Below are 144,179 nucleotides of genomic sequence, written 5' to 3'. Positions count from 1 at the left end.
GAAAGTGCTGGCTTCTAAAAAATTGATGCCGCTTTCTGCAGGTGTTCCCTTTTTTTAAGTGTAGCAATGGAGAAGTTGACAATTGAAAGTGCCAGAGGAATTCCACTGCATGGTGGCTTCACTGTCTGTCTTTCTGGGTGGAATACTCAAGACTAGAGATGTGATATGTACCAGAAGACTTCAAGGGAATTCTTGCATTGCGTACAGCTAGACTGAGATAATAGCAAAGCCTGTAAGCATAAGCTACACGAGCATGATTATCCCCTTCTCACAAAGTTTTCCATGGTTATACTACTTAGCTACGATTCACATAAACATTGTCTTGCTATAGCAACATGACTCATTTGTTCTTTTTAAGATACTTTTATTACATCAGGGGGATCGTTTTTGGAAATTGGATAATTTTCACTGAGTCAGTTAACTGTCGTTCCATATGTGCTTGGTTATCTTCTGAGTAAGCTCGGAGAATGTGAGGCTGAATGACTGTTGGTGGGGTCTGTCTGTCTACAAGTAAAAAATGCCCTGCATGGCTTCTGTGTCATGCCAGTATTACTCACACACATGCTATCTCTAAGAAAGAGCAATTTGGCTAACCTGTAGGGTTTTTTTTAAGATAGGAAATTGAAGAATGTGCTCTAAGGGAGAGAGAACTCCTGTTTCTTAGAGGACTTTCTCAGTTGTTTTGTCTTGCAAAAATAAATCTGAAGTTGTTACAGAATAGCTCCATAAACAAAACCCAAATCCTTCTTTGTATTATACAAACTACACTTTAATGAAAAAGCAGCTTTGTAACACAGTTATTAAATCACAAGTAGTAAGATTTTAAAGGACTTTTAATGTTGATATAATAAAAATATGGTGTTGTCTATTGTCATGTTTTCTATTTCAAAATTATTTTTGTTTAGACTATATGGTCCAAAGTATTTTCACTGTATTTCAGGAAACTTCTTAACTGCAGACTTTCATCTAAAGTGATACAAAGAAATCAGGATTATACCCCCTTCTATTTATGTATAATTATATTGGACAAGCTTATAATAGAAAGGTGTGTCTGTGTAAGAGCATATTGATGTGTATGCTACTTAATAGAAGGAACAGAATTTCTTGTTTATGAAGACATCGAGTCTGCTGTATTCATTTGGTATAAACCAAAAGGAAGAAAAACCCTGCTGGGTAAGTTGAAAAAAAATCCTGCCTGCATACTGTCTGTATGATTTGGTTGTAGATGTACAATGATATGCCCTTGTCTGCTGAAAATATGAAAATTAGAGTGAGGCAGAGGTAGGTTTATAAAAACATAAAACTTTTCTTGAAATGGCTGTAAGGAGAACATAGTCATTACTTTTTAAATCCTGACATGTTTTTGCTATTTTATTGACAAAACTATGCTGAAAAAATGAATCTGTTTACTACAGACTTAGTGTGCTCAAGAAGAATACAGACAGTGCTTGTTCTCTCTCTCAGATTTGGGTAGATCTCAGCCTAAGTACTTGTGAAATGGCCCAAGTGTCTTGAAGCTAGTGAGAGTTACTGGATGGAAACCGAACAGCAGGGATTCCCCAGGCTTGGTGCTTGTTAACTTAGAAACGCTGAATTCCTTCGTTTAATTTGCTTAAAAAAACATCTCCCCCATCTCTGGAAAACTGAGTTGCGCAAACTGGAAGGCTGGCAGACCACCAATGCCTTTACCTGTAGTCTGATCTGCTGCCAGCCCCGTGAACATTCCTGTGACATGGGTGGAGAGGTACACACTAGGAGTTATGCTCAGCATCACAGCAGGCAGAGGCAGCCCAATTAGGAACTTCTTGATTATTAATTCTACTCTTACAGGATCACCATAACCAACTTGTAAGAAATAACAAGCCTCAGCTCGATGTGTTGCCTTTTGTTTTACTTCCTGCTTGTACGGGCAGCTCTTGCTGCAGCCAACGGGAGCATTCTGGGCTTTTGATTCATCATAAAGTACTCATAAATTTTGTAATGAAATGATTCTGGAGGCATCAACATAGAGACTTTCAGTCTTTACAGAACTTACTCTATTCTAGGACACTTTCATATTTTTATTAACCCCATACTTTGCTTGCTTTTAGGCAAAACGAGACAAACCGAACACCTGTGCAGACTGGAACAGAAATTGCAACAGGACACAGTTATCTGATATGTACCTGGCATTGCACTGCAAGTATGTCAAGAGGTCCTAATTAACACATGTACACTGTTTTGGCAACCAGCAGCTTTTGCAATACAAATTCACTTGATCACTTTCAAATCTTGTCTCCACTGTACTCGAACTGTATATGAAACACATTTGCAATTTGTTTTCTGCATTTATTCACTTTCTTTTAACATGTAATATATCTGTTCTCTCCAGAAAAGTTTGCATGCAAGTCATAATCTAAGATTCTATTTTTCTAGGCACTGATTGATTACTTTTGGCTGGTGTCTGAACAAAGAGCAATTGAAAGAGCAAAGCAAGAGTTACATCACCCTGAGTTTTATTCCGAGCAACGCACCACATGCTTTAACCCTGCTGATGCAAGCCAAAAAACAATGTACAAGCCTACAGAAACAACCTTGAAAAAAATAGAATAGGAGCTGCAGGTACAAAAATGTCTATGTATATGCTGGGGGATTGGGTTTGTATTTTTGCAAAGCAAACTTGACTTTAAGGTTTCCTGCAGCAGGAAAAGACCAATTATGTTCTTCAGCACTTGAGGAAATAACCACTTGCTTCCTACATACTTTGTCTGGTTTACCCCCTCAATGCATCATAAACTTGTTAAAAGGCTAACGGAAAAATTACGGGAACAGCCAGAAACTAGCAATAATGATAGTAATGTATTACAAAATAAGGTAATGTTGGAACCAGAAAAGCAACAAAGCAACCTGCTTGTTTCTTGTTCCCTGGGTGAGAGAAACAGCTCAGGGTGTGACTGGGAAGAGGTGGTTTATGCCATGGAAATGTAGTAATTGCCACCCATGAATTGGTTGACTAATAAGCAGTAAATTTTTGGGATGCAGTTGACTAACCAGGGACCTACTTTCATTCTCTGCATCCTGCCATGATTCTGAGAAAGGCTCTCCATCTTTATGGTCCACCTGGCTGTGCATTTGGCTTTAGTCAGTATTAAATCAACTGCATACAGGTAGAGTGCTGACTACCTTGCTGTAACTATGACTATGAACATTGCTTTGCATTTGGAACAGGACCCAGAATTCTGGTTAGATGCCAAGTCATTCCAAGGTTTCTTCCTCCTTAAATTCCTGCATATATTCATTTGAAAGAAACAACTGTCAAAACATTATGCTCTTAATCAACTGCTGTATTGCAGTGACAGAGAGTTTTTTCGTTAAATGTAGCCTGCAGTTGGAGTCAAGGATGATGGACTGCTAAATAAACAGTCATTGTTGCCCATTATAAGTACCCATATAATAACCATCAACTAGATATTGCTGGAGATGGTGGATTGGTAGTTGGACAAAATGAAATTGATGGGCTTCATGTTTTACTTGGCAGTTTTAAAGTTGAGATGTAAATTATACAGTATATCTGACACAAAAGCCAGACAGCATCATAAGATCATTGGTTTCATACCAGTCAAAAGATAACAGCAAAATCATATGAATCAGACACAAAGGGTACCAAAATAGAGTTCTTGTCTCTTAAAGAGGCAAAACTGTCAGTGCTGGGAACATCACGATCAGGAAATAAAAAATAAACTGTTGTGAGAATGGAAAGTACACTTAACAGAGAAGTGAACTTCACTACTAGAGGCTACTATGTTAATTAAGTTTCTGTTGAATAATGCTGGATTGGCAGCTTGGAATACTAAGTCCTTTTAAATAATAACAATAATAAAAAAATCACACTCACTTGAAAAGTATTTTAGAAATGTCATTAGCTGAGTTGTCTTGCGTTCTTTAAGTAGAACAGTTAATTAGCTTAATTCCTGGTATTTGAAAGATGTGGCTATACATGTGGCCAGGATTTTGTCTTTTGACTCTTAAAGTGTCACAACTTGCTCACTTGAGGAAATGATATTACACTGGATGGTCCTCTAGCCTAATTCCTTAATTCCTTTGCAGCTTCCAATTCCTATATCCCCTTTAGGATATTATTTGAAAGCCCATGTGTGTCTGAATCAGGAAATTTTATTAGTTCATGTTTTTTGTGGGTTATATATAACATGATTGCTCTGCCTTTAGTGGATGCTAATTAAGGGAAAAAACATTTAAAGCACCTTCAGAAGCTAAGATTTTCCTAGTAGGGTGTAATTTCCTGTTCTCACCTTAAGAGAATGCTGGTTACAGTCTGACACGGTTTAGTAACTACTGGCTGGATCTGCACTCAGATGAAATTGTTGTGTTAATAACAGTCTGCAGAGCCTGCTTTAGTTTCTCTCTTTCTCTCTTAACCCATGTGATCTGCTGGTTCAGAAGTTGTGACTTCCCACTAATTGTTTCAGGGCATTCCCCAGTTGATATGGGAACTGAAAATGTCCTCTGTGGGACAAGAGTGGAAAATCTCTCAGTGAGCTCCAGGAGATTTAAAACACAGGTGTTTTTCTTTGGCAAGGATTTCATCATACCAAACATTACAGGAGGAATATTTTTACTGGATTTACATTTTAAAGAGCCCAGATATTGTCTAAAGAAAAGCTGTAGCTGAGATATTAAAGCTGTAGCTGAGATATTAAAGTTGCATTTTAATTTGAAAGGGTCCCTGTTGCTCTGCCCATCAGTGGTGCCTTAGAATGAAATTGGTCTTTGGAGGAGAAAATCACAGCAGAATTTCCTAAGATTGCTTGGAGATGGGTGAGTGCAGGCAGAAGAGTTTTAGCCCTTTAACAAGAGGCCATACTGTAATCAGGAGGGGGAAGATAAGAGGTTTGTTGGTGAGAGATGCTCCAAAGAATGAAAGTAGTGTCTGTTCAGAGGTTCCAGAGGTCAGCCACTGTAGCAGGTATGGATTGTTTTGCTCAAATGTGAAGTTGGTAAATAATCAGGAAATTCCTGGGGAAATGGGGCCAAATTGGGGTGTTTGCTTTCCCTTTCCTTACCCTAGGTCATCTGTGAATGTGATCATCTCTGAATATGCTCATCTCAATAGCTTAAGACTCAGTGCTCTGTCTCCCTGCTGCTTATTTGCCGACTTCCCCAACAGAGCCTTTAACCCACTGATAGATATCTGTAGGTGCTCCACTAAGTATCATAAGAAACAATTTGATCAAACTATTTGAAATTAACTAAGAAAGGAAAAAACCTGATAATGGCACAGATACGCAGTTTGAAGAGAACAGTCTGACAGTCCTGAAGTCCTACTTTCAAAAGGTACAAAATAGCAAAAGCAGATGTGTCTGCATTTCCTCAGTTTTGTCTTCTTTATATATCTGATTACAACGCTTTCTTCAGTGCATGGTCACATGCTTCCTCCCCTCCTCACCCTCCCAGGACCTCAGCCTCACGTAGTGCATGACACAGTGCTCACTTAAAAAGCATCTACCCAGTTTTTGTTTATGCCTCATTGGCATTTAGGCCCTGCCTGATGACCAAGAAGCCACATGCTTTGAGATCACTCATGCTTTGCTATAGTGCTTGAATGCTTTAAAAGCATTTGTTTGTCTTTACAAAGGCCCCTGAAACAAGCAAATCTTGTCACCTCCAGGAGGTTTTGTGATTAAAAGAAACAATTAGCTTGATTTGAGACAGTACAGTCCTATTTATTAATGCCATGTGCAGTTCTGACAAAACTGAGACATGCCATAAATCATGTTCTAGAATATGTAGGAGCAACCTGAACTTCCTAACTTCAAAGTGCAGGTTTCTCTAGCTTCACTTACAGCTATGCATCAATGAAATTTCTTCTACTGGAGCTGGAGCTGAATCTTCAGTTCAGACACCCAGAAGCTAACATGCGTCCTTCACTTGATTTAAAAAAATTGTATTAGTTCAAGCGACCTCTCCAGTTTCAGGTAGAAAATAGGTGGCAGATACAGGAATTCAGTTTAGCCTTTAACCTCAGCCCTGACCACACCTTTTTCTCCTACAGTCTCTTATTCTAACTGCTATACATCTGCCAGTCTCTATGAGGATTGTGGGTGCTAGCAACAATTACCATTTTACTTCAGAGCATTCCTGCCTTCTCAGTGTTTCATAGCATGCATGCTGAATAAGGTATTGCAAAGGAGGAAAATATATGATTGTGAAATTGTAAAGTTGTCTTCCTTATGCATCTAGCAGGACTGAATTGATTATGCACTGATGAGTGCTGATATTTCCTCATTTTGGAACCTTAACCTTGCAACCAAACAAAAGAGATGTTCTATGCAACCTGCTTGGTTTTCAAGAACCAAAATCAAAAAAAGGCTCTGGAAGTGCTGCCTTGTGGAGAACTATCTTGAGCTGTAATCACAGTCTTTGCATCAGTTAACAGTGATGTTTATCTTGCAGGTTGATGCTTACAACTGGACCATCACTGGAGAAAAAGTGAGGGAGTGGTAGATGACAGCTCCCACATAGAGTGACCATGTTTCTGGGATTGTATTTACTGTACATCTAGTTGGACAATGCTTCTGGTAGGAGAAAACAATATGTCTTGAGAGAAACAGTATGAGTGTGAACACAGCTGCCATTTTTATTTCTTTCAACACAAAGCTGAGCTTTTCTATTGCTTCTATTCTACGCTGCAATTTCTCTCTTGCTTTCTGGCCTATATACTTACTGAGTCAGGCCAGGTCTTCTCTCCCTGCCAGGCCTTTCAACAGTCATCTTTCTGCAGTCCACTTGTATATAGGTCAAGTCTTGTCTTTTCCTCAACTCTGACAGCTTCTTTATTTCTCTGAGTTTGTGTGGCTACATGGAATTTGGCAGATTCAGCTTAGTCCTGTGCTTGGGCATGCCCTGTGGAGGTGGAATATTTGATAATCATAGCTGCAAAGAGCCACTGGGTGTACATGAGAAGCAGTTACACTTAGAATGTTAGCAGCACTCATAGGATTGGAATATGGCATGCTCTTGATGCAGCAACCACTCCCATGCAAAACTGTAAAATATGTGGGTGTTAGAAGGGTTGAAAGAAAAAAGTGTCAGAAGTATGGATATTTAAAGGAAACAATATATTATTAATTTTATGTTTTGAAAAGACCAAACTATTCTGGTTGAAATTTTCAGAAAACCCTAGATTTACCTTAACAGAGTAGACACCCAGAAAAATTTTGTTTCAAATTTAGCAGACCTTTAAAATATGATTTTTTAAACAGATATTTTTACATAGCTTTAATAGGTAGAGGAGCCAGTAATAGTACTAAGCCACCATCAAGTGGAAATATTTTTCTATCTATATAAGACTGACCTGGAACCCAAGCAACAATCTAAAATTATAGGACTTTGTGTTTTATTTCCAATCTCAGAGCCTTAAACTTATTTATTGAAGGATTTTCTTTCTTCACTAGAAGGCATTTCTCCACATAGTCTCTTGTTCCTTTTTTCTCCTTTTCTTGAATGTAATAAAATGTTTTTCTTGATTTAAAATATTGAAATGAAATGGAGCCCCATCTGTCATCCTTTCAAAAAGACAGAGAAGTAGGGAGAATATTTGAGCTATTAGCTAAACCTTATATATAAAATTTTCCATTCTCTTTTAATAATGCTTTGGCATTCTCTTACTGCTTTTCATTCTTCATAAAAAACATGACCTAAAAATACTTCATGAAAACCTGAACTAGGTCCTTGAATGGAGGAAGAAAAAGGAAAGATTCTTGCAGGGCTCTGGAAGAGACAGGGAGGGAAATGAGCCAATTTCACTCCCCTTCAGTAGATTTTGTTTCAAAATGGCTGGCAAAGACAAAAAAAAAAAGTTAAAAATCCTGTGATTTCTGTGAGTAGCCAGTGTTTCACTTGAATTGCCTGAAGTAATGTCAAGGGGGAGCTGTACACTCTTGCAACAAAAACCGTCAATTTTACCACAGTGCTCAAAGTGCTAGTGCTCAGGTATCTCCTGCACAGTTATTTGTACGTACATGTACTCCAGTATCAGAACTCACCAAGAAGACTTAATAACCCACTCTTTCTCCCCTTCATTTCCTCCCTCCCCCCAGCCTTGTTTTATGTTTATTCTTTTTAATTTTCTCTCTCTCTTTCCCACAAATCTTCAGTTCCTCTCTACAACTCATTTTTATTACTCGTATTGAAGCACAGGCTAGGTTGCTAAATTCCTATGTCATTATTTGCAAGGCAAAGATGGCCTCTGTTGAAAAAGAAAAAAGAAGAGGGAAGGAACCCCCAGCTCTCCACCCGATGAAAATTCCATGTAGAGCTCTTGAAGGATTTATATTCTTCCATCACATTCACATAGAAGCACATGCCAAATCTGTTTTCATGTCCATGAAGGAAAACTTGGACTTGTTTGGAAGAAAAATATTAACAATGCTACATTTGTATTTCCACAGCTTATGACCACACATGTCATGGTGAGTATGTTAGGTTCTGCCTTTCCAGGTCTGGGTGCATGGTAATAAAACTCCAAAGAAATTCATAACATCAAATGCTGTGTGAGAAAAGGACAGAGACCCTTTCTAATACTCTCCTTCTTCCATGCCTCTGCAAAGGAAAATTAACTGCAATCTGTAGTCTGCTTTCTGAGACTAAGAAACTTGGAATGTTTCCTCTGTAAATCAACACTGCAATTGGATGTTAATGCAAGCCCATAGGACCTATTTTTCTAAGCCAAATGGTCTTCATCAAACACTGCTGAAAGCAATTTTCTCACACAGTGGTGACTTTTCATTCAGATACCTAGTATTTGTGCTTGAGCCTTCATGCTGATAATTATTCAGAACTTCATGATAAGAACAAGTTTAGGATCAAGTTTCTTTGCTTCAGAATGCACATTTATGCAGTTGTAGTTAATCTGTGATTTGAAGGGCAAATTCAGAAACTTTGGATAATTGCACAGTAACAAACTGTTCAAGATTGATTGTACTTGCTCGATTTCTGCAGATACCTTCGCTGCCTTTTTCCATGTCAAAGAGTTGAAAAGAAAAAGAAAAAGCAAACCCAAGAACAAAATAGAGTATTTGATTTTCTACTTTCACACAAGATGATGGTCATTGTATGTTCTTTTGTGGTTAATGCTTGTGATCTTCATCATGTAGCAAGGCATCAGTTTATGATGTGCTGCACAGAGACACCATAGAAAAAAATGTTTCCTCATCCTCGAAAAGGTGTACTATACAATAAAAGAAAAAGTAAGACTAAAGCCAGAGGAACAATCAATGTGATTAAGTTAGTTGTCAGCATGAAAATTATTATAATATTATTACTTCATTCAATAATGAGGTTGTAAATCAGAGATATGATAGTGGAAAAAAAATCAGTTCTATTTTTAGATAGCGCCTGTTAAGTAATGCAGAATGAATATTATGTGTAAGTTGAGGGCTCACATAAAAAAGCTGCTGATAAACTGCAAAACTTCTAGAGCAAGGCATAGCAACAAGATTATTATGGTTTGGGTAGGATGACTTGGGAGGAAAATGTGAAATGATAACTCAGAGGGAATCATGGTAACAGTCTGCAAAAGCTGGAGTGTGTGAATGCCAAAGGAGGAGAGGAATTTACTGTGGTGCAAAGGAAATACTACAAGAATTAATGAGCGCAAAAATTTTGAGGAAGTATGACTGTAAGACTGAAAAATGCCTTAAAGTAGGCTTAAAAAATAACACTGGACAAATATCTAAAAATTATTGTGCAGGAACCAGCTCGAATGTTGGAACTGGGTAACCTACTGTAATATCCGAGACTTACAGGCTTCCCTCTAACACAATGTTTTTCTGCCAGTAACCTCAACACTTCCTTGGAGTGATATGTTGCACCTCTGCCTGTTATATTACTGCTTATGAACTGTGCTCTAACAGACCACGTAAAGAAAGGTAAAGACCTACTTCAAATAATCTTTTATCCAATTACCTGGAGAAATCTCTGCAATGATAATGAGATATATGGATTTTAAATTTAAGAATAAGGGAAGAAGGTAGAGAGAGACTTCTGTGATTTCAAGGCTTAGTATTTGCTACCAAGAGAATAAATCAGATAAGTAAATATACAACAAAACACAAAGGAATATGATCAGTGGACAGAAAGTCAGCAAAGGGAATCATGTAGATTAAAAGAGGGAACAGTAGAGACAACTGAAGGAACTACACCTCATCTCAGAGACTGGGTGTGGCCAATGGGAAACCAAATATTTATATACTAATATGCAGCCTGGTAACACAATGGAGGAAGTTAAGTTGGTAGGGGAAATGAAACTAGACGGGGTGGGGATAAGAGGAATGAGGTGGAATAAGAATTGTGACTGGGCTGTAGGTACTGAGAGGTATGCCATATACAAAACCACTGTTGATACATCTAGCTGGTATTAAGGAAGATGGATAATGCAACACACTCCAGACATAAACAAGCAAACAAAATCCAAACAAGAAAGAGCTAGGATAGCTTACTGAGTATAGGTTAGGAAGTCTAGTTAAGAATAATAAAATAAGTTATGGTAGGACAATCCTGAAACCTGTATAGATGTTTTCAGATTCCTAATGGTGTTTAGAAATACTTTCAGAAATCATCATCATCATAGAATGGTTTGGGTTGGAAAAGCCCTTAAAGCTCATATAGTTCCAACCCCCTGCCATGGTCAGGGACACCTCCCCCTAGACCAGGTTGCTCCAAGCTCTATTCAGTCTGGTCTTAAACACTGCCAGGGATGAGGCAGCCACATCTCCACTGGGCAACCTGTGCCAGTGCCTCATCACCACAAAACTCTTCCATTTTTAAATTCAGAGTTGCATGACTGTGAGATTTCTAGCTTTCTTGATAAGAGTTAGAAAATAAATGCCATTTACAGTGATGAGCCTTAGATAATTAATATGTTCATTACCGGATTTGATAATTAACATATTTCTTCATGGATTGTTCCCTGAACTAGAAAGGGATGATGTTATTTAGCTTGGTTTGGGTGTGTAATAAAACATGCTACAAAGATGATATGGAAGGGTTAGCCACAGAAAATAGTTATGACTTGAATGGTACTGGTTTGATCCACTATAAATGAAGGGAAGGATAATCATAAGCAAATATGTCAATAAGGCCTTCAGTTTTGAGAGAGGAAACCAAGGAATTTTCTCATGTAAAGGACAGGGTTTAATTAGTGAAGTCACTTGAGCAGGAAAGCTGAGAAGCTTGCATGTAGACAGTACTGGCACTTGCTTAATCAGAATGTTGTGGAGCTATCAGGAATCTCATGGAAGGGAAAATTTATTCAAGGCACTCTATGCCTAAACAGATAATAGATACCTCCAAAGTACTATTACCATAAGTAGAGAGCTGGGAATGAATGGAATATGGTCTGCTTACCAAAAATACCCCATGTCTTGGACATGAAATATATGGCTACAGTAAGAATTGACAGAAACCTAGTTCAGACAGACCTTGTTAGGGACATAAAAAGCAGATTTCAAGAAGTCCATTAACCGTATGAACTGAAATGTTTATAAGGAAAAATGTTCAGTGCAGTAAGGATGTGATTTGGAGTAAAGACATTTATTTACTATGATTCAGAACCTTAATCAGTGTCAACCTCTTTCCCAGGTTTCCAAGTTAGCTGGCATGCAAAAATTTGCAAGGACAAGTTTTGTCTATTTATTATACAAATTTATTTATTATACAATGCTCAGATTAACGTTGAAGCAAAGCAAGTATTTTATCAACACTTACAGAGGAAGGGATACAGTTGCATACCTGTAGGAGCATTAGATCAACCTGAAGAAGAAAGAAGCCTTCAGACCAAATTGGAAGGACAGGATTACTCAAAGAGTGAAACAGGGATGCATTCAAACCATGATTTTGCAGACTGAAGGTTGTGCCACTCAAATCTTTTATCTCTTTTTTAGAAAATCAGGGAATTGTCTGGTAGTGGGGGAGAATCTTATGAATTTGAATTAAATGCATCGTCTATATCACATTAGAAATTATTGTGTAAGAATGGAAGGAGTGCAAGAATTGTGGAGTGGAGCAGAAGTTCATAAAGGAGAAGAGAGGTAAAGAGGCTCCTTGGGAGTGGAGTGTTGGACTGGTGATGACAAAGGTGAAGATACATTGTCATTGCATGGTAGAACTGGATCATCACACACGAAGGTTTAAATGTATGGAGGACTGGAATAGTAGAAATGAGATGAAATTCAGCAGTACAGTAGAGAAAATCACTCAATGGAGAGACTAACCATGAAATTTTGGATTGGGACTACCAGAGGGGAAGGCAGCTTGGAAAGGAGGTGAATTTGGGTGACAGAATGGACAACTATCAGTTGCAAACAAGATATATATCCATGGGAAAAGACAAAGAAGGACAAGTAGGATAGGGAATGGAGACACTCAGGAGAAATTTGTATTCTTGGCTTAGAAAAGCAGATGGAATAGGTGATATTACTCTCTGCTCATGAACAAGGAGAACCACTAGCAAGAGATATTAAACCAGAGAATAGAAGATCAAAGAGATAGATGTGCTTTGACTATATAGTCTGAAAATGACAGCAAGAAGGCTTTGGAGAAGCCCTCCATTAGAAACAGTCCATAATATGCATGGGACTTTAAAGATAGAGATCAGAATAACACAAAAAGTCACTTTTGTGACTAGATGGTTATTTGAACAGGGAATTGCTGTGGGTGATCTTGGGAAATATCTCTAAATTTACAGTCTAAATGTAATAATTTCAGTCTTCGTGAACCGTTAGTCCCTGGTTTCTCTCCATTTCCCTTGATCTACAGTGCAGGAACTATTTAGCTCTTCCATATAAACACACTTCTAGTAAACATTTCCCAAGACTCATGTGTCTGAACACAGCAGTGAACTTAATCACAAGCTGGGTAGGTTAAGTAGCATTTCCAGTAGTGGCCAAGGAGAAAAACTACTCTTTTTTCATTTCTATCACTTCTATGGAAAAGCCTGCAGGTAAAATAAGTCTTTAATTTACCTTCTTTGGAAGGTAAGATTAAAACGGCCTGTCATCATTTTACATGGCATAAACCACCACAATACTGGCTATACAGAGAACTCCTTGCCAGCTGTATCTGAGGAACTGCACAGATGGAAGTTTGAGAAAGGGAACGTAACATGAAAATGTCATACTGTTGAGCTTATTTAAATTGCAAAGAGGAAAATGTCCATCCTCAGACTAAGTATTTAATTTTACAGCACTCTATTGTTGTTCTCCTCCTCCCCCCATCTCCCAACTGGAAATACTGTTTAATAGAATCATAGAATAGTTACAGTTGGAAAGGACCTTGCGATCATGTAGTTCTTCCCCCCTGCCATGTCACTCAAAGCTCTGTCCAACCTGGCCTTGAACACTGCCAGGGATGGCGTGTTTGTCACTTCTTTGGACAACCTGTTCCAGTGTCTCACCACCCTCACAGTAAAGAACTTTACTCCTACAAAAAGTCACTACGTGGCACGAGAAGACACCACGTGGCACCCAAGCAGAAATTGCACAGATGATGAAATAGCTGAGTTTTCTACACCAGCATATCTGTTTTGAGTGGCTGAAGTATGCAGAAATTCTATTCTAAACACTTCCCTCCAGAAACCAAACTCTGTCACCTCTTTGATGTACTTATCTTGCCTAGTGTAGGTATTTACATTATCACTTGGAGACAGTTTGCCAGTCTTAGCGTCTGAGTTAATGACTTCTTTGGAGTGGCTAAGTCTGCCTGGAATTTTGATATGTAAATAGTGTATACAAAGATACATCATACAGATAGCCACAGCTGAATTTTGCTGTGGGGAATGCTTAATAGGGAAGAGAATTGTGTGTGAGGGTGCTGAATTGTGTGTGACGTAAAATGAGAAAGTGGTAGAATTGCATGGTACTGTGTAATCCCTTCAACGTAGGAAAAAATAATCAAAGGGAAACCATCTAGGATGGTTGTGAGAAGGCTTGAAATAAGCCTGTATAAGTTCTGTAATCTCCCCATACACTGCACTCAGGCTCGCCTGCTCTGAATTTTCCCTCAATGTATCCTAGTATGTTGAGAGATTGTTCCAACTCACTGCTGATGTTTTCAGCTCAGGGTTCAAATTCCAGGTTAGTAAAATAAAAGAGAGGAAGTAGCTTCATTGTCATAAGGCATTGTACTTCTGCAAGTGTTAACAACAGAATATATCTTGCAAGAGGTTTTGCAGTTTCACTTTCTGACCATTTCATAAAGATTATGAATTGTCACAAAACTTGCTTTTTCTCCATTAAAGTGAAAACCCTGAGATTCATCAGGTTTCAATGTAAAAAATTTCATACAGGTGGACAAACTATATTTTATGTTTGAAAAAAGAAAAGCTATGTTGAAAATTCAGTTATTTTTTCATGTAGCTACTGAAAATTTTTGGGAAAATGCTGGAGACCATTCGCAAAATGTGAGAGTTTGAGATGCTTGGAAATCTAAGCCATCAGCTTTCTGCACATGGGAAGCTTTTCCATAGGAAGTATATATCATACCAGCTAAAATAATACAATTCTTGTCTGGAAGGAACATATCCAGATCAGTATGTAAAGCCCAGAAAGTACTTTATTGCATGCAGCTTTGCTTTGGTAGATATGAAGAATGATACAAGGGTATTCCTAGGGGACCAGTGATGAATAAACTTAAGTGGAAGAACAAAAGTAACAGTTCAGGCAGTGACAAAACCCAGTGTTTCCTTATTTTTTTGTCTCTGATTACCATTCTAGTAAGTAGTCCAGTGGCAGGACCAGATGGTGATTCTATGTAGGTGTGGCAACAAGTTGGGGAATGGAAAATGAAGTACTTGCAGATGTATACATCTGATGCTCTCAGATTTCCTAAGTGGAGAGGGTTTGATGTAGTAAGAAAAATTTCAAGTCTGTTCATTTTATATTCCTCTTCATTAAAAGTTTCAGCTCCTTTTCTGGAAAACCTCCTGAAATCTGTTGCTTTTAGTACTTATGCAAGTTGGTTTCATTGAGAGCAAGAAGTTGGACTGTATTTAGTGAGAGGAATGCAAAAACAAATGTAATGTTCTTTGCGTGACTTGCTACAATGGAAATTTCAGTGGGTTATATTTATAAATAGTGCTTAAATTCTTTTCATGAATCTGCATAGCAGGAGGGTTTGATCATACTTACGGCTGCTGCATTCAGACCAGAAAATGTTTATTGGTTTTGTTTTGAAAGCAATTGCTTTAGTTCTCCGAAGTACAAGTGAAAAGTTCTGTTTTAAGTCTGAACTTCAGTAACTTTCTTAGGTCCAGGAAAAGAGTTGATAGATTTTTTTTGTATTGTTATATATTTTTGACAGAATTCACCCATATTCTTTCTGGCCTTGTTATGTCACATGAACTTGTTTCTAAATCCAGGTTTAAACTTGCCTTGATTGCATGCTATCTGATCAAGGAAGGGGATTCTCCCCCTCTATGCTGCATTTGTGAGAACCCCCCTGCAGTCCTGTGTCCAGCTCTGGGGGAACAACACAAGAGGGACATGGTTCTGTTGGAGCAAGGCCAGAGGAGACCACAAAGATGCTCTGAGGGCTGGAGCAGCTCTGCTCTTGAGACAGGCTGAGAGAACTGGGCTTGTTCAGCCTGGAGATGAGAAGGATCCGGGGAGAATCTTAGAGCAGCTTCCAGTGCCTGAAGGGGCTGACAAGAACTCTGGAGAGGGGCTTTGACAAGGACACGCAGTGGCAGGACAAGGGGGAATGGCTTTAACCTGACAGAGGGGAGATTGAGATATCAGGAAGAAGTTCTTCCCTGTGAGAGAGGTGAGGTGCTGGCACAGGTTGCCCAGAGAAGCTGTGGCTGCACCATTCCTGGCGGTGTTCAAAGCCAGGTTGGATGGGGCTTGGAGCAACCTGGTCTAGTGGAAGCTGTCCCTATTCATGGCAAGGGGTTAGAACCGAATGAACTTTAAGGTCCCTTCCAACCCAAGCCAGTCTAGGATTCTAGGATCAATGATTGTGTCTGTGTACTTTTGGACTGCTCTTTGCGCAGTGCCTGTTCTCCAGAAAGACATCGCATAAGTGATGGAACATAAATGCAGTTTGGAAGACAAAGGCAACAGGATCCTTGAAAGAAACTGGCAGTGTAGATATCCCCAAAATACAACAAAAGAGACTGAGTAAAATGTTAAAGCTAGTGCTACCTTCTGCTGCTTACCACTGAGAGCAGCCAGAATTTAAGCCAGAAGTGAGAGTGGTTTCTAGTTTTCAGACTATGGTACTGTGTAGCTGTTAAAGAAGAGTTTTCAGACAACATCTAGTCTTGATATCCACCCAATTTTTAATATAATTTATTTGAAGGAGTTTTACATTCAAAATTTTTTTTTAGTAGTTGCAATAGTTTTTAAAAGAACGTTTGGGATACTATTTAATGCTATTTGGAATACTATTAATTGGAGTTCAAAGCATATTTAATTTTGGGAAATTTCCCCACTTGTCTAACAGATTTGGTAAACAATTATTACATGCTAACAATTCTGCACTTAACCCTCTGCTGCTTTTGGGGTGGGTGTATTTCTTTGTTTTAATGTGACTGTGGCAAAGAACTTCTGATCTGTTGCCTGAATATTACAGTGTGTTCCTCTTTGGGATAGTAATTCTTTAGTTTATGTAGCTGGTTATATTTTTGGATAAACAATTCATTGTTTAATTAATTCATTGCAGAAATGCACAAGCGTAGCCATTAAAATCTGGCTAATACAGAGCAATTTAAGCGTGAGGCTAAACCAGCTTGTGGTCACAGAAGATAACACAGATTGTACTGTAGAAATGAAAATGCAGCATAAAGCTTTTTTTTTTTCATTGGTCAGCTTCCTAGTAACCTAGTCCCATTTAATGAGACCAAATAGAAACAGTAACACTTTTCACTAGCTACTTCTAACTAGGAACAACTTCTATAGTATACATAAGCATTATGGTCCCGAACCACTGAAGGTCAAAGACATATATTCCTTTCTTCCTTGGCACAGCACTTGATACAATGAACAGCTCTTTCACGCATTTGCAGAGTGAAAACAGAAAGACTACTGAGAGAATGGTGAAATATGGTCTGTCTTCCTTTGGATCATTGGCTGCCATTATTTAAATCTCAGCTGCATCTTTGTACCCCAGCTAGTGCTTAGTGGAAAAAGGACTTAGTTCTCGGAATGGGAAAGACTGCAGTGACATAGTCTTGACTACTACATATCTACTGCCTTTCTACATGGAAATCTGGCAGAAAGTTGCCATTCAGGTGTGTCAGTACTGTTCTGCCTACTTCAAGCATTTGTAAGTTGCTGCTAAGCATTTAAATCAAATAGAAATATGAATTCTAGACCTGCTTTGGTGTATAGGCATGAGAGGGGTGAGAGTAACTAAACTCCAAATTTCAACAGTCAGGGATTATTGACCTTTTCATCTGTTAGCTCTAAAGAGCGTTTGGCTGGTATGGCAAGGTAGATTCTTTGAGGAAACCTCGTGTGGGGTTTTTTCCCTCCCTTTCTTTATAGTGGAAGCAAATGGCCTTTATGTAATTTAACTTCCTTTTTCTTGGTACTTTCTGTCCAGCCTTCCACAGCACAGAAGTCTTCAGCTGAACAAATTGGAAGTCCAAAATCTAAAAGCTCTTTGTTCAAGATAAGAGGGTTCTTTGTGAGATCATATTAAATTTTGTAAATAATACACATTGTAAAGCAAACCATCTGAATTACCTCCTCAAATGCATAACATTAAGTTTGACATTTCTTGAAAGAAATTTTCAGTGGATTGAACAATTTAAGAGAACAAATAAGAAAAGGGAAGGAAAGGGTGGGGAACTGAAACATGAGAATCAGTCAAAGAGGAAAAGGTTTAGTTAAATCATCTCTGTTGTAGTTTAATAGATGAGTTGCATGAATGAAGGAGCTTGCTTTAATAGTGGGAGGGGAAAAGTTGGTCTGCATCACTTTCACATAAACAGTATTTAAGGGCAATTTAATTGAGAACTTGCTGAAGGTCTGGAAGCATTAAAAAAAGTCAAAAATAGTTTGAAAATGTTTTTAATCTATGCTATCACAATGTTTTGATAAAATGCCACTGTCGATTTTCAGATTGATTTCTCAATTCCTTTGATTAAATTTGAATACAATCTTTGTTAACCTTTTTCCATTGACTTTTAGAGTGAAAGAATCTGCTACATCTTCCATGGATATTTGCTGAGTTTTCTGGAAGAGAGCAGGGTCTGTACTGCACTTATGTTAGCAGCTGGTAATGAGTCTTGAAAATAACAAAACCAGCATAAAAGCATATAAAGTTGAGAATCTGTAGGAATCACTTCAGCAAAAGTTGGAAACAGAAAGGAGAAAATGAATAGAAGGGATTTTTGCATTTAGATGCAGCTCATGCGTGTTTATTGTATACATGTGTATTCTAACTGAAATTGTGCGTATTCAGTCAGTGTTACATCAGAAAATGAAACAAAATCTGGCTAATTGAGAGATTAGAAAAAAGTAGCAGTAATAAGGGAATCATTTGGAACATGGAGACGTTTCTAGAGGAGCCTCTTTTCTTGGCTTAATTGTTATTTAATATTTTTCTCTTTAACATGTAAGAGAATATGAAGTCATTTCCAATAATGTTTATGTAAAACATGGTGCAGTAAAAAAGTGCTCAGACAGATCAGTTATGCACAGCAGCATAGTTGACATGTTTGGCCTGCGTCTTGTATTTTAGTACAGCTGCCTGTAATATTTCACAACTGTGAACAGTTCATTAGGCAGGAAACTGAATCCCGCAAAGAGCAACTGGCATGTGCATTTCTTTTTTTATGATTGATAACTAACTGGAAATGAGATTGTGGTACACACGTGGTATTATTTATGTCTTAGACACATCTATATATGAACTATTCTTTTTTCTGTTTTTTGCTCCTGTTGCTTTGATAATAGGATCTTCCAAACAAAAAAATTATGCTATCACATTTGTGTTCTGTTTCTTCCCTCCAAATGTAAATATTCTCATTTTTCCCATCCTATTTCAACCGATACATTGATCCAGACTGATTCAACTGTTCCAATTTACTCAGTGTCTAGCTCAGTTAAGGATTAGTTTTGCTTCCAAGGCAAAATCAGCACTTTGTTAGAAGTGAGTCCCGATCTTTTCATTATTAGAGTTGAACCATTAAGATTTTTTTTCCTGATCACCTGCATAGAAGCAAGACCAAAATCTTGGTAGCTTTTGAAGGCCCTCTGATATAAATTCTTGTAGTTGCTTGATGCACTGTTTGACAATCTAGAAGGGATTAAGCCAATCTTTGTCTTTTGTTGTATTTTCTCTGGTAATCACAACAGAAAAGAAAGACTGAAAATGCTGAGTGGACAGGTCAATGAAAGGATGTCTCTATCCTAACTTCAAAATAAGAAAAACATTATTTTCAGAGACATATTCAGGGCTAAATTCAAGGCTCCTGGAAAGCCACTTGGAATCTCCATTTGAAAGTTATTTTGTTTACTGGAAAGTATTGTCAAGCTTACACTCACCAGCTGCTGCACTTTATAACTACAGTAGTGAAATATGATCTAGCTGAGTACATCAGACACTGAGTTAGGCATTGTGAACCTCCAGTGCAAGGAGTCTACATCTCTTCATTGCTGCTAAGTTACGAGTTTTCTTCCAAAATTGTGCAATAACTATGCAGTGCAATGGAAAAGCCCATGATTATGCTATTATAAAATTAACAGCTAAAAAGGCTGTGCAGATGTTCCAAAGTTAGATGTAATATATTTATATGCTGGGGGCTACCCAACTGGAAAGCAGCTTGGCAGAAAAGGAGGACCTGGAGGGGCCTGGTGGACACCAAGTTGAGCATGAGCCAGTAATGTGCCTTTGCTCCACAAAAGGCTAGTGGTATCCTAGGCTGCAAAGTATTGCCAGCAAGTCAAGGGAGGTGATCCTTCCCCTCTGCTCAGCATAAGAAAACAGTTTATCACTATGTGGGTGACCAAGCGCTGGCACAGGTTGCCCACGGCAGTTGTGGGGTCTCCGGGGATATTTAAAGCTTTCTGGACATAATCCTGTGTAACTGGCTTTAGATGGCCCTACTTGGACAGGGAGTTCAGACCAGATTACTCCAGAGGTCCCTTCCAGCCTCAGCCATTCTGTGATTCTGTGATTGAGTTTGGGGAATGATGGCAGTTCAGTCATGACAGAGTAGATTGAAAGAAATGGCTAAACAAACACACCTGAACCTTTACCCAGCCTGCTGGTATTACTGCCATGGCCAAGCTATTTCAATAGCTGTAGAACTATTGAACCATGGGGGTCATGTACCATACAACTGAATAAGGCTCATGTAGGTGGACCTCTCACAATGCATCTTTATTTCTTTATTTGCTTTCTTTGTTTTCTTCTTCAGATCAAGTGGCCTTCAGCAAACTCTTTGCTGCTTTTGATTTCCCACTTTATTCACTCAAGCTGGTTAAACAGAGGCTTCGAATATGACTTTATTTCCTCATGTAGCTTGCTGAAAGTAATTAACAGTGTTGATGTGTGCTTTTTGCACCCTGTGCTCCCAGAACCAATGGACTGAATCTTTTTTTCATCAATTAAACTGACTGGTCTTGCAGTAAGGCTCAGTAATATACAATAATCTCTTATTCAGTGCTTTTCTCCTCAGGCTCATCTGAGAGGCCACCATGCCTGGCTTACTTCCATCCTCACTGCTGTTGGTGATATCATCAGTGTGAATTCCAGTTAAGTTCATAATGAGTACCACACTCAGTGTATGCATTAAACATGTATCACATCCCTAACAGAGCCTGTCTATTTTGTATGCAAAATGAAGAATTTGTAACCACGGCAGATAACAACTTCTAAATATCGGACATCAGAAGGTGTCCTGGGAGAAAACAAAACAAAACAACTTTTCTTTTCATGGTTGCTTCTGGTTATTTGCTTTTTGCATTTGACTTAGTGAAGAATGAAAATACCCTGGATTAATTTTTGCATTTACTGTGTTTAAGCCAATTTAATTTTCAGTTGAGTCTACAACGTTTTCTTTGTAAACATCAGAAGAGGCTCTTTAAGTGCTTTTACAAAAAAGTTTTCTTCTTGTCACATGAAAAGACAATTAGAGCAGCTCCTAGTAATGTCCTTGCTTTTATGAAAAATTATTCCCTTGCCCCAATATTTAATTCAGTGTCAATTAAAGCTGACAAAATTTGTAAGGTAATGTTTTCCCAGACTGACAGATACAATTAATGAGGTTCAGAAAATCAACATCTATATATCAAAACCAAGGAGCAATACATTATACATTCAGTTTGTAGCAAGTGATATGAAAATAAATAAACTGGCATAATTAATCTAAAGAAGAAATACAGAAACCCTGAAATCAAGCATGTAAGTAGAGATCATTTTCATCCATACTATTTTTAAGTTAAGTAGATAGATCCTGATAGTCCTTTGAGATCTGCTACTAGAATGACCAAATAAAACTTTAAGAGTTATCTCTTGTTTTATTGTTGCTAATATGTTCTGGGAAATTACTTTACTGAAAGCAAGGATGGTGCAATTACTGCAGTTGGTTAAACTTCAATAATTCCCTGGGAAAATGAATGCATCGATATCCCGCACAAGTATTATTTAGCCAAACACAAGAGTGCTAAATCAAAAAGCAAAAATATAGCATTATAGGTTATGAGAGCTACTTTGAGGCAGTAATTCTGCTGCTCCTCCCCTTCTGGATGACTTAGCATCTTTTTACTAAAATCAAAAGCTTCGATTCTGGAATTCAAGAGCCCAGATGGATGTATATTAAAAAAGACTTGTTCTGGACAGCAACAATTTTACTTCTGAGATCAGAAAAGTGTGATGGAATTGATGCAAACATCAGGTTTCCCTGTGAAACCTGCTTATTCTTGACTTATGCAAGTTTTTGTGAAGTTGTTTGTTGTTTTTCATTAAATGAACAAAAGAAAGGTTATCAAGGGCATTAGTGCACAACATACTGAAGGTGTGAATCATTACTGATTGTTGTTATTTAGAAAAAATACCAGCTAACTCCAAAGACATCTCACTGTGGAAATACCAGTTTTGTTCCTGAGACTTTCTTTCTAAATAATGGCTGCATTCTTGGTCTCTAAAATAATTTAGGGTTTTACTTACTGTAGGCTGGCAGAAAAAGTGCATGAAGATTGTCAAAGTGGTCTTGCATTAGTATTTATGTAGGTAGTATTGTCTGTTTATAACCTTCTGATCTTCTCTGTCCCTGTAGAAGTATTTTTTTTTTTATTGCCATGGAGGTAATTATGCACAAACCTTGCAAAATTCCTATGAGCACTCCAATGCATCTTCAACTCCTCCCAGCACAGTACTGTAACTATTTAAGCTCATTTCTGAATTTAGCGAATCTGTGTACGTTCAAGGCGATGTGGCTTGAATATACAAATTAGTCTGTTGGTCCTGGCAAAAAAAATATTTTCAGTATTCTGTGTTACCCACTGCTTTGTTGTATTGTTGTTGTCATTCCCTTTAGGAGTAATTGCATAGGAAAACAAGCCTCATTTCTCACAGGCTGTAAAATTTTGATCACTATGCACACTCCCTTCTCAAGCTGCTGGGACCACATATATCAGTATAGAGCACTGAGTTATCTAGTTATATCTAATTGCAGTAGAACATAAGTTACTTTCTCTGGCCAACATAGTAAGAGAGAAAGGATGAATGAGTATTTTAATTTCATTTCATCAAATGAGAAAATACATTTTTAAGGAATTGTTTTGTTTGAATTACACAGATGGATATCCATTCCGACCCTTTGAAGGAGAAACTATTAGGCTCAACACAAACATTTATGCTGTGATTAGCACAGCTTCACTTTCTTGCTTATCTAATAATTTCTTCATTAAGATCTGAATGTGCTTAAATGAGAACATAAATGTGAACACATATTCTTATAAACATGCAATCAATTAAATTTCTCAGAATTGCAAAGTTCTTTAAAATACAGAGTTCTAATCTGAGAGCTGGGGAGATGATAACCACTTAGCTTGAAATGCTGAGGGAAATAGATAGTTTATGATCAGGTTTTGTGTTTTAGGCCAGAAGGATTGGAGAAAAAAAGACAATAAAAAGAAGAACATCATATGCAATGGAGGAGAAAATTCTTTAATTCTAGTTGTGATCTCATTAAAGGTGGAAAAACTGCAGTCGTTGCTGCTTTGGGAGCACACATCTTGCAATCTGCTAAGCATGTGGGGAAAAAAAATGTCACCAGCATCAATAACTCTCTCTGCCCGTGTATTCTACACAAATATAGTGAATATGTATGCTCTGAAGTGCAATGGGGAAAAAAACTGTCTTTCTAAAAAACTATTCTGAACATGGTGTTAAAGTAGGGATCCAATCCCATACTATGCAGTACATAAATAAATACAGTAAATACAAGAGTCAGGAGTCATAAAGACATACTCTTATGTATATCTTTAAAGAAAAGTGGCAGCATTTACGAACATTCTTCATTTTAATTTTTATTTAACCAAAAAAATAGAAGGGCAACAGACTAGGCAGAAATTTTCCCTGAACTGACATGTTCATTCAACCTCTTTTTTGTTGTCTTTTGGCATAATTCTCATTAGTCAAATGAGTAGAACAGAATAAAAAGAAAATGTTCCTTTGTTTAATGAGTGGATGTACAGGCGAACACATCTTGTACTAGGTGGTGTTATGAAAGATGGTAGGGTTGTGTTTCAGAGGTTCTGTAGCAAGTAAACATTTTTCTTTCTCTTTGGGAATTTGTTTTGGGCACTCTTTTTTGAACAAAATGAGCAGTCATTGATAGTTTCTGAGCAGCAGTTAGGAACAATTGAAGTAGCCTGGAGTATGAAATAGACACTTGATGAGCCAGTAGCATGAGCCACTGATGACTGTACGTGACAGGGGAACTTACATTTAAGAGGGAATGTGATAGAACATGTCTCTGTATCCAGTATCCTCAACCATGTGCTGTCAGCCATTACAGATTTTCTGAGAATTACTGCATGCTTCTTACTGTGTGAATACAGCAGAGAATATGAGTAGCTTACTGTCAAACACACCTATTTAATGTTTTAAAGAATCTTTCAAAAGGAACTTATAGGGACTCAGTTTTTTACTTATCCTACCAGATAAAAATTGATTTAACAAGAGTTTTGTAAAACTTAATTAGAGACTGAAAAAATGTGGAATACCTTCTTCTTAAAATTAGGTAAGAGTGTTGGGAAATAATTGTGATTGAAGAGGTGAGATTACTCATAGCAGGGGGAAAACAGGGCCTTTTGATGACTGTAGAGAGTTCAAATATTAAAATAGTGAGATGTCAGAAGTTTCTTCAGTGAATTTTTAATAGGAGACACCGCACAAAGATGCAGGTTTTAGATCTTACACAAAAGGAAAAATACAACCCAACAAACACGTGTTAATATTCTTACTGTGGCATTATAGATTCTAGTGAGACAGATATAAAATCTTGAGACACCTGAATCGCTTTCACAAATTCAACTCTCTTACTTCCTGGTAAGTGGGCAGGTAAATCTATCTTTTGAAATGCTCACCTGGAATCAGATTTTAAGTTTACATTCCTTATTTACAGTTTCTTTTCCTGTTTCATTTAATTGCCAGTTTATTTTGCTCCCTCCAAGCTCAGCTCCCCATCTCTTTGTTCTTACAGTCTATCTGATATTTCCTAAGCAAAACAGGGTGTACTCCACACCTCCCACAGTGCTAAACACTTTCTGACTGCAGGGAAATGCAATAATGTGGTGTTATAGAGGAAAACTTATTTTACTGTATTCTGAGGCATTGGCAGAAATAAAGACTGTTGTTTGTTCTGGTTTCAGCTGGGATATAGTTAGTTTTCTTGCTATTAGCTGGTGAAGTGCTGTGTTTTGGCTTCAGGCTGAGAACAATGCTGGTAACACACCAATGTTTTAGTTGTTGCTCAGTAACACTCTGATCAAGGACTTTTCAGTCTCTCACGCTCTGCCAGTGAGGAGGGGCATGAGAAGCTGGGAGGGAGCAGACCTGACCCAAACTAGTCAAAGGGGTATTCCATACCAGAGCACATCATGCCCAGTATATAAGCTGAGGGGAGTTACCCGGAAGGGACTGATCACTGCTCGGGTCTGGCTATTGGTCAGCAGGTGGTGAGCAATTGTATTGTGTATCACTTGTTTATTCCTTTCTCTATATATTTGTAATAATAATAGTAATAATAACAAAAAAATGACTTTTGTTTCAATTATTAAAAATGTTCTTATCTCAACCCATGGGTTTTTACATGTTTTCCCAAATTTCCTCCCCATTCCACTGTGGAGTGGGGTGGGGAGAAAGAGCAAGCGACTGTGTGGTGCTTAGTTGCTGGCTGGGATTAAATCACAACACAGTTATAAATACTTGTCTACACTTTTGAGCTATACAGATCTGAACTAAGCTGAAAACACGAACTTTTCATTCTATTTACAAGATGTGAGTAATCAAAGAATATTTATCTGATTTGGTCAATTAAGTCTGCATTTCAAATCATACTCCTGGTCCCCTAAGGATAATTTAGAATTATTTAAATCAATCGCAATACATATTATAATTTCATTTTTTCATGCCTTAAACATGTAGGATCAATGCCTTTTTGCTTGTTCTTCCTTGCAACAAACATGCATGTTTTTATTAGAGTTGTTTGGAAAAAAATTGAAGCTGATCCTGAAAAACATCAAAGAAATCTTCTCTTAATTCATAATTTCCTATCTTACATATCAGTCTTCCATATCTTATTAGTTAAAGGTGTGATTTGCCTGGGCAGAATTTAGATTACAAAGTTCAGGGAAAAAACACAGAAAACTTGTTTTGCCATTGCCTCACATCCTAAGTAGGTAATTTGGGGGATTTAAAGCAGTGTACAGTAATCAACAAATAAAATGGCAGCAGTTCAAATTAATTTTGCCCAGTTACAAATAACAGAAACAGAAGAAACTTGGTGTATGATAATGTCTCTGTGGTAATCAGGGATCGGTTAGCGACATGAACTCTCATTCAGCAGAAGTCCCATTGAAACCAGTCAGAACCACTGACATAATTTCCAAGGAATGTACTTTTTTAGATTAAATCCAGTGAAGCACTTGAATACCTAATAATTAGGTGTGTCAGCCCTGTGGCTGCTCAAATAGAAGCCAGAACCTCACCCAGAATTCCCTATAGAGTGGACAAGCCAAGTCAAGTATCTCTAAATGGGATCTATAAAGGGCATTTCCTATAGCTATGGCAGGAAATGTTGAGAGGAATAGGGCTGTTTCTAAAATCTCACGTTCATCTGTTCTCAGTTTTCTAAGGAAATATTTCTATTCACACAGCATCACAGCTCTGAACAACTACTTGAATGTAGGTAACTAATATCAAAAGTATACAGGCAGCTGCCTATGTAAAGCAGTACCTAAAAGAATAAATTCCTACTCTCCCACACCAAACTGGGACATTCAGGACAAGAGAGCAAACTGGGTAGTTCTCTTTTAAAGTATGCTCAGTAGTAGCAGTAGTGACCTTGCACTGGAATTTCCTTTCTCTCTAAAGAGCTGATCAATTTTAGTACCTACCTTATTTAAACGTGATCAGGATTAAGAATCTCAAGGAAATCACAAAAAATCAGAACCAAATTATCATGGAGAGATACTGAGAAGTGGTTCCTTGATTTGGGTTAATGCCAGACTTGAATTCTGCTGAAGTCCTTCAGGAATTCCCTTTTCATGTAGTCTTGTAGTTTTGTTCCTTAAGTCTGTGATGGGTGATTCATAAAGTTTCTTGTGTTACTCACACGCACACATATAATAAGTACATACATATATATATTCACACACACAAGTGTCTTTGGTTGACTATGTGCTACTGTGGAGGTTTCAGCCTTCATTTTTATGTTAAAATAAAAAGAGATACAAAGAAGTCTGATATCACAACCGTATTTGTTTCCTTCTTTTTAAAAGCATACTTAAGAGAGCCGAATGTGCTGGACATTTACAACCAAATCAGAAATTATATTTCTGCTACAGTTCCTCTCCTTAAAAGAAAGTATTTCCACAAAAGCCAACACCATTATTAGTTGCATGGGAATCCAAACAGCAGGGCAACTGTGCAGAAATACAAAGGAATATTTAAACCAAGCAATCCTTGAATGCTGGTTTGGTATTTTCTATAATCTACTTGCATAGCTGAGACATTTATTTCTCTTAAGAGGATGTTTAGGATTTTTGCAAGTTTAAAATAAATTGTAACTAAAAAAAAAACAACCAAAAAACCCCAAACAAAACCAAAACCACCAAACACACACACACAAAAAAAGCCCACTGTAACAAACTGTAACTGTGTTTCCTTTTAATTAAGTTCTGCAGCTTTTCATCTGATGTGGAATTTCTTGACTATTATAGAGAGTTCATTGCCAAATACTTGACATGGTTATTTATATCTTCGCTCCTCATGTAGCCACATGCAGAGGAAAGAAATGATTGGGCTAAGGTGGATATTGAGAAATATGTGTTTGTTCATTTGGAAAGTGGCGTTTATTTATAAACCCCCACAGACGGCTTCTGATTCCATTTCAAAAGCTCTTGAAATTAATTAAACAAATGTGTTTGATGCTGAATTAAAAAAGGAATTTAAGAATGAATTTCTGTTTATTCAGGCTGTGTGTGAGTGGGTGGTGATTACGTGCAAATGATTACTGATTGAGACAACGTGGTCTTAATTGCTGGATGGAAATGACTGCTAAACCAGGAGAGTTCTCTGTCATGGCTCATGCATCCTTTCTCAAGCTTGTATTTGTTTTGAGATTATAGCTTAAAGTAGGTTTCTGAATTCTCTCAAGGCTCACTTTTTTCTATGCTATTTACACCTCTTTTCACCTCATAGCAATCATCAGGGACGCAAATTCTGGTGTGGTTTTGATTCAATAGAGAAGGCAAGCTGGGGTTTATAAAAATTCTTGAGACTTTGGTGTTTCCTTTCCCCTCTAAAATCTATTGGGTTTTAGGGTATGCATGGGGAGAGAAGTCAACATAGTATTTGGCCTAGTGAGGCATATGGGTTTCCTGGAAATAGTCCTACATCTGTAACTGTTCAGACTTAGAAATAGGTTTTGATTCCTAACCAAAGCTAAACTTTATAACCCAAGTGGGGAAATCAAAGCTTCTTGTATTTTAATTCTTAAAGCATGGAACAGACCAGATTTCTAAGACTTTATTATTTTCCTGTTCTTGTACTGTGAAGTTTGATGTCACTGAGAGATATACCTGAGTGCCATTTGGGTTGTATGTTAATTCTTCCGCAGATGGGCTGAACATCTGAATGCACACTGCTTTCCACGCAAACTTGCAGACTGGCTGATAGATAGTACTTAGACCTCAAACTGTCAATTGTGCTTGTGTTCAGAAAAGGTATTTTTACACTTATATGGAAAAGGAATTTCTACTCAGATCAAGAAATTATTTTTCTATGTCTAAAAAGATAACTCCATCTTAGATTTTCTACAGTCAGGACACGGGGTCAAAACCTATGTATCAAATCGTGGCTCATGATCTTTGCAGAGCTTCATTCTGGGACTACTTATCAATGGGGAAGACTCGGCTTGGACCAAAGCTTCTGGTGAATTTGAGTCGCTGCCTGTAGGAAGGAATGGCTGAAGTCAATGTTGCTGGATTGCCCTGTGTGTCCATCTCAACTCTTTTCCAGACAGGAAAAGGAGCCATCATCTTGTGAACCTCTCCTAGAACTCCCCTCTTTTCCCCCAGCTTTCTATAACTTGTCTTGTGTCTCTCAGAATTATAAAGATTTTTTAGTGTTGCTTGTATGGCCAGTTTTGCATGACTGAAACCTTGCACATGAATGACCACTGTGAAGAGTCTTCTAAAGGACAATATGTAAATACATTTTTCTTGAGATCTCTGACTCTCGAGAGTTGACATTTTCAGAGACAAAGAACATATCTCCTGACAGATCTTAAACTTATTCCTTACTCTACTACCATATTTATAGGAAAGAGGGCATTATATCTTTCGTGTTTCTGAGCTGCAGCTTAAAAATGATTAATTGACCACATTAAAATAATGCCAACCAGAAAAGAAAGTGTACTTGTGAAAAGTGTAAAAGAGAGTGTACTTGACCTAGAAGAACACTGTATGTCTCTTTAGGGGAACTCTTTAGGTATCAAACCATATGTTTTCTTTTGTTCAATTAAAGCAATTACTAAACCTGTGAGGCAGTAGAAATTATTTTAAGATTTTGATCCTGTGAGGCTCTAATTGCATAGCACAATCCCAAACGTGGTGCCATCTTTCCATGACAAAAGAACTGAGTGGAGGAAAGTATAAGTTGGTGTTTCTTTTGGACACAAAGTAAAAACTATTAAGAATGAATCTCATAAATTCATGCTTGGACTGTTCCCCAGTTTTCACCTAGTAATTGTCTATCTACTGATAATCTTTAATCTGTCAGGGATGGTAAAATGGACACTTGAGGAATGTAAAATCCAGGATATCTGTGAGATGGTCAGTAACATGAATAGAGATGAGACAGGTTAAATCACAAAAGTTCTTTCCCTTAAAATAATTAACCTGTGTTCAAAGAAACAGAGGAAGTTACAAGCCGAGTTTCAGCCTGAAAGCTGTGTGACTGAAGGCATCCCTAGTCTGCAGCAAAGACTCTGAGGAGTGGAAAATCCCGCTATGATGTGATTACTTCTTAATGTTTGTTTCAATGAGTGTTCAGACATTTCAAGCATAGTACTTGAAGCGTGGGATCCTCTTAAGTGAATCACAGACTCTTAGTTAAAAAAAGTCTAGTCATCTTATCCATCATTCAGCAAGGATGAGCATGTTCTCAGAAGCTATTCCACTATGTATCTGCTATCATAGCAGAACCTTCCTAACACTGAGCTTACTGTTTTTCCTGTCTCAATTTTATTGCTTACTCCAGTTCAGTCTCAGGAGGAATTTTTCCTAGTCTTACTTGGCCAGACTTCCTGCTTGGCAAAGAACTTCTTATTTGGCAAGGCCAAAATCTGTTACTGAATAGGCTATTGCTTCAGCCTAAATTCATACCAGCAAAATCTGAAATTCTGCAGAGCCTTGTGAAAGAAAGAAGGGAGGTGAGGAAAGGACAGGCTGCCCCAGCCTTCAGTGGGAAGATATCCCCTTTCTTAGCTGAAAGGCCACAAACAGTGTCACTGGTGACTTATAACTAAATCCCACGATGTGCTATGTTTTATAGGTAAGCATACCTCAAGGGACTAGGGACATGATGTCAGCATACAGAAGGTAGGAGAGGACAAAGCGATGTATCCAGCTCGTTATTTCCACATGATGTAATGCCAAGCTATGTACAGGCATAGAATCACAGAACAATTTGCACTGGAAGAGACCTTAAAGCTCATGTAGTTCCAACCCCCTGCCACAGGTAGGGACACCTCCCACTAGAGCAGGTTGCTCCAAGCCCCGTCCAGCGTGGCCTTGAGCACTGCCAGGGATGGGGCAGCCACAGTTTCTCTGGGCAACCTGTGCCAGGGCTTCACCACCCTCACAGGGAAGAACTTCCTAACATCTCATCTCAATCTCCCCTCTGTCAGGTTAAATCCATTCCCCCTTGCCCTGTCACTACAGACCCTTGTCAAAAGCCCCTCTCCAGATTTCTTGTAGGCCCCCTTAAAATATTGAAAGGTAAAGTACTAGGGCATGAGTTCCTGACAGCCCTAGATCACTACCAGAATGCAGATGGTCCTAGCTAGTTAGGTTTATCTGCAATGCTAATTAGCACAATGAATGCAATGCCACCTAACTGTGGCTGCAGTGTTTTCAGCTCTGAAGCAACCTCAGCTGACAGCAGGCTAGATTTTTTCTTAGCTATGCAGGTGTGCAAATACATGCTAAACTGCCTTCTCCCCGAGGAAATAAAAGGACCTCGATTCACCCAAGGGAGCATCAAGCAAAGCTATTGAGGCATAGGTTTGGCTTCTGTCTTGTGCCTGGTATTTCAGTAGCTGACTAAGCAAAATAAAGCAACTTCAACAGTAATGCTTGAGATACACCCGTATCAAGAGGACCAAATTGTCTAGTAGGCAGTGCACACTCTTGGGAGAGCAGCTGTGTTTGAAATGGTTATATCAAGTAAAGGACTGAAATCTGTCTTCCACATCTCAAGCAAAGAGCCAGTGCAATCAAATACTCTGGTGTTACTGTCTTACAGATGTGTGTTTAGTGTTACAGCCTTGGTTGCATTCTAATTTAAATAATCATAATATCAATAATCAAGGCTGTAAATTGTATTTGTAGTTAGAGAAAAAGTTTATTTCTATTCTCTGAATTATATTTCCGTTCCCTGAAATTATCATACTTAACAATACTGTGCGAAAGATCTGCTGTGCCCTGTACAAAATGAACCTACTTTTTGGACAAAAATGAGTAATCACTTGAGAGATGAAATCTGAACCAACTCAGACGTTCAGTAAGAGTTTGTGGCTGCATGTGTCTAGCAGCATATGGTGTATTTTTACCTTTTTACTTCTTAGTTTTCTATGAGTGCTTCAATTCTCTAATGGGCTAAGCTAGAAAAAGTGCAAAGTATTCTGGAACTGTGAAGTTCATCAAGGAGTGGGCCATGTGAACTGGGTTTCAGATATCTGTCTGTGGAGAAATTTGTGATTAAGAAGAGAGGAAAAACTAGCTAGGCTGGGATTGAATAACTGAATTTAAATATGGGAGGGAGAAGTTAAAAAGGAATCTTTAAATGGTTGAGATAAGCTTTAGTATCCTTATATCTTTATTTGAACTACACTGTTGAACATTCATAGCCTGTCTATCTCACATCTATGCCCCTTAAGATATGCCTTGTATAATATATCACTTGGGGAGTAATGCATTTATAAGAGTCAATGCTGATGTAGATCTACCCCTCCTGGGCTAGCTGATACCAAGCAGTGACTTTCCTCCTGTATAAGAGAAAGAAAGTTTACAGAAGTGCGCTCAACACATTCCATTTTGTCCCAAGACACTCAAAAACCTGTTTAGTATGATACTCTTTTTATGATATTGGCTTGCTAGATAGTGGCGTGCAGTCTATCAGACTAACAGGACAGTTTTTTCTTCTTTTATCTGTCTTTCCTACCCATTCCCCTAGGGAAACCTTTAATTACCTTCTTGTAACAATTAAGGAAGGTTTGGTTATAGAAAGCAAACTGGGTGGAGTATGAATCCCAGCTAAATCTTTATGTGTATAAACGTCTTTATCTTAATGTATCTTGCAAAAGATAGGAAGAAAGGCTTTCTACTGACGGGACTTCCAGGCGCAATGGACAGCAGATAACTGCAGACTCTCTTGCTAGTTCTTATATCCATTTGTATAACACTGAATTTGATCTTGTATCATATCTTTGAAATCTCAGATGACTCAGACATAGAACATTTCAGCCAACTTGCACTGAATTTACAAGAAATGTTAACATCTCAAGGAGTCTTAATAGCTTTCCAGATCTGACTTGTTCGAAGTGCTGTTCAGACATGACCTGCTTAATTCTTCCAACGTTTCAGTAAAATGTTTGTTGTATACAAGTAATGTCTTAGAGGTGAAAAAATAACTCCTAATACTTTATTTACTGCAAGTTGTGCATTTCTGCAAACTAAAAGTTTGTGAACAAATTGAAAATATTGTAGACATGCATTATTCAGAAGAATCTGGTAAGTTCCTGAACAAATATTTTCTTTACCAATGAATCACAAATGACTGAAAAATTAGTATGCCAGCACCAAAAAAATGATATGGGGTTGATTAGCAATGATGATCATAAAGTACTGTGTCATTCACAGCACACAAATCACTCACATACTGCAAATTTAGTAATTTACAATTGCATGAAATGCTGAATTTCTTTTTTTCTGTGCAGAATTTCTGTCCATGTAATATCTCTTGCTGGTAAATCCTGTTACCTCAAACATCCCCCTGAAACCTGAAAGGACTGCAACTGAATGCAAGCATGTTTTCAAAATCAGAACTAAGATAATGTTTTTGTCCTTAACTTCAATAAGTTATTGTCTCTCAATATTTCTAAACAAATGACAAAGCAAATAAATGACAAGTAATCTCAGCTTTTGGTCAGTAAGAAACATACATTCTCAAAGGCAGCTGTGTTATTCTGTGTAATTAAAGAAACTTCAATACACAGTTGAACTCTTACCAACTATGTAATAATATCCCAAATGAGTGTTTATCTTTCATTTCTAAAATATTGGCTTTCATTGTTACTGTTTCAGTTTTACATTGTTACTTCCAAGTTATTGAATAGGCAACAGATGTGCTGTCTAGTGTGACAGTTTCCAGTTCTAAGACAAGCTCATTGTGTTGCAATAGCATTCCCCTCCTCTTATCTATTTCTCTACCAGAAATTTAGGAACATGGAAATGTGCAAAACCAGAGCTTCTGTCTCACTAATTTTATGAAATCTATTGCTTTGCCTCTGTTCAAGCCTCCTGCACAGTCACCCAGATTTACCTTCTTTTGCTTACTTATACAGAAAAAGCAATTTCCCTCAGAAGGCATAGTTAAACTTATTATGGTTTATCATGAGGGTGGTGAGGTGCTGGCACAGGTTGCCCAGAGAAGCTGTGACTGCCCCATCCCTGGCAGTGTTCAAGGCCAGGTTGGATGGGGCTTGGAGCAACCTGGTCTAGTGGAACGTGTCCCTGCCTGTGGCAGGGGGTTGGAACTGGACGAGTTTAAGATCCTGTCCAACCCAAACTGTTCCTTGATTTTATGATTCCTGACTATGTTTAACCTGCAGAAGTAACAGGGTTTAAAAATATTTGGGGAGGTACGGGTAGAGGGAAATGATATTGGCTGATAATTTCTGTGCACCCAATAAGGCAAAAGGACTGCCCATTTGAAGAAGATGCTACTGCTGTAGCAATGTATGACCCAAAGTCGTGTAAGAGGGGCGGACTGCTTGGTGTGTAATTTACCCAGTAAGTTTAGCAGTCCAAAACCTAGCCTTTCAGCCTCCTCACCCTCTTTGTTGCACGATATGCATGCACCTGCACCTTCCCTCCAGACTGGAACCAGCTATTATCTTTGTCTCTGAAAACAAACATGCCTATTATGGTCTAAAATTAGGATACTTTTCCTTCCCTTCCACCTTTCACAGGGTTCATAAACTGACTAACAGAGACTGCTCAAATTCTGTAAGTTTCTGTTTATATACAGACCAGGTCTGGGTTTAGTGCTCTTTTAACTGGAAAAAGCAGGCTTAACAATTCATTCCCACACAGCTATGTTTAGGGCACAGCCTAAATGTAGTTGTGTTATATATGGCTATGGCAAGACTGGCACAAACAGACCTGGTGTGAACAGAAATTGTTCAATGAATGAATTCAACTACAATTTGGTTTTCACTTTATTTAGATAGGAAAATACTTTGTCAGTGGCTATAAATCTGATACAACCCCTCTGTCCTCTCAGATTATATACATATATACCTACATATATATACACATGGGGCAAAGTGTAACGCAGTAGGGAGTGTTATCATAACACAGACACTGGGACTAAACAAAATACTATTCACAGCTGAATTGACTCAAAATTCCTCAAAATTAATAGAAAACTTCCCTTGACTCTGAACAGTTCTGATCAGGTCCATAATAAGCATAAGAGCCCCTAAGGATTTATCTATAGGTACAGTTAACAGTTTGCTTATGCAAATATCAAGTGTTTCCTGAGTTGTATGAATGTTTGCATTTTATAAAGCTCCCTGCTCTTCTGGAACTTTAAATGTTTGATTTAATTATTCCAACATGCTGCATAAACAGGAAAGTGGATGAGAAAGGAGGGGGACTAAGAAAAAGAAGAAATGAGTGGAGATGAGAGAAGTTGAGGTAGAAGTCAAGAAGCAAAATCAAATAGATGAGAATAGAAATAGTTCTGTGGTTGAATGGAAAGACAGTGGGGAGGAGAGTGAGGGAGACAAGAGAGCACATCCTGGAGATAGCCTGCTGCAAGCTTGATTTACCTATTGGTTAACTGCAAACGAAAGAGAAAAGTGTGAATACAGAATGCTTCACGTGAAGATGCTCTGGTAGATCAGTTCCCAGGTTCTTGTTGTGTGGGCTGTGCTGGGAGGACCAACCAGGGGCAGGGATGGGCTGAAAACTACAGAGCAAATGTCTCGCCTTCTCTCCTCAGTTCCCCTTGTACTCCCCCCACCCCTCAGCCCTCTCTACACAGCTGCTTGTGGTGCAATTAGTCACTAACGTGTTCAATATGTCTGTGCTGCATGCTTGGACATCTGGTGGCAGCTGCTGTGTGCAGGTTTCCTGCCCCATCTCTGACAGCCATGTAATAACTGACTGAGTACAGCGGTGTGAAAGTTGTCAGTGGGGACCAGTACTGATTTCCTGCCTGTGCTCTGGTGGAAGCCCCAGGAGTCAGCTGAGTACTGAGTAGTTTGGGAAGGTGCTGGGAATAAGAAAGTTGATGAGGCCACATGGTCTGCTGCAGGAGAAACTGCTAAGGGTTTCTTGTGGTCTACTTGAGCTATTCTGGCTGTTAAGATTCTTGCCTGTATTGGATTAGTGAGTTGTTTAGGGATCTGGGGCAAACCAGTAAAACAGGCTGATGAATCCACATGGTAGGTGCCAATCTGGGTTGCTGCTTTTTTCAGGAGTAAACAACTAAGAGCCATTGTTCATCTTCCTAACTCTCTGCGGGACGCAGGCTGTAAATTAGATCTAAGAACAAAAGGTTGATGGGAGAAGAACCGGGTGCCCAACTTCCCAAGGGAGTGCTTTGCCCTCCAGCCAAAAGAGTAGCTTTTCTGGCTTAAACCAGCACGGGCTCTTCTTATGCCTTCCCACTAGCACTCAGCGCCCAAGAAAAGTGTGTAGCACAGGATTTGCTACACTGATTTACTACAGCTGTTTCCATTACAAAACCTGGTTTCAGGGTTAATCATGGAAATTAAATCTGGTCTGAAATGCAGGAAACAAGATTGTGGTCTAGGGACACAGGAGGAAATCTTATTAAAAATACTATATCTTAGTGAGATTACAGTTAAATGGGTATAAAATCCTCTCTCCTCCCCCAAATCTGACTCCCATCCAGTCTCACAGACCAGCTGTAGACTATGCGGAATGCATGCTGCCATGACCAGCATATTTGTGCTTTTTATATTAACCAAGACTATTTTCTTCAACTCCCCATAACAAGCTTGAAATTTTCACCAAAATATGTTCAGAAAAGGATTTTTTATATATATATATATATATATATATATATGGCTTTCTGCTGATAATAGGGGGTGGAAACTTTTCAAATTAAGAGCTTCTTTTTTAAAGTTTCTGTGTTTTGTTTTTTGTTTGTTTGTTTATTTGGGTTTTTTACAATAGAAATGCCAGCTAATTTGACAGAAACAAAATTTCATTCTTCCACCTTTTCAGTTGTTCGCAATTGATAGTGAAACCAATCTCGATTGGTGTCATTTTTTTCATCATATGTTCAGGTATGCTCACCTTCTGGTCTGTCCACATAACAAATCAAAATACATAAACATCACAGGGAGAGGCAGTTCCAGTGAATTTAGTGGCATTTTGGCCTTTGACTTCATCTAGGCCAGAATTTCATCCTCTATGAGGATTTCCCCCAAAACATCTCTTTATATTGCTGTAAGCCATTCATGTTCCTTTTCTAGGGCTCCAAAATGTGTACTCCTAATAGGATTTTTATCAGAATTAATTGGTGCTGGTTACAGCTCATGTATGTGATAAAATCACAAATGAGTTATTTTGGTGTTCCTGTATTATGTTGCACCATCATAGTTTCAGTATCCGCTATGTCAAAGGCTTCACAGAAATTTAAATGTTGGAGGTTTATCATTTTTAGTTGGTTTTCTTGTTGTCTTTTGAAAGTTTAATTTATTTGGTGCCTTTTATTATTTTACAAATTCCTAGTGCCAGTAATGTAACTGCTTGTTGCCAAGGGAGTAAGCAAAGTACAAACTCTCAAACATTTAACTATGTGATTTGTGTTGTTAACAATCATGTCATGGAAACAAATACATAATGGGAATAAATGGATAGGCTCAATCTAAAATATTGCTCTGCTGCATTTCCTCAGTTGAAGATTTGCTTTAGGATTTTTCTGTTCCTATAGACTAAGATTATCCCAAATTAAAGGAAAAGTTATGTATTTCTCACAAGGAAACCTCCAAAACAAACAAAAAATCTTTTCTCAGAGCTGTACATCTCCTGTGAATAGTTTCCTGGGTAGAATCAGGTCTTGCACCCAGACTAAATTTTGACTGCTCTCTACCTCAGGCCAACATCTTTTAGGGGAGAAATTCCATGTCTGGGTGGGAAAGAAGGAAATACTTTTGTCAGCTTTTTTTATTTATTAATGCCAGCTCTTTGAAGTACTCCGTGTGTTGGAATGTAAGTGTGCGTCTGTCCTTGTTTCGGCTGGGATATAGTTAATTTTCTCCTAGTAGCTGTTGCAGTGCTGTGTTTTGGCTTTAGAATAATGCTGATAACACATTGATGTTTTAGTTGTTGCTCAGTAGCACTTACCCTAATCAAGGACTTTCCAGTCTCTCACACTCTGCCAGTGAGGAGGGGCTTAAGAAGCCGGGAGGGAGCAGGGACAGGACACCTGACTCAAACTAGCCAAAGGGGTATTCCATACCACAGCACATTATACCCAGTATACAAACTGGGGGGAGTTGGCCAGGATGGCAGATTCCTGCTTGGGGATGAGCTGGGCATGGTCAGTGGGTAGTGAGCAGTTGTACTGTGCATCACTTGTTTCTTGAGGTTTATTCCTCTCTCTTCCGCACTGTCACCCTCTCTTTCACTCCTGTTGTTGTTATAGTTTATTTCAAATATTAAACTGTTCTTATCTCAACCCATGGGTTTTACCTTTTTCCAGTTCTCCTCCCATCCCACTGCTGGTGGCAACAGAGCTGCTGCGTGGTGTTTAGTAGCTTGCTGGGGTTAAGCCATGACAGAATCCTAGGCTGGTGTGTAAGCAGGCAGGTGGTATGTGAAATGGACAAACTTACATGTTATATGCATACATTTCACTAATTACTTCCATATTTTATCCCAGGAAATGACCTACTGTGATGAACTATTTTTCTTGTATACATCTGTCTTCCTTTTATATTAGGTACTAGCAATTCCATGCACCTGGTCTAAATATACCTAATCTTAACCCATGTTTACAGGGCAACAAGCAAGAGAGTCTTTCCAAAGTGGAATGCCACCCACCCCCACCAAGCATATGCAGAAGTACTGAGAAGTATATCAAATAATATTCAGTACTGGGAAAACAGCCTGCTCATAAGCTGGTGTCAGAAGGGCTAGAATTTGAAACTTCAGACCATGAAAAGACTAGGACTTTCCACTCCTGGTAAAATCAGACTTTTGCCTCTGTCATACTTGCCCACATCCCAGGAATGGACATTATCCTTCATTTACCTGTGCCAAAGAAAACATATTTCCACATTTTCATTCCATATAATTCAGAATTCAGGACATTAATAGAGAGGGATTTTATGTTCGTTAAGGAAATAAGACTCAAATTTTAATGAAATATTCCATTCTTTTGTTTCATCCATAGAGGTGAATTTCATAAGTAATTTAGCAATTGAAGAAAAGGTTATGATTATTAAACTTAAAACATGCATTAACTGCACCAGCATTTTAAATCTCACTATATTTCATTCATGTATTTCAATGCCAAAATATCTCTAGCTATAAGCATATGGGTACTGGCAGAACTATTTCATTTTCACTACTACTAATGTCAAGATGTATAGGAGATGTTTTTTTCCTTTCTTTTAAAGCTATTTGTTTCAAAAGAAAAACTAGCGTATTCACTAAATAAAACATGTTTTATCTGTAACTTCAAAGGTGCTAGCTTCTTCATAAAAAGGAAATATTTTCACTTTAACCTTGTCCCATCAGATATCCTAGACCTGTAGGAAAAGCCTGTTGGAACCTGTTGGTAAAAATTTGGCTGGTTGTGGAAAGGATAGCCAGCCATCTGTAAGCCAAGAGTCAAAGAAAAGGCAAAGTCCTGAAAACCTCTTTGTGTAAAGTTCTTGTGCTGGTGACTGGAAAGACCTGTCTGTATTTTTCCATTGTTTGTGTTAACAGAGATTAAAAATTAATGAGAAAATTCTTTCAAGTGGGAGGATCAACAAAATGGTAATCTGATATAGAACTATTCATTTCAAATTTGCCGAGGGAAACTGAAATCAGGCCATTACTGGCTGCCAGTCATCACCACATGCTGGTTGTTAAAGGTGAGATGTACTGGTTTTGGTGATCCTTGACCATTCCGGGGCACGCAAACCACTATCACAACTCTGCAGCTCTGTAGAGAGGCCTGAGTGTGGAGACACCACGAGAAATGGCTTAAGGTACCCAACAGGCGTGACTTTTGCTTACCCAAACAGGCTTTGAGGTTTTCACTATGGATTTCATGTGGCATCTAGAGTCACACAAAGCCCCGTACAACAATGAATATATGTCCCTTGGGAACGGACATGTTGTTTGAATGTCAGACTGCTCTACGTTCTCATCCTGTTTCTCTGCTTTGTGAATTGGGAATCAGAGGAGTAATTCCTTCAGCACCTTATACCATCAATACAATAAAATACCAGCCTTAGTTGTCATTGTCACTGCTGACACTGACATTAGTTACCACTTTTGTTGGAGCACCCTGTGCAGAGAAGCCAAGGGCAGAATGTGCTGTGGGAGACTGAACTGCCTTGATTTACCTTCTGCAGTTTATCCTCCAGGGAAGGAGGATATACATTTTAAAAAGGTTCATTGCAGAGCAAGCATTTTACTTGCTCTAAATTAAACAGCAAAAAAGAGAAAATAGTGAGATGGGACAAAATAAGCAATATTTTGGGGAAACATCTAGTCAGTTTTAGATGCCTTGTTGGGCTTTAGAAACTCTAGTGCTTTATATTCACCTAGTTTGCAACAATGAGGAGATTTTAAGATTCAAGAGGGGAAGCTTCTAAGAAGTAGTGCCTTTCTGAGCTAAGTCACAAGAGATTACACAAACTTTCCTGCAAGTGCAGTAAGTATAACTTCTGACTCTACTTGTGTAAGACGAGGAGGCTTAGTGCCTCTTTAAAACTCCAGTGTGGCTGCTTAGTCAGTACTGGCTCCCCTCCTACACCCCCTTCTTCCACTGCTGGGTTGAAGTCACACCCATTTTTTTTGCAATATGGGTGTGACTTTTGATGGAGCTCCCCCTCCCAGTTATGTCATTACTTCAGTTCCTTTGAATCAGAATAAAAAGTGCAGCAAACTTCAGACTCATTGACTGCAGGCTCAGTGAGTGTCGGGGCTTTTCTTTTTTTGTGCAACTTGCAAGGATCTCTGGTTTTTGGAAAGCAGCTCTGAGAAAACAATGGCCGGTTTCTCCTTATGGGCAACTTTTGGATTATGTTTGCTGAAGCTTTGTCTGACAGAAACACGTAAGTTTTTTATGAATTAAAACACTTACGGTTGCTAACAAGTTTATGTTTCTGACAGCAAGAGTTCTGCTAGGTAGCTAACAGCTTTCTTGTGCCTGTATAAAGTTTTATTATTTGTAAGAGTTATGAGAGATGTTTTAGAACTATAACCTCAGCTGTGCTGGTCTGTAACAACCTCAGACCTCAGTTAGTTACATATTGCTTGTAAAGGGTAATTCCAGATCTATAAAGAGTGAATTTTAGATCGTTAAGTTTAAGCTAAGCACAGAAGTACATCAGTTGATTTAGACCAGCTCTGGTAAACCTCAGTTCGACAGCGTGACTGCTGTTACACACTTAGTTTGCTCTCCCAGCTCCATCTCAGGCAGTAGAGAAAAGGGGGGCTGGTGGGATTGTGATGAATGGGGTTGGACATACAGCCCCCGCTTCTCCCCCCCAGCATACAAGAAGTGCATTCGTCAGTTTACATGGGCTGAACCAACAGTTAATCTGTACTGCATTTGGGCATAGCCTTGCTGAACAGAAGCAAAACTGCAGTGATCTGTGACCGAAATTTGAAGAGCTTTTATGCCAAGGATGCTTGCTTCTGACTTCCTACAGTTTTGTTGGGGTTGACTGATGAGATTTTGGAACAAAGAGGGTTAGAAGTGAATGAAAAATTCAGTTGTTTGTCAATTAACTCTCTGTGGCTTGGTTATCTGCTTCAAATACTTGTACTTGGAAATGAAATATTAATGGGGGTTTGGGGGGAGAAGGGGATGTACGTCCAAAACGACAAAATGCTTTTGAAATTTTACATGGTGCAGTCTCAACCATGCTTGAGGGAAATGGCCATGCTTTTAACAGAATCTCCCTGTGACAGCAACCGCCTTGAGGCATTTTGTGGTTAGGGATAACAATTACCCTTCTACATTATTTTTCTACTCATCGGTGCCAGAAGTCTAACAAAATACATTTTTCATGGCCATTGTCACCCAAGGGCTCTGTGTGTGTGTGTGTACAGTAAATATATTTGAACAGCATTTGTTTGAGCAGCAGTGGATGCTTCTGGAATGGTTGCAGCACTGACGGGCTGTGAATGGGTGTGTTGAGCAGTTCCCAGCGCATCAGTGGTAGCTGAAGCACTCTCGTTGCTTTTCTTTCGAAAATTATCTGTCTGTTGTACCAAAATACTCTTGCTAAAATCAGGTATATGCATAAAGCCTTACAGAAAGGGCAGGGGTACTGTGGGCTAATAAAATAAGTCTGAGATGTGTTTAAAACCTTGGCTTGGTCCAAGTCTGTATGCTGTATGAGTATTATAATTATTTGGTTACTGCCTGCTCAACTGATTTCTCCTTTCATGAGCTGCCAGAAGCATCCTAAAGAAGCAGGGTCTACCCTGACTCTGGGAGTAATGCATTTTTACAGTGAGGCAGAGCAGAAAACCCCATCATCTACTCTTCAGCATAGTTACAAAAAGTATGTCAAACTTCACATATGCCCCACAGGGAAGTTTCTTTAGTGGCTTAGCAAGGTATTAGACTATAGCTACAATATGTTTTGGTTGGTATGCAGTACATTCCAGCATGACTTTGTAGTCAGTAATGACTTCAGAAGAGCATTTTATAGTGGTTTTATTTTCTTTCTTAAGCCAGTGACTTTGCTGTGGAGTAGTGGCTATTGCTGTCGGGAGTCAGCTGGCTTGAAGACAAAATTCAGATCTGGTCCTGAATTGGAATTTTGATTCTTTTAGTACAGAATGTTGTAAAATTAGAAAGGACCTGGAATTGCTGATAATGTTATTATTAAAGATGAGATATAGACTGCAGTTGAAAAACTTGTTCATTGTGAGTTCTGTACTGTTGTGACCATACTGTCACTGACACGTGAGTGATGTCTACTCATGCTATTGATGTGACTTTCGTTGTCTAGGGAGTGTAGATCCAGGAGGATATAAATGCTGACATCTTGGTTAATGATGATTCTGGGGGAGATTTTCTCCTGTGAGCATTATGAGTGGTAAAAATATTTCTCTCAAAGTTTTCCTTGATTGACTAAAAGTGAATCATAAAATTCTGACCCCCAAACTGGAGAAGCTGGAATAGAAATAGTAGTAAAGATGAAATGAAAAGAGGGAGAATGAGTCCACCAGTGGGAGGGAGGAGCTTAGGTATTAGCACTGGAAAGGTTGCCAGAGTCTTGGCACGAGGTAAGACTTTTAAGACAGAGCTACTATAGCTATCAGTAAGTCACAAAGGAAGGGACCTGCCTACCTCTTGGCTTATATATTCGTCATGAAAATTGGTAAATAAAGCAGTTTGAAGGAGTTTTTTGTTAGTTTATTTTCACTCAGTCTTTACAGTGTGTATCTTGGCTATTTTCCCAAAGCTGCAAAGTAACTAGACTTTATTAAAGTTCACCTGAACTTCCGTCATTGTTTAATTGAAAGGTTATGTGCCTGCCCTTGAAGTACCTTGAATACACGAAGAACCAACAAACCATGGCAGAGGGTTGTCTTGCAATCTTTGGAGAAATGTGTGTTGATTCTTCAGCTACTGGTGTTCACCACAATTTAGAACGATTACCTTGAAAACAGGAAGTCAGAGAAAGGCTTAGATACCATCAAACAATTGAGGAAGAACTTTAAAAACTAAATGCTTTTGAAACCACTGGCAGCTCTAGCCAACGTTAAATGAAATGTTCCCTCACATCTGGTGTGTTTCTCTTTCCAGAACATGGAAAGAAAGACATATGACTTTTATAGGCCAGGACTTGAAGCATTAATTTTGCAGTTATTCACGCAAGACCTAACCATGCATGAGGTTCTACTGTAGCCAGAATGTTCCTGCAAGATAAAATTTCCTGAGATGCTCGTAGGCAGGTATGAACAGCAAAGAGAATTATGAGCTAAGTACTGCTAAAATAGATGTAGAAAAGATTGGTTCTCAATTTCATGAAGGGCTAATTAAAATGCTTTCAGTGAAGGACAACAGCCATTTCAAATTAAAGAACTTACAGAAGAGAACAGGAAAATACAGTGAAGAAAAATACAGATCTCAAAGGGATGTTTGGTGTATGGCAGGGAGCATGGTGAATTGCAAGAAGCAATTAAATTATTTATATAGACAGCATGAAGTCTAGAAGAATTTAAGTTAGAGAAGAAATCTGAAATGTATCCAAGCAAGAAAGTAGTGTAAACCTCTGCAGACGTTTCCACTAATTTGGATAGCAACTCTCCAGAACAGGGGAAAATAAATAAGGAATAAATAAAATTAAAAAAGATAGTAACAATCAAATCAATGTATAACAATAGTGGAGCCTACACATGCGTAAAAAATTAGAAAAATTAAAAACTACATTGCTGACATGACAGAGGAAGAAACTCTGGTGAGCTCTGTGGGATATGGGTTAATTAAAAAGCAAAGGGCAAACAATGCAAGGTGGCAATGTTTTTGCCAGAGAGGAGATGGCATTCAGAGGGAGTGGCTAGACAGCAGCAGTAATTAGGTTTGAAAATAGGTTGCTAACAGACACTGTTTTTTAAGGACAGATTAGATAAGGACAGACTAGATGAACATCTTTAAAGGACAGTTTAGGTATTAGTGATTATGTTACGATCAGGTTATCAGACTGAGTAGAAGGCCTTTGTTAACTCTGCATTTTCTTTGATAAAAGGATAATTTTAGTTCTGATTCTACTAGTAGAGAAGAAGGAAAAAAATTATGTAGAACTTCTCATATGACAAGAAGAGGATAAGTTAGCCCAAGAATTTTTTTCATAATTCCAGAGATGCTGTAAGAAAGTGTCTCCATTTGCACTCTGGTTATCTTGCCTCACATTTCTGTTCCTGCATTAATGGATAAGTGTTTGAAAATACAGACAACATAGATGATAATTCTCAACATCACATGACATGTATTCCATTATTTACAAAACATTGATAGTTTTTTTGAAAGAGAGCTTTATGTGAGAAAGCGAGGGAGAATGTTCTGTCAAACTGTCCTCTTAAGCTGCTTTTTGCAGGAACAAGATTAAACGTACGTAGTTACCTGTGAACTGAAACCTCACAGGATAATTGTGAAACAAACATGACCCACCACAGAAATCCTGTCTACGTTGAAAACAATGCAACACTGTACTGGAACAATTCATAGTGTTCAAAGCACACGATATTTTAGCATCAGCTGGTAACTGAGAGCATGCTTTATCAAATTTCATATTTCACCACTAAATCGAATTCTTAGACTAGAGAAGTTCAAACTTCCAACTGAAGGCCAGTAGAGTGAGAGGAGCAATGCAGAGGCTGAGTTTCATAGAATAACAGAATGGTTTGGGTTGGAAGGGACCTTAAAGGTTATCCTGTTCCAACCTCTTGCCAAGGGCAGGAACACTTTCCAGTAGACAAGGTTGCTCTAAGCCCCATCCAACCTGGCCTTGAGCACTGCCAGGTATGGGGCAGCCACAGCTTCTGTGAGCAACTTGTTCCAATGTCATGTCTCTGATACTTATGGTTACTACCAAGCTAAACCCAGATCCACAGTCTATTTTGTTCTCTGCCTTTACCTGCAAAGGTTTCATTGTGATATGTGTGGTGGTTTGGACTGTTCTCTGTGGGTTATCAACAACTGTTGGTGTGAAGCCAGTTTGGAGTAGCTGCTAGTCATTCTCCAGACTAGATCAGAAGTTCATCAGCTGTTAACATGCAGTTATTTCTCACTCCCCGGGAGGTAATAATCATTTCGAAGCCATCAGACACTGTAATTATCAGTGACCATTATGGTTGCTGCTAATAGTGGTGGCAGAGAAGATTGTTTCAGTTCTGAATGTTTATCAGTTTCCTCCCTGCCAAATCACAGGCCTCCCTACAGTTGCATCAGCAGCAATATCAGTAGCAGCTGGCTGTGATTTTCCTCCCTTGCACAGAGCTCGTCCAGCCCAAGAGACGACAGAGCAGCTTGTCATATGAATGAGTTTGCAGGCAGTAATGTGAATGGCAGCTGAAAGAGGGGTTTTCCTTGGAGCATCTTTTCAGCCAGCCTGAAAGTTCAGCTAATTAAGATTTAAAGTTCAAACCTCTGTGACTGTTTCCTGACTAACGAAACCTGCAGTCATATTAGGAGTCTGTGCCTCCAATTAAGAACATAATTGAATTCTCTTTTGTACACGCTGGCTTTGGGACTTTCCAGTTCCTCTGCATGACAGCACTGGCTGCATTATATAATACAGCAATCTTATTTCAGTACAATAACCGTCAACCCTCATACTGTGAAACATTAAAAAAAGGGAAAAAAGCCCAAAAACAACAGAAAGGATTTGAAGAATAATCCACAATTTTTGCAATTGGTAACATGGAAAATCAAGCAACCATGCCAATTCAAAGTAAAAATCACAGAGGAGACTTGAATTTTACTTACGTTTGCAGTCTGAAAAATACATGGCTTCACTTTTTTCTTTTCTTCTGTCGATGGCTGAGCCCGGCTCAGTAGCTGGAAATCCCAAGAGACTCTGTTGTGTCTTTGCAAAGGAAAAAAAAAAAAAAAAAAAGAGAGAAAAAATCAGACACGCAGCAGCTGTGTAAAACTTCTGTCTCTGTTTCTGCTAATAAATCTGTTCCAAAAGCAATGTGAGATTGTTATAAAAGAGGTTGCCAGGGTACAGGCTGACAGCTGCCTAGGAAGATGGCATTAGCCAGCGATCATGTACTGCGCAGTTAATGTCTGTTTTATTAAATACCTGCTTTTGTAAATAAGAAGGTGTCCTAGACAGAACATATAATAGTAAAAAAATTCTGTTGTGACATAGCCCTTGTTGATTATATATGTCTCACAGTGGCAGTGTGTCAGCAAAACAGGTTCTCAGAAGCGTATTTCCCTAGGGGGCTTTTTTATTGTTATTTTTGTTAATGGATATGTGTCTGTAAAGAAGCAGGGTGTGGTATGTGTGGGTAGATGTAAAGAATAGTTTCTAGCAGTGTTCCCATACAGAAGAGAAAGGCTAACTAGAACTCAGCATATGGTCTATGGCCACCCAGGGCAGATGTGAATGAGCTCTGTCCAGGCAGTAAACAAGCTACTATCCAAATTTGGGTCTGAAAGTCAAGCGCCAGTCTTAAATTGGAAGCCTCTCTGAGAAAAAGTATCTTGACATCTTATCAGGGAGGCTTATCAGCAAGGGATTGCTATCACACTTGCTAGAGCAGCATGACTGCTCTATGCATAACTGCCCCCATGCCCACTTAAAACAGACTAAGCAAGCCGGCAGCTGCTCTTTCCATCAGATGTAAATGCAATAGTCTGGTGATTGTGATGGTAGTGATTAGTTGTTTACCTACCTACTCTTTGCCATCAGCCAACTCATATCTTATAGATAAAATGGAGTATCCCTATCACAGAATAAGGAGAGTAAAGTGCTGAGAGATACAGTACAGTGCTGCTAGGGAAAGCCAGGTCTTCCTAACTCTATCACGGTGCTCTGGTGATGCTTCTGCGTGAGGAATAGTTAACTGAGCAGGTTCAAGGGAAAGTAGTATTGCCAATTATAAAGATGCATGATTCATTAATAATGAAGACACCAAGGGTGAGGCCTGAACTCATCTTAATGTTTTGCTTTCACTCACTTCCTTATTCTTCCTCCTACTGCTTGATTAGATGTCCTCCAATCAAAAATGTAGAAAAAACCCACTGTAAATGTAGAAAAAAACCACTTGTGCTATCACGTCTTTATGTTTATAAATGTAGGGTTTTGTTCTCCTTTCCTATGCTTATGCATAAGTTAGACATATAGGAACATTTAGAATATTTAAGTGAAATATTATGTATTCTGTGCAAATCAATTTCTCCAGTAACAGCAGTATAAAAATCAGATGAAACTTTTCTCGGTTGCTCTGGCCATTTTATCCTTTTTCCTTGTGTGTGTGCTGTTTATACATGCACTGAAGACTGTCATCTATATTCAGTTCAATAGTGCATGGCTCCTGTTAAACAACAGCAAATATGAAGTAAAGCTTTTTTAAAAAGTTCTTGTTCAGGACTTAGCTTTTTATGATGTTTGAAGCTGTTTGGCAAATGAGAACTGACTTAAATCTTTTGTTCTACTGTCAGACTTCAAGAACTTAAAAATTAATGTAATTATCTACTGAAGAATATTGTCTTACGTTTAGTCAAGTTTCTCCTCTGTTTGAAGCAATACTTTCTAGTGATAATTATCAGCTATCTTCTTGAGATCTTGGAGGTATTTGTAGATAAAGGCTTTATACTCTGAGAAAGCGGAGTGCTAAGAGACATACATTGACCAAGCAAGTCAGAGGGCTATCGTCTCCATCCTAAAGGTGGTACACTTGATCATGATGCCAGAAGGCCAATGGCCAGAACGTTACAAGTCCAGACAAGTTTGAGTGTCAATGAACCAACTATGTGTAATCAGGTGGTACCCAGAAATATCTTTTAAAAGGCCATGCCTTCTTTTGAACAACTTTGTTTCTCTCACTCACTCATTGTTTTCATAGAATCATAGAATGGATTGGGTTGGGAGGGGAGCTAAAGCTCATCCAGTTGCACCCCCCTGCCACAGGCAGGGACGCCTTCCACTAGACCAGGTTGCTCCAAGCCCTGTCCAACCTGGCCTTGAACACTGCCAGGGATGGGGCAGCCACAGCTTCTCTGGGCAACCTGTGTCAGGGCCTCACCACCCTCACAGCGAATGAGCATCTGCCTAAGATCTCATCTCAATCTCCCCTCTGTCAGGTTACTGCCATTCCCCCTTGTCCTGTCACTACAGGCACTTGTCAAAAGCACCACTTCAAGTATCTTGTCAGCCCCTTTAGGCACTGGAAGCTGCTCTAAGGTCTCCCCAGAGCCTTCTCTTCTCCAGGCTGAACAAGCCCAGCTCTCTCAGCCTGTCTCCAGAGCAGAGCTGCTCCAGCCCTCATAGCATCTCCATGGCCTCTACTGGACTCGCTTCAGTAGCTCCATATCCCTCTCGTGTTGGGGGCTCCAGAGCTGGATGCAGCACTACAGGGAGAAGTCTCTCTGGGACATCTGGCCAAAGCTGTCCAATAAATCTGATAGACTCTTGTCAGCCTTTGTCTGATAGAAGGTTATATTTTATCCAGTAAAACTTCTGCTCACCAGCCTAGTCATTCTTAGACAAAATGAAATGTAGAGACCAAGTTCTTCCAAGAGACAGGCCTCAGAAGATTCTAATGACAAGAAAATTCTCATTAATATTTGTAATGATTTGGTTTTGATTTCAGCCTACTGTGTTGGCAGCTGACTTATTGTCACTGTGCTCAACATCAGGCAAATAGGGCAGGAGCATCCAGTGACTTCAGAAGATTGGTGTTAAGAAAATACCATTCTTATATTGCGCTCGCAAGAGTCACTTTGTGTTCTTGGGAGGAGCAAAAAGCACAGAAAGTAAAAATACTTTTCTTGAAATCTCATACTAAGGTCTAAACTTTTAAACTCTTCTTTTCCACAGTGTAACAAAATCATTCTACAGCCTACAGGGAGTGGATACTTGGTGGTTTGAGTTCATCACTGAATGGGCACAGTATGTTTTAGACATGCAGCTATCCAATTCACAATACTTGTATTAAGAAAGAATAACAGGCAGACATTGTGACCAAGTGAAACAGCTTCCTACAGTGACTGCCTAGAGAGAAGTCTCTTTCCTCTTTTTGTGGCTTGCCTCAGAAAACATTTAAAGATGTTTGAAGATATAAAAATGATTCCAGCTAGTGAGAAAGAAGTGAACTGACAAATATGCTCATAGCAGGTTGTTTTTGTAGTCCTTTGGAATTCAGTGATTTTTAGCCCCACCTCACAGGTAGGGAAACTGAGAGAAAGCAAAAAAGTCACCCAACACCGTAGCTGTAAAAAGAACATGTTCTCCTAAGCCCTAGCCCAGTCTAATCAACAGGATTAGTGCCTCTTTCAGTTCAGTTTCAGAAAGCAGCTATGATTTCACATACGGGGCTATTTCAACTGAAATAAGCATTATTATTATTATTCATAAGAAAAAAAGAAATTCTTGTGCCAGAACTGGTGCAGAAGTGAACAAAAGTATAGAGGACTGGGAAGTGACAGAAAACTCAGGAAACTCTCTTCAGTTGCTAAGTGTTTGGTAATCCATCACAGACCCTGGCTGTACAGTCTTTCAGCTGGAAAATCCATATAAGAAAATCCATGTAAGAAAGTTTCCTAATTTTTGAAACACCCTTACAAACCATTGTTTGCAGACCTGCACTGAATTTATTAAGTGTTGGTCAAACACCTTATCTGACTATTACTCATAGTGCTCAGGTCATTTCCCTTTATCAACACCAGTCACAGTCATATTACTGCTGACTCACAGCAATTGTTAGGCAACATATTAACACCTTTTTTCCACCCTTGACGTGGTACAAATATATATCCATAATGCTAGTCATAGCAACATGTCAGAATCCTAACACAAGTCTTTCTTCTGCTTTTTAACTTAGTGGTTTGGTCAACAGATTGCTATACTAGGATATACCTCAGTATCTCCCACCCTTCCAAAGCAAACAGTTTTAAGAGTCAGATGAATTATCAGTGTTTCAGGAATTGATATAGTAATGACTGGTAGCAGATCATCTGGAAAAGTGATTCCACTCTGTGTAAGCTACTTCTGATGTTCCTAAGAGAAATCTCTGCTTTCTTTAAAGAACTTTCCACTTTTACTTTTTTACAAGCACGTTATGAGATCTTACTTCTGATTTCAGAGTTCTTTACTATCTTGCTTTCTTTTTCAGCTCTGACACAAGCTTACTGATCTCAGTCAGTGTTGTGTATACATGGTAATAATGGGACACACAAGACCAACTTTTGCTTTGTCTGGTGTACTTGACAAGACAACTCCATGAGTTTTGCTTCAAGAATGTAAATAATTTCTTTGGGGGGTGTTTGGGGAGGAATCTTGTGGTGCCTTATTAATGATAAGTTATCACCTGTTTAGGATTTTCTTTTTGTTAAGATGGCTGAGTCCTGATTTGCTATTTGAATTGACCCTCGCTCAGAGTGAATCTGACGTGATTCTTTCCAATGTCATGAAACTCAAAATTGAAACAATTTGATTTGTTCATGTCAAACATTTGACATGAAACAACTTCATTGGGGTCTGTCACTGTGTGATCTGCCAAACACCAATTTAGTTCTGGATCTTTTTATAAATCTAGTTTTATCTCATTAAAATAGAAGATTACTAGAACCAACGATCATCACAGCAAAATCACTGATTTCACAATGATTCCAGCACTTTTGGGAAACAAAGCTGCTTCCCTAATTGAGGATTACATGCAAACAGTCATGCGTTGCTCTTACATATCTCCAACACCTAAATATATGTAGGATTTAATACAGTATTTAAATTCACAGACTATTGAGGCCACACTGTCAATGCTTCTTACCCATTCTTCCCTCATGCAAATGAATCTTCACTACCTCTTGGGAACTGTTCACTTTAAATAAACTTTTTTTTTTTTTTAATAGGAAAAAATATAATAAACCCAAGACATGTAATTATTCTCAATACAGTTGAGATAGCAACAGTACTGTGTACTTACTAATGTTAACTGCAAACTCTAGTTATTAAACATGTCTTTTTACTAAGCCAATTGGAAAATACTGGAAACTAAGACTGTAAGAATTATTCAACAAATTTAAGTGAACATCTAGCTTGGGATACAACAAATAAAAAAGAAATGTTCATTTCATGAGTTCAATTTTTTTCAGTAGTGTGGAGTATGATTCCCGGTTTGCTCTTAAGAGCACAAAGATTGCCAATCCCTCTGTTGAAAATATACTTGTGTCTGGATACCTCTTTGATTCTTATGGAAAGGAACACATTGAGATTAACCCACTTTCCATATCTCAAACTGCAGTAGTTTCTACACACAGCTGAATAAGCAACTTTCATCTTTCACTATTGCCTGTGAATTAAGCCCTTCAGACACCTTCCATGATCTGTTCTTCAGAGAATGCTTTCTTCCAAGATTTTTTCCTTACTTTCTCTATCATATCCAGCATTTCTGATCTCTTCAAAACGCACTATTTGTACGGTGTTGTGGATAACAATGACCAGACAGTACTGCTAACAGAAGTTGCTTAAAATTCGTTACTCAAAAACAGGATTTCAGTGTAACATCACAGGGAGAGTCAGCTGCTTTTTGCTTAACCATTGATTCCAGTAAGTAACTTTCTTCAGTTTTTGTTTTTGGTTTGATTATTCACTGAGCAATTTTTAGGGCTTAGGACTCTTCCATATAACTCTTCATAATGCAGATGATAATATACCTTATTCTGCTTTTTTGTGAAAAACACAAATATTCAAAAGTAGCGTTTTATCCATGTTTAAAGCTGCAAAGTTATGTAAAAAGGTTACAGCTATTTTCTTAATCTAAGAAATGTGGATTTAGTATAAGCCATTAAGTCATGCATTACATTGGAGGTTTCAGTTCTCCAGTCTGATTTGTAGCAGGCCAAATTCAATAGATTATTGGATAATATTTTGATCAATATGCAATTAACAATGATGATCCCTAATTTAAGTGTGAATGGTGTGCTACATTCTATGTTTCTGTAGGTTCCTCTGTGTAAACTTGTACATATAGCTTCTACAAGAAGCTTGGCTTTCATCTCAATTTTTGCAAACAATGGAGAGAGGTTATGAAAGAAACTGCAAATGAGTTCTTCTGCATTCTGGGGGAAGCTGAGTTTGGAATAAGTACTGATATGTCTTCTGTTTGGGGAGTCCTCTCCTGCCATTATTTGTTACTGGGAAGTCCGCAGGGGTCATTTGTCCTTTGACATGTCCTGCATTGTGAGGCCTATTCTAAGCAGCCTTCTTTTTAGTCTGTCTGCCATACTAATGTTACCTTTGTTTTAACTGGCTGGGGTTTAGAGCTCTTAAAAAGATTCTGGGGGTTCCTTTCTCTATTGTTTTCTTGTAAAGTGGCCTTTTTAAAGTCAATAGATGTTCTACTTATTCAGAGTCTTTTTTTTCTCTTTTTCACTTTTGATCCTTGCTTGCTTTTCCTTGATGAATTTACTATACAAAATGAGTTTTAAATCAAAATACCTTAAAAAAAGTTTAAAATTAAAAAACCTTATTAGAGATTTTCCTGTATAACTCGGAGGAAAAGAAGAAATATTAAAAGCATACATTTCAGTCTAGAAATTGTTTACGAAAAGAAAAAATCAGTATCATGTGAAAAACAGAATCAAATCAGACATGGTATTATTATTGAGTAGCAAATTAAAATTAAAAATCTGTCATTTAATTGGACTTAATCATAGTTCTGATTTTATATTAGTTTCTTATCTACATAACCATAGCACTTAAATCAGGCTTCATATGACTTGTCAAACTTAGGTGGAAGCTGAATATAAAGTCTGTAAGAACACAATAAAATAACAATGTAATAGTTCTTTGTTCTTTCAGTATTCTTTAGCAGTAAATCTAAAATTGCTTTATTAAGGTGGGTAGTTGCAGACTAAGGAGATAGAGAGAGATGACTTGGCTTATCCAGGTTACATCAGTGGGTAAATGACAGAGGAGGGAATAGGCGTAAGGCCCTTGGAGCTTCAGGCTGGGGTCTGCCTGCTGAGCAACACTGTGTCTCACCTGATTTTATCCCAAGTGACTAAACGATTTGGTTTCAGTGAATGAAAATCAGCTTCCAAGTATTATTCACTAGCTTTGTTTCATGTGTGTTTCTTCACCTGGTTTGCATGGAACTGATCCGAACTGATTTACTTCACAGTCCCTGTTACTCAGCCTTTGGGGTTAGAATACTCATTGTACAGTCTGAAGCTTTCCTGGTATCGACAATGATGATTATGTTTTCATCATCTTGAGGAGTACATATCTGATAACTGTCTAATTCCACGTCTATGATTTCACTGCCTGCAGTTTTTCCGTTGAGATGCTGCACAGCTGTACCATGTTCTAGTGCAGCCTGAAAACTTTCAGCTCACTTATGGGTGAAACTATTAGAAAAAGAATAATATTAATGTCAGCAAAAAGGAAGTTTATCATATGTGATGACACTGTATGGGCTCACTCAGGATGTTTACCAGAGTAACAGTTGCCAAGTAGATAAACTAGGTTTGGAAGATGCATTAGCACTTTTTTTTCCTTGCTGCAGCAGCTGCTGAGGAATGAAACATATTTCTTGTACTTACTTGCATTTCAAGTGAGTCTGTGAATGCTTGATTCATTAATGGTGCTACCCTCTCTCTTTTCCCCCTACTTTTTAAAATTAGCAGCCAGTAAAGCTACCAGATTAAGAGACTGAACATTTTTGCCCGTTGTTAAACAGACACAGAGACAATGGCTTCCATGACCAGTAGCCAGATTTGTTAAGAAGAAAAATTTAGAAGGAAGTCAGCAGCTTGAGCTTTGTCCTGCATCCCATTTCCAATGTGCACTTACTGAAATAACACAGAAATATGAGGAATACTTGTTAACATTTGGTGGAGGAAGGACATCCTACTGCAGTGTATCCCTCTCTGGCTGCTGTGTATCCTCTTTCCTTTTCATTTCAGAGACTCATTTAAGCCCACTTGAATCACAGGGTTAGCATGGCTATGCCATGACTTTTTTTGTAGTTAAGAGCTTACAGGAGAGTGAGGAAGCTACTCTCTTACTTGCCTTTTCAGCCCAAATTACTAGGTACACAAATATAACTGGGTAGTCGGAACAGCTTTGGCACAACTTCCAAGAAAGGTCTGATTTTATACCTTTGGATCTTTGGAAAGACATCTTCACTTTCTTGTCACCACATCCAACTCCTGAGAATATGTTGTCTCTGTTTATAGCAGGCAATCCTTGCAGCAAGCAGGTAAATTCCTTTTAAATTTTTTTCCTATATTTTAAAAAGCTAGGTGTGCAGAGATTTCTCCTATTGCCCCTCCTCCTACCCTCCCGCCACCCCGAATATCAGTAATCTAATATGGATATACCTACTGGGCTTTTTCTCTCCCAAGAATATTTTCAAGACTTAGACCATCTTCCTATGCCAAACTGAAATGAAAATATGAAAACAAAAAAAAATCTACAGAGAAATTCTGGACTGGGTTTTTAAACAACCTAATTGTTTTGCAACCATGTGAACACTTAACACTTAACTTTCTGAAACTGATTTATTTTACTTTGTGCAAACTAATTTTCAAAATGAAAGACAGTTACAAATTGACAAACAAACCCCTTATTTTACTTAAGTATCCACAGGGGATAATTTGAAAGCCAAAAAAAAATGCACTTTATTCCCACTAAATCTGGAAATTTATTTCCTAACAATAATTTCGGATTTCACAACTTGGCAATAGCCCAAGCTTGATCCTTGGTGCTTTTTTGTTGTGATGGTAAAGGACTGCAGCCTCATAGGCACATGCTTGCTTAACTCATGTGGATCCTGCAAAATTTGACTTCTAAATTTTGATCAGTGTGTAGTCATCCCTGTTTAAAGTCCAATTTTCCTTTCCCCATCAAGCCCTGAGGGATTCAGGTATAGGTGTGTTTTAATGATGTCGACACGTGTCTATTAGTGACTGTGGCTGGGATTAATGAATCATTTTACATAACCTAGAAAACAGCTACCCAGTGGTTTTTCATCACGGCTGACCTGGGCTTTTGTCCAACACCTGACATAAAAGTGGAAGCCTTTGTATCCTATTACAGTTGTCTAAGCTGTAAATTGCTTTAGTGACTGGTTCTACTAATAGCCTCTAAAGAAATGGTGATCAGCAAACAGTAATGCCATCCTGTCCCCTGTGTGTTGTAGGTTATCAGCTTATTACTGAATGATATTTTTGTACATTCGAGTTCTCCCACATGTCAAAATGGTGGAAATTGGGCTATCTTAGTACATCTGTTGACAAAAAATGTCTTGGATCCTGAAACGTTTCATGAATCCATCCCATATGAAATTTTGTATGCAGAGGGCATTTCCTTTAGTCAGCAGTAAAATATGCACTCTTATTTAGCCTTGAAGTTGTTTTCCTGAGGAACATTTAAGAAAACACACATCAACAGGAGATAGGCCTGAACTGAGAGTTGGGATCTGACCTGTCCAGACTTCCTCAGACCTTAGGGCTCATATGGCCCAAATTCTAGATTTGCCTGGAGAGGAACCATAGTTACTAGGAGTCTCTTTAAATGGGTGTTAATCCGTTTCAATGTACAACTTTTCTCTATTCTATTACTAGCATGCTGTAAAGCAGATGCTAATATTAACAATGTAGATATGGGTGCTCAGATAATGGTTGCTCCTGTTTAGAAGTGTCAGTACAAGATCATTTTATCTGCGATTACAAAGAAACATTTGCCTATGTATATCTGTCTACAGCTTGAGATCTGTTTAATAAATTTAGAAAAAAGTTCTTCCAATAAATGTAATAACTATATTCTATTAACACAAACAGAGAAAAAAACTGTCTGCACTGTCAAACCCCTAGTTCTGTCCCTGTTTCAGCCCCAGTTTATTAGATCCTGGTGGCCTATCAATCATCTTGAACCACAAACCGAAAAAGAAAATCCCCATGTTAACAGCACACCAACATTTCCTGTTGCCATGCTGTGGTTTTACCAAGAAGTCTGTTAGCAGCCTTGAGTCTAAGTATTCTTCTACAGTTTTGTTGTTTAAGGAGGCAGGATTTTGTAAATCTTTCACTTCCTTTGATGTGTCTCTGCAGTTTTTAAACTAACAGAGTTTTTTTTAATATAAGACAACATCCACCTTGAAAACAAAACCACCAGGTATTGTCTTGAAAAGCAGGGAGCAGTGCATGAAACATCCATATAGTGGATCAAATATCTTTATGGAAAATCGACTCTGATGGGAAGAGTTAGTGTGAGTCAGTGTTACTCATGTGTATGGGTTGCAGAACTAGGGTGGAAATAGAAATTGCAAATGGTTTCTTACTGTGACAGCTTCTAACAAGCCTCTAGTATTAATAATCAGGGTGTAACTCACACTTTCATGAAAGGACAATTCTCTATAGTCCGTTTCAGCTGATTCTATCACACCAGTGTGCTCTAGTTTGCAAATTGCTGTGGCGCTGGAGTTTGTGATTTTGACTGAAAAGTATTAATTGAGCCTGGTTAAGATCCATGAATGGCAATAGCAGGGAAAGGCTTACATGCAGTTGATTGAGACAGAGCACCAGAAATCCCAGGACAGAGAGGGAGAAATCACCAGTGTAAATGTTAATGTTCTCCATGCTCATAAAACTCAGCGCAGGCTTAGGGACATTCCGTGGCTTTGGGTTGAGTCACCCAAATCTCATGGTCTGGATGAGAATAATGATGACAGCGCAGGCATGTCTGGTGCTTCTTGCCTTCCTTGAGAGCTATTATTAAACAAGTTTGTCTTACAGCTCCAGTGAATGATGTGGGTGTCAGAGAAAGATCACAGCTTGTCAGCCCCCTAAAGCCTGACGGCTGTAAGAGGGGGGAGAAGGGAAGGTTTGAGTGCTGTTTATGAGTTCACTCTGAATCAGCTCCTCTGAAACTTCAGGAGGGTTGAAAGGACCTGTACTAGTTTGGCATATAGCGTGAGTTTTGCATTGCCTTGTCTCTTGAAACAAACTAAAAAATCAGTCTTTTGCATAACTGTGTTAAAGTCGGCTAAATAACATGAATATTAAATTAATGGATTTGACCTTCCTGCACAAAGGGAAAAGGTGGAATATGTATTTAGATTTGGATTTGGCAATCATGCTTATTCCTTAACTCAAAATTAGTCTATAAACCTCAGCATAGAAAAAAAGAATTTAAGGTGTTAATTTAGACTTCATCTTTTATTTTTATAAGCTTTGTATTGATATGACTGGAAATATTTTAATTCAGTTAAAGGTCCTCGTTGTCTGGATGTTAAAATATGAGACCATAAAGTAAAAACTCCTGGTTCCCTGGCAGATCTGTGCAGTAGGCTCTGCATCTGTATTTCGCCATTTTTAAAATGTGTTGATTGTCTTCAGAGGCAATGCTGGGTTTATGCAATTTGCTTAGACTGTGAAATGTCATGTGAGTTTTAGGTGCTGCTATAGTTCTTTTTCCACACTCACTGCTTCACGATCAGCATGTCTGTACTGCAGCAATGATACAAGCATTTTAGTAGTAGAAGATATAATCAAAGTAAAAACAAAGCATGCTGTCTCAGTTTTAATTTAAGGCAAAGGGCCAACTAATTGGATGGCCTCAAACCCAGTTTTAAGAATTGAATTGCCACATTTTTGCCCAGGGTTTCCTGGACACACATGTGCATAAGCAAAGCTTCCTGTGTATGCACACAGTGCAGTTGGTCAGCGTATGTGCAATAAGCCTGGTACTTCCCAGTTCACCCCTGTGCTGGTGTACAGTATGTATGCTGTACAGCCAGGCTGAGCATTTCCATAGAAAATATACGTGTGTAACTGTAGTCCACAAGTAGTTCCATGAAGTCTATTTGTATAAATAAGCCTATTTATTTTCAACAATTGGAGTGTAAAGAATTAGGTGCCTAACAAGTGGGATTTGGACTATGACTGGATCTCTGGATGGTCATGTAGAAATGTTGTAGCTTTTAAAACCATGAGTAGGCTGAGGTTTGATGACAGCTACATCAAATTCACTCTAAAAAGTTAACTTCACTTAATACTTCAGTGTATCTGGAATGAGCTGTGAGATTCGGCTGCAACCCAAAACAAGTGGATGTTGCATTTTCTTCAGAAATTAGCCTAAATTTATTGGAAGAGATGTTGATGTGCCAAACAAATCTAGTCCCAAAAGTCACTGAGCTTGTTACTTTTCAATTATCAAACAGATCTTTGTGCTCTGATCCCAAATTTAATATTAAGTCTTGGGCTTCACGAGGTATGTTTAACTTTTAACATATTTAGGTCTGCCTAGTTCTACAGGGAAGAGAGAATCAAGAAGGGAAAACAAAAGAGAAGCCTTTTTTCCTGTCTAGGTCATTTATGTTTAATACAGCTACTGACTGGACACCTTCCGAATAATGTCAGGCTTTGAATATGGAACATTTGGAACCAAAGTAGAAGTCACTCCCACGGCAACTGTAAGAACAGCTCTATTCCACAGCACTAGTTGTGGGCCATATCCTTCTATGCAGAGTAGCGGTTTGTTGTGTTGTCTCAAGAAAACACCTATAGGGATCTGCAACCTGAATGTCTGTTGACTGTATTTGTGACACTGTGTACACATGGCAATGTTTTTTGGGTATGTGGTGCTGTTCAGTGAGGAGTGTGGCTGTGGAAGGTCTCTAGTCCTTCAGCTGTACCCAGGACCAGTGCTGTGCACATCTGTGCCTGACACTTGTGGAAACAGCGTGACTATTACAGAATCGTGTGTGGGAACTTGCTGAGACTGTCATTCTGTGTTAATCCACCAGCTTCTCCTCAGACCGTGAAACTCAGACTTGTTGCAAGACGTTAAGTCTTCCAGGAAAGAAAAATGTATTTGTTAGCGTCCTCTTGCTTATGAGGACGCTAACAAATGAGATTCCTCGTTCTTGCCTTCAAAGCCTCTCATGACATTTCAGAGAAATTTTAATAGAATTATTTTTCCCTGGAAGAGAAGAGCCTTTTCAAAATAAGGGCATTTTGAGAAAACATGTTAGTCTTGCATAAATTTTATAAAGCTAAAATTTATGTCCTCTTGACATTTTTTCATACCATGATAATAAAAATACTAAGAACCTTAATCAAGACGGTTAATCAGCTATGAGATGTACATCAATTTTGTCTATATTTAATGTTTTTGTCACCCTAAATAATTGGGGGGCAGGTGGGAGAAGAGGTGTTTTTTCAGATTCTTTTTGTGGAAAGGCAATCCAAGTAACCATAATGATCGATTCTGTTGCCTATGATAAAAGTATTTAAGATTGGATGCACAGCTTTTGAGCTCCTTTGGACAAGCAATCATCAATGCTATCAGACTGCTTGCTATGCTGCAAATAATGGTTGTCTTCTCACACACCATACAGTCTGGATCCAGTCTGGTATTATATGTCCTTGATCATTTCCTGTTACCTGTAGAAAGGCACGTTCCTTGCAGTTTACACTGAGCAGATACACTGTAGACAGTATAACCTCAGTTTACCAAAGAACAAAGACAACTGAAGGAAGAGTGTGCACCTTGATTACTGTTATGTGCTTTTATATCTATACTGTAGAAGAAAGTAGACCATCAAGCAAAAATGGCATTAGCAGAGTTGCTTGTTATTTATACAGAATGTGTCAATGCAGATGTGCATGAATTGTGTTTCAAGTCTTTTAGGAAAACAATTATTATTTGGTATCTTTTATTTCAAATAGATGATATAGACATTCCTTTTTAATATTTGGAGAAGACTGGTCCATTTTTTCCCTTTTTTGCACATGGAACTTCCATGAAAATTAAGATAAAATTGAGTCATGTTCCTCTTCCCTGGTTATAACAGGCTACTGCAAGTAAGTGTGCTTTGCACTTGTAATTCTAGTCTGGAGCTGCAACCACTTTTTTCTCTTGAGGGAAAGGTGGGGCAGGAGCAAAATTAATTCACATTGCTTTGAAGACTCCTGATCTTTCCCTGTTTTCTCCACACACAATTGTTATTTTTATTATTCTTCACTCTTTCTTAGCTGTTCTTGTTAAAAAAATTATAAACAAATGTGGTTTTTTTGTCTCATTTTACTTAGTTACAGGCTTTCCTTGCATTATGTTGTTTTCCCACAGTTGCATTCTGCAGGCAGTATCTTTCCAACATAAAGATTAACGGAGTGTGATCTCTTCAGAGCTTCTAGCCCTTATGCCTTTCATTCAGTGTCTGTAGTGAATCATATGAGGTACTCCCCTCCTGTAGGCGTTGCAGGTACTGCTTGTTAAGGGTTCCCAGGCTGAAGGCCAGAAAACAAATTGCACAATGTAACTATGGAACCTAAAATTTTTCTTTATTCAATAATTTTATCCTCATCCTGCTTACCATTGAAAGTTACTTCCACGTGCAAACCTTTAGAGTATTACTAAATTAAAATCCATCTAAGACATCCATCTACTTCAGAATATCTTTGCAGCTTACTTAGTTTTTGTCTCAGGTAGATCATACAACATCAAACCAATGCAAGCTGTCTGCTTTTGTCTAGCTAGTAATGTTACGTAAACTGGTTCTGAAACTGGGGATTGACATATATATTTATTTGAAAAGATTCATTGTGAAGGGATCATAATAAGATAATTAAAGAACCTTATGAACATAAAGGCTCTGATTATACACCATTTAATCTTTAAAAAATTCTGTAATGAATAAAATATTTTGTTTTCAAATACATTTAAATATTCAGTTAGTTTTGCAGCAATGTAGCTGCCAAGACTTTCACGTGTCATTACATCTTCCGCGCGTTATTGTTATTGATATGTTAAAAGTGCTAGATACCTAGCAAAAACATGTTGTGTTGCTATTTTTGGAAAGGCTGAAGATTTGGCTTGTTTCTCAGCCCAAAGAAGGGAAGCATGAGGAAGTTTGAAGGTGCTAGTGCTCTTTCTGAACAAATCAGTAGCTGCTACTTGTTGCTGGTCTGCATTGAAAACACTATACTTGAAAATAAATAGTTTCCAGGTCTTTAGTAAAGTATTAAGTCCAACAATTTGTAATTACTTTTTTCCTTTTCTTTTGATAACAGAATTCAACATTAGTTGCAGATATGGAGGAGTTTTTCATGTTGAGAAAAACAGTCGTTACAGTCTCACACGATCTGAAGCAGTTGAACTCTGCAGAGCTCTCAACAGTACCTTATCAACACTAGAGCAGTTGAAGAAAGCTCATGAACTTGGATTTGAAACTTGCAGGTAAAGAAATTCTTGAAAAAATATTTTGTCATCTCAAGTCCCTCTATCCGTGCTATTGTGTAATAGTTACAGTAGTCTTTATATAGATGTTAGTTAATGGCTGTATCAGTCCTCAAGTGAATTATATTCTGTGATGAACAAAACACTTTTGTGCATGAGTATGTTTGCTCTGGGTCCAGTAATAAATATGTCCTTTACTGCATATACGTTTTACCGGTTGTCTTTAAAAACTCATTTAGATTTTATATGTAAGAGGTTAATAGAACAAAAGATTGACAGTATAAAACTAGTTAGGAAATGTTCAGATCATGCCGTATTGCTGCATAATTGATAAGATAAACATATAGAAAGTATTTATGTTTTTAATGATCCGAAATAAGGTCAAAGACTGAAGGTGGCATATGCAGTATAGGGAAATCTGTCTGTCAAGGAACAGTAAAAAGCAGCAAGTGACAATGTGAGGGGTAAGCTGTGGACATGACAGTGAAAAAATGGTCACAGTATTAGTGCATTCTTATAATCCGTGAATGGAGAAGTTTTAGAAGACAGCAATAAAAACCCCAAAACCATGTTATGAAGTGACTTGCCCTCTGTAATTAATGATGTATAGGCCAAAAAATATGCATAATACAGACTTTTCAGTTTGGCAAAAAATAACTCCAAGAGGCTGGAAGCTACAGAAAATGTTGTGTTCCAAAAATTCTGTATGAATACAACAAAATATGTAAGGATAATAATTATTGGCTGAAACCATTTAAAAGGGCTGTAGCAGAATTCTTTGTCACACCAGATTTCATCAAGATGAAATATTTTCCTCAAGGATGCCCTCTGTTCAAGCATTAATCAGGTCAGGACAGTCCTATAGTCTGTAAATATGTCAGAATAGATAATTATGTGATCTTGCTTTACAAAATACATAGCACATTTATTATGCAAATCATCTTAAACATTCATATGCAGCAATGAGGTTGATCTCAGCTGCCAATTTAAAGTTTTGTTTTTTATTTGTGTTTTGTTGTTTGGGGATTTTTTTGTTGTTTTGTTTGGTTTTTTTAATCAATAATGAAGATTCATGTTGGCAAACCATTAGAGTTGAAAGAAATTTCAGTAGATTTTCAACTTTATTACAGTCTAAAATAAGCAGGAAATATAGAGAAATGGAATTTATCTTCTAACTGGAGTGGAAAAGTTCAGTGGACATTTCTCCAAGACCTCAAGGCTTCCATTCTAGCACCATAAGAAATAGGGCTAGCATTAATACAACTTTTAACCATTTCCCATGAATCATTTCATTCCAGTTCTTTTGCATGAATGCTCTCTCCCACTGGCTTACAAGCCCTTGAGAATAGAATAAAGCTCCTTTCAGATTAATAGTATCTATACAAAGTAATTTTAATCATGGAAAAATGCATGTGCAGTGCCTTGAAATAATTTTAATATGTTTAAATATCATACACATAGCACGTTCATTTTCACAAGCATTATGCCCTGCACAGTAGTGAAAGAGGTAGACAAAAGTGCCAAGGAAGAATGGACAGAAAATTATTTGAAGAGTCTTCCATGAGAAATGGGAATGATATTTAAAATAGTACTATATACAAACTAGAGATGATTCTTTACTCTGAGGGAAAATTGCTGCCTAACACAGCAAGCACGTTCTATCTCTAACATTAACATATGAACATCTAGAATTGTTCAGCGCTACAAAACATGGATAGAATCATAGAATGGTTTGGGTTAGAAGGGACCTTCAAGCTCATCCAGTTCCAAACCCCTGCCACGGGCAGGGACACCTTCCACCCAGTTGCAGACCAGGTTACTCCAAGCCCCATCCAACCTGGCCTTGAACACTGCCAGGGATGGGGCAGCCACAGCTTCTCTGGGCAACCTGTGCCAGGGCCTCACCACCCTCACAGGGAAGAACTTCTTCCTAAGATCTCATCTCAATCTCCCCTCTGTCAGGTTAAAGCCATTCCCCCTTGTCCTGTCACTACAGGCCCTTGTCAAAAGCACCTCTCCAGATTTCCTGATGGTCCCTTTAGGCACTGGAAGCTGCTCTAAGGTCTCCCCAGAGCCTTCTCTTCTCCAAGGTGAACAAGCCCAAATCTCTTAGTTTGTCTCCAGCCCTCAGAGCATCTCCATGGCCTCCACTGGACTCGCTTCAACAGCTCCATATCCCTCTCGTGTTGCTGCCCTGGAGCTGCATACAGGACTGCAGGGAGGGGGTGTTTCACCAGAGCAGAGTGGAGGGAGAAAATCTCCTCCCTTGATCTGCTGGTAATGCTTCTTTTGACGAAGAGAGTAAGGATCAAATCCTTACTAGCCTAGAGGTAGGGATTCCTAGTGCTAGCAGTTATAAGTATTCTGCAATGTGGAAAGCCTTTTCTGAAGTTAAAATATAAAGACATTTGAAAGAAGGAGTACAGGGAACTGTTTTTTTCAGTGAGGAACTGTAGTTTTTATTAACATTGCAATTCTCCCTAATTCACAGTTTAGCAGAGGACAGATTTGGACATGTAAGGCATGGAGATAGGATTTCTTCCTCCCTTCCTTCTGGCCAGCCCTCCCATGCTCTTACTTTCATTTGTTGATCCTGTGCTAGAAGTCCTTGTCAGTAAGGCTAGGCTCGTATCAAGCTTGAGTAGGTGAGAAAAAATATACTGCATGTAATCATCAAAATACATGTGGAATGGTGAGTGAATAAGATGAATCAACTGACTATAGCACATGTAGGCAATTAATGGATTATAAAGTGTCAACATCATAGTCTTACTTGCAAGTGTAAAGCAGTTTACAATTCCACCCACAAGAGTTTTAGAGTTGCATGTATTAGACATGTCACTGGAACAGGGCTCACAGATAGAAAACCTGCAAAGCTATGAAATTTGCTCCTCCCTGATAAATTATACCACTCAAAAAGTCAAACAAAACCCAAAGCAAACTCCAGTTCTTGTTACCATTCTATCACATCTCCCAGCTAAATACATTGGAATTAATCAGGTGTTACAGGATTGCGAAATAGTAATAACGCATTGTGCATTACGTATCTGTGTTAACCACGGTCTTCACTGAAATATATCAGTTCTGTACACAATAGCTGCATTGTTTGACTGAAAGATACAGTGGCTGAATGAGTGTTGTATCTGAATATTTTACTAAGCTGTCAGCTTTTGCAGAAAGTGATGTGTCTTGCAAACAATCTCTAAATTTGCTCAGGTAGAATAAATCAAGCCCCCAACATTTCTGCGTGACATGTCACTGAGCAGTACGTTATGCTCAAAGCAATGAAAATGTGACTCCCTGAAAAAATGACAAAGCCAGTCTTTAGTGTCTGGTAATACAGTTTCAAGTTGTATAAAAAATACACTTGCTTTCCAGTCCCTCACTTTCAGTGCCTTGCTCTGGAACTGGTCATCCTAGCTAATAAAATGCTCACTCAGTTAAAGTGGGTTTAGCTCTAGAAAGCACATGCAAAATGGTGTTGACTGGCTGGAAACTAGTGTAACTACATGTGAGAAAGGAACACCCTTCGTACATAAAAAGTACACATAAATACATGCACTTCTAAAAAAAATAATGTAAGATAAAATAATGGCTTCTTCTTCATGTTCAAGATATGTAAAGCACTTATGCCATCTACTATAACATGTAATATGGTGTATTTTCCTCTGTTTTTCACAGGTATGGTTTTGTAGTGGGGTATGTTGTTATCCCACGAATCAATCCCTATCATCTTTGTGCAGCGAATCATACTGGCATTTACAAACTTTCAGCAAACACAAGTGATCGATATGATGCATACTGTTACAATGCGACAGGTATGTATATGTTTTTTATGACATATTAACAAAAACATATAATCTCCTACTTAAGGTCCTGCAATGAGAGCTTCTAGGTTAAATATCATCTGGGTTTCAGCTGAGAAGAAATACATTTTGTCAGCCTTTTGAAGAGTGATCTATAATGCCAGCAATGCATTTGACCAATTTTGTCTTAGAATGTTTTGAACTAAACTATTTTCTACCCCTAGGACTTAACTTAGTAGCTTCAGAACAGTTTGTCATAATGGCTTCATGCAGTGAACCTCTGCAACAGTGAGTCTTAAAGACAAAACTGTTGTAGGCAGTGGTGCTCAGCTCTTATGTTCATTCACATCGGAGCTTCTATAGCGACCAAGTTATTCATGGTAAGGGGTGCTAGGAGTGGCTGCCACCTGCAGTAGGTTCCTTCAGTATTTGCTTTCAGGCAAATATACGTTCAGATATTAGGCAGCTAGATAGTGATGTGGGTCAGAAGTAGACCACTTTCATTTAAGGTTTTGAACTTTTTAATAGTTGGGAATATTTCACTGTCCTATTAGGAAAATATAGCTAACCTTGTGACAGCTTCTGAACACTTCAAATATGTGCTCATATTTGAAGATAAAGTATGGACTAATGTAAAATGTCTTGAATTTTAGTAGATTATTACATTCACTGTGGAAACATCTTACAGAAAGCTGTAGGCAGATTTCATTGATGATTTGGATGGCAGTGACACTTTTAATTTTCATCTTGGTGGTCATATAACTAAAAATAAATTTTGCATTGGCATAACATCAGGTGAGCTGCATCCTCTGTCACCCATGGATGATGCTTTTGCTACAGCGATGTCCATGCCCACCAAAGCTTTATAACTTCTCCAAGTCTTAAAGACCTTCATGGAGGGCTTTTAGCTCTCTGGCTAAAAAGGATTAGATTAGAGCTGCCACTGATGCCAAGACATTGGAGCTGTCTGTGTAGAAACTGGGTAATAAGGCTATTTTATGTTGATGGCAATAATTTTCTGGAATGGTTATGGAAAGGGAAAACCTTGTTGTTAGCTGACAAAACTATCTTAAAGTGCTCCACCTGGGAAGGGACAAAAAGGGAATGTAGGTAGATCAGTGAATAACGTTTGATTTGGAAATTTGTTTTCAATTTTCTACATCTGAAGGTGATGTCTTGTAATTCTATACAATTAATATGGGTATACACATGACTTTTTTCTCAATTTTCTCAAAATAATGTTTTCTATTTTCCTTCCTTTACAGAAACAAGGGAGAAAACATGTGAACCAATTGAAGGACTAGATACTTCTGTCCTTGATAATCAGGGTGAAATAGGTACTGTATCGATTAGAAAGACCTACCACATGTTTCATTTTTAGGATCTGTGTATCTTTTTCTACATAAACAATTGAAACTATTAAAAATCAAGCCAAACATAAGAAAAAAAGTTTAGAGATGTTCAAAGCAATTAGTAATTTGTCTTCCCCTAAATCCTGTGAAGCTTGGTTTGTCTTTAGGTGCTACCAAGCATTTTTACATAGGTATTTGACATTAATTGACACCTCAGAGCTATAGTATTTCTTTGACGTATAAGACTTTGCTTAAGAAGGAACCTTTCTACATCTCATGTGAGCTGCTGGTTAGAAAAGCAGCTGGAAGTGGAAGAAAACTCTCATAACAAATTATTCCTCCCAATTTTAAAACTCTGATTGACATTGCAGAGGACAAGGTTTTGTGTTTGAAATTAACCCTCTGATCAATATATTTGATGCAGAATAGGCCCTATATGTTGGACTAATATATATATTTGCATATATACAGTAGACATAATTTAACAATTATCTAGACAGATTAGATAGGATGGCAAAAATGGAAGAACTGATATTAATCCACAACTGTTTCTCTTTGTTTTGTTTTGTTATAGGACTTAAACTGTTTAGCATTACTGAAATATAGCTTTGTAACTCCTTGATACTATTAGCTGCTTCATTTCTTCTTTCCTACAGTCATTGACAATGCAGATGGCTCCCATTATAATGCAGATGGCACGCGTCTTAGTGGAGAGTCCTCAACCTCAGGTGCAGATGATGAAAATGTAGGTAGTGGATCAACACACGACACAACTCCCACAGATACCTCCACCAAGAGATCCAGCCCCTCATATTATGGAAGTGCTACTTCAGTCTCATATCTGCCAGATCATTCTTCTGGAGGTGGTGAAAAAGAAAGTCCTAAGAAGGATTCTGGTAAGGATAGTATGTTGCCACTATTATCTTCTTTAAAATAACTGTGTGAAAGATTACGTTGCTAGTTAAGGGATTTACTGAGGGAATGAAAAGCACTGTCGCTAATTTGTATCCTGAAGAAGCAGAAAGAGAATGTGTGTCTTTGAAAGAAAACAGAAGCATTCTGATTTTCTAAGGATTTCTTTTTTTTATTGCGTGAGAATACGAAACAGCCACACATCAACATAGTTTCACATAAACTTTCCCTGGATGTTGAGAATAGATGGCCCTAAGAATCTGGTCTTGTTCTTATTGAAAATATTTAGTTTGTAAAGTCTCAAAAACATTTCTTGAAGTGAATGCAGAGGTTTGTGAGACTGAAGTTAGGGGTATATAGGGATAAGGATAACATTCTTATCTCTTCTCTAAAAGGATGAATTGACTTTTCAACCATAACTATTCTATGGCAAGAAGGAGTTTGGAGTACAAGTGATTTCTCTTCATACAAATATGGGTCGGGGGATTACGACATCTTCAACATATTACAGAATGCACAGAGACTTAAGAATGTCAGATTAAAATGTTATTAATATCTTCCTTTTGGTGGTAAAACCAAATTCTATTTTTATGGAGCCTTACCAAATACAAATGCCATAGGGTGTCCTGCAGAGTAGCAAATTTTATGAATTAGAGTGCCTTGCCTGTATCTTGATTTCTTGTGAGTGGGGCATGTATTTTATTTCATTTCATTTCATCTTTCATGTTGCTTGTGCAGCTGAAATTATCAGAGGTCTAAAAGATTACCTCTAACTACAGGCTTTTTCTTAAATAGCCAGTAATTTACTAGTCAAGGATACCAGTAGTTTACATCATTATCTTCAATAAATACTGGAATTTAAAACAAAAACAAATTGATCAGAAGCGTTAGGATTGTAAAACTATTTTTCACTGGTATGCTCTTGACGTGTTATGCTTGTTTTTCCATATAGTTAGTGTAGAATCACAGAATGGTTTGGGTTGGAAGCGACCTTAATGTCCATCTAGTTCCAATTGCTGTTATGGGCAGGGACACCTTCCACTAGACCAGGTTGAATCATGAAAGGTAAATCCTAATGTTCTCCTCCTAATGAACCAAAATCAGGGCCTTTCCCTATGGTATATGCCATGTATTTCAATTGCTTGTCATGACAACTGTTGTCAATTCTGCTTGCATGCAGAGTTAAGGTTTTTGGACTAAATCTCAGAATACACCTGAGTAAAGAGTGCAATACAAATAACTTCACTTACTGCTCTAGGATCCCTGTCCCTGGTATTCAAGTACTGTCAGAGCTTGTATCACATGAGCAGATCATTGTCGGAATATTTGTTATCACTCTAATGCATATTCATCTTGAAATAATGTTTTGTGATATACTTACTATGGGGTTGAATTATATGAAGAATCTAGTTTATATCTTTCTTCTGTCTTGGACCAATAAATGAAGGGATGAAGCTTGCAGTAGAGAACAATTGAAGTAGTTGTGAGTTGCAACTTAGCTAAAGAAATATTAATGATTCATCCATCACCATACAGATAATGAAGTTTCTTCTGTATCACCTGACATCTCTTTGGTGACAACAGCTGATGATTTCCCTGAAAAAGATGGTGGACACTATCCTGCGAGTACTAGTAAGATTTATGCATTATAATAACTACATAAACTATAGATTACATTAAAAAGGTTTTCTTTTTCCAGAAGGGCGTTCTGGTAAGTGGTGAAGTATACATCGTCTCCAGTTTTGGAAAGACATTGAAAGAAAGTACTTTCCAAACTGGTTAAATCAGAAACAAACTTCACTCTTTGTGAAAAAAGGAGCAAAAATATTTACTGTATATTTACATCGGTGCTTATACATGAGATCAGAATGATTGTTGTATGTTTCCTACTGTTCTTTTTATCATATGTGTTTACTCTCTGAGGCACAAATTAGTGCAACTGGTTATTACTTGAAGTTAATTTATTTCTGAGGTGGAAAAAGACATTTTTGTTAATTTGTGATGAAAGGGTCTGTATATTATTTTAATATGCTTATGGTTGTGAATGTGGGTAATCCATGTCAAAATCATAGCCTTGCTCGTCAAAGTAGTGCTTTAACTGGCAGTTCCAATTGCCAAAGCACTTGTGCACTGCAAAAACTAATTTTGGCCTTGTTGGCAATATGCATGAGAAAAAAAATGGGGCTTGTGGTGACTCCACAGGCTCTGAGGGCTCAAAAGAATGGGAGCCATTTTCTCTGCTTTGTTGTTAAGTAGCTGTACTCAGTTGGAAAAAGTTTCTTCCTGCTGACTTTTTTTTTCCCTAACATGGAAGCCTGTGATAGTGAGGAATTTGCTTAATTGTTTGTTGATTGCTGATAGATGGTCAAATGGTTTATGTGACTTGAAGGGACTGTGCGCTTATTACTCTAGAAATCACAGGATGAAGTAAGAATGATTGTATGTCTTTCACAGTTAGAAAATGCTTTTCTGAAAGACAGAACTCATTCAGCCAAGCATCTTTTCTCAGGGGATGTGAAGATTAGTAGCACCTTATAAATATATGCCCATGGCAGGGGGGTTGGAACTAGATGATCTTAAGGTCATTTCCAACCCTAACTATTCTATGATTCTATGTGGATGGAAAAAAAGAAGTATCGGGTTGATTTTCCCTGAGACTTTGAAAGCAAGTGGAGAATTTTCTGGTGCTTGTTTCAGGTGAAAGGTTTTGCTACAAAGCATTGCCTGTAAGGGATAGGGGGGAAATCCCACCCAGTAACAATGGGAACTTTGGTTGACTATGGTAGTGATTTTTCCTTCATATTTATCTACTTTTGTATTCATGTGTGACTCAGTGCTTCTATGTACAGATGTTTCTGTTCCCATTGCAAAAATCTGTGAGTTGTTTCTAGGCAGGAAAGCTTTGAGGTTTTATTTTGCTACTTGATGATCAAATGTATTGAAAGTCAATAGGTATGTCCCTTCCTATTGCTAACAGTTCTTTCTCATGGGCATGACTATTTTGCAGAGGGAAATCTAGAGGTATTTAAGATTTTAAAAGATCAAAATTACTATAAAGCTATGTAATAAAAGATGTCAATACTGATAGATGTGTATCACAGAAGTGATAGCATAGATATGATTGCTTATTGGCTTAGGGTTCATAAATTGATTCTCTGGAAAAAGGGATTATGAAGGTACTGCACCTGGGCTTTTCTGAAAGCTTTAGTTGTTACTCAGCAACAGCACTTTAAAGCCAATCAGACCCACTTCATCTAATTTTATTCCATTAGAAATTAATCAATAATTTAGCATTCCTATCAGAAGTTAAATATAAGCTATGAATCTCCATGAGAAGTAATCAAATATTCAGTAGCATAGGAGAAAGTTGAATGGAGAACAAACAAAAAAGAAGGTAAAGCTGTACCCCAATGTCTGCTATTTACATTGAGCAACAGTGCAGGCTCATTGAAATATCCTGGCCACAATTTAATTTGCCAGATAAAAGTTACAGACAGGAACATAGAAAATTAAGAATCAAGTAAAGAAAACTCTTAGGCACGTATTTCCAGATAGAGGCCTAAAAATATATCTATCTAATTCTATGCTGTATGAAGATGAGAAACAAAACCAGTGGCTGTCCATCTATGCTACACACCATTTGTAAATTTAAATTTGGTGAAAAGTTCTCTAGCTTGGTCAAATCTCTTCTTTGCTGTGGGTTTGAAGTGGGCAATTACTACAGCTCCTTGTTCTACAGACGATCCCCTTTCATTATTAGTCTGGCTTTGGATGTTATTGTTGATGTTCTCCACCAAGTTCATGGTCCGGATTAATACATTGCCAGCACTTTGCCATTGACTTTCTCTCCTGGCTGTAACAAGTTTTTCTCTTTGTTATTAAGAAGTTATGATTCCTCTGTAGATGTGCCATAGATCAAATGTCATAAAATTCTGTTGCTGATCGATGAGATACTTTCCTAAGTTATTAGAGGTAGTTACTCAAACATTAACTGTGACTGTGATGAATTGCATTCATCCATATATATACATATTTTGATACTCCAAAAGGACTTTCCTTTTACTTGGTCCAGAACATTCCTTGAAAAATGTCTCATCAATGAAAAATGTCTTATGTCCATACTTTGGCTGGCCTGATGGGAAAGTATTTGTATTGGTATTTTTTACATGCAAGGAAGTTATGAATGCATATTCATCACTTAAGAAAATGAGCTCCTAAGGCTTACTGTGGAAAGCAGGAAGAGGTGAGAATTTTGCTGTGATTACAGCAAGTCAGATGTCAATTATTTACTTATTCAGTTATTCTCTTATTAATAATTTTTTTAGGCATTATCATTTTGTTCACAGTTCCATCCTAAAGCTCCAAATCTGAGACCACCTGGGTTTTGATAGTCTGTCACTCAGATCAGATTTTGAATGTCCAGATTTCTCATTTTCTGACACCAGTGACAAATAGTACAAGTAGTACTAAGTTTAGGAGCAATTAGTGACTATGAGAAAAGACAGTATTTATTCGGGCAATGACAGCTTTTCAGAAAGACAAAATCGGTTAGGTTTTGCTGCCAAAATAGCTACACCTTAAAGTTCTGTTCTGATTTCCATTCCATACACCATGTACAGTTTGTATGCTTTGCACACTTTGCACACTTTGCAGTTTACAGATAAGTGGAACATGACTACTGAAGACTGAAGAACATCAGTTTATCATCTGATCATTTTGTTCCTAAGTCTTTCATTTTCCAGTGCTTTCGTATATTTCATGAAAAATAATCAAAACTAGTGTCCTTCATGTGAGTTAAGGAATATTTCTAAATTAATTATTTAAAAGGCTCTATTTGGAATTTAAAGAGTACACTATATATTTTCTTCCTCTTCAAGGTATAGAGGTATGATATTCTAAATGCTATTTCAAAATATTGCTTGTGAGGAATTCCATAAAAACATTTCCAGAGAAACATTTTTAAGTAAATTATGCTGGCAATTGGTGAATATCTGTAGGATTTGAAGGGCAGTTTTCTTCCAAACTCTGCTTCTGAATAACTTAGCAGAGAGAAAGTTTAAAATATCATCTGGCTTGCCTGAGGGATTTCTAAGGTGTGCATGCTTGTATTACATTAGAATGCTTTTTGTCAAATTACTGGAGTGTATTTCATGGACAGTATATATTTTGATTGTCAATTTAAAAATGCTTTGCAGAATTCACTTTACTGGACTTTCCAAGTTCCCTTACAATAAAGCATTGGATATACTTGCTGCTGGATGAATGCATTGATACCATGGGTTCATTCATTCACCTTGCATGTGTATCCAGCTAAGTGGGATGAACATGCTTAGGGTGCTGGTGCCAGTGGACTTGACTTTGCTGGATGAAAAGTGTTTTTCAAGAAGTAATAACAAGATCCTGGTTGAATGAACCATGTCCTAACAGCTCCAGGGCCTCATCGTGACAACCTGGAGAAAGCCACCACCCAAGCTCAGTGGAATCCATTCTCAAACCACTGGTGGTGGTGGTCAAATCCTGGAGAGAAGTCACAAGAACCCACACAAGCAACCAAGGGTAAAGAACATTGCGCGAAGAGAGTGCTTTGAGTAGGGCCTGAATAACCAGAGCACAAGGGCAGCAAGCTCTGGAGGAGTTAAGTGGAGGGGTGTTGAATGTGCGCTCTATGTCACCGCTTTTCATTATCGCATATTTGAAGTGGGAAAGGCAAAGTACTGGGATTTGTCTCACTGATTGTACATTTGGTAGTGAGCAAGCAGTTGTCCACTTTGTTCATGTACTGTGGAGGTAATTCTGCATGTCTGAAAGGGATGAGTGTGTGAGTCATTTTACAAGGGATATAGATGGGTTTTCTCTCTTTCCTGATTGGAAGCAATTTAGAAGTTGACTCTTCCAATGAGAGGGACGTGTGGGAGAAAGGAAGGAAATATTTTCAAGCCAATACACTATGCTCTCTCTGCTAGCAGATGGCAGGGTTTGGTTAGTGCTGCGACCATGCACAGGGCACCGAAAAATAGTCATGAGCCACTCTGGGGCAGGTTTGGTGGGAGAATTGAGAGGAGATCTGGACCATGGGAAATATGGTGTTGGTCACTCTCCTCTGTGATTGTAAGGACTGCATGTAGGGTGCAGATGGGAAAGCATAGCTGTGATCAGCAGAAGACCTTGTGGGTTAGGGCTTCATGGCAGATTTAACATCATCACAGCAGATGTGACCTCAAGTGGCAACGGTTCAGATGACGAAGACTCTTCAGAGATGAGTTACCCAACAGTGTTTCCAGGCTGGGACAGGAGTGTGGCCAAGGACGAGTATGCTCCAAGTATTAGTAAGGAAATAGCTTTCACTTGGGATGCTTTCTTTCTTCTTTTATGTCCCCTACACGATATTTCTCCTCCTTTTTGCACACATATATTATGTGGGAATTGGATGCTTTCCCCATCAGCTCTTGTTTCAAAGACCTCTCCCATGTCTCATGAAAAAACTTTTTTAGATCTTGTGACATTGGTACCCTTAGGAGCACCTTCTTCCAGTGCTTCTAGAACTAATGTGTCATATTGATTCATATTGGATCTGTGGGTTCCCTCATGGCATTTTTTGTCTAATGGGATAATTCCTCTTTGGAGAGGTTTTTCAGCCACTATGTGAGTGTCACAATTAATACTGTTTTCATGCCAATAACTATTTGGCTTGCCTGGCACTGCATACAAAAGAGCTGTAAATTCCTGTAACTTTTCCCTAATGAAAAAAATCTCGCTGTCCATCCTTAAATGCCTGTCACAAACCTACAGGAACATTACTGTTTGAGATGCAATGTTTATAGTAGATATTGTGGGTTCATATTAGGATAGGGGAAAACTTCCACCTCTCTCTGTGTGTACACTGACGCCTCACTGGGAAGTGTTTCTGGTGCAGACTTTGCTGACGGCATTAGGTCAATGGGAGCGTGTGTGTCTTTTGCATGGAATGGCCATAGTTCTGAGCCCAGGTCCTTGGCAGCATTGGCTTCCTGGGGTTGACAGTGGAAGAGAAGGCTTAACTAATGGGTGTGCTTATCTCTGGGTGTTCTTTTTACCTGTCATGGATACTTCTTTCACCTTTTTTGCATCATGGTATGATGTCTTGGCGGACGTTCCATATTCTGGAATCTATCTCAGTCTCTCTGCTGTCTGCTGTTGGCAACGCCTGTGAGGAACATATTAACCTTGTACAATGTGAAGTGCTAGCAAAGATCCACAGGGCTCTCTAATGTTTCCTCTCAAGGAAGTATGTTCTTTCTTGGGACTGCCACTAGTGCTTGCATGTGGCTAGGTGTCTGAGGAATGTAATAATACCATGGGTTCATTCATTCTCCTTGCACTCACATCAGTCTCAGTGGGATGAGCATGCTCAAGGTGCTGGTGGACTTGACTTTGCTGGATGAAAAGTGCTTCTCAAGAAGTAATAACAAGATCCTGATTGAATGAACCATGTCCTAACAGCTCCAGGGCCTCATCGTGACAACCTGGAGAAAGCCACCACCCAAGCTCAGTGGAATCCATTCTCAAACCACTGGTGGTGGTGGTCAAATCCTGGAGAGAAGTCACAAGAACCCACACAAGCAACCAAGGGTAAAGAACATTGCGCGAAGAGAGTGCTTTGAGTAGGGCCTGAATAACCAGAGCACAAGGGCAGCAAGCTCTGGAGGAGTTAAGTGGAGGGGTGTTGAATGTGCGCTCTATGTCACCGCTTTTCATTATCGCATATTTGAAGTGGGAAAGGCAAAGTACTGGGATTTGTCTCACTGATTGTACATTTGGTAGTGAGCAAGCAGTTGTCCACTTTGTTCATGTACTGTGGAGGTAATTCTGCATGTCTGAAAGGGATGAGTGTGTGAGTCATTTTACAAGGGATATAGATGGGTTTTCTCTCTTTCCTGATTGGAAGCAATTTAGAAGTTGACTCTTCCAATGAGAGGGACGTGTGGGAGAAAGGAAGGAAATATTTTCAAGCCAATACACTATGCTCTCTCTGCTAGCAGATGGCAGGGTTTGGTTAGTGCTGCGACCATGCACAGGGCACCGAAAAATAGTCATGAGCCACTCTGGGGCAGGTTTGGTGGGAGAATTGAGAGGAGATCTGGACCATGGGAAATATGGTGTTGGTCACTCTCCTCTGTGATTGTAAGGACTGCATGTAGGGTGCAGATGGGAAAGCATAGCTGTGATCAGCAGAAGACCTTGTGGGTTAGGGCTTCATGGCAGATTTAACATCATCACAGCAGATGTGACCTCAAGTGGCAACGGTTCAGATGACGAAGACTCTTCAGAGATGAGTTACCCAACAGTGTTTCCAGGCTGGGACAGGAGTGTGGCCAAGGACGAGTATGCTCCAAGTACTAGTAAGGAAATAGCTTTCACTTGGGATGCTTTCTTTCTTTTCTTTTTCCTTCTTTTTTCATGATGTTCCTCCTCTTTTTCCACATATGCATTGTGTAAAAATTGGATGCCCTTCTTATTTCCTTTAGAAATATCTTTGTAATTGGAAGATTTTGATTTTCCATCACAGGAATTTTTTCCCCAATTTTTTTTTTTTTTGTTTGTACATAAAGTGCGAAAACAATTCCAGTATGTTTTATAATCTATGTTAATGCACTTGTAACTTTCTGTCTGTGGAAGATGATATTCAGGCATGATTTGAGGCGGCTAAACCCCAAGTGTCCTTTTCATTGGGGAATGTCAACAAAACTGTCTTGTAGCTGTTACCTTCCATTTTTACCGTGCATTGTTCTAACACAGAGTCATCTGTTTTGTGACCTCAGATGTTTAGGCACGATTCAATAACAAAAGTCCGATATTTTAACACTTAGTCTGATTTTCCTGATTTGAATAGTTGCACTGTGATCATCCAATAGGTCTTTTTTAACTAAAAAGCTATCCTTATCTTAAATGATTTTATCTTGAAACCTGAAAACCGCCATGTATGAGGATCAAATCCAAATGCTGTGTTTCATTGAAGCACACAGTCTGCTACTTGGTCTTATGATCAGGGAATGGCATCCAGCCCTGGGTTGGTTTTATTTTCAGTAAAGGTCTTGCCATTACTGACTATACTCTAACACTCTAATTTGTAACAATCTGTTCCTTTTTTATAATTTAATTTGACTTAATTTGAGCGTATCTTTGTGTCTTTTGCCTTTGCACTTATTTACTCAGTAGTGTTTATAAATCAGTGTTCATAAGCTTTTTTTTTTTTTTTTTTTAATTCCCCTGAATATTATGAAGTATTTATGGGGTTGTTTTCAGGAGTGGCCTTTGTTTTTAGAAGAAAATAGAAAATGAGCAAGTCATCTTGCTTCAGGATTTTTTGTTCTTTTCCCTAATTTGGGGGCTTTTCTGGTGTTTGTTTATTTTTGAGATGCTGCACTGGTGACTTGCTTCTCATGGCATATTGCATTCCAGCAACCTTCTATGACCCAGTGGTTTCTGCATGCTCCATGGGTGAAAATGTATAAAGTCTCTGTTCATAGACTCTTATGGAAGTTTTATTTTTTCTGTTCAATTGTATTACAACTTTCTTGACTAAAATTGGCTTCCTGGTGGCTGTGCTTTGGGGTTTTTTGCTGACCCTAGCTTTTCAGCTCAGTGATGAGTATTCTAACATGAATTTGAACACTTCTTGAGTACTCAGCATCTATTCAGATATCCATCATATCTGTAGGTCTAGTGTTATTCTTCAAACTTGAGTTTGAAAGTCTGTAACTGCTGTGATGGGTTTGCACTACTTCTGGTATACATTTTTCTTCTATTGCTTGTTTTCCCCACTCTTCTTGGGAAACTTTTCGTCTGTCTGATGCAAAGAGAGGAACAACTGGTTTGACGTAAAAGGATTTGATAAGAAAATACTATAGTTAAGCTGTGCATGAATTTCTGTTCTCCATCACCTTTATGGCACACACTAACAATAGAGTAATAGATGTGGACCATGGTTAGTATTGAATACCCCACTGTCCTAACAGCTACGGACTCGCAACATGAAACACTTCTGGAAATCTCCACACAAGATCACTGGAGCCCTGCTCATACAGATGAAGAGGAGCAATATCCTAGCTCTGCTGGCAGGGGTAAAGCAATTAAGCATTTCAGATAATATTTAGATTTGTGACATAACTCAATGAAGTATAACATTGTTATGATGCAGCTGGTTGCAATTCCCATGCCATTAACTTCAGTTAGTATAATACTTTTCTAGTTATTTATACTTTTTAGTTATTTATACTAGAACCCTCAGAAGTAGCATCTATAACATTCATCTGTCATTCCAAGCCTATCTTTGCTCTATCCCTCTATAAAACCAAGCATTTTCTACCTCCTGCGGATTTAGACGTTCTTTGGATTTCTACAATTTGGCTTCAGCTGCTGGATACCTGTCTTTCTATTTCTGAGATTGTTTTGAACAGCGAAAGTTTACACAATTGGCATCAGAACAGGTGATACAATCATTTATCAGCCAGAAATAATTTTTGTGATAACTTTCATTTACTTCTGAAGTATTGTTAATCAATGGTATTTATACATTAGTTAAAATTAACTTTGCTTTTTTTTACAAGAAAATCTGCAAGTAATTTATTTAATTGCAAAAATAATGAGTAATATTTGCATGAGTGCCTTGTTTATGAATACTTCATTGCCTGAATGTAAACAAAGGCTTCAGCTTTGTTCTGTTTGGGAAACAGCATAGGTTTCTCTAGCTGGTGACATGTTATATGTACTAGGTCCAGCTTATTCTTTGTTCTTTCTGTGCTCTGCTTAAAGACCTTTGCTTTGTCGTTAATATATTGCTCATGAAAACATCTGATACCTCAGGAAAATGTAATTCAAAACGAGTTCTAATGCTCATTTTAGTGTTATAGGTATTCTTTTTTTTTTTTTTTTTTTTTTTTTACTGTATCTTTTATAAGTTTTGTAATGTTTATTAGAAAATCTCTTATGGTGGTGGTGCTTCAGGTGATTTCTGACTGCACTTTCTGCTATGTAAACAGTGATAAATCTATCAGTGAGAGCTTTAGTTATTACTGAGTTCAAAACAAGTATGCTTTTCAACTTTGAATAGATAAACATACTTATTTCACTCATCCAGTCCCAGAAGAAATTACAATTTCATTGGAGCCAGCCTTGTGATTCAAAAGAGAAAGTGCATCATCTTTTTTACTTTTAAAAACATAGAATACACAGACTCAAAAGTTAAGTTAGTATTAATAATTATGAACTAGAGATGCAAGTTCTTCTTTATTTGTGTTCTTCCACTGCTTTTCCTATAGCTTTTCTCTGCCGTTGGTCATTGGGTTAATTTCTAGCACACTTTAATCTTCTTCTTATCCTAGTGATGCTTTTGTGTGATAGGGTTTCCAAAGGACTTCCTTTTTCTTTCATCTTTTATTTCACATTGAATGCAACACTGGAAGGAAAAAGGCAAAATACAAAAGCCAAGCATCCTTCTTTTGTAGATGATGAAAGTGAAAATAATAGGACTGGTGTTGGCTATTTTGATCATTACTGATTTAATCATCATCTTATCAACACTAGTTACAAGTGAAAATGAAAAACATCAAGGACCAACCCAACATCCACTATTGCACAGTGATCATTCTGGATGGATCAGTCAAGAACAAAATCCTGCAAATACCACTGGGAGTATTAAACAACATGAGATTACTGTTACAGTTGAAAATTATATTGAAAAGGAATCTTCACATACAGGTAATATTTACAGGTCACATTTTAGTAAACTATGAGAGTTTACTAAAGGTTTAGGCTTAGGATTATTTTTTATTTTTTTTTTACTAACAGTTTTGCATTCTGAGGCCATATGGAGGTTCTATGAATAAACCTGAGCAATTGTGATGTTTGGGATTTTTGTTTTGTTATTCTCCAGACCTTTTCCTGGAGGTTTGCTTTCTCTTCTACTTGGATTGTGTGTCAAGACCTATAGTAAATGAATTCTGTAACTGTCTCTTATGTTTTGCATTGTGTTATGCAGGCACAAGGTTTTAACAGGCTGTCTACCAGGATCGTGTCTGTAGGAAAGTGAATGTTTAAACAGAGAAAGAATAATGTCTGCTCTATTTTCACTTATTTGGGAGGTGTGTTAACTCCCTTCTTGCAAGTCATTATTGGACCTGTGGGGGTTTTTGCTCAGTTTTTGTTAATACAGAAATTATATCTGTAACTTATCTAAAATGAGATAAGTTATTTAGCTGAGTTATTTCAATTTAATCTTATCTTACCTGAAAGATCTACTCACTCTGCTTTTGAGCTATGACAAGATGATACTGGTGATGAAGCGAAAACAAAGCATAGTGTAGAATAAAAGAGAGGCTTCTCTCTTCTATTGATTGAAGCCATTGAAATGTAAAAGATCAAATTATACTATGAAGCTAGTAACTTAAAATTGATGTATATTAGTTTCTGTTCCTGTGAGCGTACTAAGATTACTAGTTAATGACTGATGAGACTAAGTACTGCCAACAGTGAATTTAACCCAGTCAGCATCAGCTCTTGCACATTATCAAACACGGGTCACTGAAAACAAGCATATCATAAATATTATTTGAGATGATGCATAACGTGGATTTATTCCTTCAACTGAATGTAATCTTGTTAGCAAAAGTTTTGCGTAGATCACTGCATTAACTGTCCCTAAGTCCACATTCCTCTAACATATCAACCCCAGATGTTTCATCAACATCCTTTAAAAATCTGGTGATGCAGTACAGTGTATTGCTGATATATGAAAATACTATACTGTATCACTATAGCAATATAATTTGACATAGTTGCAATTAAAACTGACATACTGAGGCAATTTTCTTGGGTTTTTGATTGAATAAGGGGGTAAGGAGGGTAATGCTACTTATACAATTTGGATACTCTTGCTTTGACTGTCTAATAAAAGTTATAGAGTGATTGATAAGGGTATTATAATATTTTTCTAAATAACTGCCATATCAACTATTCTCTAGTTGAATGCTGTCTTGTTACGTGCAGCATTTGCAAATCTGAAGCATGTGTTAGCCTTCCCTCTGTCAGACTCCTTTGTCTATTTTCCTAGAGATGATGCAGCTAGTAAAATATGAAATTCTGAGGGTAAAAAATTGTATATAATCAATACACTCAAATTCTGTGATTAAAATCTTACTGATGGGTCAAATTCTTGCAGTTATTTCTGCCTTTGCTGCTCTTAATTCTGCATCAGTTTATGCTGATTTGATATTCAACCAATACAAAGCCAACAGCATGATTTGGGGAAATACTTTTGAAAAACAATTAGATCTCTTGATTCTGAAAAGCGTATGATCAAGGAGTCAGTCTTATTGGTGACAGTAGGCAGCTTTTCTAAACATAAACTAGAATGAGAAGCAAATCTGCTTTACTTCTCTTTGCCATTAAATGTAGTAGAAATGTGAGCAAGGCCTGTCATAGAGACAAGAACCGAAGAGGAGAATAATATGAGAAATGGATCTTTATATACTGGGTTCATAATTGCTTCACCATCATCATAACAGCTATGCCCTCAAACCATGGGGCCAAACAGAACAACTCAGTGGAAGACCCAATGGTGTATCCAGGTTGGGACAAGGGAGAGAATTACACCACACAAACTGCTGTAATGGATAGAATTATTCCTTCCAGAAAGAATAGTAATGAAAAAGACTCACCCGCTACAGGTACTAGTCAATCATATATATTTCATAACTTCTGCGTCTCAGATGGTCTGTCTTGGAAAGATATTGGACAAACTTGTAGTGAGGAGTAACTTAAGACAGTGATATAAATTATAGAGTTATTAATTTTCTCTGTGCTCTGCTTGGGTGGTGGTGAGATAGAAGCTTTCAATTTTAGCTCTCTATAAAATGTTTATTATTTTTAGTTATGGACACCACTTTCAGTACTTCCTGTTCCTTAACGAAGCATGACTGTATTGAATTTGGAATTACGTCTATTTCATTACATGCGTTACATTATTTGGTGTTACACAACCTTCTTTACTATACATATTTATGCATATTTGTACATCTACAAGGTTAATGCTTTTAATTTGTGAATATTAATCCGGGGAAAGAGTCTTCTTTTCATGTGTTTTATTGAAACATTTGTCCCTCTGGTGCATAGAATTATGCAAGTAATTTATAAAACTGGCATGACACAATATCATGATGCAGTCTCATATAACACATGCCATCTAGGACATCAAAATAATGTTCTAAAAACATGATACAAGAAACACAACTTACTCCTGAAATAAGAGGAAAGGTAATTTAATCATTTAAGTAGATGAGAATAGCAAATAAAAATGTCTGATAGCTAAATGGAGAGAGAAGCAGTAACATATGGGAGGAGAGAAGGTCTCCCTTGTTTTGTGGTGAGGAAAGGATAGCTGTAGTTTAAAATGAACAGGAGACTAGGAGTTGGTGGGAATGGGAGGGCACAGGAGTACACACGTGCAATTCACAGATGATTAAATCACCCTGATCACAGCTGTTGCCTCTCCTGATGATGCCCACCATGAAGACCGAACTCATTCACCTCTGCCTTCAGATAATGAACCAGGACAGGGCACTGAAGGCATCACGCATCCCACAGAGGCCCCTGGGGATGAGGTCCTCCACAGGACCACAGCTAGTATGAACAAAGCTGGTGATGATGCTCCTCTGACGGGTACCAGTAAGAATAATGTATCATACTCATTTCTCATGCCTGGTGTGAAATGAGGCATTATTTCTTCTGAAATTGGCTCCTTTCCCTATCTTTCTCATCCTGGGGGTCTACATTCTTGGTGTGGACTTGCAGTGCAATCATTTTTATGATTTTGTTGCATGTGAACATCTGAACAAGAATTTCTATTTGCTTAAGGATTTTTTTTTCCCCTGGGTGCCCTGCTTCTTATGTCCCCCAGCTTTTCTCAGGTTTATTTTTAGTAGAACATGATACTGAGAAAGCAATTGCTTTGTGGCAGTGGCTGGTGCTGTAAATGATTCATAGACATAAAAATAGTTTTTCATGTCTCATTTTTCCTGATCTTGGTGTTGCCACAGATCCTCTTATTACTTTGAACTCTGACATAACTTACTGCAGTCTGTGCATGTAGTTCAGCAAGGTTCTAACTCTGATTCCCTAGCTTTGCATGTTATCCAATTACAATTTTCCCAAATCAAAATATTGCTTTTTTATTCTAATACTTTTATTGTGTAATAATGGATTTTAATGACATTTTAGTGGTTTGGAACTTTTTGCATTTTTCTTGCATTTTCTAAAAAAAAAAAAAATAATCTAAAGGAAAATTAGTGTTTATGCTTTCCCTTTTCTACTTCAAAATCCAGTTTTATCAGGATTATTTAATTTGCAACGTTTAGGGTTTGCCGAAGAGCTATAGAAACCAAAAGCTGTGTGGTTTGAAATACAGTTCTTTACTCCTTACTCCTGTTTTCTAAGTGTGGAAGAGATCCTGTAAAGCATCGCCCTTAATTTTCCTCAGTCCTTCAAATTTTATGTCACTTGACAGACCAATTGTAAATATGAAAACCCAGCTACAATTTTGCAATTAATTCAAATTTTTTCCATCAATTTGAATCTTATTCCTGTGTAATGATGGGAATCCTTTTACTCATTTTATTCTGAAAATAATATCATTTTTTTCTCCCTTTTAAATAGTGATTTGTAGGTATTTTTAAACTAACACTTTAAGCCACTGTTTGGAAATGCATCTTTTGGGTTTGCTTATTAATGTTAACTTTTGGTGGTGTAATTTTAAATAAATATTAACCTTTATTATTCAGTTAATATTTTTCAACACTTGGAAATTCTGACAGTGCATTTAGTTAAGTTATCCCAACTTCTTAGCATGCTTTTGTGACATGCTTACTTTTTTGCATCAGTAGCAGTCTTAGCACTGCCAGAATGATGTGTGAAAGATGTTCATTTAATAATTCTGTGCCTTAATTTTCCATTTGAGTAAATTTTCAGTTCTTCTCCTGGGAGACCGGCACATATTTTTATGATCATCTCATGGAAAAAGAGAGATACCTAACTAAACTTAAAATATCCCATTTTTTAACATGGCAGTATTTTCAAGATCAAATAGTCAAAGTGACTGCTATCTGCTTTTTGCTTTATATGCTTAATTCACACTGAAACTCTAAGAAATGAATGAGCAACTATTATATTAATGTGACCAGTAGAGTATTAGCGAAGTAAGAGACAAACCAAAAATAATGTGACTTATATAGATGATCTTGTTTACTTGTGGCTTTTTTGTTGTTTGCTGTTTGATTTTGGGGTGGTTTTTGTTTGGTTGGTTTGGAGTATTTTTTATGTATATTTTACATTGGCTAACAAAGGAAAAATAGAGCTTGCTAGATAAAATAGAGAGGGAAAAATACAGGAGGTGAGGTTTTGTACATGTCTTTGAAGTTAACTTAGCCATCATTGCAGCAGTCACAGCCTCCATGGGTGTTCTGAAACCGGAAGATATAACCCAAGAAATCTGGGCACCTCACACTGTGGTAACAGCTGCTGCCTCTCCTGATGGTGCCCACCATGAAGACCGAACTCATTCACCTCTGCCTTCAGACAATGAACCAGGACAGGGCACCGAAGGCATCACACATCCCACAGACGCCCCTGGGGATGAGGTCCTCTACAGGACCACAGCTAGTATGAACAAAGCTGGTGATGATATTCCTCTGACGGGTACCAGTAAGAATAATGGATCATACTCATTTCTCATGCCTGGTGTGAAATGAGGCATTATTTCTTCTGAAATTGGCTCCTTTCCCTGTCTTTCTCATCCTGGGGGTCTACATTCTTGGTGTGGACTTGCAGTGCAAAAATCTGTGGTGGGATCTGTGCTGTTGATAGAATTATCTTCTTGCTGGTACACTTGGTGGTTTATGTCTTTTGCTGAAGCATGTTTCACTTTGCACTTTGGTGATCTGAATCCCCAGTCCCGTCTTTCTTTTTTGCATATCAGTGGGTTCAGGCTTGATATGCTTTGGCACCATCTTTGGTGTGGTGGAGGTGCTATGGTGGGTTAAGCAGATGCCTTGCTCCTGTGGCTCAGCAGCAGCACCATCATTGAAGAGTGGTGAGGGCAAGGCAATCACAGACAAATTATGTCCCTTAAATTCTGCCTTTGATTCCTTACTCCTTCTCACCAGTGGATTGCCAGGCAAGATGACCACACATCTGCCTGCAGTATGGCTGCTCACTCCTGAGTCACAGGGTCAGGTTTTGCTGCTGTGGTCTCTTCTTCTGAAGGTCTTCCCTCTCCGTCTGTCACTGGAATCTGTATGTGTAGTCAACATCTTCCTCCAGTGTGGTGAGCGTGTTTAAGGGTCTCTCAGAAGCCAGTGACTGTTGAAGAAAGGGAGGTCTTCATGTCTTCTCTCCTTCTGTGCTTTGAATAAGGAGGATGGATGTGCTTTCTGGCTCACTGTGGTACAGGAAAGGGAAACAACGTGGGTGGTGGTTTTGTGAGTGCTCACTTTTAAAGCTGATCATGCCATCATCATGGCAGTCACAGAGTCCATGGATGATGTTAAACAAGAAAAAACAACCAAGGAGCCACTAGCACCTGGGTTTCCACCTGGAAGTGACAATGAACAAGCAAACACTACAGATGGTTCCCATGTCAGTTGGATACCTGGAGTTTTCCCAGACATTGAAGATCATCTTAACCAATTGCAGACCCCTCCTCCTACTAGTAAGAACTATAAATTACAAGCATTTTCATTTATCAGTCATTTAGTTGTTATTTTGGACAGTGGCAATTGTCAAAAAATGTGTACTAACTATAATTGTGAATTGTTATCATATTATTTCCTTTTTGGGTTTTGGTTTTGTAGGTTTTTTTTTTTTTGTTTTCATTTTTACTACAACCATATTGTAAGATGCCATTAAAGGGAATCTTTCTTTGCAAAGCAGAGATTATTTGCTAAAGGCTTAAAATAGTGGTTTGCATTCAATTTTTTCTTATATTCAGGTATGTTATGTGTTAACATAACTGTTTACAGTGAGAAAGTGTAAATTTTCTCCTCATGCCCGCATCTATGTGGTAGCAGTTTCTCTTTCTTTTCTGATGAGCACGAATGATAGCTATGGTACACTTAACTGTCACTTTTTCCCCTATTCGTATTCCCTCTGCATTAACTGAACATGTATCAAAAAAAAAAAAAAAAAAAAAAAAAAAAAAAAAAAAAAGGTAATTCTCTGTGAAACCTTTTCTTTTTTTTCTCCTAGGTGTATTTGCTGTTGGTGTCTTTCCAGTGATTATAATTATAGCTGTGTTACTGGGCTGTAACAGACATTTCATTTGGGAGCAACTCCTTTTTCTTTAAAGGGTTATTTTCTTCAGGTAGTTAGTGCTGTCAAGAGTCACAGTGTTTACTTATTCTGCTACATACAATCGTTCTTTCTTTATATGTGTCATCACATGCTAATAAGTATGGGAAATGAAGGGACTTATTCCCAAATGCAGCTTCCATCCAAATAATCATCTTCACAGAAAGTTTTTTTTCAAATTGCTACTTCTCATGCACAATAATCTAAATACTATTCTCATGCACATTCAAGAAAGTCAGTGGAAGGATCTCAGGGTAGATTTTGGCTAATAGTCTGTGCACATTCTTTGCCCATAAGCAAGGTTAGGTACTTTTTTTTTTTTTTCAGATAACTCTTTTAATAATCAATTAATGCTAATTCATAGTCAGAATTTGACTTTTTTTTTTTTTCCCAGAATCTTATATAAACCCAGTAAAACCAACCCGATCAAAATTGCCTGAGTTATAGTACTTTGACATAGGCACAGCAATATAAATGCAAAGCATGTATTTTATAGAATTTTATTGGAAAGATGAATCTAATTTTACTAATGGTTTTCCATTACAACAAACTCAGTTCTTGTCTTTTGAAGCCCTGTTCACTTACCGAATAGAAGGAGCCTCAATTTTATTTGCTGACATTATATGCTACAAAAAAATGATTTCTAGCTTTCTGTTCTGAGCACTTAAAACCTGTAAGAACACTTTGGAAGATAGTTTTCTAAGTGCGTGTCTGTGTGAAATCTTTACACCGTCAGTGTCCTGGCAAAGGCTCATAAGGCCATATTCCTTTTCATTTATCATCTCCTGTTGCTTTTAAAAAACACAATACAGGGGAATTACTTGGACACTACCATCATCAGAAAAGAGTTTATTTACTGAAGGGTTCATTCATTTGTAATGCTGCCCCATATGTCTGTAATGGAATGGAAAAGATTCATAAATGTACCAACAGATGTATTGATAAAGGCTTTCTCTGAACAAATGAATGTCTTGAAGTGCTATAATACTTTCTTTCACTTGCTTTTTCTCTACAGCAAAGTTTAAGCTGTGGTCTGACATCACACTAATGACTGATGTGTTGTCCAAGTGTCCATGGAATAACAAATCAGCCCACTGAAGAAACCAAAAAAATAACTGTTAAAAAGAAAAAAGTCTAGTATGTCATCAGAATAAAATGTAGAAAGCCTTTGAGGATCCCTCCCTTCCACTTGCAAGCACCTCCCTGGAGCCAGAACAGCAGGAGACATGACTGAATCCTGCTTTTTTTCAGTGCTCAGGGAAGGGGTGAAGTAGCAGTTCTCTATTAATAAATAGCTGAGTGCCTTTCTAAGGGGCTTTATGGTAGAAAAGCTCTGCCATTTCTCAAAGATGATATAAAGCACCTCAAAACAAAATCTGCTGAGGTGTGGCATAGACAAGTATGTTCTTCTTGGTCAGCTTTCCTGGGGGCTAGATCAGGACCCTTAGTTGCTGAATTTGTGCTCTGTCCTTTGTGGTGAGATTGCACAAAACGACTCACTGGTTAATAAGTTTGTTGTTAATAAAAATAATGAGAACATCTGGAAGATTCATGAACTGGCTAAACTTAACAGAGGAAAAAAAATGTACTTTTCAGTTTTGTGTTTGCCAGCTGCTATTAGGAAATGAGATCAGAAATGTATTGCAATATGTGTTACAGAAAAAGAACTTTACAGCTGATTAGAATAAGTGTGTAATTTACTCTGTTACAGTCTGGAAGAAATCAGAGAGATGGAGATCTGTAATATCTTTTTTTGTAGCGATAATGAAGTAGTTATCCCAAATGAAATCACAATATCTGTAATTGCTCATAATTCTAGACTTTGGATAGCCATACAGTAACAGCATGGGCCAGAAATGTAATTGCCTAGCAAATGCTTGAGACTGGAAATATGCATTTTGATTCAAATGTCTTAGAACCAAATTACACAACTTATTAAAAAGGATAAGGAATCCACCTCCAACTTTAAACAGAGCATTTTTTTTCTATTAGAAAAAATAGTTTAAATTTTTAAAGTCCCACTCTATATGTAGCTATCAGATTTAAACCCATTCAGAGAACTAACCTTCTATTTTATGAAATTGTTTTATCCTGTGTAGCAATAAAATCCGAAGTTTAAAAATTTCTCCATAGTGGTCACTTTAGGTTTTAATAAAAATGTAAAGTTCTTTTTCTGTCTCTCTTCTGTTCTCACTCTCCTTTCCCCATAGGACAGACAAGATATTTGACTTGTATGACAAAAGCCGCTTCAAAAAGTTGCCAACATTCAGATGTCTTTACATTTTCTTGAGAACATTTCCAGGCAATTTTAATTACATTTTGGTTCACAAAAGTATAGCATAATCCAAATGGATACATATGAGAGAGACAGGAGGGAAAACCCATGAGTTTTGTTATTTAAAATACTGAAACTATCCATATTTCAGATGATTATGATGATTATAATGTACGTAATAGTTTTCCATATAAATACTTTTTAATTACCTCAGCATAAACTTTCTAGAATATCTATTTTTAATTGTGAAAGTCGTAGTCTTTGTGCCTCGCTGTTAGATATTCACAGAGCATATTTGGCCTAATGGATGGTCTCATTCTTTAGGATCTACCCCCAGTATATATGGTAATCAAGGACCACACAAGGGACATTATGAATCCACTACTTTCCCTGGAGAGACCACAACAACGAAAATAGCTTCGCAACCAAGGTCACCCCAGGTACCAGGTGGGTTTTTGAAGTCATATGTTTTTATAGTTTACAGAATCATATTAATATGAACTGAAGTCGGAGATGAATATGTAGGTCAATTACAGTTGTTCAGGCTTTATTCTGAATCAGGTGATATTCAGCATTCTCACTAGTAGTCTGAAAAATGGAGCATATTGTAATTCATATAGTTTTCCAGCAGTAAAGATGAGAGGAATCATGCATTCAGAGAATGGGATTAAGATCCAAATAAGCTTTATAAATTAATATGAAATCAGGCAAAATTCAGTGAAGATATATGCAAAGAAGCCTACACCATGATACAACTGCAAAAGAATGCAAATATATTCTGGAACATATTAACAGTAAAGTAATTTTTAAAACAGAGAAAGTAATTATCCCACTCTACTTAGGCCTAAAATATCCAAAGCTGAAGCTCTGTGTTCAGTTCAAGGCATTGAGGTTAATCACATATTAAAAAAAAAAAAACAACCAAAACCTGAAGAAGATCACAAAGAAAATTTTGGAAAGGTAACCCTTAGAGCACCTTTGGAAGAACTCATTATTTTCAGTGAAAATTGAAGGGAGATTTGAGAAGAGTATACTACAAAAAGAATGGTTATCAGTTTTTCACTATGGAGTAATCATAATTAGCTAACTAGAAGTAGTAATTTGCTTCAGATGAAATGTAGGAGACTTGTTAAACAACGGAGATTTATTTCAATCAAACAAACAAAACAGCTCTTAGAAGATGATCTCTATAATCGTAGTACAGCAAAAAGAATAGGCTACAGCAGAGGTGATGAAATCTCCTTTACTAAAAATGATTTATTTCTTATTAGCCCTGTTTCACTGGAGTTAAATGTAGCTGATATGATCTCTTAGGTTCCCTCCCAGTTTTGTATTTAGAAATATTTTTATATATAATAATAACAATAATATTTTTTCGTCTAGAATTTACCTCATAAATACCCCTTAAAGTAAGGTTTTATTTGGGGGGGGGTACGGGGGTGGGTGAGGAGGAGGTAAGAGAAAAGAGCATTTCACTCTACATGAAAGCCATCTTGCTTTTGTGCCTGAGATTGAAGGTGTATCATTGCTAAGCCTTTTCTTTTGCTTTTGGAGTAAATCAGTGATACAGTTTATCTTCACCTATGCCCACTGAAGTACAGTGTTTGTAGGTGTTAATAGTGATGGGGTATATCATCTGAGTTGGCATCATAGCTGAATGATGAAAATATATTGGATTTGCACAGAAGCGGTTTGTAAAATGAACAAATGTTCATGCAAGTTAGCAAAAAAAGCTGAAGTTTAAAGAACATAAAAAAAGCCTGTGTTATAGAATCACAGACTGGTTTGGGTCGGAAGGGACCTTAAAAATTATCTATATCAAACCCTGTGCCACGGGCGGTTCTTGCCATGGGATGGCTCTTGCAGTTCTGCAAAATGGCAAAACTACATGAGATACTAACACGCTCTCCTCTCCTCCCTTAACTCTGCCCACAGAATGGCTGATCGTAGTTGCTTCCCTTGTGGCACTTGCATTGATTCTTGCGGTGTGCATTGCTGTCAACAGTCGGAGAAGGTAAGGTAGCCCCTTTACTTTTTCAGAACACACTGCTTTGCTGTTTTCTTCTTTGAGAGGCTTCAAACCTTCACAAAAGAGCCGAGTAGCTTAACACAGGAAACAGCTTCTTCTGCAAAGCTCTGTGACTTCGGGTGTGAGGGCCCAGGCCCCTGTGTATCACACAGGTCACACATCATCCTTCACACTTAGGTGGAACCACACAAAGTCAGTACCTGTATAAAACACTTGGTCTTTACTTGTAGATTGAAAATAACTGTATATAGATCACAGAGAATTAATTATTCTCTAGTCATTACTTATTAATAGAAAAATCCCATCCACTGAGAATGAAAACTATGTGAGACAAACATAGCAGCAACCACAGGATGAGTTGAGTATAATCCTCCACCATTAACAGTGTTGTCCATGTACAATATGAAGGGCTGTATTAGACAATAGCTGTCACAGGATTAAATTGTTCCTTCCAAACAAAAGGCAGTATCACAGCTAGCAGTCACAGAGATATAAAGCAGAGCACTCAATAGCTTTACAGATTTATTTCACTTTACAGATGAAAAAGCTGAGGAATAGAAAGTTGCAATGACCTGTGAAAAGTTAGCCATGAAGTTTGAAAATACTCTGAAGGATAAGCTCTAATGTTCTTCACTCACTTTTCTCTGGGGGCTGTTCTGAGGTTACTTCTCAATTGTCCTGAACAGTCTTTTTTTGCAGCTTGAATGTTAAAGTTGAACCCTTTAACAGAGTATCTGTTTTCTACTTGAATGCTGAATTTGAACTACTGGATATTATGTATATTATGTGCTGCATAATATGTGGAGGTATTTGTTCAGGAAGCAGTGAACAAATTTATTCCTAGTCTGCTCATTGCAGGAAAGCACATGTTCATGCTTCTGTAACAGTGTCAAGGTCCTCCAAAGCATGACATGGGTGCTAGAATAAATCACTGCCACTGTGGTGAGGGAGCAACCCAGGCAGTCCCTGCCCATAATGCAGAAGGCTTCTATGAGACAAAATACTGCAAACAAAATGCCAAATTGTCAGACAGACAAAACTGATTACAGTTTTGCTGAAGCCAGTACTGAGATGCCACCTGCTATGTCTGGCTGATGACTGTTATCTATGATATCAGTGCTTCTCTGGCAATATTATTAGAGACCTGTTGAAATGAGAAAGCTGTCAAGCATATAGTGAGACAGAAAACTCTATAACTTTCTTTCAGGGAAATGATTTGGGAGTTACATGGACTGAACTGCATGGCTTATTGATTTATACGTTACTCTGTTATGCCTTTAAAAGTGGAGACTGCCATTGTTTTCTCCCTTTTAACCCAGAGTCACCATAGGAGCAAACAGGGCCACTATGGCTAATTACAGATTGCATCTGACAAGAAATTAAACAATCTTAGAGCTGTAAATTATGCCTTATATACTGTTAATGGAAAACATATCTTTTACTTAGAGCTTCCATGCAGCTGAGAGTGAGTTGCAAAGAGAGAAAGTGGATGTGGCTGTATGTACGCATATGAACGCATGGATTAGACCCTAGTAATAGGTGTTAATCAGTGTGAGGAAATGTTTTTGAAGCTGGGGTGTACTCTGGTATGCCTGAATCAAGGGTTTTGTTTTGGCAGCTTTTTTTTCTTCCCTACTCTAGTAGGATCCAAATGCTAATATGAACAAGTCAAGAATCCTTTCCATATATTCTCTGCTAATACATTTCAAATTCATAGACAGGTAGTTACTGCGCCATCAGTGTACTGCACGTGAATGCCAACTAATCCGAAACATGACTGCATGTGTGTGTGTTCATTCAAAGCTCCATACCAAGTTTATTGGGCAGCTTTGTAGAAAGTGTAACTTTAAAAGTGCAGTAGTTATTTCTTACTTTAATTTCATAAGGAACTACGCTGTTGATGGCAGCAAAAGTAGTAATCTGTATTTTTCTGCTGTTGGCAGGCTTCCAGGCCTGACATGCTAATACAAAGAAGGGAAAAGTTACCTTGTATAATGAGAGCTTAATCCAAATTTACTGCTATCTCAAGAACTTGAGCATTTTCAAAGGTGTAGTCCAAAGTCTAGATTTAGAATGACCCTGTGGGTCATTTTTATAGTGGGGTATGTACGAAGTTCACAAATGTGGGTGTATCTAAAGGATAGAAAATCTTTTCTAACTGCCAGTAATGAATGTTATTCCTATCTGTGGTAATGGTAGATACAAATCAAGTAAGTCAGCTCCTGCCAAAGTTTTTGCATATCATGGTGGATGCTTTCAAAAATGAAATATGCAATATACAGGAACTTTACACTTTGTATTGTGTTAAGTCCACACTGGCAGACACAGGTTTCATTTCCAAACATCTTCTCATAAATACTGACTTTCATTTTTTAACTTATTTCTGTTAGTCTCCATTTAGAGTACTTCTTTTTATTTCTTTCTAGATGTGGGCAGAAGAAAAAGCTGGTGATTAACAATGGCAAAGGGGCAGTGGAGGACAGGAAAACAAGTGGATTAAATGGAGATGCCAGCAAATCACAAGAAATGGTGCACTTGGTTCATAAAGAGCAGTCAAATGACCAAACAGGAGCATGTGACGAATTCCTGACGATTAATGAAACACAAAATCACCAGGAGCTTGACATGAAGAGTGGTGTGTAATGGTACCAAGTTGCTGAGTAGATCAGAGCTGGGGAAATCACAATTGATCACATGAAACTTGGACAGGAATTCAGAGATGCACTGTGCTACTGATGTGTTTTGAACATAATTAAGTTTTATTCATTTTTAATCACTTTAAAATTGTCTGAGTTAAAAAATTTACATTTGCTTCCTGAAAAAGCCCCCGAGATTTTTCAGTTCCCAGTTCCTGCACAGAGGACCCTCACTGTGTCCTGGGCGTTAGGAGGGATAAAAGTTTAAGTCATTGTTCCCCAGATGGAGGGTCTTCACTGTGCAGAGGTACAAAAGTGTCCAGTCACTCCATCTTACAGGCATTTAAAGGTGCTAAACTTGCCATGGTACAAGAGTAAGTAAAGAACAAACGTCAACAGCAAAAATCAAGTTTAAGCCAAAAAAGTCCTTCTATACAATGTCTAAAACATAGGAATCCTTCAGAAATGCCTTTCAGCCAGGAAGAGCAGTGGGTGCATTTAAAGTATAAACAAAAAGTGACATTTTATGATGATTTATGGCTTGCTCTGCAATGAGGGAAACCCAGAAGGACAGAATCTATTTCTCTCTCTTTTAAATGTCTATGGCCATAGAGCAAGTGCTCTCAGGAGGTGGAATACACAGATGAAAACATGAGAAAATACGTAATAAACTTTTGTATTTTATTATCCTAACAATCTGTACAGTTATCCTTGAGTTTTTCAAGGATTCATTGATCTTCCTCCTCCCTCCTTCACTGGTCACGGTTTGTGCATGTTTTATGTGAGTCTGTTAGGATAATGAATAAAACAGAATGACCCCAGCTCTGTCACACATGCACAAATCAAGCTATTGGAGATCATTAGGGAAGATGACAGTATTTTATTCCTGAAGAATAGGTCTCCATCTTCTTCTGCTGTTTTACTTAGGAGATGCTGAGCCTTGTAAAACTTGTTTCCCCTGTAACTATTATGTTACACCAGTTTGCTAGGATTTTAAAAGTTGCCTTTCTATGATCTTGCTCAGTTTGTCTGAATTCTATTTCATCCATGGTTTTCCCTCTGCTTTTTAAAATTACCAAAAGAAACATTATTTGCTTATTGGTACCAGAAGTTCAAAATCAACAGAAAACATTGAAGAAAATAAAAAGAAACTCTGCTAGACATGTAATATAGTAAAGTAACTGCAGCTGCATTGTTTTATGCTTTTGTTTGTCCTAATGTGTCTGTTATGTAAAGTATTTGTATTAAGCTATGATGCTGTGCATTATATTTGTATGAGTTGTCAGAAAGAAAATTATTTACTGCCAGTAAATAAGAATAAAATAAGTACCATTTTTAAGAAAGTGTATTGGAACAGAGGGGGAATGATAACTTCTAATAGGGCTGCCTGTAGAAAATGCAAGTAAAAACCGTCTACAGTAATTGCAACCAGTGGTCTGTGGCCGTTGTAGCAGGGTTGGTTAGATGTTCCTGTTCCCTGACCACAGCACCTGTCTTTGAAAATGTTCTGCTAAGGCATGTTATTTTATGTTCTCTGTCTAAAGCAATTTGGAAGACACGTATTCAGCTGGCTAAATATTAGTGTTAGCTAGCACTGGTCTTTACTAGAATGTAAAGCACAAGACTGTTGATCATATTTCTCGCTTGCATCCCTCCAGCAGTTTCCCATGTGTTTTGTTGAGTTGCTCAGTGCCTTAGTATCTGCAGGCAGATCTCAGGGGCAGTTTATGCCTGAGCAAACATCCCAAGGCAAGGTGTGATTTTAAAGTACACATAGGATGGTTTTGGACTTTATGTAGGTCAACATGTTTCACCCACGTACAGTCACACAGCTCGTGGTCCAAGCTAATGGGGTCAGTGTGATTTTACATCAGTGTTTGTGGTCCGTTGTCAAACTTCTCAGTCCTTTCATGTATTTTCATACTGAACTGTGTCGTGGGAAGTTTGCTGACTCTGTGCATTGATTTTTTGTTTATTTCCTGTAATGCTTTTAAGCAAGCTTTTCTATTTGTCATTATAAGTCAAAATGATCTGTTGAAGGCTGTGTTTAAACTGGTGTTAGGTACTCATTTCACTAAGTATGGAGATCCAGAATAAGAATTTTTCCTTTCTTTAAATCCTAACTGAATATAAGTCTCAATCAAAAGGAGATATTTCATTGTCTTGAAGGCTATTTTTTTCTTTAAAAAGAAAAAAGAAAGACGTGGCATATATTTTGTCTCCCTGTTCAGATGTTTAATGGTGAAACCCACAAACTCCTTTCTAATTTATATAACGTTCAGTGGCTATAAATACACGGACAACACTGTTTGGCTTCTTTTTATATTTTTAGATAGGAGACGCTCAAGTTGTCTTTACAGAGACAATGCCGTTATTCTATATATGCTGATTCTTTTTAGATTATCATCTGATTCATGTGTAAATCTTTCATTATCGTTTCAAAACTAGATGTGTAAAATAGTACATATTTTTATTAATCTTGGTTTTATTATTTGAGGGGTTGTTTGTTGTGTGTGTGGTTTTTTTTTTTATAGAGAGCACTTGATATATTTGCATATTTATTTAACAGATTAATCAGAATGAAAGAAAATATCTCCTCTAAACTGTAACTAGAAATAGTATTGCTAAACCCACATTGAACTGTAAAATAAGCTTCCAAAATAAACTTGATTCCACATTGAGGGTAAAAAATAAGACTGGCATTATTAGTGGGAGGGACCAGGCTGGACCCAGAACAGACACTGTAATCAACTTGTGTTATTCCAAGGCAACCTTAAACAATTTTGAACAAATATAATCCAGACCACCCTTCATGGAAATACTGTCTAAAGCAGTAAGCAGAATTAAAAGCGGGATTGTATGTTTTATGAGAATGTAATATTTTCATCTAACAACCCAGAGTGCATTTTCTTGAAGATCTTACAAGGAATGTCTGATTAAAGCAAAGAAAGGACATGCAGCTGTTATGTCTACCTGTGTGGTTGTTTTAAATCCTTTCCACAGCATCAGTTCCACAACATATATTTCTGTACAATGTTTCCCATGGGATAGGGATGGATAGGAAGGATGTCTTTTGTGTCCTTTGTCAGCTACAGCAACATCTTCTGTTTTACGTAGTTTGAAGCAAGTTGCCTGGAATATTATTAGGAGACAATTACCAAGTGCCTCTTCAGAACACAGAAACAATGCTCGGCAGGTACAGAGGTCAGTAAATCATTCTGGTTACAGCTGGTCCTAATTACTTCTTCCATGGAAGTTGAGAAGAAATTAAATCCTCTGACAACTGTGTTCTGCCCAGCATACACAGACCCCAGAATATTTTGTAAACGGGTAGTTAATCCGTTTATTTTATGCTATATTAGGCCAATAGTTATTTCTCAGCCTTATTTAACAATTCAAGGTTCTGACTTCCCTGGTTGCAAGAGATTTCGTTAGTCAAATACAAACCCTTTGGATAAACACAGGTGCTGACTAGTTTTCGTCCATAGAGCAGAGAAGGACAGAGAGGTGGGCAGGAAAATCACAGTGCTGGGCTGTTCCTTGGGGTGCAGTTTCAGCTGTGTGGGAGTGGTGACAAATGGGAGATTTAGATTACATGTGGGAAGAAATTGTTCCCCGTGTGGGTGGTGAGGCCCTGGCACAGGTTGTCCAAAGAAGTTGTGGCTGCCCCATCCCTGGCAGTGTTCAAGGCCAGGTTGGACGGGGCTTGAAGCAACCTGGTCTACTGGAAGGTGTCCCTGCCCGTGGCAGGGGTTTGGAACTGGATGAGCTTTAAGGTCCCTTCCAATTCAAGCTGTTCTGTGATTCTGTGAAAACTCTTGTTCCTTATGGGGGGCAAAAATTGTGCAAAGGTGTTTTGGAGGTGGGAGCTCCAGGGGATTGGGGGCAGAGGGAAGACAAGAGATGCTGGGTGAACAAGTAAAGGGAGAATGAAATTTCTGTGCTATTACTGGGAAAATCCCTTCAACACCCCCAGAACTTTGGTACTTGAAAGTTTCACAGCTCTGAGAAGGAAAAAAGAATTGGCCTTTTCCTGTGAACTCCCCCACCTCTACATTCCCCACCTCATTTTCAAACTTGTTTTGAACCATTTTCCCCTGGTAGCTTATTTCTCATTATTACTATGCTGTGCTGCATGTGGCATCCACCAACACCATGCTGAGAGCAAGCAGCTGTGATGATGAGAAGTGAGAGGCAAAGAGCATATCTAGCAAAGATGAGTAACAATGTCTTTTGTACAGCCCACTGTACTTTTTGTCTTCCCCGTCTCACCCATTTGGAGTAAGGTTAGCAACATCAAGGTTTCAAGAACATTTATCTTCTTGCTCATCTTCCTGTTTTTAAAGGACGAGACTGACATGGATCTTCACATAGGTCAAACGTGGCTGCACAGTGTTTTTGAAAAGTTTAAATTGAAGAAATGAACCCATCATCAAGGAACCTTTCCTGACCTCAAAGGAGCTGGTTTATGTTAGAGTGCAAGTAAAGCAGAGGCGGTGGAAGCTTTACGTATGCTTTACACATATCCTTCTTCAATTTTGTCTGCATGCTTCCAGCAAACATTAGAAAGGTTTTGCATGAGTGACAGCTTCAAGGGGCATCAAACATTTTATTAAACCTTCTTTCTCAACAGGAAAAGAGGGATTTGGATGAACAAGTGGATGGATGAAATCCATTTTTGTATATTCTCTACCAGACAAATTTGTGCGTTGAACGCTGATGTGAATGTCATTAGTTTGGTGTATTCCTTTAGGAGAAAAAAAGAAAAAAAAATAATCTTTGGATCAAAGCAAGTCCACAAATGAGAAGATGGCCATTTTTGTTTTCAGAAATAGGCATAGCTTAAGCTAGTTTTAATATCCCAAACAGGAGATCTAACTGTGTAAAACTACTTTTTTTGGGGGAAGATTCACCATGCACAGTTCATGTTATAACCTGCCTTTTATACTAAAAGGAAATCCTTACAAGAAATTTATTTCCCGTTGGCAAAAAAATGTCTGTAAATTTACAGTAAAACAGGATTTGTCAAGTCAAATAGAATCTGGCATAAATTTAAGTGCATGTATTGGAAAACCCCCAAGCATTTTTTAGAATATTAGGGAAAAGTCTCAGTTGGCTGCCTTGTAAGTGATGCCAAAGGTACAGCTGAAGTTAGGGCTGCGTAGGCTGGCAGTGGGAAATCAGCATATGGCTCATATGCAGTGGAGGCTCTGTACATCAAACAGGTTCCAGGTCTGCTAAGTATGGTCCTGAAGTCCTTCAGACTCTCAGAGCAACCCAGGACAGAGGAGGATGCAACAAATCATATTCCACCTCTTTCCCAGAGGCTGTAAATTTTCTGACTGAAAGCCTTCCTCAGGCAATTGTGTTAGGGTGGGGACAGCTTTAATGCCCATATGCTAGTTCTGTGTTGCGGTGTATAAATGGTACGGTTACAGCAGAATTTTAGCTTTAAATCTAAATTTACTTGCAGTCAGCGGCTGTTGGCATCATGTACTGAAAAGGCTTTTTTTTTTTTTTTCTTTTTTTTTTTTTTCCCCCTGGGTTAGTCTGGGGATAAAAAAGTTTAGATCATTTTCAGTGACCACATTTCATCGCACAAATCGGGACCCCACGCTTTCATTTTACCCGGAGCAGACAGTAACAAACCGGGTATGTTCTGCAGTGATTGGGTGTTAAGTGTGAGTTTCTATTCATCACTTTTTATCAGCTTACTTTTTTTAATAACAAGCATCTGTTTCGGGGCTGCTGCTGCTGCAGACTGCTGGCAGCACCCTCACCGGAGCCAGCTCAGAGAGACCGCTTTCAGCATCTTTCAGCCTGAGCCTGTAAGATCAATTTTCTAAGCTGAGCTGAGCCCTGTATCCAAGGCAGAGTGATCTCAGCTGACAACAGCACAGCATGGGAGAGAAATGTCATCAGGCGGGTTCTCTGGACTACATCTGTCAATGATTCAAGCCTCACAGCAAAAAGTATGTTGGGTTCATTTCACTTTTTGGATCTACAGATGATTCACTTTGTTTAGGCTTTTTTTAGGCACTGGCAATGTATGTCTAAATGCTGCCTGTCTAGCTGTATCCTAGTGCACCAGTACATGGGGTTTGTTTTACTGTAAAACTGTTTTACAGTCATCCAGTCAATTAAGGATGTTTTATTTTGCAGCAGTAGGTCATTAGACTCACCAGTGGATACAAGTTTATAGTTACTGGGTACTTCCCTGAAGCTCTCTTGTGGTTAATTTTCTAGTTAATGTTTCTTTCATTCACCAAGAGAAAGTCTGAAATGGACTCTAGATAAGAATGCTTGCTTGCTCACCAAAGGACTTAAAAACCAAACTTACCCTTTGTTCAAGACTCACCCATGTGCAGAGGACAGGTCTAAAGCCTACATCCCAGTCAAAAATGGGAGAAGCCAGGTGCAGAGATGGGCCAGAGGATCAGCATTCTGTTGATTAACTGCAAAGGTATGGTTCTCCCCAGGGAGCCTTTTTTAGAGCAATCTTCACTTGTATGGAGTAGTGCCTTCAAAAAACATTGCTGAAAAGTAAGCTAATAAAGCCTACCTGATCCTCACTTGAATTTGGGTAATACTGGTAACTTGGGTGAAAGTGGGGTAACTTTTGAATGAATTTCCTAGCCCGGTTCCTCTTCTTTCCCCTTCACACAGTTGGGAGTCACTTGTCTTTCTCACTTGCATGTCTCCACATCAGCATTTCACAAGACACCTTTTGTGATGGAATAATGATGCAAAAACAACTAAAGAGGTAGATCAGCCTGACGAATCAGTATGGCAAACATATTTTTAGTTCAGTCACAAGTGACAGTGAATAGCATTACACTGGGTGTAAGGCAGACCCTAGGTTGCTTTTTTAAATACTAGTCCTTGTACTACAGAGGCACCACAGCCAGCGTGTGGGCTCGTTCCTCTGAATCCCATCACTATGAGATGCAGTGGGTTTGTATTTTATCTGTCTAAGCAGACACATTTTGCTTATTGCCACAGAACCTGCCCGCCTTGCTAACTGCCATGACCGCAAGAACTGATCTTGCATGAAATCTTCTTTCCTTCCTGCGCCTGCTGCAGCAGAGCAGCACTTTCGTTGCGTGCTACCCACGCGAGACAGCAGACAGTGTAAGGACTTGCTGCAAATAACTGGATGTCATTTTTAATGTTGTTTTCCTTTTAAAGCACTGTAAGTTTGGGCCACCTGTTTCTTTCATGTCCTTGTCCTGTTTACATTTGCTATCTAATACAAAGGAGAAGACTGTTTAGGGTTTAGCAGCCCTGAAGTGTTCTCTTGGTTTTGCTTTCATGCCTAAGAAGGGCTATGGAAATGTCATTTAAGATGGGTCAGTGATTCATGACTCAGTGTTGTTCACAGAACCTTATAGCAGATGCTATAAGACTGCCAGGTTGGACGGGGCTTAGAGCAACCTGGTATAGTAGAGGGTGTCCCTGCCTGTAGCAGGGGGTTGGAACTGGATGATCCTTAAGGTCACTTTCAACCCAAACCATTTGTGATTCTATGCTTTCCTGTAGGGAGGGATGCACTCCAGATACAAAGACACTCCTGAAATCATCTTTTTTTCTAAGGCTGAGGACATGGAAAAACAGGGACATACAAGGGACTTGCAAGAGTTTAGAGAATCAGTCTGGTGTGTGTATTTCCAAAAGGGTCAACGTCATATAATTGCAGAATTGGCTTCTGCATGGGTTGGGGTTTTTCTTAGGTCATTGCAGAAAGATTGATTTAAAAAAGAAATAAACATAAGTCACAGCGTTGAGCCTTTCATTTCAAACTTTTTGACATGATGTGTAGCAAAAGAATAACCTCCTTTTAAGGAGGGAATTTGAATGTAAAACACAGTGATGTGGAATCCTGAGCACAACCAACTGCATTGGGGAATTTTATGTCAGCAGCGTGCATTTTTCAGCAATGGTTGTTGATGAGGCCAGATGGGGATGTTTCTGCCTCTGGCAGAAAGCAGCAGCATGGCACAGAAATGGCAGCAGATAGCCGGGGCCTCAGATTTATCTTTAGCCCAAAGATCTTCGTAGGACTTGATCTGTTACTGACTCAGAGGGCAGATCGCCCGCTGAAACACTGCCAAAGCCACTTCCTGCCGCGCCTGGATTTTCTTTGGAAACTACTGAAGTGGATGCTGGTTTTGGTTAGATTAGTAAGAACTAAGCCCAGGACTGTGCAGACTGTTAAACCTCACAGCCTGCGTTTCAGTTATGTGTCTTGATCACACAACAGTAGATACGCTATTTCCATCTGAGCACAAATGTCAGAGCTTCCTCTCCGTACTTACCAACTGCCAGTCCTGTGGACCATGGTTCACTCCAAGAGCATCTCTAAATGCAGGTATTAAATAAGAGCTGATTTCTTTACAAAGTGCTCCAGGGGTTCAGCTGCAGGTTTTATTTTTATTTTAATTTTTATTTTTTTGAAAGGCTATGAGATTTATTTTTTTTTAGCATCCAGGGAAGGGAAGTAAGTTTCTAAAGCAACGGCAGCCATGGCATTGTATCATCCTACTCTTCTAACATCTCTTCCCACTGCTCTAGACTTCATTGCCAAGAACTGTAGTTAGTGCATCCTGGCCTTTGTGGCAAATGATCTCAGTTGCAGCCAGCGCTGTATTTAGAGGATACAGTGGTGAGGGGTGAGATTTCTAACACTTTGACAGTCAGGCACATCTTCCACACTGCCTGCAGTTTTCAGAACTAGCAGCCTCTCACATCAGACTGCTTTATCTAAACCCAAAGCACTCCCATACTGAGCCCAGGCTGACATTAAAACTCACAGATATAAAAGCCATGAAAATTATGAATCAACATTTATTGATATGTACAGAAGAGGTACCACACTTAGTGAAATATTATATTCATGACTATTTCCAGTATAGAAAGAATGTCTAGTTTGTTTTATACATGTAAGTTACAGAAATCAGTTCACACCATAAGAAAGCATTAAAAGCAAATGACTACCAATTGTTGAACTAAAAAGACCAGACTCAGTCTATGAGGCATTCCAGCTACAATTTACAAGAACAGAGCCCAGAGTTGGGAGAAATTTTATCATCTGCATTCAAGATTCTGTGATTCAATACAGATTTCATCCTTCTGTGACAAGTTCCAGTTTCTGGTTGTTCAAAGAATGTCAAATACAGAGTTTCTGGAAGAGCAGGACTGAAAATCAAGTGCTATTTTTCTGTCATTATGTTAATTATCAGAGTGATAGAGTGTCTGCAGAAAAGATTGTTTTTAGAAAACAGTGTACTTCTGTAGGGGTGAGAGGAAAGAAAAGCTGATAAAAAACATGCAACTACTTTTAAGATCTTCTAGTATTAGTCGCAAATGATTACTGGTAGTGGCTTTATCTCCAATTGTCTTCCACTACTTAAACACTATAATAATACTCCTATCAAAATGAAATTCATACGTGTAGGTATGTGGGCATCTTACAGTAAGTTTTCAAAATTTCAGTACTTTTTCTACTTTTTTCTTCGTGAAAATGTCATTGATAAAAGCTGCATATAGCAATTAGTCAAAACCATAGTATCTTACTAAAACAAATCAAATAACTTACACACAAAGGAAGGATGATTTTGTTTTTCCTCTTACACTGATGGAAAATGTAAGTAGTTTCATTGTTGTAAATAAAGAAAATCAATGCAAATGAGAACATAATCAGTACTAAAACATCTGAATGATTTGTATGGGTGCTAAATACAATCAAGACAATTTTTCTGCTGCATAATAGCTTAGGAAAAAATATTATGCTGAAATTATCTTTGTTCAGTTTTTCTAAATTCAGTGTTTTCTTTGTACTAACAAGATCATCTTGTTATTAACAGCTAGCAAAATAGCAATTTTCCCCTACAGTAGTAGAATTGAAACATAAGCCTTAACTATTATCACTTCACTCATATTCCCTGTGCCTTTCATTTCCTGTGATGTAAAGTAAAGAAGTTGTACAATGGTTGGACTTGATGATCTTAAGGGTCTTTTCCAACCTAAATGACTCATGATTAATTTTAAAATAAACTCTGCTATAGATACTGTACAGTATGCAATTTCAAAATCTGGGGAACTTTTTGAGTGTAAGGAAAAGACCAACCTTAGTGGTTTTCCTTTTCATTCTTTTGACATGAAACATCAGAAAACATTCCAGCCCACAATTGGTCACTTTTAAGAGAGGGCAAGGGATAATGAATAGGCAGCACATAGTACTGCAGTGTATTATTCATACTGAAGCACCTTAATGTGGTGGTTCATCAAGCGGGATGCTTCACCAAGCAGGATGCTTCCTATGCTTTGGGGCCTAATTTTATCTCTTTCCAATCACAGAGGATGATTATATTTATGAGATTGAGGCCCAGGGCATCTAAGAATGAACCAGCTTCTTTTTGCTGCCCCAAGCTCTTTCAGAACCACCAGAAAAGTCTTGTTTTTTCACATGTCTGAACTGTAGCCCTGATTTCAGAAAATTTTTGTCACAGACTATATCCTTCATATGTCTGTTTTATGATCAGACATACCTTTCGTGACTAGCAAACAGGCCTGTACAACAACCACAGTAACTTGAGAAGCATTTAGCTTTGCATTTCGTTTCCAAATAACTATTAATACACTTTTTTATCAATGAAAGAAACAATGCACCTTTTGTCTATGAGTGTATTCATCTTTCACAGAGGGTGTTCCTGCCAAGGGAATGAAGCAGAGGCTCCTACTTTGACCCCTCAGGCACTCTGGAGAGAACAAGCAGCCCCATGCAGCCTTTCCCTGTCCCAGCCAGGTGACTGCACTTGATTTCCTGGCATGTGTAGACAAGGAGGACCTGGAAGCGACTCAGAGGGATCCTGTGTTGCCATGATATGACTAAGGGCTGAACAGTGCACAGAGTCAAAATCAGCCAGGGCATCCTGCAGGAATGTAGTTAATTTGATTTCCACTTATTCACTGTGCCAATTTAAACAGTGACTTACTTAACTTATGGTGATAAAGAGTCCCAACATTTCAAGCAAACAAGAATAAAACAAACCAAAAACTAATCATTCTAGGTAAACACTAATTCTTAATGATGTCGTAACAACTGCATTCACAAGGCAGTAAATCTATGCTGCGAACACTTTCACTCACTGCCAGGGAACTACACGCATGCAGATACTAACACATACCACACTGGTTAGATTGCTGAAAGCTAAAAATAACATTTTTACCGTAAGCTGGCTGCATACATGATTCTGAATGTTATCAGAACAGGATACTCCATAATAGACAGATAAAGCAGTCACTAAGCAGTGGAAACTAATCAGCTGAATGGCCAAAAAGAAACAAACCCAGATATAAATGACAAACAGAAAGTAGAACAGGATTTTAAAAGACAGTCTAATTTTCTACTATGACTCAATACACAGAAACCAATTAAATGAAATTAGAGCACTGCTATACATACTGTATACACCATTTCACTGAAATTACATGTTGATAGCTACATTATCTACACTAAGTGCAGAGAGGCACTGGACATCATGCTTCAACAAAATGTCAAAACTGGTATCAATAAAGTTTTACAACTATTAGTAACTCAGAACTATTCTACCTGCAGTTCCCATTAAGAACCTGGTACATCTGATTCAAAGTACAAGAAAGAGAGTAAAACACATGGATATATCAACACACTTCCTACATATACATCTACTACGAATTTAGACTCCAAAACCTCAGCAGAATAACATGGCCCCAGTGATTTCTGAATAGTTGAAGACATACCCAGTATCAGTCATACTGGGACAGCATTAATTGCTATTTGATCTTTGCTTTGTTTTAATGACAGTCAAGGAGCTAGTAGGATAGAAAAGATTTTTAGTGATATAATTGTTATGAATATTTATATTAATTTATTTTATTAATCTAAACCCAGTTCCTTTTTAATTAATTAGAAATTATTATAGCCACAGCCTTAATGTCAACAGGTATTTGCCTAACAGGAACAGGTGACCATAACAGAGAAGCAACTGTCACTTGTCCTGGTCAAAAGTTATAGTGGTTGTTCTCTTTAAAATACATAAGAAAGCAGGAGGTATTTGTACAGATGCTACCCAATTAAACTGGTCCCAAAGTGGTGATGTTGGTCCTTTCCAAGAAGGCAAAAGTTGGTAGCCAAATCATGAGCTCTTTCCACAGGCTGAACTCATATACAATGTACTGTAGCAAGATAGACTGGGTACCTGATAACATATTTTTTGCTTATGCGGATCTCCAGTTTTCTTTAGCTGTATTCTGAGTCAGCCAATTATATGTGATCACCTCCTAAGAAAGAATTGCAAGATTTGGCAAAGGTAACACCAGGAAAAATTACAAAAATGAGGGACGATTGCCCAAGACAGTTAATCTAGAAGATTGTTCAGATTACTATAACATTGTTCTGTAATGAACTGCAGCATTTAAGGACATCTCAGGCTGACAGCTGGGCTTGTTCAGCCTGGAAAAGAGAAGGCTCTGGGGAGACCTTAGAGCAGCTCCCAGGGCCTAAGAGAATCAGAAAAGCTGGAGAGGGACTTTTTACAGGGGCTTGTAGTGACAGGACAAGGGGAATGGCTTTAACCTGACAGAGGGAAGATTTAGATGAGATCTTAGGCAGAAATTCTTCCCTGTGAGGGTGCTGAGGTGCTGGCACAGGTTGCCCAGAGAAGCTGTGGCTGCCCCATCCCTGACAGCGTTCAAGGCCAGGTTGGACGGGGCTTGGAGCAACCTGGTCTAGTGGAAGGTGTCCCTGCCTGTGGCAGGGTATTGGAACTGGATGAGCTTTAAAGTCCCTTCCAACCCAAACCATTCTTTGTATGATTCTATGATCTTGAAGTTCCTATTTGCTTCTTGTATTTTGTGCTTTGTTTATAATTCATCACTAAACATAACACAAAAACATTTCACCCATCCTAAATGTTATAAGAAAACTGGTTTTGTTCTAAGGTAGAAATCGCCTATAAAGGATTATCCCTTACCTTATATGGGTATATAGAAAACATTCTAAGAAAATATTAGTGTGTCTGTAAAGTACAGATACTAAGTAATTTAGTTCAGTCTACACTGTAGTTTCCAGAGAATAAGTACAAACTCCTAAAACCTGTATTAATAACTAGATCAGTATTGAGCATATCATATTTAACAATATAAATACATACGCAGCTTTTTCTGATGCATTCTACAAGTGAGAGTTCACACCAGATCCTAGGAAATGTGATATATTTAAGAAAGAAGCAAGATATGTTGGATGGAAGTGCATGCAATTGTCTTTAAGAAGAAAGGTCAACCTGTAGTACTCATGAACTCACGAGTCCATACAAAACACCAAAATGGAAATGCTACAATCTACAGTACTGACTGCAAAATCAATTTGTAAACACAGTTTGCATCCAGTCTTTGAAAAACTGTAGGAAAAAAAAAATATAAAAGAATGATATAAAAATCCCTGTGAAATATCCTATTTATGTACAAAGCAATATACAGGTACCAGACAACCCAGGTTGTGTGACGCTGCCTATGATGGTTTCCCTTCATGTAATGCTGTGTGCCACAGAGCATCATTAATAACAATTTCAGGACTCCCGAATTTTGGTGAATCATACTAGAAGGATTGGACACTCTGGTTAGCATCAGCTCCGCAGCAGATGCAGTTGAGTGTGAAAGGGGATCAAATTTGAGTGAAATGAGAAATCCCACAAGTCTTTTTGCCTCCCCAAATCCTGCACTTACTTAGCCTGTTGGTTATCTCCATCCTGAACTAATAGAGACTGAACTAGTAGTTCAGTGGCTCAATCGCATACTCTAGTTTTTTCAGTGTTTGGAGCCTGGGTTTTCTATAAAACTCATCGTTGCAAGTGCACAAACACCTTCTCCATTAAGATTTGTATCAATCCCATATTGAAGTCACCAGATTTCCCCCAGGCAGGGGAAAATGTCTCTGGAAAGGTGGGTGCATGCAAGGGATGTTTCCTCAGAGCCTTGTGTCAGGGAGTTCACCCAAACAAGATGTAAAAGAATTACCAGCACCTGGGCATCAGCAGTGGTTTGACTCATTCATAGCAGCAGATTTCAATTTAACTTCCAACATGATCAGGAGGCAAAAATGAGGGAGGCACCCACTGTACAGACTGTACCCAGGCTAGGGGACCACAGAGAGACAAGCCCTTGTGCCTATGTGGGAAGAAAAGTCATCAATATGATTGGAGGGAAGAAAATGACTCATCTTCCCAAGAGTGCAGGAAAAGGAGCTTCTACATAGTCTTATATGGTGAATTATTGCCAAGGTGAATTGTCCCAGTGGACTATACACCTATCATAATAACTACTGTGAAAAATACCTTAACTGTGGCCTTAGAAGTAACAGTAAAAAAATCAAGGATAGTCCTCTGGCTCATCACAGGATAATATTACAGTACAGTTTTATAAAGTGCCCTTCTTTATCCTTCTGTAAATTAATTCAAATGCATCAATAAAAATAGATAATGGAACTTAATGAAATAAGAAACAGTTACATCTTTATATTTCCACAAAAGGATTCTTTTGAGCCCAGTACTAAAGATAAAGCTGACTGCAGAAGTAAATGTCTGAGGTGAGGTTTAATACTGCCTATGGTTTGGGGGATTTGTGCGATTGCTGCTGTGTTGCCACAACAGGGCTGCAACAACACAAGTGAAAGCAGGGAAACAAAAAAATCCAGGCAGTTGCCAGAATAAATTTGTTCAAAAACTGTCACTGCAGTTTCTCAACAAGCAGTCTGCTCTTCTGAGTATCTACTGCAGGGAGACTTGAGTCTAGGAGTGATGGAAAACAAATCAGAAATCTATACTATATGCTTTAAAGTGGCACAAAGTTTGGAATTCCATGTGCTTTGAGAAAGAAATGGAGATCAGCTGTATCTCCAGGAAGAAATGGAAAACCCCTTCATTTTTGTGCTGAGTTTTAAACTCATTGCTGGACTTGTAGCATAGAAACAATTAGGCAAAAAAAGCAGCATCTTGACAGAAATCTTTTGGATGTGATAATCAATGCGATTATAAATAGCAAAGACTATTCCCTGGGATGAGATTGTGAAATGTCTTATAACTTAACAGAGCCAGGAAGTGACTTGACCTTTCCTGGAAGCCCATGACTCCCACAGATTTCAGTGGGGCTTTCATGTAGTCAGAGCATTGAAGACACAGGTTTTACTTCGACAAACACAGTTTTTCAAAGACATACTGAGTTTCTCGCCAATTCAGATGGAAAGAGCACGTCCCATAGTATGGTTCAAATGGCTTATCTCCTAACTATCTGAAGCGTCTTCGTCTTTCTTACAATGCTGGTGCAGCCTTTGTCTTTTAAGGGAAGCAATGGAGAAAAATAAATTCACTAACAAAGTGCTCCATCTCTTTCATAGTTTCAATATTCAGTGTGCTTTAGTTTCAATGGACAGATGCCAACTTAGCTTCAGCAGTAAATGCAGAAAGCAAATGCATAAGCATGTACTTAATTAAGCATGCAATTTACTGAGTCTTTGCCTGGTCTAGACTTATCCATATGCCAGTGTGCTGTCAGCAAGCCAAAGGGCAAAGGATATTGCAGTTGCACAGACAACGGGGGGGGAGGAAAGTGGGCAGAGCAGCAAACGAGACGAATGTACGAAGAAATGTATATCTGTTTAGGAACTACACAGAAAACAGGTCACTATCCACCCACTGTGCTTTTCCTTTAACTTTGCCAGCACTGTGAACAAATACAAAAGGTTTGCCAGATCCAAATTAGTGCATCCACACTCCTAGCGAAGGTAAAAAGAGACTGGCCAGCCACCAGCATGGTCTGCTGGAATGTGAGCCTTGTATTAGCTGAAGTGGCCAGCCCCTCTGTTATTTTCTGTTTGTTTAGTTAAGTAGCAACCCAGCCCCTTGTGGAATGAGCAAATCAAGAAATGCAAGCCAAGAGTGAGTTACATTTTCCCAGAGAAATGGAAAGCTTTTTGATGGTTAAATACAGTGCTGCACTGGAGTAACACTATATTAAATATTCCATCAGGCTAAAAGCAGAAGAGTATACCAAAACCAATATTTCTTCTTCTCTCACATCCACATTTAAATAGAGAAATACCATCACAATTATCTTTTGAAACATCCCTGAGTTACTGTATCTACAGAATTACTATTTTAAAATCACAGTCTGCTATTCTAGTCCTATCAAAAGACCCAGATTTATTCTCCCTTATGTGGGTGGGGTCTCTCTAATATCTTGACTTCCTCCCCTAGTCTCCATCCAAAGAAGTGTTCTTCAAAGGACTATCTGTCCCAAGTGGATAAGTGTAAGCATATTCTAAGTCTTTCTTCATATGTAATTTTCTGGAGCTGCCAAGTCACATGTTGCTGGCATTTCTATTTGTTTCCAACTGCTAAACAGTTTCAAATGACAGCTAAAAGTGTATGGACCAGTTTTCTAAAGCTACTTGCAAGGCAAGAAATCAGAGTCACTGCTCCTAAGAAACTGCTTCAGTGAAGAGGATGGAAAGTCATCTCTTAATGGGCAAGCCATGCTGTGAAACCTCTCAAGAATACTGGATATAAGCCGGAGTAAACACTGTGTGCTATTCTTGGATATAACTATGACTCAAGCCACAGCAAATTCCACTTGATGTGAGCCAGCACCCTCAGAATAGGTAACATTTTAGAGCACCTACGCACCATCCCAGGCACATTTCTGGCACATAATCCAGTGGTAAAAATGTCTTCTAATGCAAATTGTGAGAAGCAGCAGCATCCAGCTCTATAGGTTAACACTGGATACGCCAATACCAAGGACTACAGAAATGAGAAGGCAACCTGCCTACCACTTCTCTGAATATCCTACAATTTCATCCCTTCCAAAAAAAAAAAAAAAAGATAATGCTTAAGATGCTTCAGGAGGCCCCTGGAAAAGGTCTCCACATCTAATGCATGTTAAAGGCCTACAGAATTCACAGTGGTCCAATATTTGTTAAATTATATAGGCCATTTTGCTTAGGATTGTACCCCTGCCATGCAGATGAGGACAAAATACAATGGTAAGAAAAATACTTCACAACAACAAATGCTTAAATGAGGGATACTCTGGCAATGGACTTGATCTTGCACATCATTAATCATGCAAGTAGCCTTGGCTGGCTAAGGTCTGTGTGCATTTTTGGGGATATTTATATGAATGCAGATGAGCAAAATCATATTATGTTTATATTTTAATAGCTTCTACATAGCCAAATACCACTCTACAGTTAAAGATATTATTCCTGTTTAAACAGATGACAGGTCTGAGCTTAGACACTGAAATGCCCGTTTCTGTAAACGTTTCAACTATGTTTTCTACCATTTTTAAGTTCACGCTCATGTTCTGATTCTTTCTGAGAACGTCTGGGAGCTTTCCCCAGAATTGCACAAAACTTGTTCTGTGGGTGGAGCCCCCCAAGGCCACATGGCTCAGCTTTGCTATAGAAAATAGTATAATGGCATTCATCAGTGTCTAAAAATTGCTGAGTATTAACAAGCACCTTTAAAAACATTTCACAGGGTGATTATTGTGACTGTAATTTCTTCTGACCAGATGAATCTGCTATACTATACTGACAAACACCACCTCGTTAATTCAAATGCCATGTGCTCTAAAAACATTTCTCTGTCATTAGAGAGTTACATGAATTGTTACTCTGAAAAAGAGAGAGATGTATATTCAATGTACTGGACTAAATCCTGAAATTCTGCTTTATTCTTCATTCACTCCTAACCCTGGCCATATTCCATTAAACTTACATGGAATTTGCCTTAGCAATGAATTCAGGATTTAGCCATTCTCTGAAATACGACATATATTTGAAAGATGGCTTTCAATTCATCCCAGATGTCACTGATGATTACATTCAAAACCTCCTAGTTTCTTAGAGTAATGGATCCAGAATTTGCTTATAGCTCATTATCAAGTACCCAATCATGACATCCATGAGCAGTCTTAGTAATACCTTACTTGACTAGTCCTGTCCACATGAGGAATCCCTCTGACATCGGTGGAGTAGGCTGAATAGTAAGGTGCTACCTGCTTTGATTAAAAATCAAAACCGAGCCTATGGTATTCTGGATTTTGTGCATCAGGCATAGATTTAGTAAAGGAACTACCACCCCTCCAATAATACTGCCTTATATTGTATGATGCATTGTGGTCACAAAGCAGCACAGCCCCATCATAAAATAAAGACTGCACCTGCCCTGGGACAGCTGATAAAAAAACCCATCACGTGCACATACAAAACTAAGGTCTTGTCTTGATGCTAAGTATTAGTTGTACAGATCTAACAAAATGTCTGCAATACTTTATTGACTTCTATACACTAATTTTGCCCCTGGATCTAAGTTCAGTTTGAAGTACAACTAGACATAAAAATACAGTGCTTGTTATTAAACCAAACAGAAATCTTTATGGAGATTTTAAAAAGATATTTTAGCCATACAGTGCTAAATAGATCAGGTATGCCACAAGAGTCACCAAAACACTTGAAGGCTTACGTGGTGTTATGTTTCTCCTGTATGTGTGACCCTGAGTCCCTATAGTGAACTGTACTGGCACTTTGATCTTCCCATTGTGCAGCATTGACATTCTCCATGTCTTGAATGAAAGGGGAGGCGGATGAGAGCACATTGCATTGCATGGATTGTTCTCCAGCTGCATCATCCAAACAGTAACTCAAGGGAGACAGATGGTTACGGATCATTGTTTGGCAAAGACACTACAATGACTTGATGAGATCTTTGCTAAGTTTCAGTTAAGAAATTAAGTAAGCTGAAACTGTAGATGTTAAATAGAATAAAAAAAAAAAAAAAAAGAGAAATCTTCTTGGATCATGGTATCTTTTGCCAGAAGACAGCTTCAGGGCTTATTAAAGATGGAGCTAGAAATCTCTTCACTCAGTTTTCACGTTTCCAAGGCTCTTCTTCGACAATACTGAAGTCTGCAGATTTGCCATTGGTTGCCAGTGTTACCTGCAAGTAATTATCATCAACAACCGACTTAAAAGCCAAGGCACTTTGACAAGTCATGAGTTTTACATGGAAGATCAGATATTTACAGGAATTACATACACCATGACTTATTAGATATGTAAAATGTATTTATTCAGAATTCACAATACTCCCAAATAGTGAAACTCCTGTTCATTTATCACACTGACTAGAAAACATCAGTAGTAGGAAAGAAGTTCCACATTTTTTTAGCCTTTGCTCTAAGCTTTTGTTTGGTTTTTTTTTTGTGTGTGCTTTTTTTTTGTTTTTGTTTTGTTTTGTTTTGCCTTTTTTTTTCAATAAATGCTTCAGATTCTACACCTTGAGATCTCGTACAGTTTTCTCTAGATTATTTCAAAAACAGATCACTTTTTTCCTTTTTTCTTTCTTTTTTTCCTTTTTTATGTAGAAATCCATATTTTTTCAGTGGAATTTGTTAGCAAAGCAGAATAGCTGATGCAGGGACATGAAAAATACGCAAGGCCAGAATAATCATAGAAACTCACCTATAATTACACCACCTTTAAAGAAATTAAGGAAAAGATATGCTGTAAAAGCATTGTTCATCATACCATTCTCTCTAACAAGGTAGTGAAAGATTCTAAATGTAGTTAAGACCACAAATTCATAGTAATGCTAGGTTTGTCTCACCCAAAATACAGCAAAACATCACTCTTGCTGTGAAGATATCTGCTAACTTTTTTAGGTTTTAAGTATGGTAGAAGACCTATAGTGATCTACCAACTCACAGTATACACTGGCCAATATGTCCCAGAACATAGACACCTCCAGAACATAGATACCTCCAGCCAAATGGCTTTAAAAATTCTAATAAGCTAAAATATCAATTTAATTTTACAAAGGTGATCTAGATCTTTATAACTGTGAAAAAACCTTTCATTTAATTCCAAATGGATGGCTCACTCTTTCCTAACTTACCTTGTAAGTTAACATCCTCAGCTTCAAATGAAAACTTAAAGACAGAGCTGAAATTCCCCATGCTGGATAAACTGGATGCATGGAAGCATTGGGACACGGAAACATGACAAAATGCAATGATTTTTGAAACAAAGTCAAGCTTTTTCTTAGATAATTGAAAGGGGGAAGCACGCAAATACAGGAATGAACAGCTTATTCAGAAATGAAAATCACATAGACTCATGTGAAATATGGTAATAAAAAAATACAAAAATATCATGCAATAACAACCACTTTACCCCCATATAAACTACTTATTAATAATATACATTGACCATGCAAAATTATAAACTACTAGAGTTATACATGGAATATATTACAGAAAGTAAATAGAAAGGGCATGCTAGTAGATTAGCTTTCCCAAATTCCGACCAGAGTTGCAGTAAGCTTTTCAACCCACCAGTGCATTTGACAGAATGAAGAGATGTCTCTTCAGATTTAACAGCTGGCTGTTTTGAAGCACCAAATCCTACACTCTGTTGCCTTTGCTACTTTAACACTTGGGAGTTGTGACCTCTCCAACATGATCCAAATGCTTTGCAAATGTCAGCATATGTTCTATTCATAGTTTATAAAGTAGACCATAACATCACATCCTTTTGGCAGCTTGCAGACAGACACACGAACAAGGCTAATGATCTCCTGAAAGTCAATCTTGTGCCCAATCCAGTAAACCCTGGCTCTTTTCATGAGTTTTAAAGTGCAAAACGATGCCACACTCAGAGCAAATCTAAAACAATGAAAAAGGACAAATACCTTCAGCTAATAAATCACTGGTCCCAAATTTTAATTAAAGGGTGTGCTTAGGATGACCTACCACACCATTAATTCAAGTTTTTGAGGTAAGCTACTACCTCAACTGATGGAAATGAAATGAGAAACTGAAGGAGGAAAGAAAGTGCAGCAAGTACTGCATCAACAGGCTACTACATCCTAGCTTACTTTTATCTCTGTGTAAATCTGAGCGGAGATAAAATTATCAGTATCCAGTTCCATGAACCTGATTCAGATAGAATAGCTCAATTTGTATTAAACTCACTGAAGTCAGCATAGTCTATTTCACTGAAAAACAGTTTTCCAAAAGTTCCCAAAGACGTTAACCAAATAGTGTGTGTATGCATACTTATTTTAATGAAAAAAATCTTTAATCAAATGAGATCTTTCTTTTCAGTGAGTTTCTTTTTTCCTTCAAATTTTTCTCTTCTGTGCCCTTTTCTTTTTTGGGAAGGACATTATTTTTTAAGTTTTTGTAAGCATGTATTCTCTTTCCATTTCAAAATTCTTTTTCTTTGTTTTATTTTTCTCATGGAAAAAGAGTTGGTGACGAGGAAAGGAGAGCCATATCAGATCAAAATGTTTGTTTTAATTTTAAAAACTAATTTTATTAAAAACTCAGAAGATTCAGGGAAAAAAATAAGGATAAGATGAAATGGTTTTATTTCCTGAATTCAGTATTAAATTTCCCCATGAAAATTCAGGTTTGGCCTGATATTATCTCAAAATAAGCATTAGGAAAAAATATTCTGAGAAACATTTCCATCCACATTGGAGACAGGTCAAAGTGATAGAATAGGAATTACATTTCCAATACATATGGTAATCTTCTAATGGACTTCGTGTAGGCATTTATAGTTAGACACTGGCTCAGTTGTGGCAATTGGAAGACACAAGAGAATCTGTCTGAATAAATGGTTGAGGTAGGTTCACTGGCAAATTCACCATGTCGAAGACAGTGTATAGGACCAGATCAAGGTATTAATAAATAATAGAAAAAAAAAATCCTATGAAATCAGAATTTCCACTTTGTTCTACTCTCTTTCTCTCCCTTTTCAAAAACTCTCTTGATTTTGGACCGCCCTGTCCTAATGGTGGGTGCTTTATAAATTTTAAACCACTAACCTCCCCAATTGTTTTCTCATTCAACCGGTGGGGTTTCTCAAGCTCACTTTCCTCTGATCAAGATGTTATTATTACTTCTAATAATTCATGTTAGTTACAGCAAGGATTAGAGAGAGAATACAACATTTGTGACTTAATGACTCAGGAATGATGATGAAAGCAAAGTGTAAGCATGCTGTATGAGTGCAGGAGCATTCTGATGCTAAAGTGCATTCAACATGTCCATCTCTGAATAGCATATCATGAAGGCAGTCAGCAAATGAAAACACCTGTATCTGAATTGCAGCTATCCTTCATTTGGGTTGGCAATTAAGTTCTCTGTTGCCATAGAAAATTAAGTAAATGTCCATAGAAGGTGATGCCATATTCTCTGTGTGTTGGCATATTCCATAATACGTTGCATCTTGCCTTTTGATATGTAAACAATGTACATGACTTTTTCCCCTCAAATGACAACTTTTAAGAAGAGTGCAAAAACCATCTTTTAAACTGCTCAAATTCATTCAAAATGTCGAGTTCATGGACCTTGTTGTCACATTGTTATTTGCAGAACGATTTGAAAAATACATGCAGGTTAAAAAATAAGATAAACATGCAGTGCTATATACATGTCTCAATATCCATAAATGTGAAAGGTACCTTGCACTCATCTACTATGACTGAGTTGTGAGCTGCAAAAACACATTGGTTTGAGTTGTTTTCCCTATGATTTTTCATGTCATCATAGATTGACTGAGTCTTGGTCATTTCAATGTCTTCGTGACCTTTATGGTGGGAATCAATGTTGTCAAGTTCTGCCTTGGAAAGGTGGTAGACAATGCCAGCACCAAAAGAATCCCCCACTACATTGACTGACGTTCTCATCCGGTCCCTACAAAAGAAGCAAAAGGCAGAGACTGAATGGCATGAGAGGAAGAAAAAGTAGGGCATGGCAGCCCTGTTCATATTACAGTTACTGCATTTATTCCAGAAAGTTTAAGACATCTTTAGAACAGAAAGATAGGAGTTTTTCAAGCCTGTTTTCTCAGGGGACTTGTTCAGATGGAGGATGTGCAAACTCCCATGTCCCAGCTGCTCATACGCATGGATTTTGGCAAAGAACTTGTGCTAGAGACACAGCCAAATTGCAGAATTGTGCTTGACAAATTTCTCCACCTTCTAGAGCTGAAGTTTTCAATGTCAGGGTGCCAGGCTCACATCATTGCCCTTGGTTTAATCAGAACTTATCAGAGCACTGACCTTAACGTAGACAAGAGGAAAGGATTTTGGATTCTGAACACTTCATCAAAGTGTTCTGATTTCTGGAACAGATTAACAAATGGCCTCTCCCTTTATTCTCAGTGAGCAAACTACAGGTTAAAAAATGCCTGAACTATCTCCATGAAGCTCAGGCCATCAAAGCTCCTCTCCTGGCACCATCTTTGCAGACGGTCATCTGGTAGTGTGGCAGCATGCCCACTCACACTACCATATGCCAGAGCTTGGCATATGAGACAACCAATATAGGTCATGGCCTACAAAATGATGAGCCTGTGACAAGTAACGAGTGCTCTTTGTTGCAGGAGGATGCCCACGGAGGCTCCCATGCTTCATTACAAAAAGATGTATTTGTTGGCACTTTCTATACAGGATACCATTAGACAGACACACTGTCTTTCTTCTGTCTTCTTTGTAGAGTGTGGCTCAATCTGTTGGCAGTGAACTCATGGTTGTGGATTTTCCCTGATCTCACAATTCTGCCCGAAACCTGCCCCAAATTCTGCAAAAAATGAAGATCCTACAGAGCACTGCAGGACTATGGGCTCCTGCTATCTTTCCTACTGACCATGTATTGCACATATTGAAATCATTTATAATCTAATCTGCCTCTTCATATCTGAACTAAACAAGACTCCTAAAAAACTTCTGACTGAGGTTTCAATTTTGAGCTACTGCAACTAATAAAACTACTCCAACAACTATGTCTAGCTTTTTCAGATAGGTCAGGGAAGTGATTACACTGATTAATTCTCACAGGTATATCCATGAAGACTCATTTACACAAACAGGCAGGTTGAACAGTGTGGACATTTGCCAAGTGTCAGAAAAGCCAGAATTCAGGACCTCATTTCCCAAGACAGTGACTAATTAGTAAACACCCTTTCTAATATTTTTGGTACTAGATTTGTGTGACATCTCATTTTCCTGTAGAACACCAAGGGAAAAGACCAAAATATATAAACCCCAAACTGAAAAACATTAGTTACACATGCCTATTCATGGCCATACAAAATTTTGAGCCCTTTTTAACACTCTTTCTCTAAGCATCTGTAAAACTGCTTTTTCCAGCTGTGGAACTGCATTTCCTTTAAGTTTCTCCTTTCTCTCTCTACATTATCATGCTTATATGTTTGAAGTTCATGGTGTAATATCTTAGTTGAAACAGCTCCTTTATATGTTTTTGTCCTCAAAAGAATACCCAGAAGGAAAAAACTCCTCCGATAACTCTCCCAAAAACCAAACAAACCAACAACCCATAGGAGGAAATCATCCTTCTAGTTTGGCTTCACACAGTTGAAATGTGTGAACCACTTCTGTTCCATGCCTGTGAAGGATGCTTTAAACCTGGTCAGAGTGGCAGAAGAGCAGAAGATGAATTTTTGAGTGTAATTTTGAGTTAAGACAATCAAACATACTGAACCTAGCAATACAGTTCCACAAAAACAAAACTTGCTTCAGATTTGTTTTTGTATGCATGTCATTCAATGTTGAAAGGACTCACAGATGCCACATGATGGATGGGTAGTACAGGATGTCAAAAAAATCAAGGTGAACAGAATATATAACTGAAGCACAATACAAATTCCGAAAGGGTCATTTGAGGAGATGCTCCAGCCCCTATGCATGCACTACTAGCCAAGTGGTTCAGTGCTACAAACTGTCCACTCTGCAGAACATGCCATACTTTGTGAAGGAAAGCACACAAGTAAGTTCCTTACAGAACAGAAAGGACAAAGTCCTGGCTGTCAGGAATCAATAGCAAAGTGTCACTGACCTCTTTTGGGGCCAAAAAACACCCTAAGAAGAACCAAGAAGATTGCATGTACTCTTCTGTTAAAAAACCCCAACCAGTTAATTCCAGTTATGCTGGAACACTGTAAACAAACTCAATATAGGAAAGTTGTAGTCTAGTAAACGACTTGCCCCAGCATAGCTACATCTGCATTGTCCATAGTCGCTTCTGAGAGAAAGAATGGGACTGCAAGTCAAAGTTCTCTCTCAAAAGCCAACTCAATATCAGGTAAGAATGGGTTTTGGAATAATCTTTAAATCTCAGTAAGATTTAATACCCAATTTCCTTAAACTGGCATAAATCAGAAGAACTGGAAGCTTAACAATGTAGATGAAAGGGATAAAAATGAGAACTAAATCAAGCCACCTTGTTACTAATGCCATAGTGCCTATACAGCATGCTGGTATGCAAAAAAGTTATCCCTGTTCAGAAAAACTTGAAAACCCAGTATATGAGCCTTACTAGATTTTAGCAAGGAGATAAAATATCAGCTAATTCAAAGACCAGGTGGCATGTTTAACTTGCCTTACCTCTCATTATAGGAAAGAGCTCCTGTTTTCTATAGTCTCATTCAATTTATACAAGGCCCTGTCTATAACATCCAGATGTCAACTGTTTCTGAATATTCTGAATTTAGATCTAAGCTAAGGAACAGAGTCAGAAGTCAAGCAGTCTATTTCTGAGGTACTGAATGAAGGTTTAAACAGTGGATCAGCCATTCAAGCCCATTTTCTCTAATTCCTCTCTTCACTGCAAAATCCCACTGTATTTGAGTTTGTGCTCTGATATTTTCTGAGCTTGTCAGTCTTACAGCTGGAAAGTAGCCAACTTCTGGCTAGAGCAAAAGAAGCTGGTTTTATTCCAGCTTTTAGCATGTCTTTACAGTCCTATTAAATGTCACTGCTGTGTGGTGCTTAGTTTTAAACTGAGAAACTATGAGAATTGTGAAATCTTGGGAAACTTGCCTGGTGAAAGAGCTCACACTGTGCATGTATGCATGGGAAGGGGAAAAGTTGAGCAACTTAACCCCCAGATATTGAAGTGACTTAAGGGAAATTGATACAAAAAGTTTTTGGCTCAAATTTGAAGGACAGAGTGCCAAGTTTAAGGACAATGAACAGTCAGCTTTGTGTTACACCATGACCAAATCATGCAAAACTGGTTTTGGTAAGACCACAGTTTCAGGTGATGGTAGTACTGTAAAATCACTTGATGTTCTGACATTTTCTTTCATCAAGAATATTGACAAAACTCGTTGAATAGGACATTTCTTAAAAGCTTTCGTTATCTGGAACTGAAATGTTACAGAAGATTTCTACATGGCTGTTTGCATTTGCACACTGGTTCCAGAAAAGTGGCTGAAATTGGTTCTTAAATATTTCATTAAGTTTCTCTTCTACATTCTGTTAGAAATACTGCTGTAACGTTATTTGATGATGTACAGAAATGAAAGAAGACAATGTCTCTAAGTATAGAAAATATCTTTTTATACCCTTTCACTTCAGATTGTTTCAGGTCTGGTTTATGTGCCCAAAAGCTTGCTCAAAAGTTGGTTTGCCTTTTCTTAATATAGCAATGTCAGTAACATCATTTTCCATATCTCATTAGATTATTGTGGCTACCACACAATCACTAGAAGATGGAAAATGAAAATAAAAAGCTGTTGAACATATGCTAATTGGCACAACACGTTCACCAACAAATGCTGTCTTGACTTCAGAGCACTAGTGGCATGACACAGAACTTGTGATCTCCTTTTTCAGATCTTTTCCCTTTTCCCTACACCTTTCAATTCTAAATCACGCTGCAATTGCACTGCCAATCATTAGGTCAGAAGGATCCAACCATTTGTGCTGAAAGATTCTTCCTATACTTAGATTCATCACTGCTGCAGCTCCACAGCCTTGTCCTGAGCTATATCACCAGTAGTATGATCAGCAGCACGAGGGAGGGGATTCTCCCCCTCTACTCCAGTTTGGTAGGACCTGCACTGCAGTCCTGCATCCAGTTGTGGAACAACAACACAAGAGGGATGTGGAGCTGTTGGAGCAAGTCCAGAGGAGACCACGAAGATGCTCTGAGGGCTGGAGCAGCTCTGCTCTGGAGACAGGCTGAGAGAGCTGGGCTTGTTCAGCCTGGAGAAGAGAAGGCTCTGGGGAGACCTTAGAGCAGTTTCCAGTGCCTAAAGGGGTTGACAAAAAATCTGGAGAGGGACTTTGACAAGGGCCTGTAGTGACAGGACAAGGGGAATGGCTTTGAAGTGACAGAGAGGAGACTGAGATGAGATATCCAGAGGAAGCTCTTCCCTGTGAGAGTGGTGAAGCACTGGCACAGGTTGCCCAGAGAAGCTGTGGCTGCCTCATCCCTGGCAGTGTTCAGGGCCGGGTTGGACGGGGCTTGGAGCAACCTGGTCTAGTGGAAGGTGTCCCTGTCCGTGGCAGGGGAGCTGGAACTGGATGAGCTTTAAGGTCCCTTCCAACCCAGACCATTCTATAATTCTAAGATTTCCTGAGCAAGGTTAGATGAGTCAGTGGTAACAATGCTGCTGAAGCTGAGCCTGAAATGCAACACCTACTAGTGGATCAGAACTGCTGGTAACCTTACATCTCTGAGGTTTGCTAGTGTGGGCAGAGCTTCTCAGTCCCCAGAAATATTTTTAAATGACATTTCCCTAAAAAAAAAACCAAACAAGCCACGTGCTCCTTTTGCACATCCTCCTACCAGCTGCAGAAACCTACCTATTTATCCTTAACTTTGAGAGCCAGCAAAATATACATTTAAAGTGAGTGTGCACCTCCTACTCCCAGCTGCAGATTCCTATGCCACTTTCCCATTTTCAACTATGACCTCATAAATATAATCACAGAATATCACATTTTTCCCTATGCCAGCTGTACTCCGACTGCTGAACCCTGCCTCATTTCACCATTCTGAGTCATGATATCTTGATATTCAATTATATATAAAATATGTAAGTCATCTTTTCCCTCTGCCTTCCCAAGCCATAAACTCCTCTTTCATTTTTCCCTGAAGCAGAAATTGGAGCTGTGTGCTATTCTTAACCCTTAGTGACAAATAGGTAATAACAGAGTACAGAAGGAGCTCCAAAAAACAAATCAGAGGATTGATCAGGATCTTAAATTCTTCTTGTTACGCCAAAGAGATGACAGAAAATTAATTTTCTGTTTTACCTTCACATTCTCAACTCTGCTATTCCTTCTTGCATAATTTTAGTAGTGTATCTTGGACTGGAAGCTACCACAGGTTGGCAGCTGAGGCTACTGGTGCAGGAGGAGATGCACAAATAGTACAGAGTGGTACTTGCATCTCCCCTTCCAGGCACCACAGCTGGCACAACAGAAACATCTGTCTTTACTGCATAAAAGAGTATTAGGGCAAGATGGCTGTTGACCAGAATATACTGTGCTGCAGCAGTACAGAACAATATAAAAGCCTCTAGAGGCTGATACAACTTACATGACTACTATGTCCCTGTCAGCTCTGCACAGGTGACAGAACGATATCCAGGTTGCCAAATGACAACATGGGAAATTTTGCGGCTTGGCATATGCTCTACATTTACCACTTCTGTATTGAACTATGGAAGAACAAAAGCCTTGGAAAACTCTCAGAGGACCTGCAATGACACTGAAGGACTTTAATCTCACATCTTTGAAAATGAAAGTCAGTCTTTCCAGTTTGTGGGATATGTCAGTAAAATCAAACTAGGAAACACTTTTCTCTTTCAGTTTTCTTTCTTATTTGTCTTTGGTTTATATCCTGCTCGAAAGAGTTTCTTTTTAAAAGTATTTAACCTCTTATGTACAAAAAAAAAAAAAATCTTCCACTGAAATACGTGATTCTACAAATGCCCAAATCACTCTGTAACTTCCTGACAACATCCTGATGGAACCTGCATTTTCAGCATTCGTCCCTTTTTTTAGACCAGAGCTATAAGGAACAGAAATATGAAAGCAAAGATTGGAAAACTGCTCTTGAGCTATGTCTGTGATGGAAAGGCATCATTAGGAAGAAGAAAATACGTAAGCATGAGCCCAAGAGTCTTACAAGAAGATCCTTGTCTCATAGAAACTGACTTCAGTAGCTCTGAAACAATTAGCACCAGCTGAGAAGCTGCTTTCCATGTCATCAAATAGCCTATTTTCTCCTTTGCTTTAACTGTAGAGAGGAATCTTATTGTTTTATAAGAATAGCAGCTGAAAAGTGCTATGGATAAGCATTACTTCACTACTTTTTCTGCCCTAGCAGTGGAGTCGTCATAACTTACAAAAGCCAGTCAACAGCAACAAGCAAACTGATGTCTTGGGTAGGGAGACCCACTGCAGTAAGGATCAGCAGCATAGTGACAAGTCCCGCGCTGGGAATACTGGCAGCTCCAACACTTGCAAGGGTGGCAGTCAAACTGCAAAAACAAAAATCATATGTGGGTAGCAGGAAGAAGAACATACACTTTCATTGCATGCTTATGTGATCATTAGGAAACTCTTATTTTTAATGAGTTCCCAAAAAAACTAATGACTATATGAGAGACCATGGTAATGTCCAGCCACAGTTTTCATGCTTGTATTTCTCAGAAAATATTTATCTGGGAAGGCCAGATCTATGGGGTTTATTCTGAGACTTGTAAGAGAGTTGTCTGAGGTTGGACTCTGTAAGTTTGTGATATTATGATATTCAAATCTTTTGCCTGACAGATGGTTGGGGCTGACCCGGACAATCCTGGGTGTGGTGTGTTTCTCAGGTGTCTGAGTTAGAGTACAGCCTGGCCTCCTGAACACCTGGGTAGGTCCAGCAGATATGCGGGCAGGACAGTTTGCTCTGTGGTCAGGCTTTGCAGATGGTGCCAGCTCCATTGCTTCTGCCTTCCCACAGCACCACTTAGAGGCCTGCAGGGGAATGAACTTTTCAGGTCTAAACATTCTGGCTTAGCTACCATTCCCAGTATCATCCTCTCCCAAGGAGAGGAAATCAGAGGATCTACATGGCAAATATGAAGTACCTAGGGCTAGCTTAAAGGCTAGTGAAGTCTTTGTCAGTCTGTGTCTGGGTGATGTGAATATCCTCAGTATCACAGACTGGATTTGACAGAAAAAGCCTAACAACCTTTCATTCATTTGTATTGCCACCTCAAGAGACAGTTCTTGTGATACTGTTGTAGCAAAAACGATACAGAGCATGAAGAGGAGAACCAACTGTTTTCTTACAGTTAGCTCAAAGTTGCCACCTGGTCAGTAAATGAGAGTCACAAAGCTGGCTACACCAGCCTTGAAATGGTCGATCAGGAAGAGCTTAGTAGGTCAGTCCCTCAGAGGAGGGTGACGAGACTCTGGCACAGGTTGTCCAGAGAAGCTGAGGCTGCCCCATCCCTGGCAGTGTTCAAGGCCAGGTTGGACGGGGCTTTGAGCAACCTGGTCTAGTGGAAGGTGTCCCTGCCCATGACAGGGGGTTGGAACTGGATGAGCTTTAACGTCCCTTCCAACCCAAACCATTCCAGGATTCTATGAAGAGAAGTACCTTGGGCTCAAGCCTACCAAATTTCCTGGACAACAGTCAATTCCTGACTTGCATTTCTGTGGTCTTAATTTAGCTGTTTGGCAACTATCAATGTGGCAACTCTGAAATGGCTGTTTTCAGTCTTACCAACAAATACATAACTTTCAGGCCTTGCACCTGACTTCATTAGAAGCAGCCCTGAACCTTTTGCATACCTTGGCTTTACTATTTCAGGGGTTGCGGTAAGAAGTTAAAAAAAAAGGAAATGTGGAACTAATATAGCTGTGCAAGAAACATGGAATTAGACATACCTTTGCAGGATTTTCTTTAGTGTTAAAAGGGTTTAATAAAAGAAAGGTGAGTGGGTGAAAACTACAGGAAGAAGGCAAACTTGGCAGCTTTTACTTGTGGTTTCCCTTGTAACTATTCAAAATGTTAGGCCTGATGTCTTCATCAAGTTTTCCACAATAAATTAACTTTAGCTGTAGCAGTCATTACTCTGCCGTTGTTTTTTATTAGTCACTATACCTAATAGGTCTTAAAATTCCATTACAGTAAACAGTCTTCAATCATTTATCAATTTTCAATGGTTATGTTCCTTTGTCCTTCCAGATATTCAGCTGACTTAGATATGATAATTTGATATGAAAAGACTAGAGCTAGTACTTGCTGGGTTAGAGATAAAAAGTCTGGGAGTATCCAGACCACACTGCAGACAATCTCATCCTCAGACTGGGCTATTCTCAGCCAGTTTGTTTGCTGTTTGCCAAAGTCATGGTAAAAGTACAGGCAAACATAAATATATAGGTACATTTTTAGGTGTACTTTTTTCCTTTTAATGTATATAAACAGATAACAGTCTAGAACATTAACGCCCCGTGTATCACTTGTAGCATTCCTCTACACTGAAAAAGGCACTGCATTGGACAGAGAATTAAGTATTTCCCATTGTATTGTCAACTACAAGACTGTGTAAAACACCACCAGCATGCACTAAGGTTACAGATGATAGAAAAAGCGTGTCACCAGAGAGCCAGGACCTATGTATATGACATTCCTTTGCATATATTATTAGAAATCTATGGATTTCAAAGTGATTACCACAGCTACTGAGAAGACATCCAACCCAAAGCTTCACATTTTACGGTCTGTAGAGACAAGGCCTACGAGTATTTTGAACTGACCTCACAGTAACTATCTGGCCTCCATCCAGCTCAATTCCATTCATCTGTGCTATGAAGATTGCAGCCACAGCTTCATAAAGGGCAGTTCCATCCATGTTAATAGTTGCTCCAACCGGAAGAACAAACCTTGTTACACGCTTATCAATGCCTAGATTTTCCTCAAGGCACCGGAATGTGACAGGTAATGTTCCAGCACTGAAGGACAGAAAGCAAAAGAGTAGAGAAGGCATAATTACAGTATAATACACATACATAAGGGAAGAAAGTCAGATATTCTGCTATCATTGTCTACACTTTCTACTTCCACTTTCTGCTGTGATTCAAGTGGGTTTTAGCCAATTTTTAAATTAAGCCTTCATTTAGCTGGAGGTGGGCCAACACATGAACATGACTTGAAGTAGGGATGAGAGCTTGAGAGAGTGTAGATGAACATTTCAGACTCATTTATGCATTATTCCTTGTATTTTGTTCAAAAGGACAAGTTCCAGATGTTTTCTGATGGACAGAACTATAAGCATAGGGACAAATCCTAAATGTCTTTGATTGTGAATTTGCTCCAACTGGACAAAACAGTGCTGCATTAAGGAATGAAAAAGCTAGGCAAAAAGATACAACTAATCAAGTTCCCAGACACTGGAGGACAGGAAGGATATAAAACACAGCTGAGGACAGGAAAAGATGTGAAAGATGGCTGGAAGAGGGGAACAGCTCCTTGTACAGATCCACAGTGCCTTGCTGGATTTAAAATGAAAGAGGGAAGATTTAGTTTCAACATAAGGAAGAAGTTCTTCACTATGAGGGTGGTGAGCTACTGGCACAGGTTGCCCAGAGAAGCTGTGGCTGCCTCATCCCTGGCAGTGTTCAAGGCCAGGCTGGACGGGCCTTGGAGCAACCTGGTCTAGTGGAAAGTGTCCCTGCCCGTGACAGAGGGTTGGAAATGGATAAAGTCCCTTCCAACCCAAACCAGTATATCATTCAATGAACAGTTCAGGCTATTAAATGCACTTCCTCAAAAATTCACTTTCATCAAAAATTACTGCTGAAAACAAATATATTCTTTTTTCCTGTAGATTCAAATATCTCCTACTTTCTTCAGTATCAGGTCTGCCTGCCTCAGGCAAAGGAATTGCTGCAACAAGCATGAAACTCAACACACGAACATGTTTTGGTTTCTTACTTTTTTGTATTCTCTCTCCACTTGGTGGAGCAAATCTATTGTGGTTGATTTGCTTCAGCTGGCAGAATTTCTCAAAGGTCTTCACTACTGTATCCCACTCATTCTGGTGTCATTGCCCCTATAAAAATACTAATTTGCTCATAGAAGAGTAAAGGACTAGACTCACCATATTTTCTCACATAAATACTTACAGCATATTCTTGCTAGTGCCTTGCAACTTCGGGGTCTTTCCAACTCATTCATTCATCCACTACCATAGAGATGCTAATTGGGTACAAAAAAATGCAATCTTTCCATTTTACAGATAATTAAACCATGGAAAAGGGAGATTAAGGAATGATTGAGATACCTAACTGTATATAACTATATAGTGTTACATTAAATGTCCTAGGTTATCAGGAAGAAGCACATGAGGCTGACCTATCTCACATGGGATCTATGGAAAACTCAAACCGTTCTGGACTGACAGATGCCCAAATCACTCCTCTTGTCTCACATCTATGGAAACACGAGTCAGAAGATATAAACTTTTAGATCCCCATCTTGTGCTCAAATGATTGGACCATTGTCTATTCACAGACGTGATTTTTTTAACAGACTTTGATAAGCCACATAGACGGTAACAAACACTTGTGTTTTTAGCATTTTTACAAATATATTTGTATTTCTTTACAGTGGATTTAATCATAGATAATCAAATGCTTAATATTCTGTGCATTTAGCTAAATCAGAGAGAATTCATACTTTCTAAAACCAGTGTAATATATTCTCTCATGAGATACTCTAGCGCCTATATTTATAGCAGATAGCAGAAAATATCTAGTGAGTCATTAATCAATAATTAGTAGGCAGTTTTCAAGTCAGTTCCAGGATCACTTTGTCTCCTACAGAAAAGATATTCTGATATCTTACCAACAGAAAAATAGAATAGGAAATGTAGTTCATGGATACACACTGAAACTCAGCCAGATACAGTTCTTTTTCTTCAGAGGTGCAAGTCCTATCTGACGTTTACTGTCACAAATCAGATCATCAGTACAAAATGCGTACCAGCCATGGCCTACCGTTGTTGCAATGAACCCCAGCTGGCTCAGGAAGCAGGAACTACGCAAATATCTTTCCCCTTCAGTTCTGCCACCATAAGCAACAACAGGTGAGCAGGCCATGGAGACAAGGTTTCTTTATTGGAAGAGCAAAATACATAGATGCCTTCCATGATTCCTCAGCCTGGCCAAAGAGCTTTAACAGGTTGCTGAATAGGAACTATCTGCAACTTCCAGGGGTGCCAGGTTAGACCATATGATGGTGATAACTGTCCTGCGGTCTCACGTCTGTGGTGCTATGTCCACATCTGTTTAGCCGGTAATTCAGATCTGGATAGCAGTCAGGTGGTAAATGTAGTGTCCAGGTAAATCCATATGCTGGTGTCCTGGGTTCAGCAGCAGCAGTCAGCTTTCTCCTTCTTAGTAGCTGGTGAAGCGCTGTGGTTTTGACTTTCGGCCTGGGAATAATACTGATAAAGCCGATGTTTTCAGTTGCTGGTCAGAATGTTTACCCTGACCAAGGACTTTGTGAGTCTCATGCTCTGCCAGGGAGGAGGAGAAGCCGGGAGGAAGCAGGGACAGGACACCTGACCCAAACTAGCCAAAGAGGTATTCCATACCACAGCATGTCATGGCCAGGGATGTAACTGGGAGTTACCCGGAAGGGCATGTTCTCTTTTTTCTGTCGGGCTCTTTTCCGGCGGGCGGTATCGTATTCTCTTCCCTTGTTATTTCTCTTATCATTATTATTATTGGTGGCAGCAGTAGTGATTTGTGTTATACCTTAGTTACTGGACTGTTTTTATCTCAACCCGTGGGAGTTACATTCTTTCTATTCTCCTCCCCATCCCTCTGGCGGGTGTGGGGGGAAGTAGACTGCATGGTTCTAATTTACGGCCTGGGCTTAAACCACGACAGTTCTTTTTTTGAGTCCATTCGGTTTGATGTGATAGATCATCTCTACGATGGCTGATTCCCTCAGAGACTGGATGCCTTTGTCTAAAGTAGTCCACTTGGCCGAACGACTCGTAACATCGTCCTCCATACCAAAGAGGCTTTTAAGACTTAGAATCTCTTACATCTTTCCACTTTGGTGCTCCAGCAGGAAAATATTACTTCATGCTAATAGACCCCCATGAATGCTGTGTATGGACACTGTAAATCTGATAATGAAAATCTAAGTGGAAACTCAAACGCTTCAATGAACAAAAGCCTTAGGGAAATTGTGGTTTAGTGAAACTCCTGGCCAGACTGTATCTCCTATAATCTGCATTGTTTATCACAGAGCCACAGAATTATTGAAGTTGGAAGGCACCTCTGGAGGTTACCTATTCAAACCACTTTACTTTAGGCAGAGGCAGCTAGGACAGGTTACCGAGGGCCATGCCCAAACAGGTTCTGTGTATCTCCAGGGACAAAAACTCCATGACTGCTCTGGGCAATCTGTGCCAGCTTTCAACCAGTCACAGTGAATCACAGTAAAGAGATTATTCTTGTATTCAGATGGAATTTCATGTGTTTCAATTTGTGCCTACTGCCCCTCATCCTGTTGCTGGGCATCACTGAGAAGAGTCTTGCTTCATCTTCTCTACACTGTCCCATCAGATATTTACGCATGTGAGTAAGATCCCCTCAGAGCCTCTTCTTCATCAGGGCAGAAGTTATGCAGTAGAGTGATTTGTGTTGGCCAAAAGAGGCAGATGAATTACAGTTCTTTCAAGGCATTCCTGAAATCATAATGCTACTTTTCTGATGGTCAGTTTTGAACTACGCTTTTTTGTTTTCACCTTTTTAATTAAAATGTAAGATTATATTTTCTTCATAAATAAAACATTTCTTGAAGAAAAACACTTTAAAATATGGTATTTAACTGAAAAATATTTTTAACACAAATCTACTGACTGCCCCAATGCAAAATATCAACATATTACTGACAGGTAAGTTGCCTGCATACTTTGTTGAGTCTGTTCTGTTCATTAGCAATGAGTTGGAAAGTGCTCAGCTCTTCAATAAAGTCCCCTTACTCTGCTAAAACAGATAAAAGAATGAGGTTTTTTTTTTATTTCTTTCTTGAAGCCTAGCACTGTTTATTTTTTTCCCCCAAATGCAATGAGACTGGTATTAACATGCTTTCAAAATAAATAGAATTATCACTGTTTCCTAGGTGAGGTACAAGTACAGGGTAACACAATTTGCACAAGTCATTTGGTCAATGCCAGAATGGAAAATAAAGAGTGTATCTCTCAACTCTTCGCAGCTGGCTGTACAACCTCTCTATAAAATCCTGAGGCTGTGTGGTTATTTTCATTTATTTCAACATGCTGGATTAAAAATAGTTTTTATTCAATGGCATAAGATGATTTTGCAGCAAAGAGCAGAACAGCACATGTACTATCTCTAAACAGCAGCTAAGAATCTGCTAAAAAATAAAGCAAGACGTTATTTCTCAATTGTACCTGGAAGCTGTGCCTAGCGCTGTGATCCATGCCTGGAAAATCCCAGCAAGGAAGGAAAATGGGCTTTTCCGTGTTATCACAAAGTAGAGCAGAGGCAGGAAGATCCCTCCATGAATGAGAAGACCCACAATCACAGTGACCATGTACATGCCAAGTTGTCTAGCAACTACTTCTAAGTCCTTGATTGCAATGATTTTTCCACAAATGAGACAAGCAATACCCAAAGGGGAGTACCTGGAGAAAGAGAACAAGCATAAACGAGAACCAGTCTTTGCCTTGTAGTCATAAAAATTGTGCTCAACAGAGTAGAGACTGGAGGAAGGGTAAGCGGCTCTCAGGCTCAACACTGAGATGCAGTTCAGGAATTGATGGAAATTCAATGAATAGCTTTCACATCTTTTAAAAAATCATGGTTATCTCCAGGAAATGCCTCATCTACTTCATTTTATTCCATCCCATCGAATGGAACATGCATTTCCTGAAAAGTCTTCGATCCTGGAATAACATTGTACAAAAATACTAGAATGTTACGCAGGCTTGGATCATTATGAAGATTGGTTTAGTACTTGTTTTTAATACATAACTTTTACAACCCATTGCTTATCTGGTTTCAGAGAGTTGCATTATTTGCTTCAGATAAATTGTTTGTTGAAATGAATCACTTATCCTGAAGGCTGCAAATGTTTCTGTTATGTTCTTTAAATAATTTGGACAAATGTTTTTCAGTTCATGGATTCTTCATCAATTATGTGCTTTACTTACTTAGGGCAGGGGTTTTGTCACCTCAGTCATGTGACTCCCCAATGGCATAAACAGATCTTTTAAATAGGGTGATAATAGTAGCACAAGTTGATAATAAAAAGATTTGAAATTAATTGATATTCTTTAAAAAATGTAATAGTGAGAAATCCCTGAAAGTGCATGGATTGAGCATTTATACATACACTGATAATTATCTTATATAATTTTAAATGACATTCATTTTATCTGTTTCATAAAACGTAAGCAGGAAGCAATGTGTGTAACAGTGGAGAAAGAGTAAACAAAATGGTTCTCTGAAAATAAATGGTAATGCATCTTTTCAAAAGGAATTTGTGATTTGGATGCTTAATTAAACACCATACAAAGGAAACTGACTTTCAGAGTAAAGGTGCTTCATATTTTATGTAAGAAACATCTCAAGAAACATCTCACGGTCTCTCAGGCAATGCGCCCCAAACCTTGAAAGAACACTTGAAATGCAGGGCCAGCTGTTACAGCAGTTATCATAAAAGCCATGTTTCAATGAACTTGACAAAGCATATATATTATAAAGAATTACATGGTATCAGAGCCAGACGTCTGCTTTGTTTTATGTTCATGTAGCAATGCCATGCTCCTGAGAGTCTGGAGTTGCCACGGGGGTTACAGTTCTCTGTGCAGAGAAATCATAAACCAAACAGAACGTAACCCTGCATAAAGAAGTGCATTTGACTTTATAAACACACGTTTAAAAAACTGCTTTGGGCCACAACAGTTCTTTAAAAATTCTAGACACAGATGAACAAGTGGAATTCTCAACATCAGCCACCTCTCTCAAGAAGAATAAAAAGCACATCAGTAAAAAAAAAAAAAAACATTTATAGTGAATATCTTGAATCTTGCATGATTTCCTGCTATTACAACACTACTAGAGACAATTTATACTGTAGGCAAGGCATTGTGTCTTGGGTGTACTAATTGGTGCTAAGTAAGAGTAAATTCTAGCTCTTGAAGTGTTATGAGAGTATAGTCACTATCTCTCTACAGACTTGAGAACAGCAAGGTTTTGTAAATAAAACCAACTGCATTTTTATGCAGCAACATTGCTTATAGAAAAGCAGAAACACACAGGAATGAAAGTAATTGCTTCATGTTCTTTCTTTTGCTCATTTCCACATCAGTGTCACTATCTGCATCACTCTTGCAAAACAGTCTCCCTTTGAAACACTGATGATGCTGGATACTTGCACCTTAGGCACCCTGCTTCCTTTTCTACCAACTGTGTCCATCTGGAGCCTCAGAGAAGAGGCATACTGCAGGCCTGTAACTCAGGATACACGTGTTGTATTAGAGTGCCTATTTCTGCTCTCAAAGACCTGGGAGATACGAAACACAGCAGTATAATGTCTTTTTAAGTTCTGAAAAACTGGATTTGTGCGATATGGCCGCACTTGGCACTGTGCACAAACAGCTCTGGGAAGCCCTTGGAAGAAACACCTCAAGAAAAGGGAAAAAAAAAAAAAAAAAAAAAAAAAGAGAGAGAATCCCCTTCCAGAAATGTGAACAAGGGCTCAGCCTTAATTGGGTAAAATCATCCCCTTGAAGGCAAGCAAGGCCCTGTTATTACAAATGGGTCTACTTTCAGTGACCCCATCGTGGCAAGGCTGTAAGACACAGATTCTGCAGAAATGGGTGGAGGGACTACGCAGCACTGAAAACTGCTGGAATTTTATTTGGTAGTAAAGTATTTTTACTACAGAAGACAGTGAATAAAGTGTGTCTGCAGGCTTCTTTGTAATCGTACCTCCTAGCTAATACCCTGCTAGCCTCCCAGGAAGATTTGGATATTCTGATGTGGGGTGTTCTTGCTTGCTTACGTGTCTTTCTGTGTAATGAACTTCCATAATCAATGTGGTATTTGAAGGCCATTGATGGTACCTGCATGCCTTGGATTTAATTAATAATAATTCAGAAATTTTTCAAATCGAGTTCTAAATAATCCTCACCCACTACAAATAATGCTGCCATGGTTCTAACACACCTGTTAAGGCTGTAAAAAATGAACTATTTAATTACATTGCTTACTAACAAATTGTGGTCTCTATGTGCTATATTAAGGGTTTATAAGGTTGTTTCAAATATTTTTTTGTTCCAGAAGTTAAAACTTCAAACTTACCACATGATCATAGTTACCAACTTCATTACAATCTCATTCAGGATGTTGAAGAAATCCACCATCATCTTGGCCTGTTCTCCCATTTTCCCCATAGCAATGCCAAAAGCAATAAAGAATCCTATCAAACCTATTGGAAAAAAAATCACAGGACAAAAAAAAAAAGCACAAGTAAATCCATGGATTTTAGGAAGGTTTTGAACCTGGTCAATGCCTTGATACTACTTGCTAATACAGTTGTCAGACCTATAAAGTATTACACACCTCTTGGGAGTTTTTAATATGAAGTCACTCTCCACTTACATGATCATAATCAGCACATCTTTTATTCTTCAATATTTTACTAACTTCCAATTTCACAGCCCAACTATGTGGTGTTCTTTTTTTCTTTTTTCCTGAACTGATCCAATCATCAAAGATATACCCTAATCTTCTCAGTGCCATGCAACTGTTAGAAACCTCATAGCCCCTGGCAGATGGGAGAGGCAATATAGTGCTGTACCATGACTTTTCATTGTTGTTAAAACAGTCACTAGAGACCAGGAGTGTTTTTCTCAAGCTTTACAAAAGCTTCTTGACAGATTCAACCTACAGACTAGTTAATCAGTCTTGGAGTACAGGGAAAGGCAAAAGCAGCCCTGGAACATAAATTTCACAGGCCAGGAGCATTCCAGTTAAATGAAGAAAGGGGCTGTGGGAGGAGAAGAACGGATAGGGACTTCTAACAAGAGCATGAAGTGACAGGACAAGGGGAAATAGCTTTAAACTGACAGAGGGGAGATTTAGATTAGTCATCAGGAAGTTCTTCCGATTGATTCGGAGAAATCTCCAGGAACTTGCCAACAAAGTTTAAATTGACAAGCAGGTATTCTTTATTGCGGCACCAGGACCTGGGCTTGTTCAGACTGGAGAAGAGAAGGCTCCTTCAGTGGAGACCTTAGGGAGGCTTCCAGTGCCTAAAGGGGCTGACAAGAAATCTGGAGGGGGGCTTTTGACAAGTTCCTGTAGGGACAGGACAAGGAGGAATGGCTTTAACCTGACATTTAAAGGAGACATTTAGATTAGATATTAGGCAGAAGTTCTTCCCTGTGAGGCTGGTGAGGCCCTGGCACAGGTTGCCCAGGGAAGCTGTGGCTGCCCCATCCCTGGCAGTGCTCGAGGCCAGGTTGGACGGGGCTTGGAGCAACCGGGTCTAGTGGAAGGTGTCCCTGCCTGTGACTGAGGGTTGGAACTGGATGAGCTTTAAGGTCCCTTCCAACCCAAACTGTTCTAGGATTCTAGGATTCTATGATTTTACTTTAAGCTAAACCACAGAACTCCCATTAAGCAGATTAATCTCACTGAAACCAGCAATCAGGGGATACATGATCATAGAATTCAGTAAGAGCAACATTTGGTTCCTAGATTTAAATGCTTAGGTGTGAAAGTCTGGAGCATTGGACTAGCAGTGTGAAAAACCAACTGAGTGAATCTGTCATGTATTACTTTGGAGATGTATCTCTAATGCTAACCTTTAACATCCAGCAATTTTCAGTGGGATTAGTAACCGATACTGAAACAGTTTGAATCGTCAGCCACCCTTTGAGGCAGATAGTCTATCATAATATGATTTCAGCATTTAAAATATGTGTGAACTCAACTGGGAAATTCCTAAGGAAAAACCCATCAGGACACAAAAGTATTCAAGAGAAGGGAATTTCAGCTACTGGTACTCTGGGAAAAGACAAGCTGTCCCATATCCTCACACTGGGTTTAGCAACCAGATATTTTATTTCTTCCTTTTTTAATCCAATCTCCTGGATATGAAGTAATTTCTTAGCGCTAAGCTATCTTTGTTGAGTCACTTGAATAGGGAAGTGAAGCGTATGTTTGTGTGCTGTGAAGCACAGAGAAATTATTGAAAGCTTTTCAGTCAAAGACCAAGTAACTTCCTGGAATTCAGACACTGCACCAGAATATGTTAGTAGGTGGTTTTGTTCGTTAATTCCAAATGAGCTGCTGTATTAGTCATAAGAGTCAAGTTGGTTCATATTTGCAGGAATTTGCCTGGCTTGTACAGTTTATGCAAGCTGGCTGGCAATTCCCCAATTTTCTCTTCTTCATTCAAAACCAAACAAAACTCTGGAACATTTGAGTCATTGGTCAAAATACTACAGCAAATCCCCCACCTAAACTATGTATTTCCTTTATGTGGGAATTGTATTCAGCCTTCTATCTCTTTTCTGTAACAGTTCCTGCACAAAAAAGTCCAGCACTAAATGCAATGCACCTCTCACATGAGAAATATTGTTTTGCTTTAATGCATAAGCTCTGGGAAAGAAAAAAAGCAGGTGAGTATAACAGCATGAGCAATGATCTGCTGCCTCACGCAGGGTGCAATTTGCAGCTTTGAAAGAAAGCAGCTCCTCTGCCCACAGACACTGAATGGAAGAGTGCGGAGGTGGCTGAAACAGTGGCTCTTGTAAAGCCAGCTGCTTCACAGAGAAACAAATCATCTCTGATCAGCTCTGGACAAGGGCCTGTAGTGACAGGACAAGGGGGAATAGCTTTAAACTGACAGAGGGGAGATTGAGATGAGATCTTAGGAAGAAGTTCTTTCCTGTAAGGGTGGTGAGGCCCTGGCACAGGTTGCCCAGAGAAGCTGTGGCTGCCCCATCCCTGGCAGTGTTCAAGGCCAGGTTGGATGGGGCTTGGAGCAACCTGGTCTAGTGGAAGGTGTCCCTGCTCGTTGCAGGGGGTTGGAACTGGATGAGCTTTGAGGTCACTTCTAATCCAAACCATCCTATGGTTCTGTGAGCTTGCTGGTGCTATTTCACCTATGTCTAAACAAAGCAGCTGCTGCCAACCGTCTCACCAACACCTGGAGAAGCTCTGCAGGCACAGCAGCCACAGTGTCAGCAGAAGCAGCACATCAGCTGCAAGGAATGTGTAAGGGGCCATTTATCTGCCCCTAAATAGTGATGGCCCAGTGGTGAGATTAAGCAGTGGTTGAGATACTGCCACATACTGTTCCACTTTGAGGATGACTCTATAAACATAGGTGTCAGCCTGTGGGCATGCTGCCACAGAGTATGTGTATCTTTAAGTGTAGACATGCCAATGAGGCTACAAATTGAGGGCTAATTTGTGTCTGAGTTCACCCACATCCATAAAGTAAGAAGGGGAATGAGGAGCACTCCTTTCTGGGCTGACAAAACAGTGAGTTTACACACAGAGAAGAAAACAGAAATGGTTTGGTGGCTCTTCGTTCCCGTGTGCCCCTGACCCAGCTCAAACAGGTACCTCAGGAAGGGGTGGGAGATGGCAAAGCCTTCATATCACCCCCGCTTGCTGGCTCATCTAGCCAAGATGGCACAATGTCAATTGTTCATCATTTGCAGCTGGTAAAGGTCAGCAGACGAGATGAAAGGAGGGAGCTCTGACTCAGAGACATGTCAAGCCTCCCTGGATTTTTTTTGGATGGTGTGGTTCACACCCCACCTCTCATTGCAGGCTCTGCCTCAAGCCAAGTTCTAGTTCAGTGTGCCTGAGACACCTACTGGAAACAGCTGAGCTCAAATTCATCAGCGGGTGGATAGAGGTGGCTCTGGAAGCTCTCCTTCATACTGTTCAGCCAATAAGTGTTAGTTTTAGTCTAGGTAGGCTACTTCTAGGATGAAAGGATACCTCCTGCATGCTTCTTCACCGTACTTCAATTAATACCTGCAAAGCTATGGAATAATTCACTTGCTTGTTTCTGTGACTCAGTCGTATTTCTCAGAAGACCATTAGATTTTTATCTCAGAGATCAGTGGGCAGCCCAGTAGGTGATAATGTTTGCTGATTATTTGGGGAGATTAAATTTGCACTGAAGAGGAAATCAGAAAAAACACTGGTTACCCAGTCACAGCCAAAAGCTGTGTCATACAATATGATGTACGTATTTGACAGGCAAAATTTTTCCTACCCAGGACATTCATGCCATCCTTAAATTCAAGTCCCTTCTTAATGACCAGCTGGGCTTCTGGTGATGCTTCGCGCACTGTCTCATTCATCAGAGCAAAAGCAGAGTCAGTAACATTAGGTGTTTCTTCTATGGGTGGTGGCACCAGCACTTTCTTGGTGACAGTTTGGATCTGAAGGCAATAGAAAGGGAGGATGAGAATGGAAACAGACTGAATGTAATCCATATGGGAGATCAGGAAAAAATAATAAAAACAGTCTTTACTTGAAATTCCAATGAACTATGTTTTTTAAGGATTAGACATGCATTCCACAACCTCTTACCCCTCTTCCAAAAATAAGTTTGTTCTTCAATCATTCCAAGTGTCACAAAGTCCTGGGAGTCTTCCTCGTGACTTTAGTGTGAAAAGTATGGCAAATACTTTTTCCTTACCACTACATTGTAATCTTTTACAGCCAGTTAGCCCCTTTGATCTGATGGGTCACAAATGGTGCTTCACAGATTGTATGTTACACATTGATACCGTTTATTTAGAATCAAAAGACAGGCTCCTCTAAGATCAGTCACAGCAGCAACTCTGCAGCAAGGCTTGTTATTCAGTTTTGGTCTGCCCAGCTACAGTTATAGTTTGATTGTTAAGTCAAAACAAAAACTTAGGGCATTTCCAACACTTCACTTGGTGACTGCAAGAGCTCGAAATGAAATATACAGTCCTCCGAGCTCTCTAACTAAAATACTGTGAGTAACAGATAAAAGAAAAATCATCAAAGCTGCCAGATACCTATTAAATCAAATCTGACCACCTCAAAAAGAGACAACATCAGCATCTGAATGGATCTGTAACCTTCCTGGCGCATGAAAGACAGAGTCAAGGGAAAGCTACAAAGGAATGGTAGGGGAGAAACCAGCTTGAGTCTACAGTTAGGAAAAAAGGAGGAAGAAAGGGAAAAAAGAGAGATCTGTGACTTGCTGCTTTCAGAAGGGTTATTTTCCTCCTGCTTCACACCTTGAGCCTTTCCTGCTGCTTCATGGCTTTGGGATCAGCAAAATGGTTAGAAAGCTATGACCGGTTTGCCATGGTTTCCCATCTGCTCCCTACTTCCTTTGTTCTTAGAAACACATTTGAGCAAGGCATCAGAAATGGTACATTAGCTTTTCAAATAACATGTGTACCTCTTTCCTCTTGAGTTGGACATTTTAGTTCTAAGGATGATGATCCAGATTCAATCCATGTATTTTAAAACCTTACGGTTGTTTGGTTTTTTGCTTTTTTGTATTCTTTCAGGTTTTGGGGTTTTTTTTAAAAAAAATGGTTTTAAAAACCTTGTGGTTTAAAAACCTGATAGTTTTTAAAATACCTTACGTCCCTCCTTTCAAACCCTGCTGTCTAAATCTAGAAAGGGAGATATAGACAGAAATTCTACACAGCTTTGTATGAGAAACTCTACAGTTGTCCTGAAACAACCCAACATTCCTGCATGTTTACATTAGAGTTAAATTTTATCTGAGCGATATTGTCAACACAATTTTTTTTTATGTGAGGTATCCAGAACGTAAGAATAGAGTCCCAGAAATTAAACTTAAAACGTTGAACTCTAAACACTCACAAATTCCACAACAGCCAAAGGTCCTCAGCCCCTCTTTGCACAAGGCCAGTCACTAAAAGTGCTGAGCTAAACATCAAATATGGATTCTGTCAACAACGTCTGAGGCCAGAAAACCATTTAAATACCACAGTCATATTTATAGATGATAGTCCCATTCTCTTTCATGGCACATAAGATCTTAAGTCTCTGATGGAACAGCCCTTTGCATTATAACTAAGATTTTCTTGTGGGTCATACAAAAATTCAAGAGATATTGAAATGCCATGATGGTCCAGAGTGCAGTTTGCAAAATTGCAAGCAAATCCCTTCATTGCTTTCTGCCTGGCTGCAAGGAAAGGCGTGTAAAACTCCCACAGACCACAGATACACAGTACCATTGCTGTGCACTCCTCAAGATCATTCTTCACAGGATTTCTGCAACAAATGGCTTCCTCCTAAGGCAACCTGATAACACTGAACACTCATGGAGAGACACTGTATACATGTAGGTAGAGAACACATATGCTGACACCATTAAAAGCAGTTAATTTCCCTCCTAAATAAAGAGAAAGAGAAGTAGAGCCTAATGCCTTAAGAAGAAGTTAAGGCTAATAGAAAGCATAAGTTCCATGTGGAAAGGAGTGTGACTTTGCAAATGAAATGTGGCTTTGTGGCAGAGGCTTTCATTGGCAATTAGGTTGGAATCAGATAAAATTAAAGACTGGAAAGCCAAAAAGTTCACCAGCTTTTTTGACTAAGTTTGAAAACCTGCAATGGACTTGGTGATCCATAACTAGTGAAATGACCTGAACATTGACATTACACACCCTGAAAAAGCAATATTAAGGATCCAAGGAAACTATCGGACACAGGTAGCTTAGCTGTTCTTTCTCCTGCTTTTAGTCACTTTGTTGAGATATTTGACCACTTTCAACTGACCAGAAATTTAATTCTCCTCTCTTTCACAGTTCAAATGAGGAAAAGGAAGAAAAAAACCCATATGCACCCTGCTCTCCCTTCACTCAATTTTGCAAAATTGTATTTGACATTACATGTGATGTTCAGCCACCCACAGTTTGACCACATAACTGACATTCCCATTATGATTTGGAAATATTGAGAATGTTCTGTCTTTAAACCCCCAAGGACTATGTGTTTTTATGTGGAAGCCCAAAGAACTGAAGCAATCCAAGCCCTTTAGGCAGCTTAGATTGCCCTCAATTCTTCCATCCCCCAAGGCCTCTTCTCCCATCCCCTCTTCACTTTATTCTTCAGCCATAACCACAGCTCCAGCTATCATGCCATTTCATATAGGAACACTTAAAAGCAGGTTTGGCAACAAACCCTGTTCCATAAAAAAAAAAAAAAAAAAAAAAAAAAAAAAAGAGAAAAAGAAAATAAGTCTGCATTATTGTGAAACAAAGTAGTTGTAGGAAAAAACAACTTACATAGAAGAAATATGCATAAGCAGAAATTAGGAATCAGGCACTGATCATGTATTTTATCCCTTAAAGTGAAGCTGTTTTGATTAAGCATTGGTGAAAACCTTTTTGACAAAATTATCCACCCTCAGGGCAAGCAGCACATGCTGCAAGCATCTTTCTTCTGAGGCATCCCAGGTGCCTCAAACCTGGCCTGATGGAGCCACATGTAGGTGGGTCAAACACTTCGCTGTATGATCCCCACCTGGTCTGTAATCTAATACAGCAATAGAAGTTATGAGAGGTTGAGTTTTGGGGTACATTTCCACTGGCAATGAGCTGAAATGAGGATCATCCATATATCAAAAATAGGGCATTACAAAACCATCAGCTCTGTAACTAACAACCAAGATCAAATATACCTGGGTGAAAGATCTCATAATGCATCAGCGGTTGATTCCCAAGCCAGAATTCATGATCATATATATTGTATAAAAGTGAGGGGAAAAAATTAAGTTTACTTAATGACAAACATAAAATCATCTTCTTAAAAAAAAATAAATCTATGAGTTTAAATAAAAAACAAAGCAGCTATAAATAACATTTTTTCATTTACCTGCTCAAGAATTAAGACCTGTATATCTGTTTGCTTCACCATTTCTGTCATTTACCTAAACAATAACATAGACAACCCTGGTGAGTAAAAGATGTAAAAAACATTACCAAGGATTAGAAAGATTTACCTGCTGAAAGCATGCTTGGACTAAATTTTCAGGGAACAGATTTCGGATCAGATCCAAGAAAGCATCCAGACTAGATACTTCATCGTTCTTCTTCCCTTGTCCAAGCTGTTTCCTGAGTTTTGGATTCCCTGGATGGATGGCTAAAACCAAAATCACACCCAGCACAGCAGCAATAATAGTGGTGGACATGTAGTAGACCATGGCTCTTGTACCCAATCGGCCACTCGCTTTAGCATCCAAACCAGACAGTCCTGCAGGTGTTTTATTTTAAGAAACAAACAAATATATTGAGGCTCAATATCGAACTCAATAATCATCAAATAAAATCTGTTATACTTTGCAAAGTTTAATGACCACATACAGGTGCCTACTTTTGTCCTTGTAAAATTCTCACCACTAGATAGATTCTCCCTCCAGTTCTTCTGTGAACAATGTCTGCTGCTACTAATTTGAAGAAAACCATTTAAGAGGTGACATTGATAAATAAAGAAGATATCCTACTATCTTTGCCCTTGATTGCCGCAAAATTAAAGCTGACACCATACCTTTAAGAAGGCTAGGCTCGTTAGTATCATGACATCTTATTTGTAAGGTCCAACCCAGGAATTAGGTGAAACAGCATATTAAGAAATTTCTGATGTTCAAGAAGGTAGTATGTGTACATGTGTTTGAAAAAAAATTCACTGGAGCATCTACACATTAAGGCAAATGAAGTTAATCAGAAATTAACTCTGAAATACACACTTCAACTGTAAAATCCCTACCAGGATCACACTATTATTCTTCTTACATTGGAAAAAGCAAACCAGGTGGTATCTGTAGCAAGCATCTTAAAGTATTTATGGCTAATAGATCTTACCTGTGATTAAACTGGAGATAATTAAAGGGAGGATCAGCATTTTTAGCATCCTCATAAGTATATCTCCTGGGAAGGCTATTAACATGATGATGTCAGGGTCAATAGGAGTTGCCAGACGAAGAAGACCCCCACAGACTGCACCCAGGATGACACCTAGAAGAAGAGTAAAAGAGAGCAGCTAGGTAACATAAATACACCTGAACATACATCAATTACTCTTAAGAATAGCCTGGAAGAAAAATGGTTACACAAGGCAGTAACAAGGAAGACTTTTGGTACAGAGACAGATTTTGGAAGGCTTATCCCCCTGATTAATACAAAGTTTTAACATGCTTATCATGTATCTTATGATGAAAAGAGAAGTTGTAGTTATGTAGAATCTTCTGCCAGCTGAGCTTACACCTGATGCACTATCCCGCAATACAAATTTGCTGCAAACCACAATGTTACTGAGGTTTATTAATACTGTGTAGGCCTTGCAATATATTGAGGGATAGTCACAGATAATTCATATCATTTTTCTACAGGCACCAAGACGTGATTTCTGTAAGGCCATAGAGAATTTATAAGAAAGCAGGGTTAGGACCCAGCTCTTCAGAGTATGACATCTAGCTTTCAATATAAGAATAATACCACCTGAAAACAAGGTCAGTGTGAGTAGTTATTTTACAGGCTAAGAAAAACCCTGCAGGAAAGATCGTCTTGTGCAGAAAATAGTCTTGTGAGGGAAACAGATTCAAGTTTCACTTGGGTGGTTTTAGAAGGGAGTGCCTGATCTGGAATAAGTTGAAGAAAACTCATCATAGTATCACAGAATGGTTTTGGTTGGAAGGGACCTTCCAAGGTCATCTAGTCCAACTCCCCTGCAATGAGGAGGGACATCTTCAGTTAGATCTGGTTGCCCACAACCACATCCAGCCTCGCCTTGAATGTCTTTGGGCTGGTGCGTCCATCACCTCTTTGGGAAACCGGTCCCAGTATTTTACCCTTGTTGTAAAAAATCTCTTCCTCTTGACATAAAAAGGACATGGAACTGTTGGAACAAGTCCAGAGGAGGGCCACAAGGATGATCAGGGGGCTGGAGCACCTCCCGTATGAAGATAGGCTGAGAAAGTTGGGGCTGTTCAGCCTGGAGAAGAGAAGGCTGCATGGAGACCTCATAGCAGCCTTCCAGTATCTGAAGGGGGCCTAAAAGGATGCTGGGGATGGACTCTTCATGAGGGACTGTAGTGACAGGACAAGGGGTAATGGGTTCAAACTTAAACAGGGGAAGTTTAGTTTGGATAAAAGGAAGAAATTCTTTACTGTGAGGGTGGTGAGGCACTGGAATGGGTTGCCCAGGGAGGTTGTGAATGCTCCATCCTTGGTGGTGTTCAAGGCCAGGTTGGTGAGGCCTTGGGTGACATGGTTTAGTGTGGGGTGTCCCTGCCCATGCAGGGGGGTTGGAACTAGATAATCTCAAGGTCCTTTCCAACTCTAACTATTCTATGATTCTATGATTCTTAGTACTCATCTATTACTCCTTCCCTTTAATGGTCTGCATCCTTTTCCTTGTGCTCACATTCTCAAAACACAATCCCTTCATTACTTAGGTGTTATCACTGTACAGATTTAAAGCCCTCTCTCCAGATTGGTAATGTTGAAGAATAATCTATAGGAGCAAAAAGGCCATGTTCACTTCCATAACATGGTCTTTGTGAATGGATATTTTATGTTTACATCCAGAATGCCTTTATTTTCTTGGTCCCAAGCCAAATTCTCAAGTGTAATAAAACTTGACAGCAAAGCCTAAATTATGATTTGCAGCAACTATGACTCTTTGAAGAATCAGTTTGATACAGTGGAAAATATATATGTATTTGAAATATTTTCTGGAACTGCATCAGGCACCTTCTAAATATGATTCAATTCAAATAAGTCTAAACATTTCAGTGGCATGAGTTTCGAAGGCTGAAAATTATGGATGTGAAATTTGCAGCTCAAGACCAGCTGCAGCTGGTCTTTAAAACAATAACAAAATAGCGTATGTGTATGAATTTGCTGCATTTGGCTGTTAGTCTTTCAGTGAAAATGAAACAGGCAGAGAGCCAGTGAACCACAGTAAAATGTCAAACCGTTCCATATTTGGAAGCTGCTAAAGCCAGAGGCAACATTCAGGATGAGATCACGGAGCGCTGGCTTACAAATACGAAGAGGGGACAAACCTTAAAAGCAGCAGAGGATGAACTGTGAGATAAAAGATGAAGGGAAGAAAATTTTGAAGAGTTTTGTCTTCCCCCCACAACTCCCCAAATAGCTTAGAAAAAAAAAATATGTAGTGCATTTAGTTCTACTGAATGACATTGATCTGACTGGCTTTGGGACTTAGATCACACTCCATTCAACACCAGATGTAGAAGGTATTGCAGTGGCGTGAGTTCGCTCCATGTTGTGTCAGTAACACTCTGCACACCTGAACTAAAGCGGAAGTGGAGAATCTTTGCTGGAGAAGGCTGCGGGGAGACTTCAGAGCAGCTTCCAGTGTCTAAAGTGGCCAACAAGAAATCTAGAGAGGGGCTTTTGACAAGGACCTGTAGTGACAGGACAAGAGCGAATGGCTTTGAACTGACAGAGGGGAGATTGAGATGAGATATAAGCAGAAGTTCTTCCCTGTGAGGGTGGTGAGGCCCTGGCACAGGTTGCCCAGAGAAGCTGTGGCTGCCCCATCCCTGGCAGTGTTCAAGGCCAGGTTGGACAGGACTTGGAGCAACTTGGTCTAGTGAAAGGTGTCCCTGTCCATGAGAGGGGGTTGGAATCAGATGAGCTTTAAAGTCCCTTCTAACTCAGACCAGTGTGTGATTCTATGATAATGCCTGTGGATGTCCTACTCTCTGGCTGTTCAGCTGTTCCAGCTGGGTCTTTGGGACTACATAGACAAATACAGATGCATACCATATATCCAGACCAGCAGAAGAAGCTTACCGAAGACGGTTAGGGTCAGGAGCAGATTCCTATGGAGCGACTGGCAGAACTGAACACATATGTTCCTGGATCTGTGCTCCACGGGACTTAAATGACTTTCATGCATCCGCACTTCTACTTGCTTAGGCATATTGTTGGCACTAGAATAAAAAATGGAAGTTAAGCAAAAGTTATAGCACAAGATGACAGAAGTGAGAGGAAAGTCTGGATTACTTCCACCATATATAACTGGGGAACCTGATGCATGTTCCATCGCCTTCCACGTTTCACAAACACTGTATATTAACTGCTATGGGGAAGTCTTTGAAATAGCAATGGCTTGTCCCTCTAAAGGTGTAGCTTTTAATGTATTTTTTTTGTCATCTCTCAAAAGGTAGGGATGTAAACAGAACTAATTCACTGGACACATCATCCCAACTTTTTCATGGACTCAACTGTTGGTTTTGAGCTGCAAAATTCACTTTCTCTCAAAATAATGGCTGTCTACTTAAAGTAGGAGAAATGGCTGGACAACAAACTTTCTATTAGCAGGAAAATGCAGATTTTAATACATTACATAATTCTAATTCAGGAAAAGAGTTTTAAAATGAGGATTTATTTGCATAATAAAGCATTCCATACTATTTTG

The 144,179-nt window shown here is 38.6% G+C and overlaps 2 protein-coding genes across 2 annotated transcripts; one reads left to right on the top strand and one right to left on the bottom strand.

Moving 5' to 3' along the window:
• The first annotated feature begins 40,426 nt into the window (after positions 1–40,426).
• On the top strand, positions 40,427–93,706 carry CD44 (CD44 molecule (IN blood group)). Its single transcript, XM_080619492.1, has 17 exons — positions 40,427–40,555; positions 61,216–61,381; positions 65,063–65,199; positions 66,453–66,524; positions 67,196–67,435; positions 68,988–69,083; positions 74,931–75,059; positions 75,710–75,829; positions 77,447–77,551; positions 79,014–79,187; positions 80,993–81,154; positions 81,966–82,124; positions 83,898–84,182; positions 85,003–85,188; positions 88,426–88,548; positions 90,037–90,115; positions 92,557–93,706. The coding sequence occupies exons 1-17, from the start codon at positions 40,489–40,491 to the stop codon at positions 92,771–92,773; spliced, it is 2,517 nt and encodes an 838-aa protein (XP_080475618.1). The 5' UTR covers positions 40,427–40,488; the 3' UTR covers positions 92,774–93,706.
• A 17,302-nt stretch (positions 93,707–111,008) lies between these two features.
• SLC1A2 (solute carrier family 1 member 2) lies at positions 111,009–143,687 on the bottom strand. Its single transcript, XM_080618507.1, has 10 exons — positions 143,552–143,687; positions 140,591–140,743; positions 139,732–139,982; positions 135,985–136,153; positions 132,042–132,168; positions 129,125–129,358; positions 124,449–124,643; positions 122,039–122,173; positions 115,338–115,569; positions 111,009–111,803 (listed from the first exon to the last, which is right to left on the bottom strand). Exons 1-10 carry the CDS (start codon positions 143,679–143,681, stop codon positions 111,729–111,731), a joined length of 1,701 nt encoding a protein of 566 aa, XP_080474633.1. The 5' UTR covers positions 143,682–143,687; the 3' UTR covers positions 111,009–111,728.
• Between the last annotated feature and the right edge of the window lie 492 nt (positions 143,688–144,179).

Source organism: Psittacula echo (assembly GCF_963264785.1).
Source record: "Psittacula echo genome assembly, chromosome: 5".
NCBI lineage: Eukaryota > Metazoa > Chordata > Aves > Psittaciformes > Psittacidae > Psittacula > Psittacula echo.
The sequence above is the reverse complement of the archived record's forward strand: the minus strand, read 5'-3'. Positions and strand labels throughout refer to the sequence as shown.

Coding starts and splice junctions, on each gene's coding strand:
- CD44 (XM_080619492.1), top strand. CDS start 40,489: ATGGCCGGTTTCTCCTTATGGGCAACTTTTGGATTATGTTTGCTGAAG. Junction 84,183..85,002: donor TATTCCTCTGACGGGTACCA/GTAAGAATAATG, acceptor TCATCATGGCAG/TCACAGAGTCCATGGATGAT. Junction 88,549..90,036: donor AAGGTCACCCCAGGTACCAG/GTGGGTTTTTGA, acceptor CTCTGCCCACAG/AATGGCTGATCGTAGTTGCT.
- SLC1A2 (XM_080618507.1), bottom strand. CDS start 143,681: ATGCCTAAGCAAGTAGAAGTGCGGATGCATGAAAGTCATTTAAGTCCC. Junction 132,169..135,984: donor GGATGGCATGAATGTCCTGG/GTAGGAAAAATT, acceptor TTTTTCCAATAG/GTTTGATAGGATTCTTTATT. Junction 115,570..122,038: donor GTTGCTGTTGACTGGCTTTT/GTAAGTTATGAC, acceptor CTTCTTTTGTAG/GGACCGGATGAGAACGTCAG.